This window comes from Gigantopelta aegis, chromosome 13 (assembly GCF_016097555.1).
Source record: "Gigantopelta aegis isolate Gae_Host chromosome 13, Gae_host_genome, whole genome shotgun sequence".
Classification (NCBI taxonomy): Eukaryota; Metazoa; Mollusca; class Gastropoda; order Neomphalida; family Peltospiridae; genus Gigantopelta; species Gigantopelta aegis.
The window spans coordinates 3,456,628-3,600,806 of NC_054711.1; the positions used below are offsets into that span (position 1 = coordinate 3,456,628).

Sequence of the window (144,179 nt, forward strand, 5' to 3'; positions counted from 1 at the left end):
TGGTTGGCTGGTTGGTTGGTTGGTTGGTTGGTTGGTTTAATAGTAATGTAATTACGTATCCAAAATCTAATGCGTAAGCAAGATCGGGCTAACAGATTACAAAATATTTTAATATACAAAGCATATAAGATTATCTTAATACTGCTGAAACTTTAACCCGTCTCATAATGAATGCTAGTATACAATGTACTTGATATAATCGACTAAATGAGCCTTATTCTCATAATCTGGCGAACGACAGAGCTGTAGATGATCTTTTTCAATAAAGGTGCTCATACATTTAACGGAGGGAATTTACGAACGGAATTTAACATGGCGACTAAAGAAAGATGATCTGTAATATTTATTTCAGTTTTCCTTTTTATTACAATTATTACGTGGAACGTAGAGATTTGCTCTTAGTTTATAAGACATAATGCTACTCCAAGAACCAGTACAGGTAGGCAATGGCCGTTTATAATATTTATTTGTTGATAAAAACGGTAAAGTCTACACATAAAACAATGGTTGCCAACTCCCGCAGGTGCTTGCAATTTGATCACTAATATACAGGAAGTAATTGCAGATTGCAGAGAGCCGCGATTGTCGTGATTTGAATTTGGTGTGAGTGTCATAAGTGTGCAGTTTAGTATACTGCAAGAATAATTCACTTTGAAATGTATAAATCTAGTGGCCCAGTTGTTTGTATTTGAATTTAAGCTTAAAGAGGATATCTTATTATCTTAGATATTATATAATCTTTCACTAATTTAACATCTTTTATTGGAAAGGTCTCCACCTGTATAATACATATGCCTTTATTTGATATTATTATATAGGCCTAATGTAGACTGGGATTCAAACCTCTAGTCTGGCATGGTAACCCCCTGCATAATTTTCTGCACACACATACGTGACATAGTGACATACAATACATATAGATCTATGTAACAATTAAACAATAACATAGTCGTGTGGGCAGAAAATTATGAATGAGTGTGTGGACAGTTGTGATTGATGTTTGTTGTGGGACTTTAGCTCATAAAAAAGTTATAGTTTGTTTTGTTTAACGACACCACTAGAGCACATTGATTAATTAATCATTGGCTGTTGGATGTCAAACATTTGTCATGATTTGATAATTTTGACAGTCATCAGGCAGGGCTTCTAGAATTTTATAAAAATCCACCAGCCATGGGATCAAAGATTAAAAAAATGTATTAGCCAAGATTAAAAATTTACTAACCCTACATTAAACAAATACAATTTTACTAATGGTAATAATGAGATATGTCACCTAAAGAGGGAGATAGAACTTAAAACCCCTTAGATTGGGGGAGGGAAGAAGGGGCAGGATATTCATATTTACAAAATAAGACTGAAATGCAGGATTTGACAAGGGTTTTTTCACTTGCCTTTGGGCTAGTTATAGTAGTTATTTACTAGCCCAACACTGAATATCACTAGCCATGGGAGTGGGGCTACCATAATCTAGAAGCCCTGCATCAGGGGAAACCTGTTACATTTTTCCATCGGCAACAAAGGATCTTTTATATGCACTTTCCCACAGACAAAAAAGCAAGTACCACAGCCTTTGACCAATTGTAGTGCACTGGTTGGAAGGAGAAAAAACCCAATTCAAGCTTATAAACCATAAATTTCATCTACATTTGTCACAAGTCTTCTGCATTGCTGTTAAAAGATTAAAAGTTTGTTTTGTTTAACTACACCAATAGAGCACATTCATTAAGATTTCATCGGCTATTGGATGTCCAACATTTGGTAATTCTGACAAGTAGTCTTGAGAGGAAACCTGTTATATTTTCAGTATTCTCGCTGGATTAAAATTAAAGAAGGGCTGCTGCGCAGCACTCCATTCGTCAAAGGAAAAAAAAAAGGAAAAAAGGGGAAAGCTTGGTTACCACATATCGTTGTGTGTTGGTATATTTTGTGGCAAGACATAGTCCTTTCTTTGCCCATCAATATTTGGTACAAAAAAGTTGGTACGAAATACTAACCAACTTCTCTTTTATGTACTGTTAGTTGAACAGGAGATGTTGTAGATCTGACATTCATGGGCATTCGTTTTGCTGAACGGATCAAAGTTTTAATATTGTTTTAATAAAGATTTCAAGATATATGAAAAAACAATAAATATTTGTGTAATGTGGTATAAAAATGTTCTGTTCATTTTATTTTCATCTTCGTCAAATGAATCGATCGCTTTGATATCACCAGCTTGTAAAAAGTAGTTTTTGTTTTGGCAGTGTATATATTATTTAGCACCCAAGATAAAAAAAAAAAATTGTTTATGAACACTACCACTTCCGTTGTTTTTAAAAGCGGTGATATCCCCTGAAAATGAAAAGTTTCTAATATTTTATAAAGAATTGCTGAATAAACAAATAACATCAAATAAAAATCACCAGTTAAACTAATTAAATCTAAAACTGAGGACAAAATATTAGTTAGTGGACTTCTAGCTTAAAATTTGAAAAGAAAACAGAGCTTTGATCCCTTTATTTTGTGTGCATGATATGAAAATATCATTTCTTTATAGGTATATGTATGCAAAAACTCGTGATGTATTCATGTGAATCTTCAAATTGTGTTTTATAGGCTGCAATATGGGATGCCCTCAATCATTATGCATATCCAGATGCGACATTTCTAGCTGAACGTCTGTATGCTGAAGGTAAGTACCGTGTGTGGACTGAATATACGGAACTTTACATACCTTGTTTTCACTTCCTATTTATGGCACAAGTTTATTTTGTGCAAGAATATATACCATGAGACCACATCATTACGGTCTTCTATTTTCTTTCGCAAAACAAATTAGTGTAATAAATAGGAAGTATGTGAAGTTCTGTATTTATTACATACCTTTTTTTATGTTTTACAAAATGTTAATTTTTTCTTAAAGCCACACACCCTAGTTTCATCCAGCGAAAATAAATTATAATTTGGTTAATCTACAAACCTGTAACACACTTAGATCACGTTTTTATCAAATGGAGTGAAAAAGCAGGTTTTATATCGATAAATACCAAGGGAATCCCCATGTCCCAATTGCTTGAAATAATTTTGAAAGTTAGTATTCTGATGTCACCGGTAGATGTCGATTGAAGCACAACAATGCCTATGTCACAACAAATTTCACAGACTTTGGGTGCGTTCTTTTCACCTCTCATGGACATGTTCCAACTGTTCTGTCCTGGTTGTATCCCCTCTCCAGATATCGTAAGACTTAGCAAAATTATTGGTTTTAAGGATTTGTAACGTTTTGTATTGAGACACTTACTTGTCTGAACTTTATTGTTACTGAAAATGTTCACGAACTGTGAAGAAAAATCTCACAAATGAACAACAACAAATCGGATGTTGATTGCGCGAACCGTGCACGAGAAAACAAACCGAACCAAAATGATAACGGTCACGTGGTATACCAACGTCTGTGACATTGAAATGGAAATATCCCATCTAAAAATAGATTAGACCTTGTCTGCTCAACGTTTTTTTCTCAAACATGCGTGCGTTTTTAAGAAATAAAAAATTTTTTTTGGTGGTATTACAAAAAACAGGATTACCCAAAAAAACTTCAGGTGAATGGAAATGTATATTCTAAATAATAAACAGTAAGTAAAGTGCAATTTTATTTGTGAAAAAATGGGTTTAATAGCGAAAAACAACACCGTAATGGTTAACAACTAGCCGTAACTAGGGTGTGTCCCTTTAAGCTTCTGGGCCCAGTTTCACAAAACATTGTAACTTAAACCTTGTTTTGTATGTAAACGTAAATCTATGACAATTCTTATTACTATTATAGTACAACAAATATAGTTTGAAGTACACATATTTAATTTTCTTTTGTCCTTCTGTATTGATGTCATTTTTAGCATGAAATATATGCTTGACACATGTATTTGAAACATATGTCCAGTTTAACTGCTAGTCATAGACATAAACTTACAATGTCAGGGCTTCTTGAATTTTTTATAAAATCTAGCCATGGGATCAGTGGTTTAAAAAATATACTAGCCACGATTAAAAATTCACTAATAGTAATAATGAGATATGTCATCTAAACAAGGAGATGGAGCTTAAAAACACTAACATTGGGTGGTTGGGGTGTGGGCAGGATATTCATATTTACAAAATAGACGTAAACCGCAACATTGGACCAAAAACAATTCACTAGCCCAACACTGAATATCACTAGCCATGGGAGTCAATGGGGATACCATAATCTACAAGCCCTGAATATTTTGTGAAACTGGGCCCTGCTCCCTTTCTGGGGTATAGTCCTGAAACATATGTCGTTGAAAACTGCATGGAATGTGCACCAAAATGTAATGTACATATACACCAGTGGTGGATCCAGAAAATCCATTTAAGGTGGGCCCCAATGACATGAGGCAGAATGCCAAGGGAACTTTGGGGCAGGTTTGGAGGGGGGTGAAAATTAATATATAATAAAATTATAACTGTCGCAAAATTTAAGGGGCCCCTGGGACCCCCCTAGATCCGCCTCTATACACTACTTTTCCGTGGGCGGGACGTAGCTCAGTGGTGCAGCGCTCGCTTGATGTGCAGACGGTCTGGGGTTGATTCCTGTCGGTGGGCCCATTGGGCTATTTCTTGTTCCAGCCAGTGCATCACGACTGGAATATCAAAGGCCGTGGTATGTGCTATCCTGTCTGTGGGATGGTGCATATAAAAGATCCCTTGCTGCTAATTGAAAAGAGTAGCCCATGAAGTGGCAACAGCGGGTTTCCTCTCTCAATATCTGTGTGGTCCTTAACCATATGCCTGACACCATATAACCATAAAGAAGATGTGTTGAGTGTGTCGTTAAATAAAACATTTCCTTCATTCCACTGTATTTATTTTCTTTTTCAGTTTCCAGCGATGACGCTTTGTTTCTCCTGGCAACCTGCTACTATCGCTCGGGGTACCCGATTCAGGCGTACTTACTACTACAGAAGAAGGGATGTCACACTGCGCAGTGTCGATTCCTTATGGCTCGCTGCTGTATGGAGTTGAACAAGTAAGAAAGGAGGTCAAGTTCTAATTTTAAATGGGTCATTTCATGTAAGGATTTTCTTAGTTATTAAGCTGGACACCAAAAATTAATAGCAATTTGGTGAATTTGATCAGAAAATATGTAGTCAAATTCAAGTAACATTTAGCTGAACAGAATTATTTTTAAGACTAGCTATACACATGTCAAATGACACACAGTTTTTTAATTAGCTTTTTGGCGAATTTGCTGATGGCGTATATTCGCCAAATTTAACTGTCAGTCGCATTTGATGATTTGGTTTGCAACATCTCATAATCCGTCCCATATGGAACTCCTTTTTTCATACTATGAAATTTACTACAAGTTAAGTTATTTCTTAGCCGATTGATTTCTATATTACTCTCAAAAGTAGTCTTTTTTTTCTTCTTTTCCGAAACACTTTTTACTTTTCTTCTTACGTTAAACCAAATAGAAATTATTTACAAAAAACATATTTACATAATGATGGGACGGACTAAAAACCTTGGTTTCTTTTTATCCCATCTGGGATGCTGTTTATAGCAAATAATTTTAAACTAACTGAAGATTGTAGAGACTAAAAGCTGTACATGAATACAGCACCAGTGTTTCTGCCAGAAAGAAATTTTTGGGTATGGCGCTATGGAATTGAATGTAACCACAGTAGCGCTGAAACATACTCAGTGATGTAACAAAAGAAGCAATATCTCCTAGTAGAATATTGCAGGAGATATCGCAAATTATAGTACTAGCGATATCTCCTAGTAGAATATTGCAGGAGATATCGCAAATTATAGTACTAGCGATATCTCCTACAAAAGCCTTTAATGGACGATAAAATAGGTTAAATTTGAGGTTAGGTTTACGAAAATCATACAGTAATGATAAAGAGTAATTAATTCTGTCAACAAGTTAATTTAAAATAATAAAATCTGCGATACAATTTGTCTATGGCGCCATACCCTTTTTACCTTCTGGCAGAAACCCTGAGCACTGGACCTAAGAATAAGTACAATACTTAATTATATAAGATTGAATCTTTGTTTTAAAGTTATTTGCAGTAGACAGAGTGTTCCAAACAGGACGAATGTTACCAACATACTAAGCTAAAGGTTTTCGAGTGTTGTTTTCCTGAAGGTGTGGAGGAATGAAGTAACTTTAAATGCCAATAATCCAAACATTATAATCGTTACTTATTTCGATGCTAATTCAGTGAAACCCCTCTAAACATGACACCCACGGAACTAAGTAAAAGACCATTTTTAATAGGTATCCAGTTGTTTTGTTCTGTACTGATATTTAAAAAGGGATTATGGGCCTCTGAAAATTGCAAGAACGGTCGTTTCATTTGCACGTTGCTCGTGCAAATACAATTTTGCATAATCTATTTTTTGTTCGCGCAAAATTTGGAGCACCATTTACTTGGATATAACCGGTTATGCAAAAAGGAAATGGGTTACCTGGATTTATTTCTACGTAACCAATAAATAGGGGGCGGGACATAGACCAGTGGTTAAGCATTCGCTTGATGCGCAGTCAGTCTGATCGATCCCAGTCGGTGGGCCCATTGGGCTATTTTTCGCTCCAGCCAGTGCACCACGACTGGTATATCAAAGGCTGTGGTATGTGTTATCCTGTCTGTGGGATGGTTAATATAAAAGATCACTTGCTGCTAATCGAAAAGAGTAATCCATGAAGTGGCGACAGCGGATTTCTTCTCTCAAAAGCTGTGTGGTTTTTAAAACTATATGTCCGACGCCATATAACCGTAAATAAAATGTGTTGAGTGCGTTGTTAAATAAAAAAATCCCTTCCAATGAATGGGTCACGCAGATTTTCAATTTTCGGAGGCCTGCATTGTCTGGTTTTGAGAGGTTTCACTGTATCGGATTATTGTTCCAGTAATGCAGTAGCATTTATTTGACACACTTCAAACAGGACAGAGATCAATGGTTTAGTGTCATTAATTTACGGGCTTACATAATAGATGAGCACGTTTTGTGTTCCACTCTCAAAGTGAAAATAAAAAAAATAAAAAAAATTATACAGTGAAACCTCTCAAAACTGGACCCTCTATAAACCGGAATTCTCTCAAAACCGAACGTTTTTCATAGTCCCTTTTTCAAATATCTGTGCAGAAGAGAACCTTTCTAAACCAAATAATTCTTAAAACCTGACGTTTTACTTGGAACAGACGGTGTCCAGTTTAGAGGAGTTTCACAGTATGTTGTTTTATATTGTCAGGTCGTCGGAGGCGGAAGACATTCTGTCTGGTAGCATCGTGACCCGTGTGAAATCTCTCGACGAAATCGAGTCAGAGTTTGGCAACATGGCGTGTCACGTGTTTTCTCTGCTTGGGACACTGTACAGGTATCGCCAGTTTTAATCTCGTGTATCAAATTAGAAAAGCTGTGCTATGTGCTCTCTATGGAAAGGTGCATAAAAACTTTCCTTGCTGCTTAATGGAATAATCTAGTGGGTTTCCCCTTTCTATGGTACAGCGTTCACTCGATGCGCGGTCGGTGTAGGATCGATCCCTGTTGGTGGGCCCATTGGGCTATTTCTTGTTCCAGCCAGTGCACCACGACTGGGATATCAATGGTGACAGCGGGTTTTCTCTCTCAATATCTATGTGGTCCGTAACCATATGTCTGATGGCATATAACTGTAAATAAAATGTGTTGAGTGCATCGTTAAATAAAACATTTTTTTTTTTTTCTTTCGTCAGTTTTATGCCGTATATCAAAAGCTGTGGTATGTGCCATCTATGGAAAGGTGCATAAAGAGATTCCTCGCTGCTTAATGGGGGAAAATGTAGTGGGTTTCCCCTTTCTATAATTTTCTTGTTTTTTCTTTCTTTCCTATTTTCTTCCTTCTTTCCATTCTTTCTGTCTTTCTTTCTATTTCTTTACAAGTTAATTATATTATTTTGGAAAGGGCTTAACATGCGTACTTCAGCAATCTATTTTTGAAACATAACATGATACATTTGTAATTGGAATGTTTAGAACAAAATGGTTAATTTGTGTATTTTAGTAAAACGGAGAGACATCAAAAGGCGACGGTTTGCTTCAAGAAAAGTCTTCATTTGAATCCTCTGTTATGGAAGTCCTATGAACGACTCTGTCAGATGGGTGAGTTTCTCATTTTCATATTTAAAGGGACATTCCTGACTTCATATACATAGAGAATTCGTCACAAGTGCTTTTTAATATAGAAAATATCAACTGAGTCTATGTTACTGTCTTACTTGTTGAGGCTCTCTCTCGACAAATACTGATTAACTAAACAAGGTTGATATTTTACATTTTAATAATCACGAGTAGCAAATTCTGTTTATTCTATAACATTTCTAAAATAACATTTTAATTCGATATTTAGTATATCAAAGTTCTGAAGTTTTCTTCACCACAATTAGCACAAATGTTATGGAGTGAACTCCGAGTTGAATATCATATAGTCATAATTCCACGGATTTCCTCCTTTTTACAGTTCACCACCCCAGACCCTCTAGATTTCCTCTTTTTACAGTTCACCACCCCAGACCCTCTAGATTTCCTCTTTTTACAGTTCACCACCTCGGACCCTCTAGATTTCCTCTTTTTACAGTTCACCACCCGGGACCCTCTAGATTTCCTTCTTTTTTTACAGTTCACCACCCCGGACCCTCTAGATTTCCTCGTTTTACAGTTAACCACCCTGGACCCTCTAGATTTCCTTCTTTTTTTACAGTTCACCACCCCGGACCCTCTAGATTTCCTCTTTTTACAGTTCACCACCCCGGACCCTCTAAATTTCCTCTTTTTACAGTTCACCACCCCGGACCCTCTAGATTTCCTCTTTTTACAGTTCACTAATTCCCACCCCTGATAATTAGATCCAGAACAAAATTGAGGGGAATAATGAATAGCTCTCTAGTTTAAATTATGGCCAGTCATTTAAGGTATTACTATATATATTCCATATAAATTCACATGCTATGCATTGCAAAGGGGAGCTAAAAATTACTTTCCTTGAACTAGTCTGAGATTAGTGATGGGGAGCGGATGTTATAGCTGCCCATAAACAGCAAGGTCTGCATAATAAATAGGATATTAAACAAGCTTCCAATTCGTATCAAGTTTATGTTCCCGGCGAAATAATCATATTATTTTACGATGGACATAAACATGATACAAAATGGTTGTGAGTTTAATATCCTATTTATTATCCACGATTGATTTTGATCTATATGACTGAACTCATTTTATTTACTTTGCAGTAATGTCATAGTCCACCAAACATATGATGTTGAAATATTACATTCCACTTTTTGTTCCAGTGGGAAGTAACACTTTGATATGGTGAACCAAGATATGTTAACTGTATGGGTAATACTGTATGTTAACTACCAAATAGTTGTAGATTACAATGTGTTGGGGTGTGATTAAGCTTACATTGCTTTTGTTTAATTCTCCAGGTGAGAAGATTGATCCTAGCGAGGTGTTTCAGGTCCCGGTTCAGATGGGTTTGCAGTCGTCACAAGTTCAACAACAACAACAACAGCCACAGCTACAACAGCAGCAGCAGCTACAACATTCAACACAAACACCTCAGTCTGTTACCGACGTTTTGTCTCCCATTTCCGAGGCCTTGACGCCGATGTCTAATGAAGTGAATGTACGCATGATTATATTATTTCATAGGATTCCAAATTTCATGGGGAAACACTTTTCCAGTTCCGTGCTTTGTGATCATGGGAAACCATCATAAACATTTTAAAAAAAATAAAAATAAAAATATATATATATATATATACAGTGAAACCTGTCTAAACCGGACCTTGAACATACCGGAATCCTGTCAAAACCGGCCAAGTTCCATGGTCCTGAATTTTTTTGCTATTTAAACCATGTATAAAAACCTGATAAAACCGGAACCTCTCAATTCCGAAAACCGGATTGATTTTTCGCTCAGAAATGTTAAATCCTTAATAAATTAACCTGAACAAACCGGCGTAGTGTAAATGAATGAAGAGTCAACTTCGCGTGAAAACACAACTTCCAGCTAACAAAGCCAACCGGAATTTCCACTGACCAACATCCGGTGTTACGTCACGGGTCACCGCTTTCTGCGGTCTCAGCCCAGAATAGCAGACAGAGTAATTAATGCTTGATTGTTTCCAATTGTACTGTCTGAAACTGTCGACTTCTTCTCACCTTCAAACACGTGCCTGCTACTCACGCCTTACGGTTTCCACCTTTGATTTGGTCAATGCAATTTAACATTGAAATACAGGCACAATTAGAGTAAAATGATAGAAAAAACTAAACTTCAAGTAAAATGTACACACGTGACATAATATTTTTTTAAACGTTGATCGGGTCCATGTTTTTGGTGAAAATCATGCAAGGTTTCGATAAAAACTAAATTATACTGAAACTTGTTTTGTTTTGTTTTTTGTTTTGTTTTAAAGTTAGTTCACAAATATATATATAACAAAATAGGGATACGGCGAGATGATTAGCCCTTGTTGCCTTTACCACATTCAGATTCATTCGGCAATTCTCGGACACGTTCGTTTTTAGCTACGAACATATCAGAGAATTTACAAAAGAAAGTTCTAGATCCATGGCAAAAGAAACTTGTGGAAACAAACAATGCATTAATAATTAGTAAATATTGCAGCACAATGTTATCATTAACTAAATAAATGATTATATAACTGTACGTTACAAAACAGGTTTATTGGATCAATCAAATCATTCTCGGGTAATTCGTTGCAAATTGCACGTCAAGGGCAATAACTCTGTTTTATAAAAACGCGACCCTCTAAACACCGGATCCTGTCTAAACCGGATAAATATTAGGTCACCGATGTCATCCGGTTTAGACAGGTTTCACTGTATATATATATTATTTTTGTTGAATAGTCGTACTCGATATAATAATCACGGGAAACCAACACATTACCGGAAACCATCGGTTCTGTTACAACATTGTGCCGATACGCCACCAACACATTACCGGAAACCATCGTTTCTGTTACAACATTGTGCCGATACGCCACCAACACATTACCGGAAACCATCGTTTCTGTTACAACATTGTGCCGATACGCCACCAACACATTACCGGAAACCATCGTTTCTGTTACAACATTGTGCCGATACGCCACCAACACATTACCGGAAACCATCATTTCTGTTACAACATTGTGCCGATACGCAACCAACACATTACCGGAAACCATCGTTTCTGTTACAACATTGTGCCGATACGCCACCAACACATTACCTGAAACCATCGTTTCTGTTACAACATTGTGCCGATACGCAACCAACACATTACCGGAAACCATCGTTTCTGTTACAACATTGTGCCGATACGCCACCAACACATTACCGGAAACCATCGTTTCTGTTACAACATTGTGCCGATACGCCACCAACACATTACCGGAAACCATCGTTTCTGTTACAACATTGTGCCGATACGCCACCAACACATTACCGGAAACCATCATTTCTGTTACAACATTGTGCCGATACGCCACCAACACGTAACCAACCGGAAACCATCGTTTCTGTGCAATCTGAAGGCCTGTTTATATTTGGTTTTTAGTTATACAGGGAACATTTCCTTTTTTGTTTTTTAATTTACCATTCCCTGTTACAAAGACCTACCCTCTGTCCAGGGTGAAAACGGGGTAGGTGTTCAACATACATGGAACATTTGATTCAGTATTGCATCACGATTCGCTACACAGGTTTCAGAGAGCAATTTTAAAATATTAAACAGTAGCTGTTAATCAATTTTTAATTGACAAGAAATAAAGCTAATCAAGATTTTGAAAACTTAATGTCCATGTTATATTAATGAATGTCCTATTTATTACATGTTTTTAAAAAACAAAACATTAGAAATATATATATTTTTTTAATTAGAAATGTTCCCCTTAATCAATGTATATATAAAGATTGTGTTGTATTAAATACATTTGTAGGTGGGGGTTTTTGTAATGTAAAAAATTAATTTAATTGTTTTTAGAACTAGATAATTGTCAATGTTAAATCACAAATAATTTGTTTGATTCATTGAATCTTTTTATGGTAGACAATGCATTTAATTCCTTAGAAAATGTCCTATCTTAGACTGTATGTCAGAATACCAAATAAATCATCAATGTCCTCAAGTGATGTCGTTAAACAAAACAAGCTTTTAACTTTAATTCCTTAGAAAATGTCCTATCTTAGACTGTATGTGAGAATACCAAATAAATCATCAATGTCCTCAAGTGATGTCGTTAAACAAAACAAGTTTTTAACTTTAATTCCTTAGAAAATGTCCTATCTTAGACTGTATGTGAAAATACCAAATAAATCATCAATGTCTTCAAGTGATGTCGTTAAACAAAACAAGCTTTTAACTTTAATTCCTTAGAAAATGTCCTATTTTAGACTGTATGTGAGAATACCAAATAAATCATCAATGTCCTCAAGTGATGTCGTTAAACAAAACAAGTTTTTAACTTTAATTCCTTAGAAAATGTCCTATCTAAGACTGTATGTGAGAATACCAAATAAATCATCAGTGTCCTCAAGTGATGTCGTTAAACAAAACAAGCTTTTAACTTTAATTCCTTAGAAAATGTCCTATCTTAGACTGTATGTGAAAATACCAAATAAATCATCAATGTCTTCAAGTGATGTCGTTAAACAAAACAAGTTTTTAACTTTAATTCCTTAGAAAATGTCCTATCTTAGACTGTATGTGAAAATACCAAATAAATCATCAATGTCTTCAAGTGATGTCGTTAAACAAAACAAGCTTTTAACTTTAATTCCTTAGAAAATGTCCTATTTTAGACTGTATGTGAGAATACCAAATAAATCATCAATGTCCTCAAGTGATGTCGTTAAACAAAACAAGTTTTTAACTTTAATTCCTTAGAAAATGTCCTATCTTAGACTGTATGTGAGAATACCAAATAAATCATCAGTGTCCTCAAGTGATGTCGTTAAACAAAACAAGCTTTTAACTTTAATTCCTTAGAAAATGTCCTATCTTAGACTGTATGTGAAAATACCAAATAAATCATCAATGTCTTCAAGTGATGTCGTTAAACAAAACAAGTTTTTAACTTTAATTCCTTAGAAAATGTCCTATCTTAGACTGTATGTGAAAATACCAAATAAATCATCAATGTCTTCAAGTGATGTCGTTAAACAAAACAAGCTTTTAACTTTAATTCCTTAGAAAATGTCCTATTTTAGACTGTATGTGAGAATACCAAATAAATCATCAATGTCCTCAAGTGATGTCGTTAAACAAAACAAGCTTTTAACTTTAATTCCTTAGAAAATGTCCTATCTTAGACTATGTGAGAATACCAAATAAATCATCAATGTCCTCAAGTGATGTCGTTAAACAAAACAAGTTTTTAACTTTAATTCCTTAGAAAATGTCCTATCTAAGACTGTATGTGAAAATACCAAATAAATCATCAATGTCCTCAAGTGATGTCGTTAAACAAAACAAGCTTTTAACTTTAATTCCTTAGAAAATGTCCTATCTTAGACTGTATGTGAAAATACCAAATAAATCATCAATGTCCTCAAGTGATGTCGTTAAACAAAACAAGCTTTTAACTTTAATTCCTTAGAAAATGTCCTATCTTAGACTGTATGTGAGAATACCAAATAAATCATCAATGTCTTCAAGTGATGTCGTTAAACAAAACAAGCTTTTAACTTTAATTCCTTAGAAAATGTCCTATCTTAGACTGTATGTGAGAATACCAAATAAATCATCAATGTCCTCAAGTGATGTCGTTAAACAAAACAAGTTTTTAACTTTAATTCCTTAGAAAATGTCCTATCTTAGACTGTATGTGAGAATACCAAATAAATCATCAATGTCCTCAAGTGATGTCGTTAAACAAAACAAGCTTTTAACTTTAATTCCTTAGAAAATGTCCTATCTAAGACTGTATGTGAAAATACCAAATAAATCATCAATGTCCTCAAGTGATGTCGTTAAACAAAACAAGCTTTTAACTTTAATTCCTTAGAAAATGTCCTATCTTAGACTGTATGTGAAAATACCAAATAAATCATCAATGTCTTCAAGTGATGTCGTTAAACAAAACAAGTTTTTAACTTTAATTCCTTAGAAAATGTCCTATCTTAGACTGTATGTGAGAATACCAAATAAATCATCAATGTCCTCAAGTGATGTCGTTAAACAAAACAAGTTTTTAACTTTAATTCCTTAGAAAATGTCCTATCTTAGACTGTATGTGAGAATACCAAATAAATCATCAATGTCCTCAAGTGATGTCGTTAAACAAAACAAGTTTTTAACTTTAATTCCTTAGAAAATGTCCTATCTTAGACTGTATGTGAGAATACCAAATAAATCATCAATGTCTTCAAGTGATGTCGTTAAACAAAACAAGTTTTTAACTTTAATTCCTTAGAAAATGTCCTATCTTAGACTGTATGTGAAAATACCAAATAAATCATCAATGTCTTCAAGTGATGTCGTTAAACAAAACAAGCTTTTAACTTTAATTCCTTAGAAAATGTCCTATCTTAGACTGTATGTGAGAATACCAAATAAATCATCAATGTCCTCAAGTGATGTCGTTAAACAAAACAAGCTTTTAACTTTAATTCCTTAGAAAATGTCCTATCTTAGACTGTATGTGAGAATACCAAATAAATCATCAATGTCCTCAAGTGATGTCGTTAAACAAAACAAGTTTTTAACTTTAATTCCTTAGAAAATGTCCTATCTTAGACTGTATGTGAGAATACCAAATAAATCATCAATGTCCTCAAGTGATGTCGTTAAACAAAACAAGTTTTTAACTTTAATTCCTTAGAAAATGTCCTATCTTAGACTGTATGTGAGAATACCAAATAAATCATCAATGTCTTCAAGTGATGTCGTTAAACAAAACAAGTTTTTAACTTTAATTCCTTAGAAAATGTCCTATCTTAGACTGTATGTGAAAATACCAAATAAATCATCAATGTCTTCAAGTGATGTCGTTAAACAAAACAAGCTTTTAACTTTAATTCCTTAGAAAATGTCCTATCTTAGACTGTATGTGAGAATACCAAATAAATCATCAATGTCCTCAAGTGATGTCGTTAAACAAAACAAGCTTTTAACTTTAATTCCTTAGAAAATGTCCTATCTTAGACTGTATGTGAGAATACCAAATAAATCATCAATGTCCTCAAGTGATGTCATTAAACAAAACAAGTTTTTAACTTTAATTCCTTAGAAAATGTCCTATCTTAGACTGTATGTGAGAATACCAAATAAATCATCAATGTCCTCAAGTGATGTCGTTAAACAAAACAAGTTTTTAACTTTAATTCCTTAGAAAATGTCCTATCTAAGACTGTATGTGAGAATACCAAATAAATCATCAATGTCTTCAAGTGATGTCGTTAAACAAAACAAGCTTTTAACTTTAATTCCTTAGAAAATGTCCTATCTAAGACTGTATGTGAAAATACCAAATAAATCATCAATATCCTCAAGTGATGTCGTTAAAAAAAACAAGCTTTTAACTTTAATTCCTTAGAAAATGTCCTATCTTAGACTGTATGTGAGAATACCAAATAAATCATCAATGTCCTCAAGTGATGTCGTTAAACAAAACAAGCTTTTAACTTTAATTCCTTAGAAAATGTCCTATCTTAGACTATGTGAGAATACCAAATAAATCATCAATGTCTTCAAGTGATGTCGTTAAACAAAACAAGCTTTTAACTTTAATTCCTTAGAAAATGTCCTATCTTAGACTGTATGTGAGAATACCAAATAAATCATCAATGTCTTCAAGTGATGTCGTTAAACAAAACAAGCTTTTAACTTTAATTCCTTAGAAAATGTCCTATCTAAGACTGTATGTGAAAATACCAAATAAATCATCAATGTCCTCAAGTGATGTCGTTAAACAAAACAAGCTTTTAACTTTAATTCCTTAGAAAATGTCCTATCTTAGACTGTATGTGAGAATACCAAATAAATCATCAATGTCTTCAAGTGATGTCGTTAAACAAAACAAGCTTTTAACTTTAATTCCTTAGAAAATGTCCTATCTTAGACTGTATGTGAGAATACCAGATAAATCATCAATGTCCTCAAGTGATGTCGTTAAACAAAACAAGCTTTTAACTTTAATTCCTCACAATTGTCAAGGGGCTAGGCGTAGCCCAGTGGTACAGCGCTTGCTTAATGCGTGGTCGGTTTGGGATCGATCCCCGTCGGTGGGCCCATTGCGCTATTTCTCACTCCAGCCAGTGCACCACGACTGGTACATCAAAGGCAGTGGTATGTGCTATCCTGTCTATCGGATGGTGCATATAAAAGATCCCTTGCTGCTAATCGAAAAGAGTAGTCCATGAACTGGCGACAGTGGGTTTCCTCCTTCAGTATCTGTGTGGTCTGACGCCATATAACAATAAATAAAATGTGTTGAGTGTGTCGTTAAATAAAACATTTCCTTCCTTCCTTCCTTCAGAATTGTCATTTATATATATTTTTTAAACAGATGCAGCTGCCGGCTCCACAGATAGTGACGATGAACACGACGCCGGAAAATCAGGACATCCCGATGATAGACAAACTTCTGACTGCTGCGCCCAAACTCTGTCGCACGACCAGGAAACTGTCGAAGCCCTGCCACGCCCTTTTCCTCAGTCCAATGACTCCAAGGTGAGTATGTGTTTACGTCTTGTGTTTCTCCTACATCAGGGGGCGGGACGTAGCCCAGTGGGACAGCACTCGCTCGATGCGCAGTCAGTGTGGTATCGATTCCCATCGGTGGCCCTGGGGGCGGGACGTAGCCCAGTGGTACAGCACTCGCTCGATGCACGGTCGGTGTGGGATCGATTCCCATCGGTGGGCCCATTGGGCTATTTCTCGTTCCAGCCAGCGCTGGTATATCAAAGGCTGTGGTATGTGCCATCCTGTCTGTGGGATGGTGCATATAAGAAGATCCCTTGCTGCTTATCGATAAGAGTAGCCCATGAAGTGGCAACAGCGGGTTTCCTCTCTCAATATCTGTGGTCCTTAACCATATGGCTGACGCCATATAACCGTACATAAAAAGTGTTGAGTGCGTCGTTAAATAAAACATTTCCTTCCTTCCTTCTTCCCCTACAACAGTGTTTGCCAGGAATGGCGAGCGATGTCTCCTGCTTCTCTCCATGCTCGCGTGATATCTGTAATGTGTCATTAATGATGTATTTTGTTGTTTCTAGTTTTGGAATTCTGCCATGATTGTAAAAACTGACCTCAGTGGCAATGTGGTTACGCCATCGGACTACAGGATAGTAGTTACAGGATTTGCAGCCCAGTACTGGCTCCCACCCAGAGCGAGTTCTTAAGGGCTCAGTGGATAGGTGTAAGGCCACTACACCCTCTTCTCTTTCACTAACCACTAACCAACGAACAACTGACCCACTGTCCTGGACAGAAAGCCCAGATAGCTGAGGCATGTGCCCAGGACCGCGTGCTTGAACCTTAATTGGATATAAGCACGAAAGTAAGTTGAAATGAATGATTGTAAATCAAATCTGACGCAGAAATACATCACTCATTAGTTACTCTACAATTGTCTGTGATTAGTTTACAAAGATCCGTAATGTGTAATTCAGTATAATAATTATGTATTTTGTTGGTTCTAGTTTTGGAATTCTGCCGTTAGAAACACCAAGTCCTGCGTCGGATCACAACCTGATGCCGTTTATCACACCCAGTCCGCTGATGTTCAATGACATACAGATGAACGATGCCAAAGCTCCCAAGAAAAAAGTACAATATTTATATAAGCAGGGCTTCTAGATTATGGTAGCCCCACTCCCATGGCTAGTGATATTCAGTGTTGGGCTAGTAAATAACTACTATTGCCATGCCCGACATTGCTTCTAGATTATGGTAGCCCCACTCCCATGGCTAGTGATATTCTAGATGGTAGCCCCACTCCCATGGCTAGTGATATTCAGTGTTGGGCTAGTAAATAACTACTATTGCCATGCCCGACATTGCTTCTAGATTATGGTAGCCCCACTCCCATGGCTAGTGATATTCAGTGTTGGGCTAGTAAATAACTACTATTGCCATGCCCGACATTGCTTCTAGATTATGGTAGCCCCACTCCCATGGCTAGTGATATTCCATGTTGGGCTAGTAAATAACTACTATTGCCATGCCCGACAGGGCTTCTAGATTATGGTAGCCCCACTCCCATGGCTAGTGATATTCCATGTTGGGCTAGTAAATAACTACTATTGCCATGCCCGACAGGGCTTCTAGATTATGGTAGCCCCACTCCCATGGCTAGTGATATTCAATGTTGGGCTAGTAAATAACTACTATTGCCATGCCCGACAGGGCTTCTAGATTATGCTTCTAGATTATGGTAGTAAATAACCCCATGCCCGACAGGGCTTCTAGATTATGGTAGCCCCACTGGCTAGTGATATTCTAGTAAATAACTATGCCATGCCCGACAGGGCTGGGCTAGTAAATAACTAGTAAATAACTACTTGCCATGCCCGACAGGGCTTCTAGATTATGGTAGCCCCACTCCCATGGCTAGTGATATTCAATGTTGGGCTAGTAAATAACTACTATTGCCATGCCCGACAGGGCTTCTAGATTATGGTAGCCCCACTCCCATGGCTAGTGATATTCCATGTTGGGCTAGTAAATAACTACTATTGCCATGCCCGACAGGGCTTCTAGATTATGGTAGCCCCACTCCCATGGCTAGTGATATTCAATGTTGGGCTAGTAAATAACTACTATTGCCATGCCCGACAGGGCTTCTAGATTATGGTAGCCCCACTCCCATGGCTAGTGATATTCAATGTTGGGCTAGTAAATAACTACTATTGCCATGCCCGACAGGGCTTCTAGATTATGGTAGCCCCACTCCCATGGCTAGTGATATTCAATGTTGGGCTAGTAAATAACTACTATTGCCATGCCCGACAGGGCTTCTAGATTATGGTAGCCCCACTCCCATGGCTAGTGATATTCCATGTTGGGCTAGTAAATAACTACTATTGCCATGCCCGACAGGGCTTCTAGATTATGGTAGCCCCACTCCCATGGCTAGTGATATTCAATGTTGGGCTAGTAAATAACTACTATTGCCATGCCCGACAGGGCTTCTAGATTATGGTAGCCCCACTCCCATGGCTAGTGATATTCCATGTTGGGCTAGTAAATAACTACTATTGCCATGCCCGACAGGGCTTCTAGATTATGGTAGCCCCACTCCCATGGCTAGTGATATTCAATGTTGGGCTAGTAAATAACTACTATTGCCATGCCCGACAGGGCTTCTAGATTATGGTAGCCCCACTCCCATGGCTAGTGATATTCAATGTTGGGCTAGTAAATAACTACTATTGCCATGCCCGACAGGGCTTCTAGATTATGGTAGCCCCACTCCCATGGCTAGTGATATTCAATGTTGGGCTAGTAAATAACTACTATTGCCATGCCCGACAGGGCTTCTAGATTATGGTAGCCCCACTCCCATGGCTAGTGATATTCCATGTTGGGCTAGTAAATAACTACTATTGCCATGCCCGACAGGGCTTCTAGATTATGGTAGCCCCACTCCCATGGCTAGTGATATTCCATGTTGGGCTAGTAAATAACTACTATTGCCATGCCCGACAGGGCTTCTAGATTATGGTAGCCCCACTCCCATGGCTAGTGATATTCAATGTTGGGCTAGTAAATAACTACTATTGCCATGCCCGACAGGGCTTCTAGATTATGGTAGCCCCACTCCCATGGCTAGTGATATTCAATGTTGGGCTAGTAAATAACTACTATTGCCATGCCCGACAGGGCTTCTAGATTATGGTAGCCCCACTCCCATGGCTAGTGATATTCCATGTTGGGCTAGTAAATAACTACTATTGCCATGCCAGACAGGGCTTCTAGTGGTAGCCCCAAATGGCTAGTGATATTCAATGTTGCAGTTAAGTCTATTTTGTAAATATGAATATTCTGCCACCACCCACACCCCATCCCCCAATGTTAGTGTTTTTAAGCTATTCTCTTTCTCTATGTCTATGTGATATGTCCGAATTTTACTATTATTTAGTAACTTAAAGTATGGTAGGGCTAGTAATTTTTAATTGTAGCCGGTAATTTTTCAAAATTATTGATCCCATCGCTAGTGAATTCTATACAAATTCTAGAAGCCTTGATAAATGTGGTCCAGGTCTCTGAGAATTGAAAATTTTGCGTAAACCACAAAAACAAATTCAGTTAACCCATTTGTGTTTTTTACATAACCCAACATGATCATGTAAATGATGTCAAATTCAATGCGTGAATGAAAAATGGGTTACACTAACTATACTTAAGCGAGTGACACGCGAACGAAACTATTGCTCTCACAGTTTCCAGAGGCCTGTTGTCTGTCATTTTCTTGTGAAGTTATAAATGTACATAATTACTTGATAAATTCACCCACCCCTCCAAAAAAATGAGAGAAATTACAAATGACACGATTCATATAATTAAACATTTATATAACTTTGGTTTTTTTTTTTTACAAATTCCTTTTTAGTAATATGTACAGTCATATTTTCATAAAGATAGTCATTTTCAGCATTTTATCGGAAGATAAGATTAATTTTTTAAAGGATGTCCTCCACTTAAAATCAAGAAAATCGTAAGACAGCAAAATGTTTGTAATTATAGAATGTTTGCACACCACCGTTTACCTTTTGTCCAGATGTCAGATTACATTGTGTGAAAAATAAAACATCCAAAAAATCATACGGTTGACAAGGTGGCGGGACATAGCTCAGTGGTACAGCACTCGCCTGATGTGCAATCGATCTAGGATCGATTCCCATCGGTGGGCCCATTGGGTTATTTCTCGTTCCAGCCAGTGCTCCACAGCTGGTGTAACAAAGGCTGTGGTATGTACTATCCTGTCTGTGGGATGGTGCATATAAAAGTACCCTTGCTGCTAATCAAAAAGAGTAGCTCATGAAGTGGTGGCCGCAGGTTTTCTCTCTAAATATCTGTGTGGTCCCATAAGTCCAACGCCATATAAGTGAAATGTAAAAATGTTTTGAGTACGTTGTTAAATAAAACATTTCATTCGTTCCTTCCTCTCCTTGACAAAATCGAAAAATGAGATAGAGGTATTACTTTTAGGAACAAAGACAGTTTTAACTTTTCCATTTTACTTACAGTTTTGTTTGTCACAAACTACTAGTCCTAAATCAGTGAACCTTGATTTATTGTTGCATTTGTCAATGTTCATTTCAGTGTATGTTTAAAATTCGTAAAATGGTTTTTTTCTTTGTTACTTTTTAAATTTAATTTAATTTGTTTTATTTTCTTTATATATATATATATATTTTTTTTTAACAAATAGATTAATATTGAATGTTAAGTTATAAATTATTTTTTAATTATATATTAATTATTATTATTATATATATATATATATATTTTTTTTTTCCAGCCTTCTACACGGAAAGGCCCCAATATGAATGCTATGCCAAAACCGCCAGTTTTTGGTATTAACACAAACACTCGAGATGTTCCAAAACCACTTGTAGGGTAAGTTACTGCATTTATTTTTTTATACATCTTGAATTATCTTATTATCGTTTTATTTGATGATATACTGATGACTATTAAAGTCCATGATGTTAGCTCTCCTGGGAAACTGCATATAACAGATCCCTTGCTGATTTTCCAGTGCAAAAGCCTATGTGTGTATATGTTTGTGTGTATGCATATGTCTCTCTCTTCCCTCTTCTCTCTTTCTTCTTTCTCTCCCTCTCTCTCTCTCTCTCTCTCTCTCTCTCTCTCTCTCTCTCTCTCTCTCTCTCTTTCTCTCTCTCTCTCTCTCTTTTCTCTCTCTCTCTCTCCCTCTAGTCTATTCAATGTTGGGCTAGTAAATAACTACTCTCGTCCTTCCCCTCTCTAACCCTATATCAATTTTAGACACCAATTAGCCATACAGTAGTCTAAAATGTGTTGAGGTGTTAAACTAATATTTTGTTAGCTTTTAAAAGTTAAAGAACATGAATTTTCACCTTTTTCGAAAGGTTTGTGTTTTGTATTTAATTGTAATTAATTTACGAGAACAGCCATCCTAATGATGGTTTTTTTTTTTTTTCCAGAAACATTCCCAACGTCCGGAGAAGTTCTCGGTTGTTTGGCAATTCTAATTCTAGCTCTGTGAAGGTGTGTTTATTTAAACCTTTTGTTTTTTTATTGTGTAATGATCTCTGAAACTTACATAGCGAATTGAGATCAGATACTGAACAGAATGTAATGAATGAAGGAAATGGTTTATTTAAAGACACACTTACGTCAGACATATGTTTACAGACCACACAGATATTGAGGAGGAAACCTGCTGTCGCCACTTCATGGGCTACTCTTTTCGATTAGCAGCAAGGGATCTTTAATATACACCACCCCATAGGCAGGATAACACATACCACGGCCTTTGATATATCAGTCGTGGTGCACTGGCTGGAAGAGAAATAACCCAATGGGGCTCACCGACGGGGATCGATCCCAGACCGACCGAGCATCAAGCGAGTGCTTTCCCACTGGGCTACTTCCTGCCCTAAGAATGAAATGAATGCCTTCTATTCTGTTTACAGTTGACTGTTCAGTTTTGTAGCAAAAAAACCATAACTACTGTTTATTGTATTAGAATTGCGTCATGATACTGTATACAATTTATTGTATTAGAATTGCGTCATGATACTGTATACAATGTATTGTATTAGAATTGCGTCATGATACTGTATACAATGTATTGTATTAGAATTGCGTCATGATACTGTATACAATGTTTACCAGTGGGTCCATTGAGCTATTTCTCGTTCCAGCCAGTCTTCCATAAGTGGTGTAACTAAGACCATGGTATGTACTATCCTGTCCGTAGGATGGTGCATGTAAAAGATCCCTTGCTGCTAATTGAAAAGAGTAGCCCATGGCATGGTGGCAGTGGGTTTCCTCTATCAATATCTGTGTGAACATTAACTGTATCTCAAATGCCATATAACTGTAATTAAAATGGATTGAAAAAAAAAGATAAATGTTTGTTTTGTTTAATGACACCACTAGAGCACATTGCTTTAAAATGGATTGAGTGCATCGTTAAATGAAAAAAAAAAAAATCTTTCTTTTTCTGAATATTATGTTCCCTGTTTTGAATGCATTCTCTCTACATTTGACAGTTTTTTTTTCTTTCAGGAAAACAACAAGAGCCCGGAGAAGTCGCGGTTTGCGAGTCCGAAAGCGGTGAACCGGAAATCGAAGCCGCGGATCAGCAAGTCGCAGCAGGAGCTGAACGAGATTAACAAGAGTGAGATGCATGTTGACAGTAAACCCGCTGCCCAGCCCGAACTGCCAACCCCCTCGCAGATACTACAGATGCAGCACCAGAGTCTGTGTAAGTAGTTGTAATTGAGGGGTGGTGGGGGACAGTGTTGTAACTAGCAACAAATAGAAGGGCGCTGTACCCTGCCCCTATTTTGTGCCATGTTTGTTGCCCCCTGCCTCTGTGAATATTTGTGATTGGGGGAGGAGGGGTGCACATTGATAAAGAAGACAATTTTCTGTGGTGGAGGAAATGGCTCCGAAACAAACAGAAGGATTGGAAATTGTTTTTAAAAAACGAGGGCTGGCTATCTGCGCGGTGGCCTAATGTAAGGCCTGTACACCCCATCAAAACCGCATCTAATGTGTGAATAAGAATTAGAAACACATTTACTAAATTGCAGCTTAAACCATGTAAATTATTTTAAATTTTTAGGTTAATGTCCAGGGGCCTAATTCACTAAACTCTCGCAACTTTGTGATCTCGCAGTGCAATGCTAAAACACTTACAAAGAGGATGCTTTGTTGTCTAGTAGAGCCTAAGAGACCTTTGTGAATTGGGTCCCAGGACTTATAGATTATGGTAGCCCCACTCCCATGGCTAGTGATATTCAATTTTGGGCTAGTAAATAACTACTATTGCCATGCCCGACATTGCTTCTAGATTATGGTAGCCCCACTCCCATGGCTAGTGATAATCAGTTTTGGGCTAGTAAATAACTACTATTGCCATGCCCGACATTGCTTCTAGATTATGGTAGCCCCACTCCCATGGCTAGTGATATTCATTTTTGGGCTAGTAAATAACTACTATTGCCATGCCCGACATTGCTTCTAGATTATGGTAGCCCCTCTCCCATGGCTAGTGATATTCAATGTTGGGCTAGTAAATAACTACTATTGCCATGCCCGACATTGCTTCTAGATTATGGTAGCCCCACTCCCATGGCTAGTGATATTCAGTGTTGGGCTAGTAAATAACTACTATTACCATGCCTGACATTGCTTCTAGATTATGGTAGCCCCACTGCCATGGCTAGTGATATTCAGTGTTGGGCTAGTAAATAACTACTATTGCCATGCCCGACATTGCTTCTAGATTATGGTAGCCCCACTGCCATGGCTAGTGATATTCAGTGTTGGGCTAGTGAATAACTACTATTGCCATGCCCGACGGCTAGTGAATGTTGCAGTTTAGTCTATTTTGTAAATATCAATATCCTGCCCCCACCCCAATCCCCCATTGTTAGTGTTTTTAAGCTCTATCTCCCTCTTTAGGTGACATATTAGATTATTACTATTATTTAGTTAAATTGTATTAACTTTAAAGTAAAGTAGGGCTAGTGAATTTTTAATTGTGGCTAGTAAATTTTAAAAATCACTGGTCCTGGTGTGTTTTCACTGCAGGTGAGATATACTGCTGTATTACCCTCCTGGTGAAGATATAGCACTGTACGATACACATATTTATTACCCTCCTGGTGAAGATATAGCACTGTCGTACAAATTTCATACACACCACCAGGTGCGTATTACAAACTGTATTTTGATTTGTCAACAGAGAACAGAGTCAATTTTGATTGGTTGGACAGCGACCTAATTAGCATAACGGGACTATTTTTTTCATTCATAATTAATGTAAGGTCAGTAACATCCCACAACTTTTACTACATTTAAATAAAAAATAAAATAATGAACAGAACAATAATTAAACATTTATTTTATTTATTATGTGGATTTTTGGTCAACAAATTGTTAATGTCAGTTGTGATTTATGAATTCATCATTATTAAGGTCGACAACAGTCACTTTTTGGACCCTTGTTTTGGCTTTGTACACAATAAATGAAACATATCCATATAATTTTTTCATGAGAAATATTTGACAAAAGGTACTTTTTATCTTTTAAAACTTAAACTTAATATTTTGTGTAGAATTATGAAAGAAAAAAAAAAATACCGACCTGTAAATAGTGTTGTCTGCTTGTAGAAATTGAACAGGGGTCAAGGTTAGTAGACCAGTTTTTATTTTAATGTGGCGAAGCATTGTAATAATATAGCTAATTTTGAATTTGAATGACGTCAGAATCCCAATGACGTCACTTTGCACCTCCTTACAATAACCATAAATTGGGTACATGATGTTTCCGTTTTAAGAATGCTGGAAAAAATCCAGTGCAAAATTCCTATTGATTTTTAAAATTATTTTAACATTACTGATGCATCTGAATGTCTTTGAAGGAAATTCTGTTATTAAAAAATTGCACCTTTTATGAAATATGGATTTCAAGTGAAATTACGGTAAGATATGCTACATTTATTGTGTACGAAGCCAAAACAAGGGTGCGAAAAATTATAACTTTAGTTTTCCCGTGAACTCAGCTGCTTTTGCAAGCTACACATTTTTAATTGTGAAAACACTTGTTATTCTCTTATTGGTTGTATTTTTCGTCAACAAATTGTTATTGTCAGTTGTGATTTGTGAATTCATAATTATTAGCATAACCAGTGGCGTAACGGGAACATTTGTTTCTTGGGGGCGTTTTGTTAAAATATGGAATTATGCATTAGTTTTACCCATTTTTCACCCAATATGAAAATAAACATATATTTATGCATGTACCTTACAGCTTTCTTTAAATTAAAAAAAGAAACCCGATGTAAATTTAAGGGGAAGTACGTCTACACCACTCCCCTGAAAAACGTCACTGAGAAGTAGCGGAAGTACAACAAACTATTTCTCAATGCGGTGGCACGTAGTTGTGCAAATCGACATTCGGTCTTGAAAAGCAAAATTGATTGATTGATTGATTATTTTTTCATAATTTGTGTGATTTAAAGGAGGGTAATAAATAAAATACCACACTTTCGTTCGGTCAGATACGTTTGGGAAGTTCACTCGTTTTGTAAAAATGATATCTAGCGAAAACTCGTATAGTATTCTATATCTATTTCAGTTCATGTTGCTCTTTCATAACATTATTTGTATTTTTTACAGCTGGCATTTTAAACCTGCTCCAGCAGCTGGGGAAAGCTTTCATGTATCTCTCGCAGTACGAGTGTCGCAAGGCGATAGAGCTGTTTTCAGACATACCCGAACACCAGTACTACACAGGCTGGGTCCTCTCTCATTTGGGGCGATCTCACTTTGAAAGTGCCGACTATAAAAAGGTATTAGATATTTCTAATTAACTTATTTCTTTTTTTTTAATTTATTAAAAAAAAAAAAAAAAAAATTATAAAAAAAAAAAAAAAAAATCTTATTAATATTGACATATCCTGATGTTTCAGCTCTAGCAAGACTTCCATTTGGTGTCTCCCCCCACCCACCCACCCCCCAGCAAAATCCACTACATTTTCTTAAAGCCGCAGACCCAAAGTTTTAACCTGTAAAATTTAACACTAATTTTGGTTAATCTACAAACCTGTAAGACATCTGGATAAGGTTATAACATCTGAGTGAAACAAGAGTCTGTGACTTTGAAATGGTGAAATACTCTTTAAAATAGACTAAAACTCCACTCCATAATCATTACTTCTTAGATACCATGTGCATTTTTAAAAATATGAAAAATGCATTTTGTTATATTAAAAACAACAGGATGACCAGAAACACTTGAGATGTACGGAAATAGATAATGTAAATAATACAACCTAAGTAATGTTTGATTTCAGTGATAAAAACAGCTCTAAAAGTGAACAAATATGCCATAGTGTTTAAAAACTAGGGTCTGTCACTTTAAAATATTGTAAAGTGACAGATCCAGTTTTTTTTAACACTATGATTTTGTTTCTCTCACTATTTGAGCAGTTTTTGATAATTGAAATCAAATCAGATTTTATTATATTTGATTATTTATAACATCCATTTCTGTACATCCAAAGTGTTTTTGGTTATCCGGGTGTTTCTAATACCACAAAAAAACAACACTTAGTACTTACCTCTAAGAAGTAACAGTGATGGAGACAAGCTCTAGTCTATGTTTAAGGATATTTCCCCGTTTCAACGTCACACACTTTTGTTTCACTCTGTTGTAACTTTATCCAGATGTCTTACATGTCTGGGGCCTAATTCACAAAGATGTCTTAGGCTCTGTTGGACAACAAAGAATCGTCTTTGCAAGTCTTTTAGCATGTCACTGCGAGATCGTGAAGTTGCGAGAGTTTAATGAATTAGGCTCCTGTAGATTAACCAGACTTAAGTGTCCATTTTCTAACTTTAAATATAAATCATTATATGGATAAATACATTTGGAATTACCTTTGGCCAAATTATTTCAGATTTTGTTTAGCCTTTGTGTGTATGAAAATATTTCCGACACAAATTGATATTGAGGTGATAAGATGTCCAGAAATATATTTGTTATAGAGAGATTCATATTTTGAAGGGACAGACCCTAGTTTCAGCCCATGAAAATGCACACTAAGTTTAGTTAATCTACAAACCTGTAACACATGAGTGAAACATGAGTCTCTGACTTTGAAATGGTGTGGAACCGGCCTCGGTGGCGTCGTGGCAGGCCATCGGTCTACAGGCTGGTAGGTACTGGGTTCGGATCCCAGTCGAGGCATGGGATTTTTAATCCAGATACCGACTCCAAACCCTGAGTGAGTGCTCCGCAAGGCTCAATGGGTAGGTGTAAACCACTTGCACCGACCAGTGATTCATAACTGGTTCAACAAAGGTCATGGTTTGTGCTATCCTGCCTGTGGGAAGTGCAAATAAAAGATCCCTTGCTGCCTCTTGTAAAAAAGAGTAGCCTATGTGGCGACAGCGGGTTTCCTCTAAAAACAGTGTCAGAATGACCATATGTTTGACGTCCAATAGCCGATGATAAGATTAAAAATCAATGTGCTCTAGTGGCGTCGTTAAATAAAACAAACTTTACTTTACTTGAAATGGTGAAATACCCTCTAAAACTCGACTCCATAACTTTTACTTCTCTGACGCCAGGCCCGTAGCCAGGATTTTGAGAGGGAGGGGGTCATTTAGGGTGTATACTACCAAATCAAATCCCATAGACGACAATAGTAACATATGTGGCTAAAACTCCTACCTGCAACGTATCAACCGACATAAATGCTACGGATATAAATACTACCACCCCTAACACTTAAAGTGAATCAGAAAAAATTGGGGGTCAAGCTGCTCGTTTCTGAGATAACGGGTAGCGTCTATGACTACCCTAGTTCCGCACAAAATTCGAGTACTTTTTTTTACAGGTACCCCATACATGTTTCAAGCACAAGGCTACTTGACACATTGGTACTAGATGAAATAAAATTGCATATTTTTTTTACAACCAACACACTCACATTTATCACCAATCACAGGACTTGTGGAGTTCACTTCTCTATCAAAAGTTGGGTGCACCTCGAACTTTGACCCAGCCGGAAGTTATTTGGTTTAGTACTACCTTTAGTCTTATGGTGAGGAACGAAGTGCATCACATGAGGGTGCAAAGCTCCAGAGTTGCTTTGTGGGTTCCGGGGGCATATTGAAAAAGTCACCGGGAGAGGAGGTCAACACACACACAAACACACACACAAACACACACACACAAACACACACACACACACACACACACACACACACATACACACACAGACAACACACACAGACACACACACACACACACACACACAGAACCCCCCCTTGGCTACGGGCCTGGACGCACGTTCATTTTTAAATATATGAGAAATGCATTTTGTGATATTAAGAACACCAGGATGACCAAAAACACTTCGCATGTACGGAAATTGATAATCTAAACAATAAAATCTAAGTAAAGTATGTAATAGTAAAAAATATGCCTTAGTGTTAAAAAAAATAATTTATTAATGGAAAGATATTTCATTCTTGAAAAATGTTTTAAATTGGTCATAAACTCAGGGCAGTAACTTTAAAAGTTAATTATAAACTTCCCTCCCTTATACGATTGACTCTATTCTGACTGGACGACGTCACTTAAAACCTGAATGAAAGCCTTCGATAATCCTCAGAAGATGACATCATTACGTAAAATCGGTCAAGGAAAGGATGTTAGAAACTGATTTTTGTGTATAACAATCACAAATTTAGTATAAAATCAATTCACTACACTATGCATCAATAAATTCATAAAAAATATAAAACAATTGTTATATAACCATGATAATATGGAGTATAAATAACTTCATTGTTTGTTTGCACTGTATTTTCTTGTGTCTCTACAGGCGGAGAAAATCTTTGAGGAGCTTCGCCGACTCGAGCCGTACTACATCACGGGTATGGAGATGTACAGCACCACGCTGTGGCATTTACAGAGGGAAGTGGAGTTGTCTGTCCTTGCCCACGAACTCACCGATCTGGACAAACAGTCTCCTGAAGTAAGTAACAGCATATTGGAAGTTAACAGGTTGTTTTCTTTGTGGTGGCTTTTAGCAGGGCAAGTATACATTGAAAAGAAAAATCATTTCTGTTGATCGGTATTATGTTTCTTTCCATATGAGTGGAGCTGCGTTTTGCCAACACCTACACACATGGATAAATATGGTAATTTGGTATAAACGTAAAACAAGTTAAAATTAATTAATTTTAATGAATGAATACATGTGAGTGAATTGATTTGAATAAATGAATTTTAATGCATGAAAGAATAAATAAATGAATGAATGAAAGAATGACTATTATTACCCATATGGGCAGAGAAAAGTGAGGTAAGAATAGTGATGTTTCCCTTTGGGAGGAGGGGGAGGATTTTTTCCCTAGATCCATTCTGATGTCATAATCAGTGCTTGACTATAGGCTTTGATGTCACAACTGTTAGCTAATAATTTTAGTGCATGTTAACTTAAGTCATCAGCGATATGTACATTATAGCTATGACACAATATGTCTCATGTTCTTAACTTGCAAACTTGTTTTTAATCATAGTATCATTTGAAAATCTTACATAGAATGAAAAGGATTGTTAATAGGTAATAACCGGCCTCGGTGGCGTTGTGGTTAAGCCATCGAACATAAGACTGGTAGGTACAGGGTTCGCAGCCCAGTACCGGGTCCCACCCAGAGCGAGTTTTAACGACTCAATGGGTAGGTGTATGGCCACTACACCCTCTTTTTTTCTTACTAACCATTAACAACTAACAACTAACCCACTGTCATGGATAGCTGAGGTGTGTGTCCAGGACAGCATGCTTGAATCTTAATTGGTTATAAGCACAAAAATAAGGTCACATGAACATGAATGGGTAATAAACAGAATACCCAACTCGCTACTCACCAATACCGTTTATCTTACACTCATGAATGGGTAATAAACAGAATACCCAATTCGCTACTCGCGAATACAATTTATCTTACACTCGTGAATGGGTAATAAACAGAATACCCAACTTGCTACTCACCAATACAATTTATCTTACACTCGTGAATGGGTAATAAACAGAATACCCAACTCGCTACTCACCAATACAGTTTACCTTACACTCGTGAATGGGTAATAAATAGAATACCCAACTCGCTACTCACCAATACCGTTTATCTTACACTCATGAATGGGTAATAAACAGAATACCCAACTCGCTACTCACCAATACAATTTCGTAGCTCACTGAGCATTCTTTAATGAAGGAATGAAATAACGAATATGAAAGAATGAAGGAATGAATGAAAGAAAGAATAAATATGAATAAAAGAATGAATATATGAAAGAATGAATATGAAGGAATGAAAGAATAAATATGAATGAAAGAATGAATGTGAATGAATGAAAGAATGAATATGAATGAATGAATGAATGAAAGAATGAATAAAGGAATGAATGAAAGAAAGAATAAATATGAATAAAAGAATGAATATATGAAAGAATGAATATGAAGGAGTGAAAGAATTAATGAAAGAATGAATATGAATGAATGAAGGAATGAATGAAAGAAAGAATAAATATGAATAAAAGAATGAATATATGAAAGAATGAATATGAAGGAATGAAAGAATAAATATGAATGAAAGAATGAATATGAATGAATGAATTTGAATGAATGAATAAGTCAGTGAGTGAATCAAATTTAGTGTAATGTATTGTAATCTTAAATATAATGATTGCTGGAACTAAAAACCCTGAGCTACATGTATATATATCTCAATGTTTGATTGAATGTTTTCGCAGGCTTGGTGTGCAACAGGAAACTGCTTCAGTCTGCAGAAGGAACACGATGTGGCTATTAAATTCTTCCAAAGAGCCATTCAGGTTAGTAGCAAATACACTTTATAACTCCAGTGGTGGTGTTGGGGGAGGGCGGGGGTGAAAAATGGTAGAATAGGTAAGAAGGGCAGGATGTAGGCAAGTGGTACAGTGTTCGCTCGGTGTGGGATCGATCCCCTATTGGGCTATTTCTCGTTCAAGCCAATGCACCACGACTGGTCTATCAAAGGCCATGGTATGTACTACCCTGTCTGTGGGATGGTGCATATAAAAGATCCCTTGCTGCTAATCGGAAAGAGTAGCCCATGAAGTGGTGACAGCGGGTTTCCTTTCTCAATATATGTGTGGTCCTTAACCATATGTCTGATGCCATATAACCATAAATAAAATGTGTTGAGTGCGTCGTTAAATAAAACATATATAATGTACTGAATACTATGACATTATGTACCTCTCTACACTGGTGATAGGTCAGGTTATGTATTTATAAAAAAGTGAAAATGATCTACATTTTTGTCATTTTCAGGTGGATCCCAACTTTGCATACGCGTATACTCTGCTGGGCCATGAGTACGTGTTTACAGAGGAGTTGGACAAGGCTTTGGCGTGTTTCAGGAACGCTATACGTGTAGACACGCGCCATTACAATGCTTGGTAAGAAGTCTACAGGCTTCTCAGATAAAACAAATTTATCTCTGTCTCTCTCTTTGTCTCTCTATCTCTCTGTCTCTCTGTCTCTCTCTCTCTCGCTGTCTCTCTCTCTCTCGCTGTCTTTCTCTCTCTCGCTGTCTTTCTCTTCCTCTCTCCGTCTGTGTCTTTCTGTCTCTCTCTGTCTCTCTCTCTCTCTGTCTCTTTCTCTCTCTGTCTCTCTGTCTCTCTCAACCCTGCTAGTGGTGTCATTAAACCCAACAAACCTTTCTTTTACATATTATTTATTCAGGTATGGAGTGGGTCTGATTTACTACAAGCAGGAGAAATTCAACTTCGCCGAGGTCCACTTCCGAAAGGCACTGAGCATCAACCCAAACAGTTCAGCCCTGCTCTGTCACATCGGAGTGGTGAGTTTCACACGATTACATTTCTTCTACCGTCATTACTGTTAACAGTTTAAATCTGAATGACAAAACCGTAACACATGATCAGGGGCCTAATTCACTAAACTCACAACTTTGCGATCTCTCAGTGCAATACTAAAAGACTTGCAAAGAGGATGCTTGTTGTCTAGCAGAGCCTAAGAGACCTTTGTGAATTGGGCTGTATCTCTGACACCTGAGTGCACCACGACTGGTATATCAAAGGCCGTGGTATGTACTACCCTGTCTGTGGGGATGGTGCATATAAAAGATCCCTTGCTGCTAATTGAAAAGAGTAGCCCATGAAGTGGCGACAGCAGGTTTCCTCTCTCAATATCTGTGTGGTCTTTAACCATATGTCTGATGCAATATAGCCACAGAGCATGGAAGTGAAAATGTGTTTCTCATAACGCATAATTGACATTACACAATATGAGTGACATCTACCATAACAGCCAGTTGCATAGCAACTGATGAAATCATGTTTCTCTTGTCACAATCGGTTATTCTCCTGGCCATTCTCGTACGAGGCACTCATATTGTCTGTCGTCACCTTTAGACATTATATTCCAGCCAGTGCACCACAACTGGGACATCAAAGGCTGTGTTATCCTGTCTATGGGATAGTGCATATAAAAGATCCCTTGCTGCTAATCGAAAAGAGTAGCCCATGAAGTAGTGACAGCAGGTTTTCTCTCTCAATATCTGTGTGGGTCTTAACCATATGTCGGACGCCATATAACCGTAAATAAAATGTGTTGAGCGTGTCGTTAAATAAACCATTTCCTTCCTTTTAGATATTATATAGCCATAGGTTAAAATGTTCTTTTGAAGTAATAGTTAATCAGGGCTTCTAGATTATGGTAGCCCCACTCACATGGTTAGTGATATTCAATGTTGGGCTAGTAAATAACTACTATTGCCATGCCCGATGTCTAGTGAAAAAAATACTGCATTTAAGTCTATTTTGTAAATATGAATCTATTGAATCCCAACCCCACCACCCACCCCCAATCTTAGTGTTTTTAATCGCAATCTCCCTCTTTAGGTAACATATCTGATTATTACTATTAATAAAATAAAAGTACAGCAGGGTTAGTGAATTTTTAATGTGAATAGTAAATTTTTAAACTCACAGAACCCATGACTATTGAATTTTGTTAAAAATTCTAGAAGCCCTGGGTTAATATTTTCTACTACATACTTTTAAAGTAATTGTTAATGTTTTCTGTCACAAACGAACATTCCTTTCCTTTCATCATCAGGTTCAGCATGCGCAGCAGAAGTCTGAATCTGCTCTCTCAACGCTGAATCGCGCCATCGCTGCCGACCCTCGGAACGCGCTCTGCAAGTTCCACAGAGCGTCCATCCTGTTTGCTAACGACAAACACAAGGTAAGGGATAGCATTATTATTTATTACTTAGTAACAGTTTACAAACTGATTATTAGATTTAATAAATTTTCAGAAATATTTCATGCGAATCCTGATAGATTCGGATGTTTAATCCTGGCGGGAATTGGATTTGGAGATTCACATGAATTTTTAGCCCTGACCTTTAGTGTCTAATAGTCACATTCTGTTTATATCTGAGAGTGCCAGTTGAGTAAAGTTGCGAAAAAAAACCACTGCCCATGTTTTCAATTCTGACATTGTCCTTACTGAGGGGTGGGACGTAGCCCAGTGGTAAAGCGTTCGCTTGATGCATGGTCGGTCTGAGATCGATCCCCGTCAGTGGGCCCATTGGGCTATTTATCACTCCAGCCACTGCACTGGCATATCAAAGGCAGTGGTATGTGTTATCCTGTCTGTGGAATGGTACATATAAAAGATCCCTTGCTGCTAATCGAAAAGAGTAGCCCATGAAGTGGCATCAGTGGGTTTCCTCTCTCAATATCTGTGTGGTCCTTAGCCATATGTCTGACGCCATATAACCGTAAATAAAATGTGTTGAGTGCGTCGTTAAATAAAACTTTTCCTTCCTTTGTTTTGTCCTTACTGTTGCTGTGTTTAATTGTAGGATGCTTTACAAGAACTTGAAGAATTGAAGACGATCGTTCCTAAAGAATCTCTCGTGTATTTCTTGATAGGGAAGGTAAGTTCAGAAGAAACAAAAGAAATATTATGGTCAAACACCAAATTAACTAGTCTTGGACATCCACTCCTTTGGTAATTTCAAACCCTGTTAAACTTATTGAACTTTAAAAATATCTTCCGCCCCCAAAAACTGGTCATCACTCACATATGTTAATTTCAAACCCTGTTAAACGTAGATTTAAACAAAAAAATTTAAGTCCATAAGAAATATTTTTGACTTTCCAACCCTGCTTAACTGGTTAAGATTTTATTTTTAAAAAAAAGGTTTCTTTTACCTTCACAAGAAACTGAGCAATGCTCACCTGTGTTGATATCCAGTCCTGCTAAACTGAGCAACGCTCACCTGTGTTGATATCCAGTCCTGCTAAACTGAGCAACGCTCACCTGTGTTGATATCCAGTCCTGCTAAACTGAGCAACGCTCACCTGTGTTGATATCCAGTCCTGCTAAACTGAGCAATGTTCACCTGTGTTGATATCCAGTCCTGCTAAACTGAGCAATGTTCACCTGTGTTGATATCCAGTCCTGCTAAACTGAGCAACGCTCACCTGTGTTGATATCCAGTCCTGCTAAACTGAGCAACGCTCACCTGTGTTGATATCCAGTCCTGCTAAACTGAGCAATGTTCACCTGTGTTGATATCCAGTCCTGCTAAACTGAGCAATGTTCACCTGTGTTGATATCCAGTCCTGCTAAACTTTAAGAATCTTAATGTCTTAGATTCCCACACTAACTTATTAAGATTTAAAACAATATTTTCAGGGCCACTCCCTGCCAAACTTATTAAGATTTAAAACAATATTTTCAGGGCCACTAGAAATCGATCAACACTCACCTGTGAATTTCAAACCCTGCCAAACTTAAGATTTAAAACAATTTTAAACCCTGCTGAAATTATTAAGATTAAAAACAATATTTTCAGGTCCACAAGAAATTGGGCAACACTCACTTGTGAATTTCAAATCCTGTTGAAATTATTAAGATTTAAAACTATTTTCATGTCCAAAATTGGGCAACACTCACTTATAAATTTCAAACCCTGCTGAAATTATTAAGATTTAAAACAATATTTTCAGGTCCACAAGAAATTGGGCAACACTCACTTGTGAATTTCAAACCCTGCCAAAATTATTAAGATTTAAAACAATATTTTCATTTCTACAAGAAATTGGGTAACACTCACCTGTTATGAATTTCAAACCCTGCTGAAATTAAGATTTAAAACAATATTTTCAGGTCCACAAGAAATTGGGCAACACTCACCTGTGTGAATTTCAAACCCTGCTGAAATGATTAAGATTTAAAACAATATTTTCAGGTCTACAAGAAATTGGGCAACACTCACCTGTGTGAATTTCAAACCCTGCTGAAATTTAAGATTTAAAACAATATTTTCAGGTGCACAAGAAATTGGGCAACACTCACCTGTGTGGATTTCAAACCCTGCTGAAATTATTAATATTTAAAACAATATTTTCAGGTCCACAAGAAATTGGGCAACACTCACCTGTGTGAATTTCAAACCCTGCTGAAATTATTAAAATTTAAAACAATATTTTCAGGTCCACAAGAAATTGGGCAACACTCACCTGTGTGAATTTCAAACCCTGCTGAAATTATTAATATTTAAAACAATATTTTCAGGTCCACAAGAAATTGGGCAACACTCACCTGTGTGAATTTCAAACCCTGCTGAAATTATTAAAATTTAAAACAATATTTTCAGGTCCACAAGAAATTGGGCAACACTCACTTGGCTCTGATGAATTTCTCGTGGGCGATGGATCTGGACCCGAAGGGAATCAACAACCAGATCAAAGAAGCAATAGACAAACGATATGTAACGGAGGAGGACGATCCACTGGTTCACTTGAACGAAACTGGTAAATACAGTTGGTACATTTGTGTCTTGTATCAGTTAAAAAAAGAGTTAAAGTTTGTTTTGTTTAACAACACCACTAGAGCACATTGATTTATTAATCATCGGCTGTTGTATGTCAGACATTTGGTAATTCTTACTCGTAGTTATCAGAGGAAACTCACTACATTTTCCTAATGCAGCAAGGGATCTTTTATATGCACTTTCCCACAGACAGGAAAGCACATACCACGGTCTTTGACCAGTTGTGGTGCACTGGTTGGAACGGAAAAAAACCCCAATCAGCTGAATGAACCCACCGAGGTAGTTCGATCCTGCGATGCAAGCAGCTCAAGCGAGCACTCAGCCGACTGAGCTAAATCCTGCCCCATCTTGTATGATATGTGTAAAGATATGTTTACGTCTTGATATAAATTGGGGGACGGGACGTAGCCCACTAGTAAAGCACTCACTTGATGCGCAGTCGGTTTGGGATCGATCCCCATCGGTGGGCCCATTGGGCTATTTTTCACTCCGCCCATTGCACCACGGCTGGTATATCAAAGGCCGTGGTATGTGCTATCCTGTTTGTGGGATGGTGCATATAAAAGATCTCTTGCTACTAATGGAAAAAAGAAGCGGGTTTCCTCTCTAAGACTAAAATGTCAAAATTACCAAATGTTTTACATCCAATAGCCGATGATTAATAAATCAGTGTGCTCTAGTGGTGTTGTTAAACAAAACAAACTGATACAAATTGAGGCGATAGACAAACGATACCTAACGGAGGAAGACGATCCACTGGTTCACTTGAATGAATGGTAAATACAGTCGGTACATATGCATGAAGGAGGGGTGTCTAGACTGTGTCAAGTGAAGGTTTTAAAGGTGTGTGTGTGTGTGTGATGCTTCATCAGAAAAACCATTGAAAACGAATTTGCTTGGAGTTGTGGGTGGGTTTGACCCCCAAACCCTCTGCACATTTGGCTGAGGTATAATAATGATCAGATATATATAAATTGATGCTTAATATTTTCAGTTATGTGTTTTTTAAATAAAGATTTAAGGTTTTTTGAAAACACAATGGTGTATTTTTCACTATTTAAAGCCATTTTTGATAACTGAAATAAGACATTACACATATGTTATTGTTTGGAATATTCATTTCTATACATCCAAAGAGTTTATGGTCATCTAGTGTTTGTAATCCACTCTATTGTAACTTTATCCAGTTTTACGTATTACAGGTTTATAGATTAACCAAACTTATGCTACAGTCACATATCCACCGATTCAAGATAAAGGGGGGAAATTTCCAAAATCTCACGGCTGCCACAAGGGTGACGTGGCTATCCTGCAGGCGACTTGGCGTTCTTTCCTCAGAAGATTTTATTAGCACAGTTAAAAGTTCCCGATGTTTCATAGAAATTTTTACTGGCCATAAGCCGGTAGACACGTCGTAGACAGCATCGCACGGGCCCGGTTTGGCCCCCACAACATTCATACGGATGCTGTATGATTTTGGGATGGAATTTCTGGCCCATCAAATCATACGGCACCCATACGATTTCCAAGTTCATCATACAAGCATCTTACGATGTCTGTGCGAGTCCCTCACAAGCCCCGTACGATGTGTAAAAATCATACGAGTATCTCACGGCTCCCATCCAATTGCCATGCGGTTTGTCCAAGATTCCCTTGCAGCCCCCGCGGCCGTGGTGTTTTGGGCTGCCCAGCATATATATGTTGGGAGAATGTGAAATGTATATACTTCACGCGTGGATGCTGCAGGGATGCTAAGATTGTCTGCACAGGCACCATGTCATTGATCTTTAATCATACGGGCGCTGCGTGGGATTATCCTGTGGTACCCTTGCAGCTTACACACGGGTGCCTCGCGATTGAAGTCGAGAAAACTTCAAATGGTACAGAGCGGGCCCCGCCGAATATGTGACTGCTACACACGGATGCCGCAGACCCCTGCGATACCCCCTATTTCCCGAAATCTTAGAAATCCGCCGTAGGTAGAAAAATTCAACGGGACCCAGTGGATATTTGACTAGCATTAGTGACTATTTATACAGGTTGAAACTAGAGTCTGCTACTTTCATATGTTTTGTTAATCCTTTTAAACAAATGGTTAATATTCTCTGTTGCAGACTTTTACGTACTTGTGAACTAATGTTTGATGTTTCTGCGACGTACTTCTGAACTAATGTTTGATGTTTGTGTTTTTAACAGCAATAGAAGAAGGTCCAAGCGGCGAGGGAGATGAAGAAACGCCTCAGATCAGTTTGTCCGACCCAGATCTACAGGCCATCGAGAGTGACGAGAGTTTGTGACATCCGCCACATCCGTAAACACAAATAATTTAACTCTGTGACAACTGTAAACACAGAATTAAAATGTGTGATATTTGCCACATTCGTAAACATGAATAGTTTAACTCTGTGACAACTAATCACAGATAATTAAAATGTGTGACATTTGCCATGTCTGTAAACATGAATCATTAATTTAACTATGTGACAACTAATCGCAGATAATTATAACTTGTGACATTTCCAACGTTCATAAACACAAATAATTTAACACTATGAAAACTGTAAACACAGATAATTAAATCTGTGATATTTTCCATGTTCGTAAAGCCTAATAATTTAACACTGACAACTGTAAACACAGATAATTAAATCTGTGATATTTTCCATGTTCGTAAAGCCTAATAATTTAACACTGACAATTGTAAACACAAATAATTAAATCTGATATTTTTCATCCGTAAACACAAATAATTTAAAACTGATAGCTTTAAATACAGATTATTAAAATGTGTAACATTTGCCACATCCATAAACACAAATAATTGACTGATATTTGCCATGTCCGTAAACACAAATAATTTAAAACTGATGGCTTTAAACACACATTATTAAAATGTGTAACATTTGCCACATTCGTAAACACAAATAATTGACTGATATTTGCCATGTCCGTAAACATGAATAGTTTAAAACTGTGACAACTGTAAACACTTAATTAAATCTTTGATATTTGCCATATTTGCAAACACAAATAATTTAGCACTGTGACAACTAAACATTCGTAATTAAATCTGTGATATTTGTCACGTTTGTTAACACGAATAGTTTGACATTCAAACAACTGTAAACACAAATCATTTAAAGATGCCATCCTGAGTTTGATGCCATGTGAAATGTTTAAGACTATCTCAATTGTCACAAGCTTTAGCGAGTGATAATGAAAATTATTTCACAAGGGACATAAACATGATACGAAATGGTAATGAGTTTAATGTCCTATTTATTACCCATAATTGATCTTAATTTATATCACTCATCTCATTTCGTCCACGTTCCTGTAATAGTGTAAAGTTATAGTACGTCAATCGATGACGTCATCTTGTGACGTCAAAAGTGTTACGTCCCACTTGGCATTCTAAAATATTTTTAACCATATGGGTAATAATAAATATATCTTCTTCCTTACAGTATCAGTGCCTGAAGATACAATGTGTTTCTTGTTACCCTATTTTTGTAGGTAGGCCAAAATATATTTTACCTCCAAATAGTTTCCAATGTACAAAACATTTTATATTAGGAAGTAAAATGAAATTTGAGCTATTAGAAACATTAGGATGACCAGAAACACATTTGATTCACAGAAACTGATATTCTAAACAATAAACTATTCAAGACTTAAGTTCAGTTGTTAAAAAGTTTTTATTACATGTATTTAGAAATGTGTTTCAGTGGCTGATAACTTAGGATTGTCCCTTTAAAACTTTTTCAAAAAGCTTGAAGACTTTTGCAACTTAAAGACTTTGTGCTTCACAGACACAGACAAATAAATGCTTGAAAACCATTTCAGTATCGGACAATAAACGAGTGCTGTAGTTTTTCCCATACACACCATGCTGACTTATAAATATTTTCTTATGCTACGTCCACTGTCCATGCTTATAATCAACAATTTACAACTTGGAAATGAGTCTTAAATTTACATAGATTGCTCATCTAAATCACTTACTATATATATATTTTATTTTTTTCCCCCTCCTGTTTCTTCTTCTTACAGTACACCATATTTTATCAAAATAACATGTCGATCCACTACTAAAACCCCCAGACTTTATAGCTTAGTAACTGGTTTAACGTGTCCATATACCACTAGGATTTCAAACACGCCTATCCGAGTCCGGCCTCCGATAGGATCGGGGGTCTGACTCAGGGCAGGGATACCAGACTTTATGAACGAGTTGATGAGAGAATGACACCAGTTTGCTATAGCTATAAACAAACAATTTTTGTAAATGACGATAATTTTGTTGTTGTTTTTAGTGATGTATGTGTATATATGTATGTATGTATTTTGTAAACATGGAGAATTTTATTACCAGAGTTTGTGTGTAGGGTTTGTGATTGTAAATTGTAAACAAGAGGGTTCCTCGTATCGTTAATAATATATTCCCGCGCAAGCACACTGGGGTGCTTCGGTAGATAGTCCTGATCCATACCCGACTCTTGTAGAAAAATAAGCGTGCATCTTTGGCCATAGAAGCCTGTAATACTAATAGCCTCCATCCAACAGTGGCATAGTGGTTAAGGTATCAGAATTGAGGCCGATACGTACTGGGTTCAAATCATGGTACTGGCTTCCATGAAGAATATTGGGTTTTTTTTTTTTTTGGGGGGGTGGTTAATTTTTTTAAAGTAAAATTTCTGGAGTGTATTTTGGCGGGTTATTGGGAAGGTGTTACAGTCCCCATACACACAATCCTTCCTCTTTTACACACACACACACACACAAACACACACATACACACTTGCATACATACGCACACACACACACACATACACACATACATAATCCTCCCTCTTTTATACTCACACACATACACAATACACACATACACAATCCTCCCTCTTTTATACTCACGCACAGATACACACGCACACAATACACACATACACAATCCTCCCTCTTTTACACTCGCGCACAAACACACACGCAAACATACACACGCACACAATACACACATACATAATCCTCCCTCTTTTACACTCACGCACAAACACACACGCACACAATACACACATACATAATCTTCCCTCTTTTACACTCACGCACAAACACACACATACACACGCACACAATACACACATACATAATCCTCCCTCTTTTACACTCACGCACAAACACACAATACACACATAAATAATCCTCTCTCTTACACTCACGCAAAAAACACACGCACACAATACACATAATCCTCCCTCGTATGCACGCAACACACACACCCTCACACATACAAACAGGCTCTCCCCCCCCCCCTCATCCCCCCTATTTACCAGTTCTATTCATCCCTGAATATTAACTTTGCCACTGTAAGTCATTTTTGTATTGCAGGTTTTTCTGGTCCATACCTTATTGTTGATTTCATAAGAGTGTATTTGATCAAGACTGTTCTGCAGAAATTTTCTGCAGGTTTAGTTAAGATGTGGTCAATTTTGTTTAGTCCATTGAATTTGCTATGATTTTAGAGACAACTTTTGTATAGACTTGGAAAAAAACCCCTGTTTTTAAATTGGAAGGACATTGTACACAACAATTGCCTGTTTTATGAAGTATACTTCAATATGCAGGTTGCAGATTTGGTGGTAAACATTCCTCAGTTATTCCTCAATTTTATTTAAAGTTAAAGCTTATTTTGCTTAACGACACCACTAGAGCACCATGATTTATTAATCATCGAATAATGGATATCAGTCATTTGGTAATTAGAGAGGAAACCCACTACAATGTTTCCATTAGTAGCAAAGGATCTCATATATACACTTTCTCACAGACAGGACAGCACAGTCTTTGATATATCAGTCATGGTGCACTGGCTGTATATCACCACTGAGGTGTAGATATACACCACAGACAGGATGGCACATACCACAGTCTTTGATATATCAGTCATGGTGCACTGGCTGTATATCACCACTGTGAGGTGTAGATAAGCCACAGACAGGACGGCACATACCACAGTCTTTGATGTACCAGTCGTGGTGCACTGGCTGTATATCACCACTGAGGTGTAGATATACGCCACAGACAGGACGGCACATACCACAGTCTGATATACCAGTCATGGTGCACTGGCTGTATATCACCACTGTGAGGTGTAGATAAGCCACAGACAGGACGGCACATACCACAGTCTTTGATATACCAGTCATGGTGCACTGGCTGTATATCACAACTGTGAGGTGTAGATAAGCCACAGACAGGACGGCACATACCAGTCTTTGATATACTAGTCGTGGTGCACTGGCTGTATATCACCACTGTGAGGTATAGATAAGCCACAGACAGGATGGCACATACCACAGTCAGTAAAACATTTCCTTCCTTCCCGACTAACAGAGCCTTTCTAATGACTAAAATTACATGTCTTTGACTTTGTAATGGTGAAATACCCTCTTAAAAATAGACTAATAAAACTAGACTCCATAACGGTTACTTCTCAGATGCACGTGTGTTTTAAAAAATATGAGAAATGTATTTTGTGATATTAGAAACACCAGGATTGCCAAAAACACTTTGAATAAATGGAAATTGATCCACTAAACATTTTCTTTCAAATTGTGTTTTTTTTTCTTCTTTTTTTTCATATATACGAACTTATTGAAAGGCAAACATTAAAAACACATTAAATATACAGATATTGGTATTTTAAAAAAGAAAATGTAGGCAATGTGTAATTTTTAGACCTTAAAAAGGGGAAATGTTCATGTCGAAATATTTTAACACTGTCAATAATAATGCAGCGAAGGGATCACATCAACATTACTAGAAAACGGGCTACCTGGAGTGGATGGAAGAACAAGACTTGAATCTAAATGTTTTATAAGCACCAGGCCTGGTATCTAATGCTTGACACACACCTTCTGATTAACATTAACTGAAAATGTGTCCCTGCACACACCAACCAGTGTGACAGTCTGATCATAGCAAACCTGGATATTAGCCATGGCTGTCATATCTACCGATTAACGCCGATGCGACTGTGAAGTCTGCATTAATTGGTAGGTGTGTGCCAAGCTTTAGACTTTGGATTGGGCTAGAGTGTGAGGGTGTGAAGCTGTGAATGTATTAGCTTAATTTGTACCCATCGCTTTTCTCACTTTTTTTTTTTTTTTTTTTTGCTATGTGCAAGGAATTTCGCTCATGATTTATGTTGTGTAATCATAGTTCATTTTGTATTCTTTTGCATTCAATGAGTCATAAACAAGGGCATTGTTTAGACATTTCTATGGTTTAGACCATTTTTAAAGTGTTCAGAATATATTTATTTTTCCTTCAAAGTCCCATGTGATGTGTAGTGCTTAAACTATTTATTTTGTCTGTGGCGAAGTTAAAACAAAAACCAGCCTGCCTCCCCCTACAAAAATAGGAGCCTGTACACCTATGTATTGTTAATATTAGTATGAAAAACCAACTATAGACTGTTGGTTGACTTTGTCATTGAGTCACGTACTGTAAAAGCCACATCACCTTATCCCAACTTCTCATAATGAAAATAATGGTTGTCTCAAGCTTCCCCATGTCTGTTACTTAGGCTGTTGTAACTTTTCATGTCATGTGGTTTTTTTAAAGTGTATGTGTTTAATACATGTGTACTGCATTTTTTTTTTTTTTATCAGGACAGTTTTTGTTGCCTATGATGAAAATGATTATATATATAAGAGTATATAGTAATTTTCGTTTAATTAGTTTGTGATTGTGAGAATGGCACTTTAAATACGGAGGATGTATGTATGATGTCCATTCAAAGCTACAAAGAGTGACTGTGTCATCTCCTATTAATAAAAAATCTCTATATTGAAGTCTTATTATTGTTTATTGAGACGTGGATCCAGGGGCGGGGGGAGGGGGAGTTGAGGTTTAATTAGTTTGTGATTGTGAGAGTGACACTTTAAATACGGAGGATGTATGTATGATGTCCATTCAAAGCTACAAAGAGTGACTGTGTCATCTCCTATTAATAAAAAATCTCTATATTGAAGTCTTATTATTGTTTATTGAGACGTGGATCCAGGGGTGGTGGGAGGGGGAATCGAGGTTGTGTAGACCCCAGGCATTTGGGGTACTGGTTGGAATTTCTAAATGTTTGTAAATCGATCGCCCAGTCGGTGGGCCCATTGGACTATTTCCTGTTCTAGCCAGTGCACCACGGCTGGTATATCCTGTCTTTGGGATGGTGCATATAAAAGATCCCTTGCTACTAATGGAACAATATAGCGGGTTTCCTCTCTAAGACTGTCAGAATGACCATATGTTTGACATGTCAGCAGTTCTTTCTTCTTTTTTTTATTGACCACAACATCACCTTGTTTATTTCAGAAAGTGTGTTTATTCTATAATTGTAATGTTTCTAGGCGATTTCAAACAAATTTATATCATATGCTTGATTGGGTGGTGGGTTCAGGAAGTTAATGACTGGATACTACCGTGTGCGATTGCTCTGTATATATGCACAATAAAAAAACGTTACGATACTTACAAATGTCAAGTTAATCAGTCTTGCGATAGTTTATTTTAAAAATCGGTCAAGTGAGTCAGAGATTCCTTTTTTTTTTCTTTCTTTTTGTAAACGACAACATGTCTCCATTCAAGCTGTTTTCGAACCGTCAATTTAGATTCTAGCTCCGCCCACTACTGTGAATATTGACGTGTCCAGTTTAAGCTGTCATGTGATTTAGTATAGCCAGTCATATAATACCCACTCTGAACGAGCAGTTCTTCACACTGAGCGAATATAAAAACCTAACTCATCTCCACTAATCGACTTTCACCGAACAGTACAGAGGTAAGTTTTCAAAAATAATTTGTAGAAAGATGTAATCCGTTCTTAGTTACGGAAAGTCTTAGATAGGATCCAGTGGTCTTATGCTGAACTTCCCCCACCCAAAAATACGGCCGCCATAGCCAGCCATCATTAGACTACATGGCCTCCGTGTAGATAGCCAGCCATCGTTAGACTACACGGCCGCCGTGTAGATAGCCAGCCATCGTTAGACTACACGGCCGCCGTGTAGATAGCCAGCCATCGTTAGACTACACGGCCGCCGTGTAGATAGCCAGACATCGTTAGACTACACGGCCGCCGTGTAGATAGCCAGACATCGTTAGCCTACACGGCCGCCGTGTAGATAGCCAGCCATCGTTAGCCTACACGGCCGCCGTGTAGATAGCCAGCCATCGTTAGCCTACACGGCCGTCGTGTAGATAGCCAGCCATCGTTAGCCTACACGGCCATCGTGTAGATAGCCAGCCATCGTTAGCCTACACGGCCACTGTATAGATAGCCATCATTAGACTACACGGTAGTCAGGTATCATTAGCTTATACGGCCGCTGTAGATACAGGGGACAATATTTCGAAATCTGAGGTAACCAGAAGTCGGTTCACGTGGTTTTTACCTAGGTAACCAATTGTTCAGTTACGTGAATTATATTTGCGTAACCTGTGGATTACCTGATTGGTTACCTCAAAGTTACTTTGAAATTATATTTTAAATACATAATTTTTACCTCGAACATAAGTTAAAACAAAATACAAAAAAAAAAAAGTTTTATAAAACAGTTTCTTTAATGCTTGCAAATCGAAAGAAGTGACTTGTAGATGTTTCTTTTGTTTTCGTACAATAGTAGCTTTGTAGATTTATTATCATTATTATTATTATTATTATTATTATCATCATCATTCACCATTTGCCATCGGGATCGCAAAAAGTAATTTTTAGTTGCCCGAATCTAAAAACCACTGTCCTCGGGCATCGGGCCACCGTATTCTAGAACCTCTGTGCAGCTTGCGGAAGTTAATACTATTGTAAAAGGACTAAATATCAACCCAGTACTGAAACAAAATAGATACATTTGGAGGGAAAATGCCCATTCCATGGTGCATGATTAAACTAATAATTTTCTTTCATAAATAACAAATAAAGGCTACCATTTGTCACTGATATGTAAAATTTAGTATACAGCAGATTAAAAAAAAGCCCACCAAAAACCCAAACAACAAATGTCCAGTTCCTCTGAACTATAAAACAGGCTACTCATTGGTGCATGATTAGATTAATAAAAATAAATCTTATAACATAATAAAAAGAAAGATCACAATTTGACACTGATATTTTGCGGCGATGCTACTTTCACTTTATCGCTGGTACTTCTATACTACCGTGACGTTCCAAATGTTTATTTAAAGCTCATTATGCGATGTTAGTATTTGTGACATTTTTACATTTTTGTTTATGTTAAAACCATTTTCAACCTTTCTAAAATTATAGGCAATCCAATATTATGTCTACATATATTCCTTTAGAGATAGAATAGCAGATAATTTAGGCGCCTTAGCGGTCCGTGCACATTTCTTTAAAACTTTTGGTTCGACTCTATACTGAGACTTTGGTCGCAAGTTACAACCGTTGCAATATACCGTTGTCTACTGGTTTGCCGCGCATCAAGTATCTAAAAATCAGTCGAAAACATTTGTCGGAATACTAGTAGTATGTCTGCATGAATAAACTTACTGTAATCGTGAAGTCTGAAAGTTTTAATTTCTGAACGTCTACAGGTCACGACGTAACCGATTTGCGGTTCGCGTAAATTTAATTTTGCGTAACCGACACGCGAACAGAACGGCGGTTCGCGTGAAATATTGTGCCCTGAGATAACCAGCCATCATTAGCCTACACGACCGTCGTGTAGATAGCCAGCCATCATTAGCCTACAGGTAGTACTAAACCAAATAACTTCCGGCTGGGTCAAAGTTCGAGGTGCACCAAACTTTTGATAGAGAAGTGAACACCACAAGTCCTGTGATTGGTTATAAATGTGAGTGTGTTGGTTGTAAAAAATAATAGTTTCATCTGGGTAAAAAAAATGTGCAATTTGATTTCATCTAGTACCAATGTATCAAGTAGCCTTGTGCTTGAAACATGTATGGGGTACCTGTAAAAAAAAGTACTCTAATTTTGTGCGAAACTAGGGTAGTCATAGACACTACCCGTTATCTCAGAAACGAGCAGCTTGACCCCCATTTTTTTCTGATTCACTTTAAGTGTAAGGGGTGGTAGTATTTATATCCGTGGCGTTTATGTCGGTTGATACGTTGCAGGTAGGAGTTTTAGCCACATATGTTACTATTGTCGTCTATGGGATTTGATTTGGTAATATACACCCTATACACTCAATTGGACCCGTGTGCAAAAATATCTTCTTGAAGTGCGACACAAATTCCGGTTTAGTGCGTTTTTCATTGAATATTTAATTTTATCTTGGCTGCTTCGCAATGAAGAGTTCATCTACCGATAAATAAGATGGGTATTAGACTATCGGTGAAGTACTGGCGTAGGAAGCTGCGAAAATATCTAATTTGTTATGTGGAAAAGAAGAAAAAAGAAAGAAGTGTTTTATTTAATGACGCACTCAACACATTTTATTTACGGTTATATGGCGTCAGACATATGGTTAAGGACCACACTGATTTTGAGAGGAAACCCGCTGTCGCCACTACATGGGCTACTCTTCCGATTGGCAGCAAGGGATCTTTTATTTGCGCTTCCCACGGGCAGGATAGCACAAACCATGGCCTTTGTTGAACCAGTTATGGATCACTGGTCGGTGCAAGTGGTTTACACCTACCCATTGAGTCTTGCGGAGAGAAGAAAAAGAAAAAGAAGAAGAAGAAGAAGTAGCAGCAGCAGCAGCAGTAGTAATAGAAAATGAAAAACAAAAGAAGAAATCAAATTTAAGTAGACTTTTATCGATACAAAAATTTATAAAACGTTCATGTCAAAATGTTATGTGCAAAAAATGTGTAGGCATTCAGACAATCTTCAGACAGTCTTTACAAAATATCTTCTTTACTTTGCCTGTCAAAACGTTTTGGTAGGAATTTCATAAACCAAGTTATATTATTAAAATCTGGAACTGCCGATTAAAGAAGGTTCTTCCATTTGTAATTAACATGGTATGGTGCATATAAAAGATACCTTGCTAGTAATGGAAAAATGTAGCAGGTTTTCTCTCTAAGAAACGAATTATCAAATGTTTGGCATCCAATAGCTGATGATTAATAAATCAAAGGCTGTGGTATGTGTTATCCTGTCTGTGGTATGGTGCATATAAAAAGATCCCTTGCTACTAATGGAAAAATGTAGGTTTCCAGTTTAAGACTATGCCTGAATTATCAAATGTTTGACATCCAAAAGAAACAAGCAAGCACATCCTTGAGGTGGAAAAACAATAACAACACTAAACATTATTTGACTGAAAATTATTTTTCAATTCACAGAATAGAGGTACACCACACAGGTACAACAAATGGATGCCAGTTGCTCGATCCATTAATAAAGCTCCCAGTTAAAATGTAAATGAATGTCTGACTGTGGTTCTACGTGATTTCATCAAATGGAAGAAATAAACAGTTCTATTTGTGACTTTTCAAGAATTCCTTGACCTTCGCCGAGTCGCGTTCCATCCATCGTGCATTCAGACGAATATTCTCACACGATTGTTGGATCGTTCGTTCAGCAGCTGGAGCAGGATGATCGGCAAAGAATTTCTACAACAACAAAAGTACGGTTATACAGAATACTGGAAAGTACAGAAAAAAACTAGAAAGAAAAAATCATGGGTTAATATAATCCTGAACTAGTTATGTCAATTTCACAATAATGACATTTGTCCACTATATTTGAGGAAGAAAGGAAATGTTTTATTTAACGACGCATTCAACACATTTTATTTACGGTTATATGGCGTCGGACATATGGTTAAGGACCACACAGATATTGAGAGAGGAAACCCGCTTTCGCCACTTCATGGGCTAATCTTTTTGATTAGCAGCAAGGGATCTTTTATATGTACCATCCTACAGACAGGATAACACACACCACAGCCTTTGATAAATCAGTCGTGGTGCACTGGATAGAGTGAGGAATAGCCCAATGGGCCCACCGGAGGGGATCGATCCCAGACTGACTGCACATCAAGCGAACGTTTTACCACTGGGTTATGTCCTGCCCCTGATATTTGAGGAATTTGATAATTAATATATACAATGTAACCTGTTTAAACTGGATCACGCGGGGGAACTAATATTTATCTCATTTAAAAAGTCTGTTTTGTTTAATGACACCACCAGAGCACATTGATTTATTAATCATCGGTTATTGAGGAAACATGCTACATTATCCCATTAGGCCAGTATTGTTTTATTATTCGGTTTACGAACCCGCCGACATAAATTTTGCTCAAATAAAATTAAAAAAAAGTCGTATTTTTCACCTTTTTTTTTCGCCACAGACTTCCACAAATAGCGCTAAAGAAAAAAAAAGTTACAATTCTAGTCTATTGTGGCGCATTTCGTAAGGTAACAGTGAGAAGAAAAAAAATCACCCCTACTGATACACCCCAAACAGGGTTTTTTGTTGTTTTTTTCCCTTCCTTCTACCTTTGTGCACAAAAGTTCTTGTTCATAAACCTAAAAATTAAAAAATACTGGCGTTAGTAGCTACGGATATTTTATATGCACCATCCTTACAAGATAGCACATACCACGGCTTTGGTATACGGCTTTTGGTATACAAGTCCTGATGCACTGACCGAAACAAGAAATCTCAATGGGCCCACCAACGGGGATCGTATTTTACAATTTAGAAACTTCGGGGACTTTGAAACTTGGCCGGTTTTGACAGGATTCTGCTTAGTTCAGGGTCCAGTTTAGACAGGTTTCACTGTAGTGATGAACCGGCCTCGGTGGAGTCGTGGCAAGCCATCGGTCTACAGGCTGGTAGGTACTGGGTTCGGATCCCAGTTGAGGCATGGGATTTTTAATCCAGATACCGACTTCAAACCCTGAGTGAGTGCTCCTCAAGGCTCAATGGGTAGGTGTAAACCACTTGCACCGACCAGTGATCCCTAACTGGTTCAACAAAGGCCATGGTTTGTGCTATCCTGCCTGTGGGAAGCGCAAATAAAAGATTCCTTGCTGCCAATCGGAAGAGTAGCCCATGCAGTGGCGACAGCGGGTTTCCTCTCAAAATCTGTGTGGTCCTTAACCATATGTCTGACGCCATATAACTGTAAATAAAATGTGTTGAGTGCGTCGTTAAATAAAACATTTCTTTCTTTCTTTCTGTAGTGATGAACTAAACATTGTCTTAAATACTGCGTGTTCACTTATTTCTTTCTAGGATATAAAGTAGGCTTTATCTGCGGGCGCAACACGGCCGTGGGGGGTGGGGGGGGGGTGGGGGGGGGGGGGGGGGGGGGTGAGTTCGAGAGAGGGTAGCTGTCCTCCCCATTTTGTATGTCGAAATGTATGAATAAAAAACAACAAGTGACCTGAGATGCATTCTAACAGCATCTAGAGTCAACATTTTAAGGTTTACCCTGAAGAAATCTGTCCACAATCTGTAACATTTTAACAAGATATTGTATTAAATTATAACATAACATACTACAAGTCAGATATTTAATAGTTGTTTTATTTTAATGAATGGCCTCCTCCTTTACCCCTCATAACCTTGAAGGCTGTTGCCATGATTCAGCCCTGCCTACCCCTTTTTTTTAAAACTAAGGACTGGTAGAGACCTATCTTGTTACACTATAGATGGAGAGCTATACACTTATAATAGAGACATGAATGGGAAAATAGACAATACACCCTTATAAACCAGTGTTTTATTGCAGAAGGAGTTCAATCTGCAAGTAAAAAAGTCATTTGAATACAATTACACACTCAATTGTGAGGAAATAAGCCAATAAAAATGCTGAAAAAAGAAGAGATTTGTCCAAAAAAAGAGGAGGAAATAAAGATCTAACAGAATCATGAAATAAAGGAGATGTGGACACACTGAGCTATGTAGTTCACTAAATATTAGTTCCCTCCCCCCGCTCCCAACAGTTCCATATGCTGTATAGTTTATAAAAATAATGTGACATATTAAAAGCAACCAACATCCCCCCTCCCAACATTTCTGTGACGTGTTAAAAGCAACATACCTCCCCCTCCCAACATTTCTGTTACTATTAAAAGCAACCTACCTCCCCCTCCCAACATTTCTGTTACATATCAAAAGCAACCTACCTCCCCCTCCCAACATTTCTGTTTTGTATTAAAAGCAACCTACCTCCCCTCTCCCAACATTTCTGTTACATATTAAAAACAACCTACCTCCCCCCTCACAACATTTCCGTATGCTGTATAGAGTTTATTAAAATAATGTGATGTATTAAAAGGAACCTACCTCCCCCCTCACAACATTTCCGTATGCTGTATAGAGTTTATTAAAATAATGTGATGTATTAGAAGGAACCTACCTCCCCCCTCACAACATTTCTGTTACATATTAAAAACAACCTACCTCCCCCCTCACAACATTTCCGTATGCTGTATAGAGTTTATTAAAATAATGTGATGTATTAAAAGGAACCTACCTCCCCCCTCACAACATTTCCGTATGCTGTATAGAGTTTATTAAAATAATGTGATGTATTAGAAGGAACCTACCTCCCCCCTCACAACATTTCCGTATGCTGTATAGAGTTAATTAAAATAATGTGATGTATTAAAAGGAACCTACCTCCCCTCTCCCAACATTTCTGTTACATATTAAAAAAAGCAACCTACCTCCCCCTCACAACATTTCCGTATGCTGTATAGAGTTTATTAAAATAATGTGATGTATTAAAAGGAACCTACCTCCCCCCTCACAACATTTCCGTATGCTGTATAGAGTTTATTAAAATAATGTGATGTATTAAAAGGAACCTACCTCCCCCCTCACAACATTTCCGTATGCTGTATAGAGTTTATTAAAATAATGTGATGTATTAAAAGGAACCTACCTCCCCTCTCCCAACATTTCTGTTACATATTAAAAACAACCTACCTCCCCCTCACAACATTTCCGTATGCTGTATAGTGTTTATTAAAATAATGTGATGTATTAAAAGGAACCTACCTCCCCCCTCACAACATTTCCGTATGCTGTATAGAGTTTATTAAAATAATGTGATGTATTAGAAGGAACCTACCTCCCCCCTCACAACATTTCCGTATGCTGTATAGAGTTTATTAAAATAATGTGATGTATTAAAAGGAACCTACCTCCCCCTCACAACATTTCCGTATGCTGTATAGAGTTTATTAAAATAATGTGATGTATTAGAAGGAACCTACCTCCCCCCTCACAACATTTCCGTATGCTGTATAGAGTTTATTAAAATAATGTGATGTATTAAAAGGAACCTACCTCCCCCCTCACAACATTTCCGTATGCTGTATAGAGTTTATTAAAATAATGTGATGTATTAAAAGGAACCTACCTCCCCTCTCCCAACATTTCTGTTACATATTAAAAACAACCTACCTCCCCCTCACATTTCCGTATGCTGTATAGAGTTTATTAAAATAATGTGATGTATTAAAAGGAACCTACCTCCCCCCTCACAACATTTCCGTATGCTGTATAGAGTTTATTAAAATAATGTGATGTATTAAAAGGAACCTACCTCCCCTCTCCCAACATTTCTGTTACATATTAAAAACAACCTACCTCCCCCTCACAACATTTCCGTATGCTGTATAGAGTTTATTAAAATAATGTGATGTATTAAAAGGAACCTACCTCCCCCCTCACAACATTTCCGTATGCTGTATAGAGTTTATTAAAATAATGTGATGTATTAGAAGGAACCTACCTCCCCCTCACAACATTTCCGTATGCTGTATAGAGTTTATTAAAATAATGTGATGTATTAGAAGGAACCTACCTCCCCCCTCACAACATTTCCGTATGCTGTATAGAGTTTATTAAAATAATGTGATGTATTAGAAGGAACCTACCTCCCCCCTCACAACATTTCCGTATGCTGTATAGAGTTTATTAAAATAATGTGATGTATTAAAAGGAACCTACCTCCCCTCTCCCAACATTTCTGTTACATATTAAAAACAACCTACCTCCCCCTCACAACATTTCCGTATGCTGTATAGAGTTTATTAAAATAATGTGATGTATTAGAAGGAACCTACCTCCCCCTCACAACATTTCCGTATGCTGTATAGAGTTTATTAAAATAATGTGATGTATTAAAAGGAACCTACCTCCCCCCTCACAACATTTCCGTATGCTGTATAGAGTTTATTAAAATAATGTGATGTATTAGAAGGAACCTACCTCCCCCTCACAACATTTCCGTATGCTGTATAGAGTTTATTAAAATAATGTGATGTATTAAAGGGAACCTACCTCCCCCTCACAACATTTCCGTATGCTGTATAGAGTTTATTAAAATAATGTGATGTATTAAAGGGAACCTACCTCCCCCTCACAACATTTCCGTATGCTGTATAGAGTTTATTAAAATAATGTGATGTATTAAAGGGAACCTACCTCCCCCTCACAACATTTCCGTATGCTGTATAGAGTTAATTAAAATAATGTGATGTATTAAAAGGAACCTACCTCCCCCTCACAACATTTCCGTATGCTGTATAGAGTTTATTAAAATAATGTGATGTATTAGAAGGAACCTACCTCCCCTCTCACAACATTTCCGTATGCTGTATAGAGTTTATTAAAATAATGTGATGTATTAAAAGGAACCTACCTCCCCCCTCACAACATTTCCGTATGCTGTATAGAGTTTATTAAAATAATGTGATGTATTAAAAGGAACCTACCTCCCCCCTCACAACATTTCCGTATGCTGTATAGAGTTTATTAAAATAATGTGATGTATTAAAGGGAACCTACCTCCCCCTCACAACATTTCCGTATGCTGTATAGAGTTTATTAAAATAATGTGATGTATTAAAAGGAACCTACCTCCCCCCTCACAACATTTCCGTATGCTGTATAGAGTTTATTAAAATAATGTGATGTATTAAAAGGAACCTACCTCCCCCTCACAACATTTCCGTATGCTGTATAGAGTTAATTAAAATAATGTGATGTATTAAAAGGAACCTACCTCCCCCTCACAACATTTCCGTATGCTGTATAGAGTTTATTAAAATAATGTGATGTATTAGAAGGAACCTACCTCCCCTCTCACAACATTTCCGTATGCTGTATAGAGTTTATTAAAATAATGTGATGTATTAAAAGGAACCTACCTCCCCCTCACAACATTTCCGTATGCTGTATAGAGTTTATTAAAATAATGTGATGTATTAAAAGGAACCTACCTCCCCCTCACAACATTTCCGTATGCTGTATAGAGTTTATTAAAATAATGTGATGTATTAAAAGGAACCTACCTCCCCCTCACAACATTTCCGTATGCTGTATAGAGTTTATTAAAATAATGTGATGTATTAAAAGGAACCTACCTCCCCCTCACAACATTTCCGTATGCTGTATAGAGTTTATTAAAATAATGTGATGTATTAAAAGGAACCTACCTCCCCCCTCACAACATTTCCGTATGCTGTATAGAGTTTATTAAAATAATGTGATGTATTAGAAGGAACCTACCTCCCCCCTCACAACATTTCCGTATGCTGTATAGAGTTTATTAAAATAATGTGATGTATTAAAAGGAACCTACCTCCCCCTCACAACATTTCCGTATGCTGTATAGAGTTTATTAAAATAATGTGATGTATTAAAAGGAACCTACCTCCCCCTCACAACATTTCCGTATGCTGTATAGAGTTTATTAAAATAATGTGATGTATTAAAAGGAACCTACCTCCCCCTCACAACATTTCCGTATGCTGTATAGAGTTAATTAAAATAATGTGATGTATTAGAAGGAACCTACCTCCCCCTCACAACATTTCCGTATGCTGTATAGAGTTTATTAAAATAATGTGATGTATTAGAAGGAACCTACCTCCCCTCTCACAACATTTCCGTATGCTGTATAGAGTTTATTAAAATAATGTGATGTATTAAAAGGAACCTACCTCCCCCTCACAACATTTCCGTATGCTGTATAGAGTTTATTAAAATAATGTGATGTATTAAAGGGAACCTACCTCCCCCTCACAACATTTCCGTATGCTGTATAGAGTTTATTAAAATAATGTGATGTATTAAAAGGAACCTACCTCCCCCTCACAACATTTCCGTATGCTGTATAGAGTTAATTAAAATAATGTGATGTATTAAAAGGAACCTACCTCCCCTCTCAACATTTCCGTATGCTGTATAGAGTTTATTAAAATAATATGATGTATTAAAAGGAACCTACCTCCCCCTCACAACATTTCCGTATGCTGTATAGAGTTTATTAAAATAATGTGATGTATTAAAAGGAACCTACCTCCCCCTCACAACATTTCCGTATGCTGTATAGAGTTTATTAAAATAATGTGATGTATTAAAAGGAACCTACCTCCCCCTCACAACATTTCCGTATGCTGTATAGAGTTTATTAAAATAATGTGATGTATTAGAAGGAACCTACCTCCCCCTCACAACATTTCCGTATGCTGTATAGAGTTAATTAAAATAATGTGATGTATTAAAGGGAACCTACCTCCCCCTCACAACATTTCCGTATGCTGTATAGAGTTCATTAAAATAATGTGATGTATTAAAGGGAACCTACCTCCCCCTCACAACATTTCCGTATGCTGTATAGAGTTTATTGAAATAATGTGATGTATTAGAAGGAACCTACCTCCCCCTCACAACATTTCCGTATGCTGTATAGAGTTAATTAAAATAATGTGATGTATTAAAGGGAACCTACCTCCCCCTCACAACATTTCCGTATGCTGTATAGAGTTTATTAAAATAATGTGATGTATTAAAGGGAACCTACCTCCCCCTCACAACATTTCCGTATGCTGTATAGAGTTAATTAAAATAATGTGATGTATTAAAGGGAACCTACCTCCCCCTCACAACATTTCCGTATGCTGTATAGAGTTTATTAAAATAATGTGATGTATTAAAGGGAACCTACCTCCACATCCTTAGCCAATTCTTCTGTCACAAAATTCTCAGTTGATGACTGAAAACAAAAACATATAAAGAAATGTAGGCAACTTAATATTTCTGGCTAGCTACTAAAGGTTAAAGTTCGTTTTGTTTAACAACACCACCAGAGCACATTGATTTGTTAATCATTGACTACTGGATGTCAAACATTCGGTAATTGCGACATACAATCTTAGAGAGGAAAAGCTATTGTTATAATTACAAACAAGACAAAGTTCAAAATGTACATAAATTACTTTCTTTTGTTGAACTATATCATGATTAGGAAATGTTTTATTTAACGACGCACTCAACACATTTTATTTAAGGTTATATGGCGTCGGACATATGGTTATGGACCACATATATTGAGATAGAAAACCCGCTGTCGCCACTTCATGGGCTACTCTTTTCGATTAGCAGCAAGGGATCTTTTATATGCACCATCCCATAGACAGGATAGCATAATATACCACAGCCTTTGATATACCAGTCGTGGTGCACTGGCTGGAACGAAAAATAGCCCAATGGGCCCACCAACAGGATCAATCCTAGACTGACCACGCATCAAGTGAGCGCTTTACCACTGGGCTACGTCCCGCCCCTCTATATCATGATTAGATAACGGTAATATTTTCAGCACTTCAAATCAAATTCAAATTTTTGTGAAAACTATTTTATGCAACAAAAAAAAAAAAATGTATTCCTCAAACTTACTTTAACGAGTCGAGAGAGAAGAAACCCGCTCTTGTATCTGTCATGAAACGTTGTCCAGTTCTTCTGAACAAACTTCCATATCAGTTGTCTGCCCTTGACCGATCCCCCTGCAGAACACAGCACAAACACGGTGTCCTGGGAACGAACCTTGTCCTGAAATATTCAGAACAGACAGCAATGTTTAATAGTACACAAGGAGAATTTGAAGAAGCAAATGGTTGATTTAAGGACGCACTCAACACATTTTATTTACAGTTATATGGCATCAGACATATGGTTATGGACCACACAGATATTGAGAGGAAACCTGCTGTCGCCACTTATGGGCTACTCTTTTCGATTAGCAGCAAGGGATCTTTTATATGCACCATCCCACAGACAGGATAGCACATACCACTGCCTTTGATACACCAGTCATGGTGCACTGGCTGGAACGAGAAATAGCCCAATGGGCACACCGACAGGGATTGATCCTGGACCAACCGTGCATCAAGCAAACGCTTGACCACTGGGCTATGTCCCGCCCAAACAAATCGATAAAAGAGAATTTGAATAACGCTAGCATACAATAAGGTTTAAAAAAACAAACAGGTGGGTCTATAAGCACTCAACTCTAAATCGATAAAAGAGAATTTGAATAACGCTAGCATACAATAAGGTTTTAAAAAACAAACAGGTGGGTCTATAAGCACTCAACTCTAAATCGATAAAAGAGAATTTGAATAACGCTAGCATACAATAAGGTTTTAAAAAACAAACAGGTGGGTCTATAAGCACTCAACTCTAAATCGATAAAAGAGAATTTGAATAACGCTAGCATACAATAAGGTTTTAAAAAACAAACAGGTGGGTCTATAAGCACTCAACTCTAAATCGATAAAAGAGAATTTGAATAACGCTAGCATACAATAAGGTTTAAAAAACAAACAGGTGGGTCTATAAGCACTCAACTCTAAATCGATAAAAGAGAATTTGAATAACGCTAGCATACAATAAGGTTTAAAAAACAAACAGGTGGGCAGGTGGGTCTATAAGCACTCAACTCTAAATCGATAAAAGAGAATTTGAATAACGCTAGCATACAATAAGGTTTAAAAAACAAACAGGTGGGTCTATAAGCACTCAACTCTAAATCGATAAAAGAGAATTTGAATAACGCTAGCATACAATAAGGTTTAAAAAACAAACAGGTGGGTCTATAAGCACTCAACTCTAAATCGATAAAAGAGAATTTGAATAACGCTAGCATACAATAAGGTTTAAAAAACAAACAGGTGGGTCTATAAGCACTCAACTCTAAATCGATAAAAGAGAATTTGAATAACGCTAGCATACAATAAGGTTTAAAAAACAAACAGGTGGGTCTATAAGCACTCAACTCTAAATCGATAAAAGGGCTGATCCTAATTATTTTTCAATTTATTAAAAAACAAAAAAAATTATTAATTTAATTTATTTTCTTTATTATTAATTTCTGATTTTCTTTATTATTTTTTTAAAATCTTAATTTATTAATTAAGATGTCAGTGAAAAGAAACAACTTTTTTTATCTGTATTTAAATATGTTTGTTTGTTAGGTTTTTAAATCACTTACACATGCAATTTTATTTTTATTTTGTAGCAGGTTTGTTTTGCTTATTCATGCCGAATGAGATATTCCCATTCTTACTTTCACAGAATAAAACCCAATATCCTACGTCATTAGCTAGTTATTCTCTATCTATCAATACTTACTGACAGAGCGAAGTCGAGCACTTTCTGAATCAACTCTTCCTTGTATAAAAATCATTTATTTACTTCCGTCAATACTTACCGACAGAGCGAAGTCGAGCACTTTCTGAATCAAGTCTTCCTTGTCGACCGCGCCGAGAGATCTTCCAATTCTGTCTCTCTCCTCCATCATATCTGCCTTGTCATACAGCTATGATGAAAAACAGCAGATTTAAATATCTCTCTTATGGACAGCTATCACGAAAAACCATCGTCACTGTGAACGATGTCAACATAGAGTGCTGTCAGCTTAGTAATTTTTAATTCCTCGTCATACGACCATAATTATTAATAGCACCTTATTCATTACAAGACCGAGCCTTGGTAAAACATTCCAGATGTTTGATTGTGTGGGTCTCGTGACAACATAATAATTATAATTTAATTACAACAGTTTGTAATAAAACTAAAACAAGTTCTGTTTCCTTCTTTTGTGTTGTTATTATTGTTTATATAATATGATGACATTGTTTTTAAAGTGCAATTTAAGTAAGTTCTTTTTCTTTAATGAAATTCGGTTGCGGGCTATTCAAAAGTTGTATGGGTGAGTCAAAATGTTGCTGTAAGTGGCCCGATTGGCCAGTCAAAAACAATCCCAAGTGCATACCCTGTACATACATACATTTGTATACCAAAATAATAATGTATAATTTTGTATTGTAACTCGTCACATCATCCCTGTGATTGGGACAGATAACAAATGTAAACAAGGGTTCTGTGAATAAATATTAGAAAACAGAAAGAAAAAAAGCCTGATGCTTTTGCTGCTGTTGGAAAAGTACTACCTATTTCTCCCATCCATAGCTATGCAAGACAGACCCATACCATGACGACAGCCCATATGCAATAAATCTGTCTTGCGTTTAACATGGGGAGTATTACTTCGTTGGTAATATATGACATCATATTAATGTGAGCTAATAATGGTTAGTTTTAGATCAATATTTTGTTAGTAAAACCTTCATTATAAAAGCTATCTTGTTCATTTGTAGTGTTAAATTTGATTTAACATATGAAACAGACGTGGCGAATATGACTGTGTAGTTTAGTTCAGATAAAATGCTCAAATAAAGAGGTTACTTTTTCATCCATATTTGTCTGTTCGTGTAAAATAAAATTTATCGAATGGATAGGAGAAAAAGACTCCATCAAATGCAGTCATATGGGATAGAAAAAGTACACACTCGGTTGTGAAATTATTTATTTTTGACACTGGAACTCAGCAAGTCTCGTCCCGGGTAGAAATTTCCACCACCTCGGGGTGTATTTGTTCTATCCCACATGACCACATATGATCAAGTCTTTTAATCTCACCTTTTTAATTCAGAAAGGTGAGACAAACACATTAGACTCAGTCTTAAACAGATTTTTCTCATCACCCACCTTTTTTGTTTTTTCACGAAGTAAACAATATTTAAGAAAACTTCAAAAATACCAAGAATTCTATGCACTTAAAGGTGTGAAAAACTTACCTCCAACATCTTTTTAAAGTCGGACGCATCTCCGTGAGTTAACACTGTTGTATAAACCTAAAAACAAACCATGTGATATTTTAGAAATAGCATTGAGAGAAATAACTGGGTTTGTGCAATTTTTGACGTTTAATAGATAATTTGTTAACGTTTTCTGCTGACCCAAAGCTAGCCCTGATTAATCCAATGAGTTTGCTGTTGTGTGCTAAGGTTTGTGACAGTTATTTTTCATTTTACTTTGTAATATATATTTTTTCGTAAGTATGAAATTACTGGAAGGTAAAATCTGGTTTAGGTTACTACAAACATTAAGACAACAAACACCTTGTTTAAATGGATACTGATAATCTAAATAGGACATTAATACCCAATTTGGCTCTCTAAGCATCTTAATGCCGGGGTATAAAAGCAGGGCTCGAACTTAACGATGAACAAGAGAATACCGGCTCACTCTACCCAATCCCAAAAGTTTATTTGTTTCATTGATTTTTTCTTATCATCGGCTATTGGACGTCAAACATATGGTCATTCTGACACTGTTTTTAGAGGAAACCCGCTGTCGCCACATAGGCTACTCTTTTTACGACAGGCAGCAAGGGATCTTTTATTTGCGCTTCCCACAGGCAGGATAGCACAAACCATGGCCTTTGTTGAACCAGTTATGGATCACTGGTCGGTGCAAGTGGTTTACACCTACCCATTGAGCAAACCCAAAAGGTCCCAGCAAGGAGCTATCTTTCGATCAACTAAGTTAAATGAACCAATTAGCTCCCATTCTAAATTATGTGTCAAAAATTACCTTTAAAACAGTATGCAACATTTACTATTCTCCATTAGTTCTATGGAACATTTGCAAATTCAATAGCATTAAAATCAACCCTCACCCGCTACAGACCTTTTCAGGCTGCTTGTGCTCCCTTGCACATGCCAGCACGGGCGACCCCTCTCCCAAACCTTTTCCTGTCCTGGACGGAGGAGCTTGTTCTGAATGTGCACATTAAAACCTATGACCTGACCTGACCTGACCTGACCATAGCAACGGCAATTGGCGTAGTTGCAGTATGAATTTCCGCCAGTCAGGGGCTTCACCGATGGATTAAAATTATTGCCATGGGTTGAAGGAACATTTTTTGGTTTTTATATTTGTTGCAAAAGTTACCGATTTAAAATTGCCGTAGACAGGCTTAAAATTGTCGTCGGTGAGCATTTTTCAAAATTGCTAACAAAACATGGAAAGAAGAAGAAAGGAAATGTTTTATTTAACAACGCACTCAACACATTTTATTTATGGTTATATGGTGTCGGACATATGGTTAAGGACCACACAGATATTGAGGGAGGAAACCCGCTGTCACCACTTCATGGGCTACTCTTTTCGATTAGCAGCAAGGGATCTTTTATATGCACCATCCCATCAAACATAGAAGAAAGGAAATTTGTATTTATCGATGCACTCAACACATTTTATTTATGGTTATATGGCATCAGACATATGGTTAGGGACTACACAGATACTGAGAGAGGAAACCCACTGTTACCACTTCATGGGCTACTATTTTTGATTAGCAGCAAGGGATCTTTTATATGCACCATCCCACAGACAAGGTAGTACATACCACAGCCTTTGATATACCAGTACATATAGTTTTAATGCTTATGGAATTGGTAATGAAACTAATGAAATAATTTCTGAACATCTGTTCCATTGAAAGAGGAATAATGCATTAGAAAATGATATACCAGTCGTGGTGCATTGCCTGGAGAGAGAAATAGCCCAATGAGCCCACCGACAGGGATCGATCCCAGACAGAGCATGCATCAGGTGAGCGATTTACCACTGGGCTACTTCCCGCACCTATAGGAAATCAATTTTTAAGTTCGAACCCTGTAACAGAAGATTTAAAGGGAGATGTGTTTTGCGGTGGCGGGGTGTGTGCGTGTGTGTGGTGGTGGTGGTGGATGGCACACAAAACACTTACTGGTCCTCTGAGATCGGCAGGTAAAACCTTGGTCCCACTGACGTGATCGGCAAACCGTTTCCGCGCCTCGGCAACCGTCTCGTCGTCACCATAGCGACCCATTTTTGTTAACACCAGACCGCGTAGCATGGCAACCAGATGACCTGCAACAAATAATATTAATCATGTCAATCTGAACAAAAACAGATCTATTAACAAAACACTGAAGATTAACAAAGCTTGATTCCATGATTTGACTGCAATGTGTATATAGTGAATAACAAAAGAAACGCACAAATCCAAATACACTATGCATAATCTGCATGGTGTAAATTATAATATACTGTCAAGGAAGGAAGGAAATATTTTATTTAACGATGCACTCAACACATTTTATTTACGGTTATATGGCATCAAGACATACGGTTACAGACCATACAGTTGCTGAGAGGAAACCCGCTGTCAGCAATTCATGGGCTACCTTTTTTCGATTAGCAGCAAGGGATCTTTGATGGATCTTTTATATGCACCATCCCACAGACAGGATAGCACATACCACGGCCTTTGCTATACCAGTCATGGTGCACTGCCTGGAACGAGAAATGGCCCAATGGCCCACTGGGCTACATCCCACCCCTCAACAGGATAAAGTAAAAAGTCCAGTTTTAAGATGTACAAGGTTTAGTTAGCTGTTTTGTGCTGACATTTAAAAAGGGATCATAAAGTAAAAAGTCCAGTTTTAAGATGTACACGGCTTAGTTAGCTGTTTTGTGCTGACATTTAAAAAGGGATCATAAAGTAAAAAGTCCAGTTTTAAGATGTACAAGCTTTAGATAGCTGTTTTGTGCTGACATTTAAAAAGGGATCATAAAGTAAAAAGTCCAGTTTTAAGATGTACAAGGTTTAGATAGCTGTTTTGTGCTGACATTTAAAAAGGGAGCATAAAGTAAAAAGTCCAGTTTTAAGATGTACAAGGTTTAGATAGCTGTTTTGTGCTGACATTTAAAAAGGGATCATAAAGTAAAAAGTCCAGTTTTAAGATGTACAAGGTTTAGATAGCTGTTTTGTGCTGACATTTAAAAAGGGATCATAAAGTAAACAGTTTTGTGCTGACATTTAAAAAGGGATCATAAAGTAAAAAGTCCAGTTTTAAGATGTACAAGGTTTAGATAGCTGTTTTGTGCTGACATTTAAAAAGGGATCATAAAGTAAAAAGTCCAGTTTTAAGATGTACAAGGTTTAGATAGCTGTTTTGTGCTGACATTTAAAAAGGGATCATAAAGTAAAAAGTCCAGTTTTAAGATGTACACGGTTTAGATAGCTGTTTTGTGCTGACATTTAAAAAGGGATCATAAAGTAAAAAGTCCAGTTTTAAGATGTACAAGGTTTAGATAGCTGTTTGGTGCTGACATTTAAAAAGGGATCATAAAGTAAAAAGTCCAGTTTTAAGATGTACAAGGTTTAGATAGCTGTTTGGTGCTGACATTTAAAAAGGGATCATAAAGTAAAAAGTCCAGTTTTAAGATGTACAAGGTTTAGATAGCTGTTTTGTGCTGACATTTAAAAAGGGATCATAAAGTAAAAAGTCCAGTTTTAAGATGTACAAGGTTTAGATAGCTGTTTTGTGCTGACATTTAAAAAGGGATCATAAAGTAAAAAGTCCAGTTTTAAGATGTACAAGGTTTAGATAGCTGTTTTGTGCTGACATTTAAAAAGGGATCATAAAGTAAAAAGTCCAGTTTTAAGATGTACAAGGTTTAGATAGCTGTTTGGTGCTGACATTTAAAAAGGGATCATGAAATAATGTCCGGTTTTGAGTCAATTCCAGTTTACGGATGGTTTTCAATGGAAGGAAGGAAGGAACTGTTTTATTTAACGAAGCACTCAACACATTTAATTTACGGATATATGACGTCGGACATATGGTTATGGACCACACAGATATTGAGAGGGGAAACCCACTGTCGCCACTTCATGGGCTACTCTTTTCGATTAGCAGCGAGGGATCTTTTATATGTACCATCCCACAGACAGGATAGCACATATCACAGCCTTTGGTATACCAGTTATTTGCAATGGCTGGAATGAGAAATAGCCCAATGGGACCATCGACGGGGATCGATCCCAAACCAACTGCGGATCAAGCAAGCACTTTACCACTGGACTACGTCCCACCCAACTTACATGGTGTAAATTATAACATACTGTGAAGACTCTCTCAACTGGACATCATTGTTCGCCATAAGTAAAATCAAGGCAAGCACTTTACCACTGGGCTACGTCCCACCCAATTTACATGGTGTAAATTATAACATACTGTGAAGACTCTCTCAACTGGACATCATTGTTCGCCATAAGTAAAATCAAGGCAAGCACTTTACCACTGGGCTACGTCCCACCCAATTTACATGGTGTAAATTATAATATACTGTGAAGACTCTCTCAACTGGACATCATTGTTCGCCATAAGTAAAATCAAGGCAAGCACTTTACCACTGGACTACGTCCCACCCAATTTACATGGTGTAAATTATAATATACTGTGAAGACTCTCTCAACTGGACATCATTGTTCGCCATAAGTAAAATCAAGGCAAGCACTTTACCACTGGGCTACGTCCCACCCAATTTACATGGTGTAAATTATAACATACTGTGAAGACTCTCTCAACTGGACATCATTGTTCGCCATAAGTAAAATCAAGGCAAGCACTTTACCACTGGGCTACGTCCCACCCAATTTACATGGTGTAAATTATAACATACTGTGAAGACTCTCTCAACTGGACATCATTGTTCGCCATAAGTAAAATCAAGGCAAGCACTTTACCACTGGACTACGTCCCACCCAATTTACATGGTGTAAATTATAATATACTGTGAAGACTCTCTCAACTGGACATCATTGTTCGCCATAAGTAAAATCAAGGCAAGCACTTTACCACTGGACTACGTCCCACCCAATTTACATGGTGTAAATTATAACATACTGTGAAGACTCTCTCAACTGGACATCATTGTTCGCCGTAAGTAAAATCAAGGCAAGCACTTTACCACTGGGCTACGTCCCACCCAATTTACATGGTGTAAATTATAACATACTGTGAAGACTCTCTCAACTGGACATCATTGTTCGCCGTAAGTAAAATCAAGGCAAGCACTTTACCACTGGACTACGTCCCACCCAATTTACATGGTGTAAATTATAACATACTGTGAAGACTCTCTCAACTGGACATCATTGTTCGCCATAAGTAAAATCAAGGCAAGCACTTTACCACTGGACTACGTCCCACCCAATTTACATGGTGTAAATTATAACATACTGTGAAGACTCTCTCAACTGGACATCATTGTTCGCCATAAGTAAAATCAAGGCAAGCACTTTACCACTGGACTACGTCCCACCCAATTTACATGGTGTAAATTATAACATACTGTGAAGACTCTCTCAACTGGACATCATTGTTCGCCATAAGTAAAATCAAGGCAAGCACTTTACCACTGGACTACGTCCCACCCAATTTACATGGTGTAAATTATAATATACTGTGAAGACTCTCTCAACTGGACATCATTGTTCGCCATAAGTAAAATCAAGGCAAGCACTTTACCACTGGACTACGTCCCACCCAATTTACATGGTGTAAATTATAATATACTGTGAAGACTCTCTCAACTGAACATCATTGTTCGCCATAAGTAAAATCAAGGCAAGCACTTTACCACTGGGCTACGTCCCACCCAATTTACATGGTGTAAATTATAACATACTGTGAAGACTCTCTCAACTGGACATCATTGTTCGCCATAAGTAAAATCAAGGCAAGCACTTTACCACTGGGCTACGTCCCACCCAATTTACATGGTGTAAATTATAACATACTGTGAAGACTCTCTCAACTGGACATCATTGTTCGCCATAAGTAAAATCAAGGCAAGCACTTTACCACTGGACTACGTCCCACCCAATTTACATGGTGTAAATTATAATATACTGTGAAGACTCTCTCAACTGGACATCATTGTTCGCCATAAGTAAAATCAAGGCAAGCACTTTACCACTGGACTACGTCCCACCCAATTTACATGGTGTAAATTATAACATACTGTGAAGACTCTCTCAACTGGACATCATTGTTCACCATAAGTAAAATCAAGGCAAGCACTTTACCACTGGGCTACGTCCCACCCAATTTACATGGTGTAAATTATAACATACTGTGAAGACTCTCTCAACTGGACATCATTGTTCGCCATAAGTAAAATCAAGGCAAGCACTTTACCACTGGACTACGTCCCACCCAATTTACATGGTGTAAATTATAATATACTGTGAAGACTCTCTCAACTGGACATCATTGTTCGCCATAAGTAAAATCAAGGCAAGCACTTTACCACTGGACTACGTCCCACCCAATTTACATGGTGTAAATTATAATATACTGTGAAGACTCTCTCAACTGGACATCATTGTTCGCCATAAGTAAAATCAAGGCAAGCACTTTACCACTGGGCTACGTCCCACCCAATTTACATGGTGTAAATTATAATATACTGTGAAGACTCTCTCAACTGGACATCATTGTTCGCCATAAGTAAAATCAAGGCAAGCTGTAGATCACTCTTCTAAAATTGTTATGTCATGTGCTATTTAACTTGTGATTCTGTTAAATTTTAATTTCATTATGCTCCAAAATACATCTTAGAGATCCTAATTTTTCACACAGTATCTCAAGGGTGTATACTACCAAATCAAATCCCATAGACGACAATAGTAACATATGTGGCTAAAACTCCTACCTGCAACGTATCAATCGACATAAACGCCACGGATATAAATACTACCACCTCTCACCCTTAAAGTGAATCACAAAAAAGTGGGTGTCAAGCTGCTCATTTCTGAGATAACGGGTAGCGTCTATGACTACCCTAGTTCCGCACACAATATGAGTACCCCATACATGTTCCAAGCACAAGGCTATTTGACACAGTGGTACTAGATGAAATAAAATTGCATACATTTTTAGCCCAGATGAAAGTAATTTTTTTTACAACCAACACACTCACATTTATAACCAATCACAGGACTTGTGGTGTTCACTTCTCTATCAAAAGTTTGGTGCACCTCGAACTTTGACCCAGCCGGAAGTTATTTGGTTTAGTACTACCTATACTGATAATATACATTTTTCAAAAAGTGTCCAGCTATGTGTTTTTATGACAACCAGGATCTGGTGTGCTCTGACATAAAGTGACAGCCTCACTGAAACTGTTGTTTCTACAGTGCAACCTAATATAATGTACACCTCATAAGGCATATATATTGTATACAGTTTTGTACAAATGCAATATGTCATATTAAACAACAAAATGTTTTAAAATAAAACTCCTGAAGATATTTACTGTCAGTTTGGTGTGTGTACTCAGGTATATATGTAGAGACAACAAAGATAGTCAGAGTACCTCTACCCCTTTAAAGTATTCCATTAAAACACATGCACTTGACTGACCCCTAGATTAGGAGACCTAACAGGTACATCAAAGAAATATCAGTATTAAAAAAATACACTGTCTGAGGAAGGAAACACCAACATGACTGTACCTGTATGAAGTAATAACTTAATGTTCTGGACATTAGTGTTGGGAGGAAATCCTGTATGCAGGGTGTGGCCGTCTTCAAGTTATCAGGTGTGGGAATTTCAAATCCATCAGCCATGCTGATTTTCATAATGAACCATCAAAACCATTGGGAGCCACCCATATTCCTGACTATATTTTATTTGTAGCCTACTGTAGTTGGAGCTTTTAATATTTGTGATATCTGGAATTATCACCCAGCTTTCACACATTTATTTTTGATTAATTACTTAAAAAAACTACTTTTAAATGACATAATTACCCGAACATCTATTTTATTGCATTATTTTCTAATCCAGATCAATACAATATGTATATTGGATGTATTTCTACAATCAGTAATCCAGCATTTTATTTAGCTAGTAACATTGGGTAATACAGCTTTAACAATAAACTAAATTACCAACTTACTCCAAGGCAGATAATCAAATCTGAAAAAAATTGGTTCTGAATCCAGTATAAACCTAAAATGGTCTTCATGAGAGCAAACTAAGTGATTATTAAGAAAAATATTTGATCTGGAGATCTAAAGGTATGTTTAACAAGATTATTGTTATGTATAACTAAGAACAGAAGGCACAATAGTGACAACAAATTTAATTATGTCTTTGGTGAAGTTTTTCTTTAAATTTATTGAAAATTTTGCATAAAACTACAAACTTGTCTAAAATATAAGTTAGCACCCTATAAATATGTCAAAATGACAATAAAAATCAAGTTCTTTACAAATTTGAGTTTTCAGAATTTCATACATGAAAAATTAACTATGTTAATGGAAACTAAAGACATTAACCCACTATTGACACATGATATTTTTAATATAAAAATAAATTGCTATTAAAATCTTAATTCAGGTTGCCTATATATAACACCATATTTAAGAGCAGTTGTATATGGTAAGTCAAATACCATGTAAAAAGAAATTATTGAAATATTTACAGTATGAATTATAGGCCAAAACCAACTTTTCCTCAGTGCTAACTTTGATTCAAACTCCATTCAGAGCCATGTATAGTGATTAGTGTCAAGGTCACGGTCATTGTGAACTTGCGTGGTCCAGTGACAGCTAATTAATCAACCAGTATAGTTTAATTAAACAAAATCACAAAATCATAATATTTTTTATTATGCACTGAATATGTGCTATAGGGTGTATACTACCAAATCAAATCCCATAGACGACAATAGTAACATATGTGGCTAAAACTCCTACCTGCAACGTATCAATCGACATAAACGCCACGGATATAAATACTACCACCCCTCACCCTTAAAGTGAATCACAAAAAGTGGGTGTCAAGCTGCTCATTTCTGAGATAACGGGTAGCGTCTATGACTACCCTAGTTCCGCACACAATTTGAATACTTTTTTTTTACAGGTACCCCATACATGTTCCAAGCACAAGGCTATTTGACACAGTGGTACTAGATGAAATAAAATTGCATACATTTTTAGCCCAGATGAAAGTAATTTTTTTTACAACCAACACACTCACATTTATAACCAATCACAGGACTTGTGGTGTTCACTTCTCTATCAAAAGTTCGGTGCACCTCGAACTTTGACCCAGCCGGAAGTTATTTGGTTTAGTACTACCTCAAACCACATGCAACAGGGCTTCTAGATTATGGTAGCCCCACTCCCATGGCTAGTGATATTCAGTGTTGGGCTAGTAAATAACTACTATTGCCATGCCCGACAGGGCTTCTAGATTATGGTAGCCCCACTCCCATGGCTAGTGATATTCAGTGTTGGGCTAGTAAATAACTACTATTACCATGCCCGACGGCTAGTGAAAAAAAGGTTGTCAAATGCTGTATTTAAGTTAATTTTGTATATATGAATATCTTTCCCCTACCCAAAACCCCCAATCTAAGGGATTTTAAGCTCTAGCTCCCTCTTTAGGTGACATATGTGATTATTACTATTAGTAAAATTATATTTACTTTAAAGTAAAGTAGTGCCAGTGGATTTTTAATCATGGCTAGTAAAAAAAAATAATTACCGATCCCATAGCTAGTGGATTTTATCAAAATTCGAGAAGCCATGATGTAAAAGAAGGAAGGAAATGATTTATTTAAAGACACACTCAACACATTTTTAATTACGGTTATATGGCGTCGGATGAAGCTCTTAATTTCAGCAGGACATATTTCTTTTGACCTAGTTAATTAAAACAAAATAACAGCAGGCCATATTTGGCTTCCTATTTCAAGTCCTGTGAGGCATTCTCTCGTCGTATTTTCTTTACCTTCATCGTTCTTGGCATCCCAGCCGACTTTCTTGGCGATCGTTCGGAAGAGTTTTTTGGCGAACAATTTGTAGTTGTCGTAGGCGTCTGTGTACTGCAGCAGCAGAGCGAGACCCGACAGGTTCTGGGAGAGGTCAGTCCACACGGTGTAGTTGTCTTCATTCGCGTACGCCTCCACCACTTTCAGAATGTCCACCGACGACACCATGCCCGCTCGTGCCTGTAAGACATTACAATAGGCATAATAATGTAAATCATAAAATATTAGCAAGTATAAAATTTACACTTCATTTCATGCAAATATTTCATGAGCCCTCTATATTACAACCGATTTGGTCACATATGCGACAATGTTTTTCATCTGGCAACTAAAACATTTCATATTATCTCTATAAATATACAGTAGGCGCCATCTGGCTCCTAGATGAAAAAGTTAACATGTTCATGACTAATTCCCTCCCTCCACTCTTTTTTGTTTAATGACACCACTAGAGCACACTGACTTTATTAATCATCGGCTATTGGATGACAAATATTAGGTAATTCTGACATAGTCTTCAGAAGGAAAGTTTTTTTGGTACTTCTCACTCGTAGTCATCAGAGGAAACCTTGTACATGTTTTTTTGGTACTTCTCACTCGTAGTCATCAGAGGAAACCTTGTACATGTTTTTTTGGTACTTCTCACTCGTAGTCATCAGAGGAAACCTTGTACAAGTTTTTTTGGTATTTCTCACTCGTAGTCATCAGAGAAAACCTTGTACATGTTTTTTTGGTACTTCTCACTCGTAGTCATCAGAGGAAACCTGGTATATGGTTTTTTGGTACTTCTCACTCGTAGTCATCAGAGGAAACCTGCTACATGTTTTTTTGGTACTTCTCACTTGTAGTCATCAAAGGAAACCTGGTATATGGTTTTCAATGCAGCAAGGGATCTTTTATATGCACATTCCCACAGACAGGAAAGCACATACCACGGCCTTTGTCCAGTTGTGGTGCACTGATTGAATGAGAAAAACCCAATCAGATGAATTGATCCACCGAGGTGATTCGATCCTGCTAGTCTTCAGAGAAAACCCACTAAGTGTTTACATTAGTAGCCAAGTATCAGACCAGTGTTTGAGCGTACAATCAAAGCACCTTATGCCGGCATTTGACTAATCTAGATCCTGCCCCCTTTCCCATAGAAAGAACAGCACATACCACAGCTTTTGATGTACCAATCACGGTGATTTTATTAAAGGGGGAAAACAAATCCATCTAGTTTACTAAGAGTTATCGACTATATGACCTATCGGTATCAGTAAGCTACACTAAACAGTATGCTACTAGGTAGAGATATATAAACTCACGTAGGAAGGAAATGTTTTATTTAACGATGCACTCAACACATTTTATTTACGGTTATATAGCATCAGATATATGGTCAAGGACACACAGATATTGAGAGAGGAAACCTGCTGTCGCCACTTCACGGGCTACTCTTTTCTATTAGCAGCAAGGACTCTTTTATATGCACCATCCCACGGACAGGGTAGAACATACCACGACCGTTGTGGTGCACTGGCTGGAACGAAAAATAGCCCAATGGGCCCATTGATAGGGATTGATCCCAGTCCAAACACTTTACAACTGGGCTACATCCAGCCCCTCTATAAACTCACGAGAGCAAACAGATCACTCTGAAGTCCGAGTCGGTCGCGGGGAGGCAATGTTTGGTCGCGGATCGCTGGAATCAACAAGTCCAACATGGATGATGTGTACTGGACTCGATATGGCCCCACTGTTCCTGCATTGATCTGAAAACAAAAATTACATAGAAATAAATGTCTCTCCTATAATAAAAAAAATTCAGTGAACTGTGGGTGCAACTATAAACCAAGTTTCATTGACCTAGAAATGAAACTGAGCTAAATGTTAAACTTTAAAAGTTAAATTTTAATTTTATGGATTCCTCTAGTGGTTGCAGATGCACAGCTCATAATTTTTTTTATAGTGAATGAATGAATGAATGTTTAACGACACCCCAGCACAAAAATACACATCGGCTATTGGGTGTCACAAATGGTAAGTATATGAAAATATTATTTATATATATTTATGTAAAACCACAGTATAAGGAGCTGTGGGTGAAAAGTATAATACAATATATAAAATCAAGGTAAGTATATTTTAAAACTTTGTATAGAAGTCAAAGTGTTTTAAAAACTTTACAATTAATTCTGGATGGAATTTAAAGGATTCCAAAACATTTCTGTTGCCAAATATATCATTTCTTGTCGGCTTGATGTAGCGCATAGTCAGTGTACACTGACAATGTTCACACTGAGGAGGAGAGTCATTCTTTAAAATAAATGAATGCGTCAAATATGTATGGCCGATGCGGGCACAGCACAAGACTACTAGCCAACATTTGTTTTGCAGCATGGCTAGCGCCCATGCAATTACCCATGTCAATGGAAAGACAGCAATTACCCACGTCAATAGAAAGACAGCAATTACCCGCGTCAGTGGAAAGACAGCAATTACCCGCATCAATGGAAAGACAGCAATTACCCGCGTCAGTGGAAAGACAGCAATTACCCACGTCAATGGAAAGACAGCAATTACCCGCGTCAATAGAAAGACAGCAATTACCCGCGTCAGTGGAAAGACAGCAATTACCCGCGTCAATAGAAAGACAGCAATTACCCGCGTCAATAGAAAGACAGCAATTACCCGCGTCAGTGGAAAGACAGCAAGTACCCGCGTCAATAGAAAGACAACAATTACCCGCGTCAGTGGAAAGACAGCAATTACCCGCGTCAGTGGAAAGACAGCAATTACCCGCGTCAGTGGAAAGACAGCAATTACCCGCGTCAGTGGAAAGACAGCAATTACCCGCGTCAGTGGAAAGACAGCAAGTACCCGCGTCAATAGAAAGACAACAATTACCCGCGTCAGTGGAAAGACAGCAATTACCCGCGTCAGTGGAAAGACAGCAATTACCCGCGTCAGTGGAAAGACAGCAATTACCCGCGTCAGTGGAAAGACAGCAATTACCCGCGTCAGTGGAAAGACAGCAATTACCCACGTCAATAGAAAGACAGCAATTACCCGCGTCAATAGAAAGACAGCAATTACCCGCGTCAGTGGAAAGACAGCAATTACCCGCGTCAGTGGAAAGACAGCAATTACCCGCGTCAGTGGAAAGACAGCAATTACCCACGTCAATAGAAAGACAGCAATTACCCGCGTCAGTGGAAAGACAGCAATTACCCGCGTCAGTGGAAAGACAGCAATTACCCGCGTCAGTGGAAAGACAGCAATTACCCGCGTCAGTGGAAAGACAGCAATTACCCGCGTCAGTGGAAAGACAGCAATTACCCGCGTCAGTGGAAAGACAGCAATTACCCGCGTCAATAGAAAGACAGCAATTACCCGCGTCACTGGAAAGACAGCAATTACCCGCGTCAATAGAAAGACAGTAATTACCCGCGTCAATAGAAAGACAGTAATTACCCGCGTCAGTGGAAAGACAGCAATTACCCGCGTCAGTGGAAAGACAGCAATTACCCGCGTCAATGGAAAGACAGCAATTACCCGCGTCAGTGGAAAGACAGCAATTACCCACGTCAATGGAAAGACAGCAATTACCCGCGTCAATGGAAAGACAGCAATTACCCGCGTCAATAGAAAGACAGCAATTACACGCGTCAGTGGAAAGACAGCAATTACCCGCGTCAATAGAAAGACAGCAATTACCCGCGTCAGTGGAAAGACAGCAATTACCCGCGTCAATAGAAAGACAGCAATTACCCGCGTCAATAGAAAGACAGCAATTACCCTCGTCAATAGAAAGACAGCAATTACCCGCGTCAGTGGAAAGACAGCAATTACCCGCATCAGTGGAAAGACAGCAATTACCCACGTCAATGGAAAGACAGCAATTACCCGCGTCATTGGAAAGACAGCAATTACCCGTGTCAGTGGAAAGACAGCAATTACCCGCGTCAATAGAAAGACAGTAATTACCCACGTCAGTGGAAAGACAGCAATTACCCGCGTCAATAGAAAGACAGCAATTACCCGCGTCAATAGAAAGACAGCAATTACCCAAGTCAATAGAAAGACAGCAATGACCCGCGTCAGTGGAAAGACAGCAATTACCCGCATCAGTGGAAAGACAGCAATTACCCACGTCAATGGAAAGACAGCAATTACCCGCGTCATTGGAAAGACAGCAATTACCCGCGTCAGTGGAAAGACAGCAATTACCCGCGTCAATAGAAAGACAGCAATTACCCACGTCAGTGGAAAGACAGCAATTACCCGCGTCAATAGAAAGACAGCAATTACCCGCGTCAATAGAAAGACAGCAATTACCCAAGTCAATAGAAAGACAGCAATGACCCGCGTCAGTGGAAAGACAGCAATTACCCGCGTCAATAGAAAGACAGCAATTACCTGCGTCAGAGGAAAGACAGCAATTACCCACGTCAATGGAAAGACAGCAATTACCCGCATCATTGGAAAGACAGCAATTACCCATGTCAATGGAAAGACAGCAATTACCCGCATCAATGTAAAGACAGCAATAACCCGCGTCAATGCAAAGACAGCAATTACCCGCGTCAATGGAAAGACAGCAATTACCCGCATCAATGGAAAGACAGCAATTACCCGCGTCAGTGGAAAGACAGCAATTACCCGCATCAATGGAAAGACAGCAATTACCCACGTCAATGGAAAGACAGCAATTACCCGCGTCATTGGAAAGACGTTAATACAAATCAACTGAATCGATTATTACTCATGCAGCTAAAACTGCAGTAATGGATTTAGGAAGCCTAAACTGGATACAGATACAGAATTAAGATAAAATGAAAATGTTAATAAATACTGGTTACTGGGCAAAAACACTTCTCTCACTAACCACTAACCATCTGTCTTGGACAGCACAAATAGCCGAGGTCTGTGCCCAGAACAGCGTGCTTGAACCTTAACTGAATATAAGCACGAAAATAAGTATAAATGAAAATGTTAATAAATACTGGTTACTGAGAAACAGCCGAGAACTCTTCGAGTTCACGCACCTTGATCCAATCAGTGGACTTGACCCCATCTATCGTCACGGTAACGGAGGCGTCGTCCAGAACGATGGTCTTGACGGGTTTTTCCGGACTGCTGGGTGTGATCACACCGATAGGAACCATCCACTTGGACTTACAACCTAAAACAACAAAATCAGTCCCAAAATGACCCCCAAAAACAGAAAGATTTTGTTTAAAAACACAACTAGAGCACATTGTTTAATTAATCATCGGCTATTGGATGTCAAACACTTGGTAATTCAGTCAACAGAGGAAACCCACTATATTTTTCCAAATGCAGCAAGGGATCTTTTATATGCACATCCCAGACAGGATAGCACATACCACAGCCTTTGATATACCAGTCGTGATGCATTGGTTGGAACGAAAAATATGAAATGACCATGTCCTTATCTAAATTATACCCAACTATGTTTTTTGCTGTGTACATACATTTGACGAATATCTTTGCAATGAAAACATGAAAACTGTATTAGTATTGTGATAGCCTATATGCAAACAAGACATAACCGATATTAAATTTAAAATTTTAAAAGTAATATCATACAAAGGTAGAAACTTTGGAAGAGATGATAAAACCTGTAAGTGATCACAACTGCCTTGTATATAGAGATTATTACACTCGTATGTGTGTCGTACTGATTTTACAAAATGAGTGTCAGGATTTTGGTATTGCACGACAGAGACCGAGGGTAATACACGAATCCTGACACGAGTTTCGTAAAATCAGTATGACTCACACACGAGTGTAATAATTTCTTTATTATCCATATTATTATTGTGGTTTTCTTTATGAATAACAAGACCCAACTCAAAATGTTTCCACCACAAATGCAGTTTGAGCTAGGACTGGAGAAGCAACGTCATGTTATGATGTCGCTTACCAAAATGACGTCATTACACTTGTTATTACACATGTGCTTTGTATGATTATTATTAACTTGGTTATGTTGATCATAATAAATTATTATGGATAATAAAATCAAGTTATGACATTAGCAGATTTAATACACCTGTTTTACATTTTTAGAAGTATGTTATAAATACCATAAACCATAAAATATTAGCGATCTTAAAATTTATCGAAATCCAAGTAAGTGACATTGGCGACATAAAAATTTATCGAAGTCTTCATTTCATTTCAAATTATTTTCGTGCTCGTATTGAGTTAAGGTTCAAGCACGCTGTCCTGAGCACACACCTCAACTATCTGAGCTGTCTGTCCAGAACAGTGAGTTAGTGGTTAGTGAGAGAGAAGAGGGTGTAGTGGTTTTACACCTAACTAATGAGTCGTTAACATTCGCTCTGGGTGGGAGGCGGTACCGGGCTGCGAACCCTGTACCTACCAGCCTTATGTCCGATGGCTTAACCACGACACCACCAAGGCCCGTAGCGAGGTCTGTATTAGCAGACATTATAAAGAATATTTTAATATATTTTGACATTATAGAGCTTACACACAAATTAAATGTAATAGAAAGTTGCAGTAATATGCATGTAACTACCTGACTGTTGTTTGCTATATCAACAGCCTGTAACGATTGTTGTGTTTTCAGATAAACACTGACAAAATAATCACACAAAACTTTTTCGGAACAGTCTCTTCTACGTCTCTATAAATTTAGCGTTAACAGAGCTTGTAGAATTTTTATAAAATCCACTAGCCATGGGATCAGTGATTTTAGAAATTCACTAGCCACGATTAAAAATTCACTAGCCCTACTTTACTTAAAATTAATACATTTTTACTAAATGCTAGTAATAATCAAATATGTTACCTAAAGAGGGAGATAGAGCTTAAAAACACTAACATTGGGGGTTGGGGTGTGGGCAGGATATTGATATTTACAAAATAGACATAACTGCAACATTTGAGAAAAAAAAATTCACTAGCCGTCGGGCATGGCAATAGTAGTTATTTAGTAGCCCAAAACTAAATATCACTAGCCATGAGAGTGGGGCTAGGAAAGGAGAACAAGAGATGAGATTCCTGTCCAATGTGCCCCACCATCTAAATAAAATCACAAAATAATAATTAATGTTATCATCAACTAACCAGCTGGAATCAGGCCATCGGCACAGAACTTCTCTTGGGTTATTTTGAGAGTTCGTTTATCACCATCTTGGGAGTCAGTCACCTACAAGGAAGGAAGGAAATGGTTGATTTAATGAACACTCAACACATTTTATTTTACGGTTATATGGTGTCAGACATATGGTTACGGACCACATACATACTGAGGGAGGAAACCCGCTGTCGCCACTTCATGGCCTACTCTTTTCAATTAGAAGCAAGGGATCTTTTATTTGCACCATCCCATAGACAGGATAGCACAAACCACAGCCTTTGATATATCAATCATGGTGCACTGGCTGGAGCGAGAAATAGCCCAATGGGCCCACTGACAGGGATCGATCCCAAACCGACTGCGCATCAAGCTATGTCTCGCCCCCAGTAACCTACAAAACACAGATGTATACAAGCTTATTAATACTGCAATCTAAACTGTGTCTGTGTGCGTCTGTACGTCTGTATGTGTATGTTTGTGTTTCTGTAATATACATATTTCTTTACTTCTTTTTATTAATTAAAAAAATATGTTTTTTCATCTCTTTTTAACAGAATATTTGATAAAATTAAAATTATGCGAGTTAAAGGTCCTGTAGACTACTTGTCATAAGTGTTGGGCAATGAGTATTTCAACCCCTGAACAGACATACTTTAGTACTAAAAAAATCCACTGCTAGAGCACATTGATTTATTAATCATTGGCTATTGGATGTCAAACATTTGGTAATATTTACATTTAGTCTTAGAAAGGAAACCTGCTACATTTTTCCATTAGTTGCAAGGGATCTTTTATATGCACCATCCTACAGACAGGATAGTACATACCATGACCGTTGATGTATACCAATCATGGTGCACTGGCTGGAACGAGCAACAAGCCCAATGGGCCCACCGACTAGGATTGATTCCAGATTGACTGCGCATCAAGCGAGCGCTTTACCACTGGGCTACACCCCGCCCCAACTATCATAAGTGTTGTGCAATGAGAATTTCAAGCCCTGAACAGACACACTTGAGTACCTTCACTACTGGGAATGTTAGGTCCATCTCAAATCTACTGACTATGCTTGAGTATCTGTCATAAGTATTTGGTAATGAGAATTTCAAGCCCTGAACAAATACACTTGAGTATCTATCATAAGAGTTGGGCAATGAGACTTTCAAGCCCTGAACAGACACACTTGAGTATCTATCATAAGAGTTGGGCAATGAGAATTTCAAGCCCTGAACAGACATGTTCGAGTGTGTCATAAGTGTTTTGTAATGAGAATTTCAAGCCCTGAACGGACAGGCCTGAGTACCTTCAGTACGGGGAATCCCATCTGTTTGGTCCAGGTGGTCATCATGGCGGCGACGGGTTTCTTACTGGCGTCCTCCAGCGCTGACCACAGGTCCTCCGTCCATGCGTTCTTGTACTGGTGCTTAGTCAGGTAGGCATTCATGCCGGATCGGAAATCCTGAATTAAAGAAATAATAAAGAATTAATATTAATACATGCGTTTTTGTACTGGTGCTTAGTCAGGTACGCATTCATGTCAGATCGGAAAACCTGAATTAAAGAAATAATAAAGAGTTAATAATAAAGAATTAATATTAATACATGCGTTCTTGTACTGGTGCTTAGTCAGGTACGCATTCATGCCAGATCGGAAATCCTGAATTAAAGAAATAATAAAGAAATAATAAAGAATTAATATTAATACATGCGTTCTTGTACTGGTGCTTAGTCAGGTACGCATTCATGCCAGCTCGGAAATCCTGAATTAAAGAAATAATAAAGAATTAATATTAATACATGCGTTCTTGTACTGGTGTTTAGTCAGGTACGCATTCATGTCAGATCAGAAATCCTGAATTAAAGAAATAATAAAGAATTAATATTAATACATGCGTTCTTGTACTGGTGCTTATTTAGGCATGCATTCATGCCAGCTCGAAAATCCTGAATTAAAGAAATAATAAAGAATTAATATTAATACATGCGTTCTTGTACTGGTGTCAGGTACGCATTCATGCCAGATCGGAAATCCTGAATTAAAGAAATAATAAAGAATTAATATTAATACATGCGTTCTTGTACTGGTGTCAGGTACGCATTCATGTCAGCTCGGAAATCCTGAATTAAAGAAATAATAAAGAATTAATATTAATACATGCGTTCTTGTACTGGTGTCAGGTACGCATTCATGCCAGCTCGGAAATCCTGAATTAAAGAAATAATAAAGAATTAATATTAATACATGCGTTCTTGTACTGGTGTTTAGTCAGGTACGCATTCATGCCAGATCGGAAATCCTGAATTAAAAATATAATAAAAAATTAGTATTAATACACGCGTTTTTGTACTGGTGTTTAGTCAGGTACGCATTTATGCCAGATCGGAAATCTTGAATTTAAAAAAAAAAAATTGGTCTAAGCCAACAGAAAAAATATGAGGAGCAAAGAAAGACGTCCAACCATATCAGTGAATGAGAAAGAAAGATACTTCAATTAATTGACTGGAACAGCAAGCAGAGGATTCGTTGGAAGATTTTATGCCATCTCCTTGGTTATTGGGATGTTCGGACCAGACTACTATCATAGGGGAATACGCAATTGTAGAAATTATTATTAATATAGGCTTGAATGAATGTACTTAGTCAGGACTGTGTGCATGCATGGATTAATTTCTCAAAACATATCCTCCATCAGATACAAATGAAAATGATAATATAAGTAGAAAAAATACAGCAATGTTTACATGATTTTGAAGTTTAGGTTACTGTGAGCTCTTTATCAAACAAAAAGGTTTATTTTGTTTAACACCACCACTAGAGCACCTTCATTTATTAATCATTGTCTAATGAATGTCAAACATTTGGTAATACTGACACAGTCTTTAGTTAAAAGTCTGTTTTGCTTAACACCACCACTAGAGAACAAGGATTATTACATATAATCTATTGGATGTTAACCATTTGATAATTCTGACAGTCTTCAGAGCAAACCTAAAACATTTTACCAATAACATTAAGGGATCTTTCATATTCAATTTTCTACAGACAGAAGAGCACATACCACGGTCTTTGATAGGCTAGTCGTAATGCACTGGATGGATCCACTGAGGTGGTTTGATCCCATGATGCAACAGTGTTTGAGATTAAAAATTTTGGGCAGTATCCCAGTTGGATACTAACATTTCAAAATCTGGTATCCCACCTGAGAATTTAGTATCCCACTTAAATGAAATTCATATATTACATCATAACAAACTTGGACGACATTGTTCTCGTTCCCAGTCTATTGCTACGTTGCTACTGCTCCAGTGTAGCATTAGACTGGGTGCGAGCTTGAAAATATCGCTACTCAACTTCACCAGTAAATGATGACTTTCACTGTTTCAGCGAAAAATAAAAACACAGGATTAAAAAAACCAACATCATATGGTATCCCAGTGGGATACTGGGTTATTGAAGTCTGGTATCCAAAATTACATTCTGGTATCCCTGGGATACCGGGATACTGTTAATCTCGAACACTGTGCAAGCACCATAGGTGAGTGCTCTACCGACTGAGCTAAATCCAGCCCTTTTCAGGAGAAACACATTACATTTTCCCAATAACATCAAGAGATCTTTTAAAAACGTTTTCCTGGCCATTGATGTACCAGTTGTGGAGTACTGGTTATCAAAGAACAAGAACACAGTTTTAGGCCTAAAATCCAGATTTCTGGAGAATTTTCATTTCTAATTATATGAATGCTTAACTCTTGAGTTATACATTTGAGTAAAAGGAATCCAGGGGAATAAAACTGTTATGTTTGACCTACTTTGTCCCCGATGTAGTCGTGGAGCATCCTGATCACAGACGAGCCCTTGCTGTAGGAGATGGCGTCAAATATCTCGTCCACTTCCGACGGGTGTCCCACAGGGAACCTGAAACACCAATCAAATCGAGCATGATATTTTGAAAATAGTTTTGTCCAATAAGAATCAAGCTAGAATTTCAAATTTGTTTTTAAAATCAGAATTAAACATCCATTTAAAAAATAATTTGGATCAATTAGAATAAAGCATGAAAAACTTGAAAAATATTTATTAAATCAGAATCAAATACAAACAAAAGGAAAGGAATATTTCCTTAATGACCCCGAAGTATATTTTAAACTATGGCTATTTGGTGTCTAACATATATGGTTATTTTGACACTTGATCGAGAGTGCGAGAGGAAAGGAAAGGAATGTTTGTTTAACGACACCTCAGCACATTTTAAACTACGGCTATTTGGTGTCTAACATATATGGTTATTTTGACACTTGGTCGAGAGTGAGAGAGGAAAGGAAAGGAATGTTTGTTTAACGACACCTCAGCACATTTTAAACTACGGCTATTTGGTGTTTGACACTTGGTCGAGACATATGGTTTATTTTTAACACTTGGTCGAGAGTGAGAGAGGAAAGGAAAGGAATGTTTGTTTAACGACACCTCAGCACATTTTAAACTACGGCTATTTGGTGTCTAACATATATTTTGTTGGTCGATTGTTTAACGACACTTGGTCGAGAGAGGAAAGGAAAGGAATGTTTGTTTAACGACACCTCAGCACATTTTAAACTACGGCTATTTGGTGTCTAACATATGGTTATTTTGACACTTGGTCGAGAGTGAGAGAGGAAAGGAAAGGAATGTTTGTCTAACAGCACCTCAGCATATTTTAAACTACGGTTATTTGGTGTCTAACATATATGGTTATTTTGACACTTGGTGGAGAGTGAGAGACAGGAGGCAGGTTTTTTACCACATAAGTTACTCCAAACAAAAAGCAGCAAAGAATATTTTATATGCACTAGGGATGTATTACTGTGAATGTGTGACGACTGTAAAGTGCATTAAGCTCTCTTGCTTGGGAAATACTACCTTGATTAAGCTCTAAATCTAGGGATTACCTCGATGGGGTGACTGTTGTGAAGTGCATCAAGCTCTAAAGCTCGTCCGAGATCCTGATTGACGAACTGCGTCCAGATGTCGTACTCTGGGAAACACTCATCCACACACAAGTACTCGATCCACGACGCAAAACCTTCATTCAGCCAGAGGTGGGTCCACCATTCCTAAACAATAACAAGACATGATACAGTTCAGATATCCGACATCAGTGTGCTTATCCCTTACAGTAATAACTAGTATGTTCATAACAACAAGACACGATACAGTTCAGATATCCGACATCAGTGTGCTTATCCCTTACAGTAATAACTAGTATGTTCATAACAACAAGACATGATACAGTTCAGATATCCGACATCAGTGTGCTTATCCCTTACAGTAATAACTAGTATGTTCATAACAACAAGACACGATACAGTTCAGATATCCGACATCAGTGTGCTTATCCCTTACAGTAATAACTAGTATGTTCATAACAACAAGACACGATACAGTTCAGATATCCGACATCAGTGTGCTTATCCCTTACAGTAATAACTAGTATGTTCATAATAACAAGAAGTCCATGGAATATTAAATGACATGTCTACCATAAATGTTTTCAATGCACTGTGATGAACATCGATAGATACAACTATAAACAAAGTTTCACTGGCCTAGGAGTTATTATTTGTGAGAAACTTATCTAAACGTGAAAGTTTAACGTTTAAATTTAAGACAAGAGTTGACATCATCACTGTCGGAAACGTAATGCCTATTTATCATCCATTAAAATACTTTTGTAGGAGATATCACTGGCACTATAATTTGCGATATCTCCTGTGATATTCTCCGCAGGAGATATCGCTTCTTTTGTTACATCACTGTGTATGTTTCAGCACTAAACCTATCATTAGTGACGTCACGCAACTGTCGTTCTATCCAGTGACGTAACAAAATATTGCCTTGTGATTAAAATATGACCAATCAAGATTATAAGAAGGATAATGGATGATAAAAAGAATACCCCACTTGTGTCTTGTGATATCATAATTGATCAGTGAAAATCCACACAGATTACTAATACATATTACCATAGTGACGAGGTTTCCAAACCACTGATGCGCTAGTTCGTGTCCGACCACGAGCGCCACCCACTGTTTTATTTTAGCTGACGAATGTTCCGGGTCGACGAGCAACGCAGTCTCTCGATATGTCACCAGTCCCCAGTTTTCCATCGCTCCTGAATCGAGAAATAAGAGAGTTTAGCCATTTTAAATTTTCAACAAACATTCTAAGAAACAATAAGAACTCTGTGCAATTAAAAGTCTCGCCTAAAAGAATATAACATTCATGACTGATCTAACTTATATTAGTTATTAAAAAAAAAAAAAAAAAAACAAAAAAAAAACATTCTGTAGAATTAAATATCTTACCTGTAAGAAATAAATTGTGATGTAGGATTCATAATTAATCAAGTTTTTAAATTTTGTTTAATTTATTAAATTTTAACATATAAAAAATTCATGTTAAAATTTCTAATAAATTTTTTTAAACATGTAACGAGATGTACATTCATAATTACAACTATAAACCATAATTTGCGATAGTAAATTGTCATTTTAGTACCCCAACTTTTAGCAAAGATCTGATCAGATTTATTGTTAAAAAAGTGTTGAATTATAATGACTATTTCCTATTGGTTTACCTGCAGCAAAGTCAGCCAAAGCTATCAAGTCAATTTTTGGCAATGGGTAGGCAATACCAAAGTAATTCTTGTAAAATGGCAGAGTTTTGATTGCAACCTGGAACAGAGGAAGGAAATGTTTTATTTAACGACGCACTCAACACATTTTATTTACGGTTATATGGCGTCAGCGAAACAGAAACATATATATTTTAGATATGAAAATTACTCAAAATTATTCCCATCTTAAACTGAAAACCTCTAATGTAGCTGACAAATTGTTTTTATGAAATAGATTTTTCGGCTGAATGCATTTTGTTAACCCAAATTTGAGAATTTAGTCTTTGGTTATGATTCAATGAATTTACCTCTCAAGTCTTTTGAGTGGTGTAACCAACAGACAAGGTAGAATTTTTGAAACATTGTTATTAATCAGATTTCTGAATGGAATATATGTGTATCATGTAGAAAATGCTGGAATTCCCTTTATGTTTTTAACTCTTACCAAACATATTCTGTACCTAAAAATGTGCATATCACCCTACACAGGAAAACAGAAAATTGTACAAAATAATCATTTCAGACACATATTGCTCGTGCAATCTAGTTTTGATTAACATTTTTTTTATTTGAGCATTACATTTAGAATATCATTTACATGATCATAATAGGTTCTAATAAATTAAATGGGTTCCCTGAAATATTTTACCGTAAGCTGTAAATTCGTTACGAAAATATTCGGTTTTCAAGGGCCTACAAAACGAAACAACAAAATTCACTTCGTGATCTAAAACTTACATCGAGTGCGAACTGGCCTTGTTCTTTTTTCCCGACCGGTGTGTACACACGGAGAATAACCCCGTCGGAGTCCTTGCCCTCGACGAAATCGTAGTCGCCGACAACGAACGCCATCAGATATGTCGACATGATGGGCGTGCGTTCGTAGGTCACCACGCGACAGTCCGGGTCTTTATCCGACGACTCTGTCTTCACTGGCTGGAAAGTGTACAGAAGGGGGATAAAACTGAGACATCATGGAGGGAAAGTTTAAGTAAAGGTACTTGGTTATCTTACAATATAGTATCATATTTTTGTGTAAAACTCAACCAGCTGAAAGATTTTGTCTTAAAATCATCCACTTTAAGAAGAACAAAGTTAAAAATAATAAAGAGAAGAACAAGAAGGAAATATTTTATTTAACGATGCACTCAACACATTTTATTTACGGTTATATGGCGTCGGACATATGGTTAAAGTTACATTCTCTGGTTACCATATTATAACATCATGTATAAATATGAAATACAAGCTCAAATGCACTTTTAAAAAGGTTGTGTGTGTTCGCTATGAACGGATATCGTCAAACGTATACGCTTGATTCGTTGTCTGTGCCGCCATAGCTCGGCAAAGCACAAACAACAGCATGGTGTCAGTTTCAGTTAACACGTGCATTTGCCGATTTCAAATTGTAGGGTTCGTCTCAAAAGAGAAATCTTGCACTGTACAAAGAATGTTCGGTTGAGGATACGGTACTAGTCTTTAGCTAAAACCAGTTTGATCTTGACGTATTATCGACAGTCGTCATTGTTCGAGATTAAAAGTTTTGGGCAGTATCCCAGTTGGATACTAACAATTCAAAATCTGGTATCCCACCTGAGAATTTAGTATCCCACTTAAATGAAATTCATAAATAACATCTTAACAAATTTGGACGACACCGTTCTCGTTCCCAATATATTGCTACACAGCAATCAAAATCGCAGAATTCGTGAAATTCGCAATCAAACGGAATTGGCAAAAATATTTGCTGCATCTATTTTTGCGTAATATTGACATAAATTAATATTTAGCAGTAATCAATAAGCGTTTCTGACATTAGTAGCGATAAACCTACCTGTACCAATTTTCTGCAGATGTGGAATCGATCAATATCTCAAATAAAATTTGAAGGGAGGAAACATCCAACAAAAACAATAGCGACTTAGCGGTTCCCAGCATTAGACTGGGTACGAGTTGGGGGAGATATTGTTACGGCATGGCATTAGACTGAGTAAGAGCTCAAAAATACTGTTACTTAACTTCACCAGTAAATGACGACTTTCACTGTTTCAGCAAAAAAATAAAACCAAGAACTGTATATGGTATCCCGGTGGGATACTGGGTTCTTGAAGTCTGGTATCCAAAATTAAATTCTGGTATCCCCGGGATACTGGGATACCGTTAATCTCGAACACTGGTCGTACATTCCTATTTCAGAATTAATATTTTATAAAGTGTTAGTAGAACTTTCAAAGTTTAGTTTGTATACTAGTAACACATTAATTATGTATATATTTTTAAAATAAAATATACTACAGTAGATAATGAACGTTTTCACTTCTTAATTTTACATGTTAAAATCGACAAATTCAAACAAATATTATTTCGTTTCAAAAGGGTAAAGTTGGGGGGGGGGTGTGTGTGTGTGTGTGTGTGTGTGTGTGTGTGTGTGTGTGTGTGTGTGTGTGTGTTGTTTAACGACATCAAAGATGAAGCACATTGATTTAATAATCATCCGACCCCATACAACATTAAATAAAATGTGTTGAATGTGTCGTTAAATAAAACATATCCTATCCTTCCTTCCATCTGCTGTTGGATGTCTAACATTTGGTAATTCTGACATATAATCTTAGAGGAATCGGGTGCATGTGCGGGGGGTGGGGTGGGGGGGGGTATTGGAGGTCGAAACCCTTACTTACCCAAGCTTAAAAAAATTTGAAATGTATGCATGGCCCCATATAAACTTCGCTCAACACAGTCTATAACCCCAACCCCGCTGAAATCCCTGCACACGCGCCTTGGAAACCCGTTACATTTTTTTTTTAAAAGCAAGATATCGTTTATATGTACCATCCCACAGACAGGATATCACATACCATGGTCTTTTTGTATACCCGCCGATGGTGATCGATCCTAGACTGACCGTGCATTTCCAAAAAACACTTTTTTAGGTGTAAGTAATGAATAAAATAACATATAGTCTTGACAAATGTTATGTACATCGAACACAGTACCCTCTTCCTCTACCCCTAGAGTGTTACGTAATTAGTAACACTCCCTTACATGTAATGTGTATGCCAACCTTACATGTAACGTGTATGCCAACAGCTGGCCACTGTCAAAATTTCAAGGCAAATCCCCCACTCACCGACCCCTGGAAAGGCATTGTACCATACCTCTATGGATATAAATATTTTTTGGAGATATGAGACGACCCCTCAATCAAGACAGTTAAATTTGTTCAAAAATTGCGAAATCTCACGTGATCTCTTGTTGGGGAATTCTATACTTGTGATAAGCCAATGAAAACCGAGATCGGTACGAGCCCGTCAAAGGTGTCCCACTTTAAAAATACTGGCTTTGTTTTTGACCTGGATAAGCCAGCGTAGTGAAACCAATGCGGAGTGCGGCGTCATATATGCACCAAACGTAATTGGATTTTCTGTTCTATATGCTTAAATAATAAAAATATTCCAGGGAATGTAGTTTTAAGGACCACACAGATATTGAGAGAGGAAACTTTTCGATTAACAGCAAGGGATCTTTTATATGCACCATCCCATAGACAGGATAGCACATGATGTACCAGTCGTGGTGCACTGGCTGGAGCGAGAAATAGCCCAATGGGCCCACTAACGGGGATCGATCCCAAACCGACCGCGCATCAACCGAGTGCTTTACCACTGGGCTACGGCTACGTCTCGCCCCAAATAATTTTAAAAAATCGCTCTGCTTATATTGTGTGAAGTGAGATCTTGCTGCCCATTAATGTTTTAAAGTTTGTTTTGTTTAACGACACCACTAGAGCACATTGATTGATTAATCATCGTCTATTGGATGTCAAACATACGGTAATTCTGACACATAGCCATCAGATAAAACCGGTTACGTTTTTCCTACTGCAGCAAGAGATCTTTTATATGCACTTTCCCATAGACAGGACAGCACATACCATGGTCTTTGACCAGTTGTGGTGCACTGGTTGGAAAAAATCAGTTAATGGATCCACCGAGGTGGTTCGATCCTGTGACACAAGCACCTCAAGCGAGCACTAAATTGATTGAAATAAATCTGGCCCTAATAATTTTGTATGAACAAAAATAGACATATATTAGAAAATATAATGAAATCTCAGTTATTACAAACAGCTGCTAATTCTCTTTAACCCAATCAAAGACTGTTTAATTGCTAAACATTAGCAAATATTCTCCAATGCCCAACAATACAGTTTTACGTCTGCAGACAGGCCATAGGATTTCAAATTTCATGGGAAACACTTTTTTGGTTTCGTGACTTGTGATTATGGGAACCCATCCGAAACTTATCTAAACAAAATAATTATATATATATTATTTTTATCGAATAGTCGTCTTACAGGATATAATAATTATGGGAAATGAAATTTCAGTTCCATCATTTTACCGACACGGTAGGTACAGAGAGAGAACCCTTTTAAGATGCCCCTATAGGTAGCACTAAACCAAATAACTTCCGGCTGGGTCAAAGTTCAAGGTGCACCCAACTTTTGATAGAGAAGTGAACACCACAAGTCCTGTGGTTATAAATGTGAGTGTGTTGGTTGTAAAAATAATAGTTTCATCTGGGTAAAAAAAAAAAAGCATTTTATTTCATCTAGTACCAATGTGTCAAGTAGCCGTGTGCTTGAAACATGTATGGGGTACCTGTAAAAATAGGGTAGTCATAGACGCTACCCGTTATCTCAGAAACGAGCAGCTTGACCCTCAATTTTTTCTGATTCACTTTAAGTGTGAGGGGTGGTAGTATTTATATCCGTGGCGTTTATGTCGATTGATACGCTGCAGGTAGGAGTTTTAGCCACATATGTTACTATTGTCGTCTAAGGGATTTGATTTGGTAGTATACACCCTATACCACTAAGGTTTCGGGCATGTCCATTCCGGGCCCGATCTCTGGATAGAAAGTGATCTGGTCTGAGACAGAGCGTCAACGAATAATTTTGAATAATTAAGCTAAAATTAGAAGTGGGACTTTAACAATTAAATTATTTTAGAAAGCGCAGGTAAAAAAAAACCCATTTAATTTTATAATTATCTGTTTTTAATAAACTACTAAATTTTACCGGTACCAGAAATAATAGTTTCTGTGAAAATTGAAGGCCTTCATCCATTCAATTCAAATGTGATGTCACATCAAATCAACTGATAAAACAACGACACCACATCATTGTGACACAACCTGCATGTAAATAAAAGAATTGTGTAAAATGTCAACCAAATTACCAAGGGCCAAATTTATGGAGCCTGTTTTGCTTAAACGCAGGTGTTTAATCATGGTAAATGTATGTAGTTCACGCGTGTAAGTCTAAAAGAGGCGTAGTAACTTCGGCCCCAAGTATCTCGGTACCCACCATGTTGGAGAGGGCGACTTTCTCTTTGGGAACAACCAACGTGATGTCAAACGTCGCCTTCACAGCCGGTTCATCCCAGCAGGGAAATGCTCTTCGGGCATCAGTTGCCTGGAACACAAAAAAAAAAAAAAATGTTTGTTTAATGATCAATAGGGATTACTTTAAGGAGCGTGATTTTCAGATTCTCAACATTTTCAGGAAAAAATAACTGTAGTTTTTAAATATTACAGCAATTTTTTTATTATTAAAGCCGTTTTTGATAACTAAAATCAGACATTACTAAAGATTTTTGTTGTTTAGATTATCCATTTCTATACACACTAAAGTGTGTTTGGTCATCAAGGCGATTCTAATACCACAAAATGCAATTTTGATATTTTAAAAAATACCAGATTGGGAAGAAATGAGATGGGAGGAAAGAAATGTTTTATTTAACGATGCACTTAACACATTTTATTTACGGTTATATGGCGTCGGACATATGGTTAAGGACCACACAGATATTGAGGGAGGAAACCCGCTGTCACTACTTCATGAGCTACTCTTTTTGATTAGCAGCAAGGGATCTTTTATATGCACCACCCCATAGACAGGATAGCACATATCACAGCCTTTGATGTACCAGTCGTGGTGCACTAGCTGGAGCGAGAAATAGCCAAATGGGCACACCGACGGGGATCGATCCCAGACCAACCGTGCATCAACTGAGCACTTTACTACTGGGCTACGTCTCTCCCCCAAATGAGATGGAATTCAAAGGAAAGGAAACGAGGGCAGTGGGAAAAAACATAAAAAATTCAAACTTGGTGGGGGTTTTTAGGAGTTTTTTTTACAGATAGGTAGACATCTTGATGTCTCATTTACCTCAAACTGTGTGACAGCTGCGTAACAATCGGTTCCATCAGCCGCCTTGTACTTGCTTCTGTAAAAACCTTTCATCTTGTCGTTGAGTTCCCCGATAAACGTCAGCTTCAAACAGCCCGTCCCTGGCTGAAATATATCAACATGAGGAATAACAGGGCTGACGACGGCAATTGCTGTACTTGTGATATGAACTGCCGAACATCAGGGGATTTACAGATGTCACATTTTTGGCACTGGATAAATATTTGGCACTGGATAAATATTAAGGCTATCTGTTGGAAGTGGTAATTTTTGGTTTATATTTGTTGCCGAACTTACTGGCTCGAAATTGACGTAGGTGTGCATTTTGCCTACAGCAAAAACATTTCAAAATTGCCGTAAGATATTTTTTCTCTCTCTTTTTTTTATCATGAATACTTAATGTGACCTCTGACATATACGACTAGGAAGAAAGTACTACAGGTCAGAGGTCAGGATAGGTATGGGGAAAAAATACTGTAGAAAGCTTGGCTAATATTTAACAAGAGTAAAGAAAAGACATCTGGATTGTAACAGCGAAAGAGAAAGAAGGAAGGTTCAATCATGTGACTGGAACAGGAAACAGAAGAATGACTGGAAGATTTTAAACCATCTCATTGGAAAAGACATTTAAAACCATAGCAATTTTAGTGTATTATTTGAAACCTTTCAGAGAGGAAAGGAAAGGAAATGTTTTATTTAACGACGCACTCAACACATTTTATTTACGGTTATATGGCGTCAGACATATGGTTAAGGACCATACAGATATTGAGAGAGCAAACCCGCTGTTGCCACTTCATGGGCTACTCTTATCGATTAGCAGCAAGGGATCTTTTATATGCACCATCCCACAGGCAGGATAGTACATACCATGGCCGTTGTTACACCAGTTGTGGAGTACTGACTGGAATGAGAAATAGCCCCCGGGGTCCACCGACGGGGATCGATCCTAGACCGACCATGCATCAAGCGAACGCTTTACCACTGGGCTACGTCCCGCCCCCAATTCTAGATTAGAGTCTGATAACAAAGCTCATGTAATTTGCCTCAGAATTCAGTAACGCTGATGTCAAAGTTAAATCGATTAATGTCAGCATTTTTTAAATTATTCAATTTCAGTGAAGAAATAGTACCACAGTGAAACCCCTTAAAACTGGACCCTCTGTAAACAGTAATTTCCTCAAAGACTGGATCCTTTTTAAAAAATATACAGAACAAAACCTCTGTAAACCCAACACCCCATAAATTGGACTTTTTACTTTGTCCTGTGTTTGTCTGTTTTAGAAGGGTTTTACCGTAGATATTTAATATACTAATGTGGAGACAAAGAGTATTTTAGATCATGCAAACTGCTTTCGCTGAGGCAATGTTCTGAACGGCAAGGGCTGTAATACCAAAAACCATGAAATATTTACCTGTAGTGCCGAGGAAAAGGAAACGACAACTTTTTCATCGTCTTTCTGGTAAGTTATCTCACCCTTTGTGCTGCTGTCTCCTCCGCCTATAAACAATAAAAAATGTAATTTGTTTTATTTAACGACGCAATCTGCACACATTAGCTATGGTTATATGGCACCGGACATATGGGTAAGGACAAGACAGATAATTAGAGAGGAAACCCATTGTTGCCACTCCATGGCAGGGTTCACACACTTTATCAGTAACCAAATTATGTGACTTTTCATGACTTTCCATGACAGTTTAAAGGCATTTTTCATGACCTTTTCAATGATTTTTTTTAACAATCCTTGACTAAATATATAGCTATTTACTGTATTAGGCCACTCCAATTTGATTTGTTGGTTTACAGGCAATCTTTTTCAAAATGGCACAATGGAGGAAATAAAAATGACTTTCAGATTATTTTTTACTGGAATTCATTCTCTCAAAACCACAGGAGGGAATAAAAAAACCCCTTAAAATTACAAAATTAATTAATTATTTATTGATATACATGTGCATTATTTAAACACTATATGTTTGTGTAACTGTTTCATGCATTCATTCTGACATCAAATGTATCCATTTTCATTCAGTAAAAATAGTAATATGAACCTTCTGAGTACTGCAGGTGAGATATCTCAACTACGTTCATAAATTTTTTTTAAAGTATAGAATTAATTTTAACTCAATTATAAATAGAACCTTTTTTGTACTATTTATACCATCTGATATTTTAGATATGGGTTACTCTTTTTTGATTAGCAGCAGAGAATCTTTTATATTCATTATCCTACAGACAGGATATTGCATACCACAGCCAATGTTACACCAGTCATGGTGCACTGGCTGGAACGAGACATAGCCTAGTGGGCTCATCGTTTGGGACTGCGCATAAAACAAGTTCTTTACCACTGGGTTATGTCCCTTTTCTCTATGATACATTGAGAACATCTATGTATGACATAATATCTAGAAATATTACATGTATACTGTTAACCAGTCAAAATATCTGCTATTTTGTGTTGTCAACTTCTGCAGTGGTGACCCAGATAATGCATATTTACTATGACCAGCTGAAGAAGAAGTTTACTTTGTTTACCAACACCACTAGAGAATACTGATTTATTAATCACCGGCTATTGGATGTCAAACATTTGGTAATTTCGAAACACAGTCTTCATGGGAAACCTAATATATTTTTCCATTAGCAGCAAGGGATATTTTATGTGCACTTTCCCACAGACAGGACAGCACATACCATGGCCTTTGATATACCAGCTATGGGGCACTAGTTGGGATGTGAAAAAAAACCAACAACAAAAACCAATCATAGAATGGGTCTACCAAGGAGGTTCGATCTTGCGACCAAAGCACTTGAGGCAAGCGCTTTACCGATTGAGCTACATCAGTGTTCTCGCTGCTCCATTTAAGCGGGGCGCCCCGCCCCGCCATTCCATTTTGCCGCCCTCCTTTCACGTTCTCCGCCCTCGTTTATTTTTGTGTGCTCCTCTTTATTTTCCAGCACCTATCTCCGCTATTTCCAAATGCACACTTTTTTCCACAAAAAAACACAACGATAATTTTGTCACGTGATCAGAACGGTCATTCTGTCCTTTGTTTCCATTAACTATCATCTGATATTTTGTCCTCCGTTGCAGATATAAATTGGTTGTAACTGATGATGTTTACTTTCTGTCATTTCTGTCATTCTGTTTATTCAGCAGTTCTTTGTAAAATATTGTAAACTTTTCATTTTGGGGGGATATGAATGCTTATCAAAACAACGGAAGTGGTAGTGTTTATCATTAAAATCATTTATCTTGAGTGCCAAATAATATATACACCGCCTTTACAAAAACGAAACTACTTTTTATCAGCTGGCGATAATATCGATTCATTCGATGCAGATGGAAATAACAAAAAATGTTTCCGACATTAGGGGATCACTTTACAAATATCTTAATTTTTTTCGTATATCTTGAAATATTTATTAAAAATAATAATATTAAAACTCTGTGAATGTCAGACCGATATCATTTTCAGTTGAGTTAAAAGACGAGTGTTTGTATTTCTTATTTACTTTTTGCACTTTTTTGTAGCCAAAATAAGGAGTATGTCTTTTCACAAGTCTACCAACACACAACAATATGGTAACCAAACTTGACCACCCCCCCCCCCCCCCCCTTTATTATTATTATTTTTTTTTAAGGGTGTGGTGCCGAGCGGCCGCCCTCCTTTATTTTTCACCCAGCGAGAACACTGTACATCCAACCACTGTAAGATAATGAATGGCTTACCTCCCTTCTGGAAAACTGCTTCCTTGATTTCAATGTCGGCGGAATTGAGAGTGATTGTACTGGTAGCCTTTTTTATCTGGATAAAAGAATATAAAAAATATCTGTAACTGTTGGTGTGTAAACAATTAAATCATTAAGTAAGATTAATTTATTAATTAAACCACAGTAATTTTAATTGCAGCATACATGTCACTGACATAGCCAGGAGGGAGCTGGGAAATGCACACACACACCCAAAATCACACCTATTTTTTTTGTCTCTACATATTATATATTTGCCTGTCTCCCCATACCAGTGTAAAAGTGTGGTACTCCCTCCCCACAAATAAATTCGTGGTTATTAAAAATTAAAAAGAAAATAACAACTGTTAATTATATAAACAAATACACTGGTGGCACCTAAGTCTGCGCACCTAAGCATTTGTGTTATATTTTAAAGTTAAAATATTTCTTTAACCGCCACAGTACAATGGAACAATAAACATGTTATAACTAAAGTTATTTTAATTTTAATGTTTTTTAAACTCAAGTAATGAGCACATTTTTAGTGGGACCCCCCTGCATTTACTGGCCTGCATAAGTCTGCGCAGCAAACAGTAAAACAACCACTTCTGTCGCTAATATTTACATAAAACAGCAACAAACAATGGATCCGACTTTTATAAGTTCTAAATAACAAACACTTCCTGTTATAGTCTGTTTCAGAAACATTTAGATTGTGCAAATGAGATAAATTTTTATATAAATGATGTTCCATGCTCCTTAGTTTGGACAACACAAAATGACAATATAAAAAAAGCCAGTGTAAACATATTTGATCATTATTCAACAAAAATTGTCTGTTATTAACTGTGTAAATGAGCACAAATAGTGTTCGTTAGACATATAGGACAATCAATGATAATTTTGAAACAGACTATAGCTAAAATAGGCTATGCTGTAAGTACAATCTTCAAAGTCTGTGTGCAGCCATTTTGCATTGTGTGACTCGGAGGGAAATTCAAAGTATTCTTGGATGTTTATGTCAACAGATAAAATAAGACATTCATTTCATTTATGGATTCATAAATTACAATAAGGTATGTATTGAAGCTTCTATGTAAATTTATGTAAGTTGATATGCAAGGTTGATCATTACAACGTTGACAGATACGTGTTGACAGGTGACGTTGATCGAGGCTGGCAAAAGTATACTTTTAGTGCATTAGTTTTTTTTTTTCAATAAAAGTGTTATCGACCAGTTTTATACATATATTCACAATCAAGATGTGTTGTTTTAACAACGGTTTTGTGAATTAAATTAACGTTGTTTGTTTGTTTATAAACATAACCCGACAATTAACGTGCGCAGACTTTTGTGCCGCGCAGACTAAGGTGACATGAGTGTACACATTGGTAGAGAGCTTCTAGAATTTTTTTTTAAATCCACTAGCCATGGGATCAGTGATTTTAAAAATTTACTTGCCATGATTAAAAATTCACTAGCCCTACTTTACTTTAAGTTAATACAATTTGACTAAATAATAGTAATAATCAGATATGTCACCTAAAGAGGGAGATAGAGCTTTAAAAAACTAAATTGGGGGTTGGGATGAGGTCAGGATATTCATATTTACAAAATAGACATAACTGCAACATTTGACAAATTTTCACTAGCAGTCGGGCTTGGCAATAGTAGTTATTTACTAGCCCAACACTGAATATCACTAGCCATGGAAGTGGGGCTACCATAATCTAGAAGCCCTGTGGTATATTATATTCACTTAAAGGCATATTGTCACAGACCACTGACCTATTTAATGGTCTAACAAAGTATTACCTGAACAAAAATAATTTGATTTGTCCCTAAATGTACTTTATTCAACCATCTTCATAACCACCATACTCCATTTATTAATGATATTTTGTAAAAATAATTGAATTATGGTAATGGTCCATAATTCAAAAACTAAAATTGCCGAGAGGGTTGACATGGATTTCACTCCATCATGGTTCAGTTAAGGTGATGCAATAGCTAGATTTGGTTTCCAACAATTAATGTAATTTTTAGTTTAATATCCATTATTACAGAAATAAGGTCCTTAAAGTGCTGTGCCAGACCATACACTAAAATTTCAAATTCCATAATTAAATGCTTTCTTAATTCATTGCAATAATATTTTACACCGATATGTAAATCAATAATTACAAAAATGCCCCATAAAAGTATTAAAACATCACTCCCGTAGAACACTGCCGGAAACGACCGAGTAAAATTCTCGGTAAAAACATTTGCCTGTAAATAGCCGTGACGTCACGAAGGGAACGCGCTTCACTGAAACCTACCACGAGATGACTGCCAGCGCAAGCGAAAGTGGGACCGACAGCGACTGCCAAGCTCATTGATCATGCGATTCTTCTTTCGATGATGAATAGTGTAGTAATGACGACTGGACTAATATTTGTGCAACACAACAAATAATGCCGTATCAGTGTGAACCTGGAACATCTTCCGACGAACCACCGGCCTGACAGATGATGATGAAAATGGTCGTGGAGACAGCTTACCACTAATTTACAACTTTTATTCTTGTTTTGTTCTTTAGATTTTCGTGCGAATTATTTTGCTACACTGTATATTCTAATACTTGTGATGTAGTAGAAAAGACGATAAATAACTCTTGAATTCTACGAGTCAAGTGGACCCGATATCGGTAATTTTAAGAAATAAACAAAAACGACTTTTAGTCTATGAAGATGGGGGTTTTTGTGAATAATTTATGTTTAGTTTGACGTAAAAAAAAAAGTAAAAGTGTTTTGGAAATAACAAAACAATACTATTTTTTTGTGTGCAGTTGTGAAAACAGTCTGCTCAGAAATAAATAACTTATTTTAATTTAAAAAAAATAAACAAAAACGACTTTTAGTCCGTCCCATCCATCTATGAAGATGTTTTTTGGTGTGAATAATTTCAGTTTAGTTTGACGTAAAAAAAAAAGCAAGTGTTTTGGAAATAACAAAACAATACTATTTTTTGTGTGCAGTTGTGAAAACAGTCTGCTCAGAAATAAATAACTTATAGCACATTCCACAGTATGAAAAAAGGTTTTCTCTGTGGGAAGGTATAGTAAAATTAATTTAATGTATTTTCTTTTCTTTTTTACAAAAAAAACCCTACATTTTTGTAGGATGGGACGGACTAGGCTATAGATACTTACTTGTCTGTACTTTATTGTTTTAATGTTCTCGAACTGTAAAGAAAAATCTCACAAACGAACGAGATGCAAACGACAACAAATCGGATCTCGATGATTGCACGAACCGTGCATGAGAAAACAAACTGACCGGAGTTGAAAGCATAACGCAATTTGGGACATTGACGATATGCACCCCAAGGTCGTTTCGGCGTGGATGGCGTCGGCTTGTTGTCATTTGTTTTGTGTCGCAGAAAAATTGTTGGTACGGCATCTTTTTTTTAAAGCCATAACACATGGTATTGCCATATCTCGCTTAAGCCGACAAGCCAGTTCGGATGAATCGAAACTAAAGTGTCTGCTGTTGCAACGGTCTCCGGCATTTTCTTCCTGTCCAGTATTTCCATGTTGTTTTAATCAAATTCACACACAGCTTTCTCACAGCAACATTACTAGGAAATGCGTGAAGACTAAATTTATCGGCTTTTGTATTGCTACAGCCGCCACCAACACGTCGTTTAACCATAATAAACACAAAAGAAGCAATGAACAATGGCGCTAACTATCGAAAGGAGTTCCCTTCATGACGTCACGGATCAAATCTTACGGAAATTCCCGAAACGAATTCAGCTGGTTCTGTTTTTCAGGGGAATATTTTTAAATAGAAAATATACCGTATATAATTTTTTAAAATTTTTAAAAATAATTTTCTAATCATATTAAATAATATCTTGATTGATATAGCTCAATACATCATACATCTGGAACAGCACTTTAAATCCGTGACAGTATGCCTTTAAATGTTAGTGTTTATCACATTTTGCAAGGCACAAAATTTGAATATTTCAAACAACCAATATGTCGTTCGTGTGGTTTTACTGATTACACGAATGATTTTCTTCAATAGTTAGATAAAAATGAAAAGGTTAATGGGCAACGATAATCAAACGAGAATCTAAGATGAGTGAGTTTTGTAGCTTTTCTCTATAAATCATCCTATCATAAGTACAAAAATATACTTTTTGTGTGCTAGGACTAACTTTAAAGCTGCCAGGCGAAAATAAAAATTAAGCTAGTTTCGATTCTTCGTTGGAAATTATGAATTCTGTAAAATGCTATTCATAGTAACGAGAACACGATTGTCACGAGATCTCGTGCACCGCGGTGCATGTTAATAATACTACATGCAAAATACTAGTGACAGGCAAATTGGATTTTAAACTAATCAATCTAACGGTAGCTGCACAGTTTATAGCGGTCATTTTGTTATTAATAGACTCGAATCAGTCTGAAAGAAGTGTCGAACTCCGCGGAAAATCCGTAATCAGCCGATTTATTCCGATTGGCTTGGAGTAGCGGTGAGAGAGATTTTCATGACACCCATAGGCGTACGGGCTCCTGTTTCTTTGGGGGGGTGTGTGTGTGTGTGGTGTCAGGCTGGTTTTTTGCCCGAATTAAATGAAAATGACCGAATCTGGATAACATAATTTATTCATATTAGTATTACTACCAAACAGCTATATAGGGTTGCAAACAAATCACTACGCATTTTTACATGGATTTTGATGGTAGAATGATGGAAATATATGGTAAAAAGGTATCACAGTGTTCGAGATTAAATTTCTTGGCCAGTATCCCAATTGGATACTAACATTCCAAAATCTGGTATCCCACCTGAGAATTTAGTATTATATGGCATCCCAGTGGGATACTGGGTTCTTGAAGTCTGGTATCCAAAATTAAATTCTGGTATCCCCGGGATATCGGGATACCGTTAATCTCGAACACTGTATCAGGTAGCACATATTGCCCGAATATCTCTTCCATTTTTGCCCGAATTTGAGGTTTTGCTCGTACGCTTATCATGACACACGTTTATTTTTATTTTTAAAACATATTTTGTTTTCACCAGTGTCATTAAATTGCATCGGTATATAATATAATATTCTAAGAAACTACTCATAAAAGTTCTGTTACGCGCTACAAACACCGAATATTATGACGCGTACAAATGTCCGTAAATTGTAAATATGTTGGTGACGTGCCAACGTAGGTAGTGTTTTATAACGAAAGTGATGGTAGTCATGAAGAAAATAGCTGGACACGTTGAATGACGGAGGGAAAGCTGTTTAGAACATTACCATCATGCACATACCGGTATGACGTACATCTAGGTAGTCAGGGATTTTTCACTGCACGCAGTTTTCCAAAAAATAGATGACACTAGCTAACAGATGGGTTTTTTTAATTTTCTGACGAGCGATTACAACTTTTGCCCTGTTTTGCCACCTTGCTATCCAATGCTACCATGCTTTCTCACCTTCTTCCCCTCCTCCTCCCCACTACTAGGTAATACTGTCAAATAACCTTGTCAACAGTAACTGTTTGCACCAATTCAGTTGCAATGCCAGTTTAGTGGTGTTAAATAGAATGTATTACATGCATTTTGTGAGTACTACTAAACAAATTTTCATATTCAAGTCCAAGGGCCATAACCCTGTCAAAACAAGGCAAATCCCTACAAAAGTCAAACTTGATCTGTAAAGTTCTATATGATAAAGCTACCCACAAAATGTCTCTCAATATCTTGAGGCACTGTGAAAAAAAGCCAGCAAAACTGTATATGGAACAGACGGACAGATGGCTGGACTGGTAGGGGACTAATACAACCCGTACCTGGATATCAATTTCTTCATACCCATCGAATGTGAAGGTTTTCAGGTTTGGCTTCAGTCGGATGTTGTAATTGGTGGGTATAACATCCTTTGGCAGCCGTTCAAATGGTTTCTTTTCTGGCATGATGTCTTCTTCACCAAAACTTGTTGAACCAAATTGTACTGCTGTAAATATACAGGAAAAAAGTTAAAACTTTGTTTAGTTTAACAACATCACTAGAGCACATTCATTTAGTAATGAACGGCTACTGGATGTCAAACATTTGGTAATTTGACATATAGTCTTAGAGAAGAAACCTGCAACATTTTTCCATTGGCAGCAAGGGAACAACTTTTATGTACCATTCCATAGACAGGATAGCACATACCACAGCCTAGATAGATCCTAGACTGACTGTGCATCAGGAGAGCACTTTACAACTGGACTACATCCCGATCGTAAATATAAAGGAAGAAAGGTAGCCAGTCCTCTTTACGTCATCTGGCAATTTTGGTTAAAACCGGATCTTGCTTTGAAACCAATCGCGGGGAGTGATCAATTGCTCCTTTAACTTAGATAATGGGGAGCAGGAAACATTATGTTTAAACAAATTTGATTAGTGACATTAGTAATTGGTTGAAAATTTAGTAGCAAGTACGGTACTAGGTATTTAACATTTTAGAATAATTGTGTAGCGATATCTAAAATTTGCGAAGTGAATCACGACGTAATACTGAACAAAATGTTTCCTAGGGAGCCATTCAAAATACATGTATTAGTACTATTACCATATTGACCATCAACATTTAATCCTTATTGTGTTTACTAGGGAGCCACTCAAGATACATGTATTAGTACTATTACCATATTGACCATCAACATTTAATCCTTATTGTGTTTACTAGGGAGCCACTCAAGATACATGTATTATTAGTATTACCATATTGACCATCAACATTTAATCCTTATTGTGTTTACTAGGGAGCCACTCAAGATACATGTATTATTAGTATTACCATATTGACCATCAACATTTAATCCTTATTGTGTTTCCTAGGGAGCCATTCAAGATACATGTATTATTAGTACTATTACCATATTGACCATCAACATTTAATCCTTATTGTGTTTCCTAGGGAGCCACTCAAGATACATGTATTATTAGTACTATTACCATATTGACCATCAACATTTAATCCTTATTGTGTTTCCTAGGGAGCCACTCAAGATACATGTATTAGTAGTATTACCATATTGACCATCAACATTTAATCCTTATTGTGTTTCCTAGGGAGCCACTCAAGATACATGTATTATTAGTACTATTACCATATTGACCATCAACATTTAATCCTTATTGTGTTTCCTAGGGAGCCACTCAAGATACATGTATTAGTACTATTACCATATTGACCATCAACATTTAATCCTTATTGTGTTTCCTAGGGAGCCACTCAAGATACATGTATTAGTACTATTACCATATTGACCATCAACATTTAATCCTTATTGTGTTTCCTAGGGAGCCACTCAAGATACATGTATTAGTACTATTACCATATTGACCATCAACATTTAATCCTTATTGTGTTTCCTAGGGAGCCACTCAAGATACATGTATTAGTACTATTACCATATTGACCATCAACATTTAATCCTTATTGTGTTTCCTAGGGAGCCACTCAAGATACATGTATTATTAGTACTATTACCATATTGACCATCAACATTTAATCCTTATTGTGTTTCCTAGGGAGCCACTCAAGATACATGTATTAGTACTATTACCATATTGACCATCAACATTTAATCCTTATTGTGTTTCCTAGGGAGCCACTCAAGATACATGTATTATTAGTACTATTACCATATTGACCATCAACATTTAATCCTTATTGTGTTTCCTAGGGAGCCACTCAAGATACATGTATTAGTACTATTACCATATTGACCATCAACATTTAATCCTTATTGTGTTTCCTAGGGAGCCACTCAAGATACATGTATTATTAGTACTATTACCATATTGACCATCAACATTTAATCCTTATTGTGTTTCCTAGGGAGCCACTCAAGATACATGTATTAGTAGTATTACCATATTGACCATCAACATTTAATCCTTATTGTGTTTCCTAGGGAGCCACTCAAGATACATGTATTAGTACTATTACCATATTGACCATCAACATTTAATCCTTATTGTGTTTCCTAGGGAGCCACTCAAGATACATGTATTAGTACTATTACCATATTGACCATCAACATTTAATCCTTATTGTGTTTCCTAGGGAGCCATTCAGGATACATGTATTATTAGTACTATTACCATATTGACCATCAACATTTAATCCTTATTGTGTTTCCTAGGGAGCCACTCAAGATACATGTATTAGTACTATTACCATATTGACCATCAACATTTAATCCTTATTGTGTTTCCTAGGGAGCCACTCAAGATACATGTATTAGTACTATTACCATATTGACCATCAACATTTAATCCTTATTGTGTTTCCTAGGGAGCCACTCAGGATACATGTATTATTACTATTACCATATTGACCATCAACATTTAATCCTTATTGTGTTTCCTAGGTAGCCACTCAGGATACATGTATTAGTACTATTACCATATTGACCATCAACATTTAATCCTTATTGTGTTTCCTAGGGAGCCATTCAAGATACATGTATTAGTACTATTACCATATTGACCATCAACATTTAATCCTTATTGTGTTTCCTAGGGAGCCACTCAAGATACATGTATTATTAGTACTATTACCATATTGACCATCAACATTTAATCCTTATTGTGTTTCCTAGGGAGCCACTCAAGATACATGTATTATTAGTACTATTACCATATTGACCATCAACATTTAATCCTTATTGTGTTTCCTAGGGAGCCACTCAAGATACATGTATTAGTACTATTACCATATTGACCATCAACATTTAATCCTTATTGTGTTTCCTAGGGAGCCATTCAAGATACATGTATTATTAGTACTATTACCATATTGACCATCAACATTTAATCCTTATTGTGTTTCCTAGGGAGCCACTCAAGATACATGTATTAGTACTATTACCATATTGACCATCAACATTTAATCCTTATTGTGTTTCCTAGGGAGCCATTCAAGATACATGTATTAGTACTATTACCATATTGACCATCAACATTTAATCCTTATTGTGTTTCCTAGGGAGCCATTCAAGATACATGTATTATTAGTACTATTACCATATTGACCATCAACATTTAATCCTTATTGCGTTTCCTACGTAGCCACTCAGGATACATGTATTAGTACTATTACCATATTGACCATCAACATTTAATCCTTATTGTGTTTCCTAGGGAGCCACTCAAGATACATGTATTAGTACTATTACCATATTGACCATCAACATTTAATCCTTATTGTGTTTCCTAGGGAGCCATTCAAGATACATGTATTAGTACTATTACCATATTGACCATCAACATTTAATCCTTATTGTGTTTCCTAGGGAGCCACTCAAGATACATGTATTAGTACTATTACCATATTGACCATCAACATTTAATCCTTATTGTGTTTCCTAGGGAGCCACTCAAGATACATGTATTAGTACTATTACCATATTGACCATCAACATTTAATCCTTATTGTGTTTCCTAGGGAGCCATTCAAGATACATGTATTAGTAGTATTACCATATTGACCATCAACATTTAATCCTTATTGTGTTTCCTAGGGAGCCACTCAAGATACATGTATTAGTACTATTACCATATTGACCATCAACATTTAATCCTTATTGTGTTTCCTAGGGAGCCAGTCAAGATACATGTATTAGTAGTATTACCATATTGACCATCAACATTTAATCCTTATTGTGTTTCCTAGGGAGCCACTCAAGATACATGTATTAGTACTATTACCATATTGACCATCAACATTTAATCCTTATTGTGTTTCCTAGGGAGCCATTCAGGATACATGTATTAGTACTATTACCATATTGACCATCAACATTTAATCCTTATTGTGTTTCCTAGGGAGCCATTCAAGATACATGTATTAGTACTATTACCATATTGACCATCAACATTTAATCCTTATTGTGTTTCCTAGGTAGCCACTCAAGATACATGTATTAGTACTATTACCATATTGACCATCAACATTTAATTCTTATTGTGTTTCCTAGGGAGCCACTCAAGATACATGTATTATTAGTATTACCATATTGACCATCAACATTTAATTCTTATTGTGTTTCCTAGGGAGCCACTCAAGATACATGTATTAGTACTATTACCATATTGACCATCAACATTTAATCCTTATTGTGTTTCCTAGGGAGCCACTCAAGATACATGTATTATTAGTACTATTACCATATTGACCATCAACATTTAATCCTTATTGTGTTTCCTAGGGAGCCACTCAAGATACATGTATTATTAGTATTACCATATTGACCATCAACATTTAATCCTTATTGTGTTTCCTAGGGAGCCACTCAAGATACATGTATTATTAGTACTATTACCATATTGACCATCAACATTTAATCCTTATTGTGTTTCCTAGGGAGCCACTCAAGATACATGTATTATTAGTATTACCATATTGACCATCAACATTTAATCCTTATTGTGTTTCCTAGGGAGCCACTCAAGATACATGTATTAGTACTATTACCATAATAGTACCATATTGACCATCAACATTTAATCCTTATTGTGTTTCCTAGGGAGCCACTCAAGATACATGTATTAGTACTATTACCATATTGACCATCAACATTTAATCCTTATTGTGTTTCCTAGGGAGCCACTCAAGATACATGTATTATTAGTACTATTACCATATTGACCATCAACATTTAATCCTTATTGTGTTTCCTAGGGAGCCATTCAAGATACATGTATTAGTACTATTACCATATTGACCATCAACATTTAATCCTTATTGTGTTTCCTAGGGAGCCACTCAAGATACATGTATTATTAGTATTACCATATTGACCATCAACATTTAATCCTTATTGTGTTTCCTAGGGAGCCACTCAAGATACATGTATTATTAGTACTATTACCATATTGACCATCAACATTTAATCCTTATTGTGTTTCCTAGGGAGCCACTCAAGATACATGTATTAGTACTATTACCATATTGACCATCAACATTTAATCCTTATTGTGTTTCCTAGGGAGCCACTCAAGATACATGTATTATTAGTACTATTACCATATTGACCATCAACATTTAATCCTTATTGCGTTTCCTAGGTAGCCACTCAGGATACATGTATTAGTACTATTACCATATTGACCATCAACATTTAATCCTTATTGTGTTTCCTAGGGAGCCATTCAAGATACATGTATTAGTACTATTACCATATTGACCATCAACATTTAATCCTTATTGTGTTTCCTAGGGAGCCATTCAAGATACATGTATTAGTACTATTACCATATTGACCATCAACATTTAATCCTTATTGTGTTTCCTAGGGAGCCACTCAAGATACATGTATTATTAGTACTATTACCATATTGACCATCAACATTTAATCCTTATTGTGTTTCCTAGGGAGCCACTCAAGATACATGTATTATTAGTATTACCATATTGACCATCAACATTTAATCCTTATTGTGTTTCCTAGGGAGCCACTCAAGATACATGTATTATTAGTACTATTACCATATTGACCATCAACATTTAATCCTTATTGTGTTTCCTAGGGAGCCACTCAAGATACATGTATTAGTAGTACTATTACCATATTGACCATCAACATTTAATCCTTATTGTGTTTCCTAGGGAGCCACTCAAGATACATGTATTAGTACTATTACCATATTGACCATCAACATTTAATCCTTATTGTGTTTCCTAGGGAGCCATTCAAGATACATGTATTAGTAGTATTACCATATTGACCATCAACATTTAATCCTTATTGTGTTTCCTAGGTAGCCACTCAGGATACATGTATTAGTACTATTACCATATTGACCATCAACATTTAATCCTTATTGTGTTTCCTAGGGAGCCACTCAAGATACATGTATTAGTAGTATTACCATATTGACCATCAACATTTAATTCTTAGTGTAGGCGGGACGTAATCCAGTGGTAAAGTGTCCGCTTGATGCGCAGGCCGCCTGGGATCGATCCCAGTCGGTGGTCCCATTGGGCTATTTCTCACTCCAGCCAGTGCACCACGACTGGTATATCAAAGGCCATGGTATGTGTTATCCTGTCTGTGGGATGGTGCACATAAAAGATCCCTTGCTGTTAATCGAAAAGAGTAGCCCATGAAGTGGCTACAAGTTTCCTTTCTCAATATCTGTGTGGTCCTTAACAATATGTCCGACACCATATAACCGTACATAAAATGTGTTGAGTGCGTCGTTAAATAAAACATTTCCTTCATTCCTTCCGTAATCCTTATTGTAGTGCTCTTTTTCTCTCTAAATTCACGTTAAAGGGAACTAAAAAAAAAAGGGGAGCGAGAATGATACCATCCCTTAAACAACGGAAGCGAAAATACATAAATTTCAGTTTGTTTTGGGTTTTTTAACGACACCACTAGAGCACCTTGATTAATTAATCATCAGCTATTGGATGTCAAACATTTGGTTATTCTGACTCGTAGTCATCAGAGGAAACCAGCTACATTTTTTCTAATGTAGAAAGGGATCTTTTATATGCACTTTTCCACAGACAGGAAAACACATACCACAACCTTTGTCCAGTTGTGGTGCACTGGTTGGAACGAGAAAAAACCCAATCAGCTGAATGGATCCACTGTGGTTCGACCCTGCGACGCAAGCACCTCGAGCGAGCACTCAACCGACTGAGCTAAATCCTGCCCCCATAAATTTCAGAGATCGCTACACAATTTTAAAACATTAAACAGTAGTTGCAAGTCAATTTTCAAATACAAATATATCTAATCAATATTTAGAAAACAAAATGTTCTCTGGACGAGGTCTGAAAATTTTCTGTGTTTCTAAAACTGATTTAGTTCACTATAACATCATAACTGTTCACAGCACAAAACTCGAAGATTATACGGTTACACACCACCATTCAAATGTCAGAATATATTCTTATCGACAGGGCTATTTTCATAATAATTACATTTGCTTGGTAACAAGACATGCAAGAAATCAATATAAGTTGATTACATTTTTTTTCAGTTATCTACCCTTAGGCTATAACACTACCTCATGTTGGTGTATGTGTGTCAGCGTGTAACATGTGTCAGTATATCACTTGCATAGCAAGACTGAAATTAAGAATAGGTCACGGCCCACTGACAGCAATTTTGTAACTGAATCCCTCCAGCATTTTATTAAGTGAGAAAATAACCATAACTGAACAGTATGAGGTCTATTTAAAATGTACAAAATTGAGTATACACCCATACAATTAAAACACATCTCATTTCTTTTGTGAACACTTAAACCAAATCCTAATGCTTTTTTTGTTCAGCCTCAGCATCCTATTGAATATACCACAGGATTTAAGACCTGTATATGGATGTAACAGTTACAATTTTAGGCAGATCCAGGGAGGGGGAGAATCAGGGGGTCATTGGTTGGAATGGGAGAAAATCTAATATATCCACCTTGGTGATTCAGATCTACAAGGGGTGGGATGTAGCCCAGTGGTAAAGCGATCGCTTAATGTGCGGTTGGTTTGGGATCGATCTGTTGGTGGGCACACTGGGCTAATTTTCGTTCCAGCCAGTACACCACGACTGGTATATCAACGGCTGTGGTATGTACTACCCTGTCTGTGGGATGGTGCATACAAAAGATTCCTTGCTGGTAATCGAAAAGAGTAGCCCATGAAGTGGCGACAGCAGGTTTCCTCTCTCAATATCTGTGTGGTCCTTAACCATATGTCTGATGCCATATAACCGTAAATAAAATGTGCTGCGTGTGTCGTTAAATAAAACATTTCTTTCCTTCGATTCTACGACCCAAGCATCTGAGGAGAGCGTTCTACCGACTGAGCTAGACTGCATCTTTTTACTTTGCAAGAAACAAATAGTGTTCTCTTTTCCCTTTTTTTGTACATATTTATATTCTTTTTATTTATTGCATAATTTTTTTTTGATATTGGTATAAGTAAAGTTGTATCTTAACCGGCCGCTGGCGTTTATTTTACAAATCATTGATTTCAATGACCGTATCCTAACAACATGTGTACGACGCAATGGATAAATGTGTCGCGGCGCATGCAAGCAGTTAGGATACAGCAAATGAAATTAAAGATTTCTAAAATAACCGCTCTCGTCCAGTTAGGATACAGCTTTAGTTGCCTTGATGCCACTCCTTTGAAGACATTTTTTTTGGTATTAAACTGAAGGCAATATTTGCTATGCACTACAAAAATTAAAATTTTACTCAGGGCTGTAACCTATAAATGGTTTTAATTCTTAAAGGCCTCGGCTGCATCAGGTGTATGTGCAGGAATTTATAGAGCGGAGGGTCTAGACTGTGCAAGAAAAGTTTATGGGGGGGGGGGGGGGGGGGCTGAATCATGCTCCTCTGGAAAAATTTATGAAAAAACTAAATCTGCTTGAGCCAGGAGGGGGTTCGATCCCGAAAACCATCTCCTGTGCATTCAGCCAAACCATGCAGAAAACGTGCTTGAAGTGAAGAAATTAGTTGTTTTTACCATTTCAATCAAAAACAAAGCTGGTCCGATAGATTTGCCATCAATAAATGCTGGTCAACTTTCCCCTACCAACTCACCCACAAAAAATTACCAACTCATCCGAGTCCTACTTTACTGTCCATAATTGTTACGATATCATTAAAAATGTACATTACTACTTTGACGTATCATTTTATTTATTAATTATAATATTACAGTGAAACTCCACTATTACAACCACTTGTTTGAGTTATGAGTTATTAAAACTGGTCTTAATATTGGGGTCCCTGTAATATCAAATTACCTGTAATACATTAATGATGATGAGCTTGGTACAGTTTGATTATGTATTTTATTAGTCCAGGTCGACATGAAGTGGTCTCATAAATAAAATTGGTTAAATGACGGTTTATTGTAAGAACTTAAAATTGTTTTAGAGTCTGCAGGTCTCGAATTCCGCAAATTAGAGGGCAAGGCCATTTCACTTAGATGGATTGTGTTAAAGTACGTTAACCAATGTCTGGGGCAAGTTGGCAATTTAATAAAAAATATAAAAAAATTGGGGGGGGGGGGGAGGAGAGAGTTGTTAACATTTGAGGAGCGAGATGACCAATCACTGGGGCAAGTTGATAACATTTGTGGGGTAAGTTGACCAACCACCTGGGCAAGTTCAGGGCTCGAACTTAAGAATCTTTAACAGAATTGCAATGGGTGAAACAGTACATCGACGGCAATTTTATGCCTGCCTGTGGCAATTTTTTTAAAAGTGACATTTGCAGCAAATAAACCTGACTGAAAGGCTATCTTGTTATATGTAGACATCTTTTAAATGTGCAAATGTTAAATATTGGCAGATAATATACACCAGGTATATACATTTCGCCATTGTTGAGGAGCTTTAGTCAGCTTTACCGACGGCATAAAGGTACCTTTGGTGATGCTCTCTACCTACAGCAATTTATATCTCAATGATGGCAATTGTCGTCAGTGCTGCCGTTAAGTTTGAGCCCTGCAATTTGTCCTGGGCCCCGTTCCACAAAGCGATCTTAGGGCTAAGATCAACTTAAATACATAAGGTACCTATGCGCTTAAGGTAATCTTAGGGCTACGATCAACTTAAGTGCATAGGGTAGCTATGCGCCTACGGTAATCTTAGGGCTAAGATCACTTCGTGGAATGGGGCCTAGCTCCTTCATTTTGATGGAAGATGTATCCGACTAAAAGTAAAACACAGCAACCAGTGAACCACATTTCAATCACAAATACCACAGAACAGCATGAAGACCAAATACCTTTAACACATGTTTGGGTAAAAATGTTCCGACGTAACAAAAACGAACATTGACTATAAAAACGCGAGGAGCGACACGTCTTTTGAAATGTTTGACGCTTAACTGTTGCCGGCAAATGTGTGTCGGCAACTTTAATAACGCAAGCGTGGTCTGCACAGAATTTACGACGAACTAAAGACACAAGTTTATGCCTAATGGGACGAGTCACCAAACTGACATGAGAGTAAAAATGCATAAGTTAGTGTTTATGTAGTCACAAATAATTAACCAAAAATAAAACCACAAAGACAAAACGTTTCAAGTTCAAGTTAAAAATATAGCATACATGATACTGCAATGATACAGGGAATTCGAAAGTGAGAGTAGACTGTTCGCCGGTGGATTTTATTATATTATTCAAAATTGATGTACGAAAGCGTAACAAACATAAAGAAACAGACTGTTGGCGCTTTTTTCTTTTTTTCGTTGGTGGTAGTTCAGGAAATATTTACCGTTGCCAGAGAGCACTAAAGTAAGGGAAGTTGAAGGCAACACTAACCTGGTATTCTCGGAACCGAACATACGGGTACTTCGACCCCTGGCCGCCATTGTTTGTCACGTGACGCGGTATAGCTTAAATATACATGCCATTGTTATTGTTAGCATGTTAGGAAATATTGAATGACGATATTTTCCACGTGCACTGGCATTTAACGTGAGAGGAGGGTATAGGGACATGCATTTAGGCCAAACCTCACCCCAAAAAATATAAAAAGTGCCCTTTTTAGTTTAAAAGTTCAGACCATCGAAGTGCAAAACATCACACATTCGATTTAACAAACTATATTTTTAAAAATATATATTTAATATTAAATTTCCAAATGTAATCCGCGACGCTAAAAACAGTGCACGGCTCACACCAAGTGAATATTTTTCACTTTCTACGTCCGAAACGGACTACGCTAAAAACAACATCCTTGCTTTCTTTTAATATATATATATATATATATATATATATATATATATATATATATATATATATATATATATATATATATATATATATATATATATATATATATATATATATATATATTATTATTATTTTTTTTTTTATTTTTTTTTTAACTTGAGCAATTTATAAATCTAGGACAATAGACTTTTTTTTAGCTAAAAACAGAAGATGCTTTATTAATTTATTTATTTTTATTTATTTTTAATTAGTATAATTGCTTTGGTTTTTGTGTCTCTTTTTCACTGTTCTGTACATGCATTAGACAGGATACGGCCGTTTTAAAAAGCGAATTAAAGGAGGCGGGTCATTCAAATAGCATGCGTAACGAATCGCACCATTTTTTCCTTGCACCTTTTATATTAAGTCGAGTGTCCTCTAGCGTTATTCAATTATATGAGAGAATAACGCTAGAGAAGAACACCCGAGCTACTTGCATATTTGCCTGGATGTCGCCTCATGGATAACATTACTCAAATTCAGTGTGCTGACCCCCCCCCCCCCCCATCCTATAAAATACTGGCTAACAATAGATCGAGGTGGGGCTGTAAATTCTTGTAAACGTTAAAGGGACATTCCCGAGTTTGCTGCACTTTTTAAGATGTTATCGACTAACAGAGACTTTTTAACGATTGTAATTACATATCAAATATATTTTTTCTGCATCAAATATTAGTTGCTGTATATTAAACGTGTTTCTGATCATTCTAATATTTGTACAAGGTTAAATTTCATCTTATTTCCTAAATATTGTTTTTTCGTACGTACGAAATTATTTGAAGACAAAATCCAGTTTGGGCTTCTTACAAATATTTTGACGATCAGAAACACATTGAATATACAGACACTGATATTCTAAACAAGAAAATGTATTTAATATGTAAGTTTAATCATGGAAATATTTTATTAGTCGGAAACATCTTACAATGGAGCAAACTCAGGAATGTCCCTTTAAGGGCCGAATTTACATGGCCGGTTTATGTCTTACACGCGTGTAACTACATACATTTACAATGTTTTTAAAAACACCTGTGTTTAAAGGGACATTCCTGAGTTTGCTGCAATGTTTCAGATGTTATCGACTAACAGAGACTTTTTGACGACTGTAATTACATATCAAATATATTTTTCTGCATAAAATATTAGTGGCTGTATATTAAACGTGTTTCTGATCGTTCTAATAATAGTAATATTTGTACTAGGTTAAATATCTTTTTATTTCCTTAAAAAAATGTTCCTAGATATCATTTTATTTCCTAAAAAAAAATGTTCCTAGACAAAATCCAGTTTGGGCTTCTTACAAATGGTACAGTGGTAAAACGCTCGCTTGATGCGTGGTCGGGTTAGAATTGATTCCCATCAGTAGGCCCATTTAACTATTTCTCGTTCCAGCCAGTGCACCACGACTGGTATATATCAAAGGCCGTGATATATGTGCTATCCTGTCCGTGGATGGTGCATATAAAATTTCACTTGCTAGTAATGGAAAAATGTAGCGGGTTTCCTCTCTAAGAGAACCGGCCTCAGTGGCGTCGTGGTTAGGCCATCGGTCTACAGGCTGGTAGGTACTGGGTTCGGATCCCAGTCGAGGCATGGGATTTTTAATCCAGATACCGACTCCAAACCCTGAGTGAGTGCTCCGCGAGGCTCAATGGGTAGGTGTAAACCACTTGCACCGACAGTGATCCATAACTGATTCAACAAAGGCCATGGTTTGTGCTATCCTACCTGTGGGAAGCGCAAATAAAAGATCCCTTGCTGTTAATCGGAAGAGTAGCCCATGTAGTGGCGACAGCGGGTTTCCTCTCAAAATGTGTGGTCCTTAACCATATGTCTGACGCCATATAACCGTAAATAAAATGTGATGAGTGCGTTGTTAAATAAAACATTTCTTTCTTTATTTTCCTCGCTAAGATTATAGTTCAGAATTACCAAATGTTTGACATCCAATAGCTGCGATGATTAATGTGCTCTAATGGTGTCGTTAAACAAAACAAACTAACTTTAAATCGGTACATATGTACACTTGTGTTAATTTCATTGAACGGTTTGGACTAGACATACAGGTCATCACCCTGGAACACCCAACAATAATTGCCTAAGCGCGTGTGCAGAGTCCGAAGATGGGTGGGTCCAAGAAACATTTTCTTCTTTTTTTTCAATGTTTTTTTTTTGGGGGGAGCATAACTTGACACCCCCTAAAATCTTTTCTCGCCACACTAGACTTTCCCCACGTCAGCACGATTTCCTGCACACGACAGGCGCGGATCCAGAATATGTTATTTTGCAGGGGGAAGGGGCGTTTTAAACTAATTAAATACAAAAATATTGAAGAGTGCCGCAGGTACTCAATGCATTACTCACTCATTCATTAAAGGTCCACAGTCATGGCACATTATTAATACACAGTACATAACAAAATACATAAAGATTACATTATTAACCATAAAAAAAAAAAAATACCACCCCAATTATTAATAAAGCGACTTTTTGTAAAACGTTCGGGGAAAAAAACACTGATCCAGTCGATTTGACCTGCATCTGACCTGTGACGTAGCATCAGGTGAATTCCACTCATTCATTAATAGGTTAGCATGGCGACAACATGTAATGATTCTTCGGAAAATAGCTCATTCTTATCGGACGTTAGTTTGGACATTTCGGACTTGTATCATTTGTCTATTTATTCTAATGCTACCTCGACTGGTGAGGAAGAAGGAGAAAATCCGTTCGGGGTACGTCCCTATCCGTTTGAACCGTGGTACACCAGCGATGATCCGTAGAGCCAAATGCGGTCAGCCTATTTGCAGCACGGAGTCCGGACGTCGCCCGGGGGTAAAAAAACACAACAAAGCGCGAATGTTAAAGCCGCACACCCTAGTTCCATCCAGCGAAAATAAATTATAATTTGGTTAATCTACAAACCTGTAAAACACTTAGATCACGTTTTTATCACATGGAGTGAAAAAGCAGGTTTTATATCGATAAATACCATGGGAATCCCCATGTCCCAATTGCTTGAAATAATTTTGAAAGTTAGTATTCTGATGTCACCGGTAGAAGCACAATAATGCCTACGTCACGACAAATTTCACAGACTTGGGGTGCGTTCGTTTCACCTCTCCTGGATATGTTCCAACTGTTCTGTCCTGGTTGTATCCCCTCTCCAGATATCGTAAGACTTTGCAAAATTATTGGTTTTAAGGGTTTGTAACGTTTAGTATTGAGACACTTACTTGTCTGAACTTTATTGTTACTGAAAATGTTCACGAACTGTGAAGAAAAATCTCACAAATGAACAACAACAAATCGGATGTTGATTGCGCGAACCGTGCACGAGAAAACAAACCGAACCAAAATGATAACGGTCACGTGATATACCAACGTCTGTGACATTAAAAATAGATTGAACCTCGCTTGCTTAACGGTTTTTCTCGACAACACGTTTTGTGAAAAAATGCAAAAAATGCATTTCGTGGTTTTACAAACATCAGGATTACCAAAAAGCACTTCAGGTGAATGGAAATGTGTATTCTAAATAATAAAATGTAAATAAAGTAATTTTATTTGTGAAAAATGGGGTTTAATAGCGAAAAACAACGCCGTAATGGTTAACAAATAAACGTAACTAGGGTGTGTCCCTTTAATGCCGAGATGTACATTGTTCATATTTGGCACAAAGATACACCTCAACACGATGCATTTATATATGTTAAAAAAATAAATGTAAGAAAAATATTTTTTAGAAAAAATACTAATTAATATTAACTGATGACTGGATAGCATTTAAATAATTAATGTATTGTAATTATTATTAAAAACAACAAATAGTATACACGTACATACATTAAATATGTTTTTTTAAAAACATCATTAAATATATTAAACAAGGTGCGTTCATCGTCAGTCTAATCATTACTTGGTTACAGACATCTACAATTGGTACCTGTTTCGTTTACAAAATATGAAAATGGAAGATTTTATTGTTCGAAGTTAATCCTTTAATTGGTTAACTTAAAGGCTTATTTGCAAAAGCAATACATGTCTATAGATTTCGCAGACATCGGTAGCTCGGACAGCATGTGACACAGTCGGATCACTACGAGATTAAGGAATCTAAGTGGTTGTGTGTGTACTGACAATATGCTACGGTATCTGTGATTATGTAATGTCCTTGTAAAGAGGTGTTTTCAGACGCCAGATGCACGTTTGTTCCTAATTTGCGTTTGTTCCTAACAATTTGTGGTCGGATGGTGTAAATGTCGCAGTATCGACGGTGGTTGTAACGAGGTCTGACTGTACATGTTAAAACAATAAATGTAGGACAAATTTTTTTTTTAGAAAAAATCGCATTAACATTCGGTAGGCCGATCTGTTTTTGTCTTCGGTCGATGTTCGGGATATCGTTATGTAAAATGCGATTTTCTTCTAAAAAAATATTGTTCCTACATTTTTTTTTTTTAACATATATAAATGCATCGTGTTGAGGTGTATCTTTGTGCCAAATATGAACAATGTACACCTCGGCATTAACATTCGGGCTTTGTTTTTGTCTCCGGGGCTGCAAATAGGCTGAACGGGGGGGGGGGGGGGGGGATACAGGTTTGGAACAGACAAGTTCTTTAACAAAAGTTTTGGTGCCATATATATTATTATTATTATTATTATTATTATTATATATTATATTATATATATTATTATATATATTATATATATATATATATATATATATATATATATATATATAAGATAATTGTCGTAATCCCCAGGTGTGAAGTGGTCACTGCAAATCGAATCCCATCTTGACGGTCCTTTCCAATACGCACGTGTTCGGTTTAATAACTGCTTCCGTACAAACAATGTTGGTTTGTCTTTTAGAAAAATATGTAAACTTCTTTTGCCTTTAACTGCAGCTTTTGTACATCCATACACCAAACAATGGTTCACCATGTTTCACATTTGAAAGATATCTTCAAAATAATATTCCAAACATACAATTTAATTCAATAGAATAACATTTTCGCGTTTTTAAAATACACGTGTTCCACTTCCATGTAAAATGACCGAAAGGCTGCGAATCACCCGTTCCTGTTATGCCGGTTAGCCCGTCACGGGGTCGCGTGACTTGACTCTTTGGAGTTCAGAGGCTTTTTTGGCAAGCGATGGGGAAAACGCGACTTTTTATTGCGAATATATTAAAAACGGGTACATTTTTTTAAATTTATTTTATTGATACTTCATATATATTGTAAAAGGTACACGTAGATCACAAACAATAGTGATTTACGTTTTTGATAAATGTAGACCTTTAAAATAAGTGAAAACAAATTTGTCCTGAGCAGGAGGGTTGTGGTGGTCCGGACCCCCTCGGCCCACCCTCTGGATCCGCGCCTACAGATGCCCGTGGAAGTAATTAATTAACCCTGTATCAAAGACACCCAGTGATTCATGCCAGCAACAGGAAGGGAAACCAGTTATATAATGACATGCCATAAACGTTCTTTGAGTTTGGGGAGGTGGCTCCCCATTCTTCGCACCTGCTTCCAACGTCTAAATGCAAATGAAATGGATGGAAAAAACCCCCAGCAACAACATCATGAGGACTGGTGTAAATATTTTATTATATTCCTCGTTCTCACTTGGATAATAAATTCTGTTTTGCATTTAATTAACTCTTAATTCGGCGGGTCACAGTCGGAATATACACTGCATAAGAGTTAGGGATAACTATTGCGATCAGTTTTACTATTGCAATAGTACTGCGATAGTTAAACTACTATTGTGATAGTATTGCAATAGTAATATAGTACTATTGCAATAGTATTGCATTAGTATCGTGAATTCTTAAATCGCTTGAAAACAGTAATTAATATAGATATTTCGCAAAACTATTTACTTCAATCTTCTAATATATATATATATATATATATATATATATATATATATACATATACATACATGTATATATACATGTAATATGATGTATATATACATGTATATAAACATATACATATATATGTATGTATGCGTGTATGTGTATGTATGCGTGTGTGTGTGTTTGTGTTTGTGTTTGTGTGTATGTCTGTGTTTGTACTTAGTTATTTGTAATAATGTCACAAGGTAGTGAAATCATATTAATAAATTTATAATATAAAGACCCCACATTATTGTTATGCTTTATTTTCTATGGTGTCCAATGTTTTTGCAGAAAGATCAACTTATTATTAGTTATCGATAGTTGAATTAACTATCGATGCATTTCCATCCAGACACTGACTACCGCGATATATCGATAGTTCGATGTATTGTTACACCACGTGCTTTCGTGTGCTCGACTTGGGGGTCCTTCATTTCGTTGTTTTTGTCAGTGAAATGAAGTTTTGTACTGGGATGTATGCGGCCATTGGAACTGATTGAACGCTGGAACGCTTCTCGTTTCGACAGCCTGCACCACCAGGTTGGATTCTTTTTTAGCGAGATTCCTTGCCTCCACGTCATTTCTCCCCTGCGTGTGCATTAACCTCACCGTGGTGCAGGGGTGAACATTCTTTTATAGAATGGCCAATAAATGCACATCTCCTCGTATGAGGCGCCTTGTTTGCCGTGAGGTGCGACCCGTGAAAATGGACGATGGGATCCTGGTGCTTGAGTTGGGGCATACCTGCAGGTATGACTTCTGGCAATACATCACTTTGGCCTGGAGTTCACCTAGACGGGTGGTCAGGAAGGCCCGACCTGATCAATCGGCTGGTCACGTCAAGCTCAAGAGCAAACCAACCCCTCTTTTGTTTAATTTGTCACGAACGAACATTGCTGAGAATACCATTTGTATTATTTGCTCTTGGGGCGGTGGCTAGGGTCAATCGGGTAAACTAACGTTTTTTCTTTACTTTGCCTGCGTATATTAACCATGTATCCCTGGCATGTATGTCTGCTGGTTATCCGCAGCATTGTGTCCCCTTGCTGGACTCTGTGGTGGGTGGGGGGCATGGATGACGAATAATGATTCATTTAACATGAATACTACTAAATTAAAAACAACAGATGGGGCCCTGAAAAGGGTCCACACCGATGTTTCGGACTCCTCATCTTTTGATGAAGAGTCCATGACTGCCTCAAAATCCATTACGAAGAAATCACGTGTGATCTCTTCAAATTGGCCAAGGTTCCTCGTCATCAGTTCCACTGATGACGGGGCCTTGAAAAAACTGTCACTTTTTGCAATTCAAAAGGGGCTCGTCGGTCTAGCCGGGGAGCCAAAAAATGTTACAAAAATGAAAAACGGATCGCTGTTGGTCGAATGTTCGACAGAAAAGCATTCTAAATGTCTTCTCAAGTCGACTATTCTAGCCAACATTCGCATCATCGTACTGCCACACACTTCTCTCAACTCCTCGAAGGGAGTTATCAGATGCCGAGATTTGGAAGGTGTTAATGATGAGGAAATCTGTGACAATCTTACTTCACAAGATGTCACAGTCGTCAGGAGAATAAAGGTTCGGGGGAACAACGAATTAGTTCCAACGAATACCTTTATTCTAACATTCAGTACTCCTACCCTTCCACATTCGATTAAGGCTGGATACCTCAACATTCCTGTTGAGCCTTTCATTCCTAATCCACTTCGATGTTTCAAATGCCAGAAATATGGCCATGGTCAAAATACCTGTCGAGGCAAACTGACATGTGCTCGTTGCGGTCAGTTTGACCACGACAGTAAAACTTGCAAAAAAGACCTTGTATGTACAAACTGCAAGGGATATCATTTCGCGTACTCGAGAGAGTGCCCGATGTGGAAAAAGGAAAAGAAGGTTCAGGAGGTTAGGGTTGAGAAACGTCTAACCTTTGCTGATGCCAGAAAACTGGTGGAGAGATTTCAACCTGCTAGAGTAGCAGCATCATATGCTGTTGCTGCTGCAGTGAAGGTCTCCACCAGAAGTATTTCAGTAAATACAGACTTGACGTGGCAATGCGATGATGCAAAGTACACAAAAACTATCCGATGTTGTAAACGTGGAGAAGAAAACTGCAAAAGCTGCTCAGCAGCAGAAGGAGGCAGCTCAGAAAAAGAAGTAAGCTCCTGCCAATGTTACCACCTCCACACAGGTGTCCTTGGACACAAACAAATCATCAGTTGGGTTGAGTACTGGGATGCCAGTTCCCAGCCTACCCAAGTTAAAAAGCAAACCAGTGAAGAAGGATCACACCTCTGGGAGGCTTAAAAAAGCCGAACAGAACTTAACAACAAGTAATATGTTTCAGGCTCTGGATGATGGAGGTGATGAGATGGAAGTCTCATCACTTGATTATCCAGGAACAAAACGACCACCACCAAAGCCAAAGATAACTCCCATACTTCCTCCCGATGGCGAATAAAGTCATCCAGTGGAACTGTCGTGGCCTTAGGCCCAATTTTGATGAATTAAGTCTTCTAATTCAAAAATATAATCCTATTGCGGTATGTCTTCAGGAGACTTTCCTGAAGGACACTGACAATATTAATATTAGAGGGTTTAACCTCTATCACAAGTTTCAGGAAACTGATAACAGAGCTGGGGGTGTTTCCATTTTAGTAAATGAAAATATCCCTCAGAGTGTAATTACATTAAATACTAATTTGCAAGCTGTGGCTGTAAAGATCACAGCCCATAAAACTATGACTTTATGCTCTCTCTATTTGCCTCCTCGTAATAATTTCAACTTCAATCCCAAAGATTTTCAAGATCTCTTCGACCAACTCACTAGCCCTTTTGTGGTTATGGGAGATTTCAATGGTCACCACACTTTGTGGGGATGCGAGGATGTAAATACTCGAGGCAAACAATTAGAAGACTTAATTCTCAAAAATTACTTAATTATATTTAACGATAAAAGTCGAACTTATTTTCACGCTGCAAGTGGCTCTTTCACTTCAATTGATCTAACTTTATGTAGTCCATCACTGTTTCTGGATTTCTCCTGGAAAGTCGGTCCAGACCCCTGTGGCAGTAACCACTTTCCGATTTTTTTGGAGAATGATGGACCACCATCACTTGCAAGAGTTCAAAGATGGACGTTATGGAGGGCTGACTGGGATCAGTTTCAGCATCTATGCAGCACTCGTCTGGAACAATCTGCCATTGACGATGCTGACGATCTCATGTCCTCTTTCACTTCCATTTTGAAAGAAATTGCAGAAGAAACTATTCCCAAGACTTCGACAGTGCCGAAACGTTTCACTAAACCATGGTTGAATGAATCATGCAAAGATGCTATTAAGGAACGAAACAGGCACATTGAGAGGTTTAAACGGGAACTCACCTGGGACAACCTCTCTGCCTATCGTATTGCTAAGGCAAAGGCCCGCAGAGAGATCAGACAAAGTAAGAAAACATCTTGGAGAAAATATGTCTCCAAGTTGAATTCCCAAACCTCTGTGAAATCTGTGTGGAATAGGATCCGTAAAATCAAGGGAAAAGAATCCAGTAGTACTGTCCATCATTTGTCTGTCAATGACACAAACGTCACATCTCAACGTGACATCGCCAATGCACTGGCAGACAACTTTTCTCATAACTCCTCTTCTGCTTTCAGCTCAGATGCTTTTACATCTGTCCGTACTAAAGCTGAAGAGCAACCTATTCATTTTTCATCTGAGAATGCTGAAGTATACAACAGGCCCTTCTCTTCGGAGGAGTTGCAGTATGCTTTTCGAAAAGCCCATGATACTTCGGTGGGACCAGATGAAATACATTACCAACTACTAAAACACTTACCCAAATCTTCTCTTTTAGTTCTTTTGAACATCTTTAATAAAATCTTGAGTTCTGGTGACTTTCCTTCTGATTGGAGGAAGGCTATTATAATTCCTATTCCAAAGCTTGGCAAGGATCCTACTGACCCTACCAGTTACCTCGCCATCGCTCTCACAAGCTGCATCTGCAAAACTATGGAACGAATGACCAATCGTAGACTTGTCTGGTTTCTCGAGTCCCACAAATTGCTTACTAACATGCAATGTGGGTTCAGATCCAGTCGAGGTACGGTTGATCATCTCGTTCGATTTGAAACGTTTTGTCGCGAGGCCTTCGTCAATAATCAACACCTGGTTTCAGTGTTCTTTGATTTGGAAAAGGCCTACGATACCACATGGAAGTATGGGATTTTAAAAGACCTCCATGGCATGGGCCTAAGAGGTCTTCTTCCAAATTTTATTTCTAACTTTTTATAAGATAGAATTTTTAAAGTGCGAGTGGGATCCACGTTTTCAGATTCCCACTCACAAGACATGGGGGTGCCCCAAGGTAGCATCCTGTCGGTTACCCTATTCTTAATTAAAATTAACAGCATCGCCCAGTGTTTAAAACCTGGTGTCGATTGCTCACTATACGTTGACGATTTTCAGATTTGTTACAGGTCGTCCAGTATGAGTATTATTGAGCGTCAGTTGCAGCTTTGTTTGAATAAGCTTCAACAATGGACAACTGACAATGGCTTTCGATTCTCAAAGTCAAAAACGGTCTGTATGCACTTCTGCCAGAAAAGAGGTCACCACCTAGATCCTCAGCTGTTTCTGGACAAAAGCCCGATTCCCGTGGTCGAGGAGACCAAATTTCTGGGAATTATATTTGACAGGAAGCTATCTTTCATACCTCATTTAAAATATGTTAAAAAGAAAGGGCTAAAGGCCCTAAATATTCTCAAAGTTATTGCCAGCACAGAGTGGGGAGCAGACCGTAAGGTTATGCTCCGACTGTATCGATCTTTGATTAGATCTAAACTAGCTTACGGCTCTATTGTGTATGGGTCGGCACGCAAGACTTACTTGCAGATGCTTGATCCCATACACAACCAGGGACTTAGGCTTTGTCTTGGTGCTTTCAGAACATCTCCTGTGGAAAGTTTGTACGTCGATGCACACGAACCTAGTTTGGGTGCTAGACGTGCAAAGCTGTCTCTGCAGTATGCTACCAAGATAAAGTCAACGCCAAAACACCCCACCCATAACGCTATCTTTGACAACCGATTTATGAACTTGTTTGATGCGAAGCCAAATGCAATCTGCACATTTGGTCTTCGCATTAGGCAGCTTTTATCTGCTTCCAACATTGATCTTTCAGACATTTTGGAAACACCTTGGTGCATAAAACCACCTAAAATTGTGTTGGATCTCGTGCATCTGAAGAAAGATCGCACGGATCCAATTATTTATAACCAATATTTTATGGAAATAAAAGAGAAATACTGTGACTACATCCCTATTTACACGGATGGGTCACGGGATGGGAATTCTGTGGCTTGTGCCACAGTTTTTCCATCAGACAAAATAATCTCTATGAGATTGCCTGATTTGGCATCTATATTTAGTGCCGAAACTTGGGCAATTATTAAAGCCCTAGAGGAAATCAAAAACTCTAGCTCCTCTAAATTTATAATCTATACCGACTCACTTTCGTGTCTCCAGTCTTTACAATATATGAAGCTGGAACATCCCTTAATTGGGATGCTGATACGAAAGTGTGTCTTTTTATCTATTAACAATAAGAATATTGTGTTTTGTTGGGTACCCAGCCATGTTGGCATCAGAGGCAATGAAAAGGCAGATTGTGCTGCCAAGTCTGCTTTGACTTTGCCACGTGCCAATGCTGGTATTCCCTATAGTGATCTCAAACATCACGTAAATAATTATATCTTTTCTACTTGGCAAGATGATTGGAATGGTGCGGTCGCGAACAAGCTTCATTCTGTTAAGCCAGTCCTGAGAGTGGCAGTCCTCCTATAGGCGGTGCAGAAGGGATGAAATAGTCTTGTGTCGTGCTCGTATCGGACATACTTACATTACCCATTCATTTATTCTCAAGAAGGATCCTCCACCTCAGTGTGAGCATTGTCAGTGTACACTGACGGTGCACCATATTTTGGTGGAGTGTAATCATCTGATCCAGACTAGAAACGATATATTCGAAGCAAGGGATGTGGTGGAATCCTTTAGATTCCACCCTGAACTTGTACTAAAGTTTTTAAAAGAAACTGGATTTTATTCCAAATTTATATTTACTTTTGTGTAATATTTGATTTGTACCATGAATTTTACCTTTATAACAAATGTGATATGTATTATTTTGTACAGCTCTTTACACTGTCTTTGACTTAACATTTCAAATTTCATGTACCACCTCACAGCTCTATACACTGTTTTTAACCTAACCTTTTATTTTTTATTTTTACCATTGTTTGACACCCAATAGCCGATGTATTATTTGTGCTGGGGTGTCGTTAAACATCCATTCAATTCAATTCAATTCCACGTCATTTCTCCGTCTGACTGTCGACTTGGGTTTTTTCGTGACTCGTATGACGACCATTCTGCAGAACGCCACGGTTGTTCGCGTTTAGTCTCTACATGTCCGAGCCTGTCCTAGCAGCACTGGAAGATTGACCGCCCCACTCTAAGAAGAAATAGGAAGCGGGGTCGGCCCCTACTACTCTTTTTCTAAACTTTACCTTGCTTTATAGTGATACCATCTCGTATCCTCCGGAGTCGGGCCCGTCCGCACCACTATACCAAACCATGACGACTGGACTATACCCTAGTCTGATACTCTCTCTCTCGTTCAGATGGATCCGACTTCTCAAGATCAGTATTTCAGCACAGCACTACACCTTCAACGTCTATCGACTGTCAATCTAGGGGTTTTCTTGACGGGACGCAACACATCTCGTCCCTTTAAGCTGTGCACCCAAACGGCCTTAACGAGGCCACTCGCGTGGACATATCGATCGGACTTTAAACTTTTAGATCTGCGTTCAAAATTTTATGTCGAAATTACTTCTTTAAAAAAAAAAATTGTTATTAAATAGTCCGATCCTCTCTTCTTTCTCTTATTTAATTTTGGACTGTCCTTCTAAAATGCTCCAAATTATATAAATATTCGGCCGAGCAGTCAATTCTTTTTATTTTTGGCTTGTAACCTTTTTATTTTTATTTTTTTTATTCTATTATCTTTTTTACTAATTGCTATTTTCAAAATTCTGTCCATTTTCACCCCCCCCCCCCCCCCCCATCCCGAGTCAGGCCACCGATCTTCTCGGAGGTCGGACTCGGGATGGGCGTGTTCGAAACCCTAGTGGTATATGGGCACGTTAAACTAGATATCATCATCATTACACCACCAATGAGAGTACATAACTCAGGGGCGTAGCGTGATCTGGACCTGTGTGTGTGTGTGTGTGTGTGGGGGGGGGGGGGGGGGGGGTTCGAATATGAACCAAGTGGACCTTTTTCTATTTTGTTTTTGCACCACCAGAAACTCCATATGTATAAACCTGTATGTTTTAGTTCTAAAAGCGGACCATTTGCTTCAGCGGTGGGGTTTGTCCGAACCCCTCGAACCCCCCTAGCCTACGCTTCTGTAATTTATATTATTATATTCCGATTCCCTTCTATATTCGGGACCCTTCGATAGACCAGAGTCGGAAGTATTCGGCTTTGCTGATAGAAACCGTAATATACCGATATTTTCCGAATAATAATATCAAAAGTCTATCAACGTGCCTCCGAATTTCAATGATAATATAGCTGACCATTCGGTAAAATCAAATGCAGCACAAAGAATATAGGTACATGGAACCCTACCGCTTATTTCAAGAATATCGGAGAATCCGTCGTCGATCGAGGTCTTCCGAATGAGAATCCGAAATTGGTCGAAGTATTCCGAAACATGTTTTTATCGAAGCACGCCACACAAACTGCAACGTATTACACAGTGAGGTGGCATTAGTTGAGCAGGAGTTTGTTGTTTACAAGATAAAAATTGTTTTGTTTCCGTCTTTTTACTACAGTTATGTCTTCCGTGGTAGGTACTAAAGAAGACACCGAACTAAAAGGAGGCCATGCACCCGCAGGTAATTGCATGTCAGCTGGTGTTAATAAATTCTCGTGCATTTTAGCGCCTTAAATTGTTCCAATATTGGTTTGCAAAACATGATAGACTGTATGCCAGTCATAATTAAGCGTTTTGTCTTTTTATTCCTCGCATTATTGTGCAGTTAAATTTTTAAAAATTAAAATATTAGTTTATAATGAGTTTGATTTTAATCTTTATTGCAAAATTAAATTTGGAAAGGATTTCTCAAACTTGATGTTTGGAAACAGAATTTGGAAAAAATGGGTGGGGAATCTTTCTCTCTCACCGTCTCTCTCTGTCTCCCTTCCTTCCCTACTTCCTCGCTTCCCCTCTCTCTTTCTCTCTCTCTCCCCTTCCCCCTCCCTGTTCTCTCCCCTCCCTCCCCGTCTCTTTTTCTCTTTCCCTCCCCTCCCCCTCCCTCCCCCTCTCTCTCTCTCTCTCTCTCTCTCTCTCTCTCTCTCTCTCTCTCTCTCTCTCTCTCTCTCTCTCTCTCTCTCTTAACTCGACCAAGTGTCAAAATAACACCAAATATGCATAGTTTAAAATGTTCTGAGATGTTGATAAACAAACATTCCTTTCCGTTCTTTTCTCTCACTCTCGACCAAATGTCAAAATAACCCATATATGTTAAAAACAAAATATTCATAGGTAAAAAGGTGCTGATGTGTCATTAAATGTATTTTTTTTTCCTTTTCTTTAGTCAAAGTGGCGGGGATGCGAGTGGCGACGAAGACGGCCCACCCGAACGCGGTGGCGGGTGAGAAACCTGCGGAGGTAATGAATCCGGAGGAAGATGGGGAAGTCGAGCTTGGTGAAAGGTACGCATGCAGGACTCGACCGTAGCAGTAGCCCGGTGTCTTTTGGCTACTGATTTCTCGCTTGGGCTACCAGATGTAGCTCTTTTACCTTGGGTGGGATGTAGCCCAGTGATAAATCACTTGCTTGATACGCCGTTGGTTTGGAATCGATCCCTGTTGGTGAGCCCATTGGGCTGTTTCTCGTTCCATTCAGTGCGCCACGACTGGTATACTAAAGGCCATGGTATGTGGGATGGTGCATGTAAAAGATCCCATGCTACTAATGGAAAAATGTACCAGGTTTCCTCTCTGAGACTATATCATAATGACTAAATGTTTGACATCCAATAGCCAATGATTAATAAATCAATGTGCTCTAGTAGTGTTGTTAAAGAACACCCCCCTATTGCCTCCACTTGTTTTCTCTCCTTTGAATTCCATCTTATTTCTTGCCAATCTTTCAACTTCTTTTGCTGTCCACATCCACTTTCTGGTCCTTGTCTCAAGTCTATTCTACCACAACATTTGCTTATTTCTTGTGGCCATCCATGCCACAGACCTGCCATTCCCCATTACCTTTTAACTTTTTAACTGTGGGCTTTGTCTGACCACTTTTGAGAGTGTTCAGTTGTTACTTGTGGCATTGTAAAGATACACAAGTTGTAACCTTTTTAGGTATGGAAATTCATCACAGACAGTCGTTGAAAGTCAAAGAAAATTATTGATAAATAATATTTGCCAGTTAATATTAATACAAGAGACTGGCATTCCATGTCAAAACGGGATGGGAAAGGACGCTCAGGTAAAAGCATGCGTCTGATGTGTGATGGATCTAGGATCGATCCTCGTTTGTGGGCCAACTGGGCTGTTTCTCAGTCCAGCCAGTGCTCCAAAGTTTAGTAATCTACAAACCTATATAACACTTTTGTACAAAGTTATAATTAAGTGAAACAAAAGTGTCTGACATTAAAATGGAGAAATTAAGGCTAGAGCTTGTATCCATAACTGAGGTATATGCATTTTTAGAATTACGAACAATGTATTTTACAGTATTACAACCACCAGTAGAGAACATTTTATTACATACCTATTCAATCTTGCTATAGTGATAAAGACATTTTAGAATTGTGTGATAAATTTATTTTGTATCACACACATGTGCGATATGGACCAGAACTTTTAAATGGGGAATTCCCTTTTTCTTTTTACTGCAGTTAGTCCCTTGTATTTACTGACATCATATATGATTTACAAATGACGTCATATCATATTTGAAACATTACACAAGGCTGCCGCAGAGTATGATTCTTAACGTTAAGTTAATCCATGAAAGGAGAATTTTTTGATCATACATTTAACAAAGTGTTGTTATGATGTAAAATTAAAAACGGTTTTTTAACAAACATAAAAGAAGGTATGTAATAAATACAGAACTTCACATACGTTATTTTCGCTTCCTATTTATTGCACTCGTTTATTTTGCGAAAGAACATACCACTAGACCGCTATGCAGTCTTGTGGTATATATTCTTGCACAAAATAAACTCGTGCAATAAGTAGGAAGTAAAAACAACATATGTGAAGTTCTGTATATTTATCGCATCGCAATTCACTACGCATGTTCCAGAGACTGTTACACAATTTTAAAAACATTAAGCAGTAGTTGCTAATCAATTTTTAATTGACCAGAAATATCGCTAATGAAGATTTTGAAAACAAAATGTTCGCTGACCAGTTTGGCCAGAATCACTTGGATGGATGAAAATGGATAATCTAAAGAACCAAATGTTATCAAAACTGTAGTGTTTAAAGACTGTTTTATGTTAAAGCTTTGTAATCTTATATGATCCTGTATTTTGTTCCAGTCCTCCAAAGACAGACAAACATCATCAGTCGTTATTGATCTCAGGTGTGGTAACCAAGGTAACTCTGCTTTTGTTTGACTATTAAAAATGACACAATTTTAATAAACTTTATCAGTGGGAAGTACCTGTAGCAAGGCACATAAAAAGGTTAAGCAACAATTAAGGTTTTTTTTACATAGCTGTAAAAATGTGTAATTAATTAATTTTCTTTTCCTAATAATCACTGTTCAGGGGTTTATCACCTATGTTTCTAGACTTCGATAATCGGCACCATTCTCCACCAAAGGGCTGGGACGTAACCCAGTGGTAAAGAGTTTGCTTGATGCGCTATCGGTCTAGGATCGATCCCCGTCAGTGGACCCATTGGGCTATTTCTAGTTTCAGCCAGTGCTCCACAACTGGTGTAACAAAGGCTGTGGTATGTACTATCCTGTCTGGAATGGTGCATATAAAACATCCCTTGCTGCTAATCGAAAAGAGTAGCCCATGAAGTGACGACAGCGTTTTTCCTCCCTCAATATCTGTGTGGTCCTTAAACACATGTCTTACGCCACATAACCGTAAATAAAATGTGTTGAGTGCATCATTAAATAAAACATTTCCTTCATTCCCCACTATTCCTCAAAAGCTATGTCGTTTTTTATTCCTAATTTTGGAGGACTTGCAAAAATTCCCAGTCAATGTAAATAATTATCATTTTTTATTATGTAAAGGCATATTTTGAAAACAATTCATAAGACTATATATTAATTTGAATGAAGACAAGTATATGTATAGTATTAGTCTTTTTGATTCTAACAAGATGTTTTGTAAATGAAACTGAAAATTCCCAAAATTTTGTAAAGCAACGCTAAAATTCCCAAAGTCAAAGCCGTGGTGTTGAGTCAAATTTTAGAAATAAAACTGTTGTTTAAACAGACCTCCCATTACTTTTTCACAATACACAAACATTCCTTTTCTTTCCTGATTAAACCATGTGCTGAGGCATCATTGCACAAACATTCCTTTCCTTTCCTAATAGCCACTGATTAAATAATGTGTTAAACAGAACTTCCTTTTCTTTTTCACAACAAGCAAGCATTCCATTCTGTTTGTGAATAAACCATGTGCTGAGGCGTCGTTAAACATTCCTTTCCTTTCCTAACAGCCTGTGATTATTCCTAAACATACATTAATTTCTGTTCCTAATAGCCACTGATTAAACCATGATTTCAGCTGTCATTACAGAAATATTCCTGTTTCTTTTAGCTGCAGATTAAACAATGTGTTAAAACAAACATTAGGGATGGGACATAACCTAGTTTTGGGATTGATCCCTGTCGGTGGGCCCATTGGGCTATTTCTCGTTCCAGCCAGTGCACCACAACTGGTATATCAAAGGCCGTGGTATGTGCTATCCTGTCTGTGGGATGGTGCATATAAAAGATCCTTTGCTACTAATAGAAAAAATGTAGCAGGTTTCCTCTATTACCATATTTTTGACATCCAACAGCCGATGATTAATAAATCAATGTGCTCTAGTGGCGTCATTAAAAAAAACAACCAAACATTAATTTTTATTTTCAGGGAGATAAAGATTTTCCGCCGGCAGCTGTGAAGTCTTACCATGAAAAGCCGGTGCCGGCCCACGACAAGAGAACACCAGCCCCGCAACTCAACATGCACATCAACCAGCCACGCAAGTGAACGACCGCCGACGCTCTCGGCGGACATTGTAACCATTCTCTTCTAGCTCCAGTGGGTCAACACTCTACCTTTGTAGCTTGGGAAACTGGCTCTCAGAAAATAAATGACATTTTTCTTACATGCCATAAATTAAAAGTGAAAAAAGAGACAGTATTTTCTTTGTTGCCTAATAAATTAAATTAAGAAAAATTAATGTTTACTTTTCAAGCTGGTATTTAATATTTAAAGGTTTAAAAAAAAAAAAGTCTTTATAGCCTATTACTTTAAACCCCCCAAAAATTATAAAAATTTTTGTGCAGGCTATTGATTAAAAGTAAACATAAAAATATATTTTCTTTACAGCCTGTTAAATTAATTCTCAAAAAATTAATGATATTATCTTTACAGCCTGTTAAATTAACACTCAGAAAATTAATGATATTATCTTTGAAACTAGTTAAATTAATTCTCAGAAAGTAATGATATGATCTTTAAAACCAGTTAAATTAATTCTCAGAAATTAATATTATCTTTACAGCATTTTAAATTAATTCTAAAAAAACTATTAATGTTTACTTCAGTCTATTTAATTAAAACTTTATAAAATTTATGGCTAAATTGCTAATTTGTAACACAAAAATTAATTTAACGTACTTTGAAGTTTTGTTAGCTGAGATAATAAATATTAATTACTCTCAGTCCATTAATTAGAGCTAATTATTTTTACTTTTTATCTTATTCATTTATGTAAGCAAATCAATAAATTTGAAGCCTTTTAAAATTAAAACAAAATATGCATTTACTTCACATTCTTTTATAATACAGTGAATAAACCATGGGATTTAAGATTCGTGGATGCTAAAGTTATAAGGATGGATCCAGGGGGTGGGAGGGCTGAGAGCGGGTGATTTTAGCCAGGATAATAAATGAGGGTGGGGCACTGCATTAGTGTGGGGCAGTCATTGCCTGAGTCATGTTATGGAGTGACAGAAAAGTATAAAAGATGGTGATGGAAATACAGTGTGATTTGGGGGGAAAGGTGCATAGCCCCTACCCCAGTGAACAAGAAGATCCTGTCCCCCGCCTAAATACAAATGCCCTTTTAAAATAAAAATTTCGTCAATTTTTATTTTACGAATGCCAAAATTTATTGGGATATCTTTTTTAGAATTTTGTCCATGTGATCTTTTCTCCTTGGTGCCAACTCTTAAATATTTTCTGGGTCTGCCGCTGAGTTATTATTCATCTTCAGGTTACAAAGGTTCTGTGTTGGTGATCAAGTTACTATAATTGGAAAACGGATAAAAGGAAATTTGCATTTACATTTTTTATCCTGATATGGAAAAAAGAAATTTTGGTTGTGGTTTATTGTTGGAATAGGGTTCCAAATTTTGTTTTTAAAGAGAACAAAATACATGGAGGAATGGATATTATTGACAGCTAAGCTTGTTTATATTAAAACGAGAAAGGAAAAAACATATTTTGTTCTTGGAATAACATTTCAGGAATTTTTTTGTACATCATATATATATATAAATAAACAAAATTGAAAGTGCTTTTCTTAATTTTACGTTTCTTATTTTTTGTGTTGAAAATTTAAAATATCTTGTTTTTGTTTCTTTCAGTTTTATAACAGAATTGTTAACTTTAAAATTATGAAGTGCTTTTTTTATTGGAACAGGATTGTTTCTATTAAACCAGAAATATAAAGGAATGATTGATTTGTTATTGGAACAGGGTTTTATGTTTTATTATATTAAATTTTGTTTGAAAGACTTAGTGCTTTTTTGTATTGGAACAGGCTTCCTATATTTTTGGAAAAAAAAACTGAAATGTTTTTTTTTTGTTTTTCTTATAAATAAATGATTTTGTATATAGTACATGTAATAATGTTTTAGATTATCTTATATATTTTGTAGCCATTCCAGAAATAAATGAATTGGGGAGGAGGTGGGTTGGGATGAAGGAGGAAAACAAATAAAGAAAACATTAATGTTGGATGATGGGAATTTTGTAGACAAATGATTTCAGTTGAGGGCTGTTTTCCATGTGCATGGTTTTTGGTCCAGTAAGGAATACGGAATGTGAAAAATAGAAACATAAAAAGTAATGATTCTATAGTTATCAGTACAGTAATAGAAAGAAGCAGAATTTTTCACTGGTACATGGACAAGTACATATACAAATCTACTTGTCCATCATTTTTTTTCACGTGTCCAAATAAGTTGTTGGTTTTATTCAATTTATAATTGACATTATAAATTATCACTTGTCCACTGGACAGCCACTGAGGTTCATTTTGCTTGTCCCAGCAGATTATCACTTCGTCAGGACAAACAGATAAGTACTTATTTCAAACACTGCAACACCAATGGGGGCGGGATTTAGCTCAGTCGGTAGAACACTCGTCCGAGATGCTTAGGTCGAAGGATCGAATCATCTCAGTGGACTCATTCTGATTGGGGTTTTTTCTGTCCCAACCAGTGGCCCATTACTGGGATTGTTATCAAATGTTGTGGTATGTGCTGACCTGTCTGCATGAAAAAAGCATAAAGATTCCTTTCTAATGGAAAAATGTAGCAGGTTTCTTCTAAGAATACATATCAGAATTGTATGTTGGAGGGGGGGGGGGAGAGGGGGGTGTTTGAATCTTAACTCATTCGGTGGAGTGCTTGCTTGAGATATTTTGGTTGTAGGTTCGAAACCCTCAATGGAAGAAAGGAAAGAAATGTTTTATTTAACGGTGCACTCGACACATTTTATTTACAGTTACATGTATATGGTGTCGGGGAGGAAAACCCTCAATGGTTCCATTATCTGACTGATTTGTTTTCCATGTCCCAATGAGTGCCCCATGACTGGTATATGAAAGATTCTGGTATGTGCTGTCCTATCTGTGAGGGAGAGTACATAATTTATTTTTATTTTACTGCTAATGGAAAATATGTAGCGGATTGTTTTGCTATATCAGAATTAAGACTTGTTTGATTTCTAATAGCAGATGATTAATTAATCAGTATGCTCTAGTGGGTGCCGTTAAACAAAACAAAGTTTACTTTACAATAGCAGTGTATCTGTTCCTATGCGTGTCAAAAACCGTGCTCATGAAAAACAGCTCTAATATTAGACAGGTTGCCGGCTTGAGTAAAACCAGTGTATTGCTGGGCCTTTAGATATTTTACATATTTAACACATCTATAGGTGGTGGATTGATATAAAAACTTAAGTGCCTTCAGACACCTCCAGTCACCCCCCTAGTTTATTCCTGGACTTGCCCTTAGAGGATATTGGTAATTGTGTGTCATTTCTGTGTGCCACGGTATAATAAGAATCGTAGGCATACGAGCTTCCAACTTTGGGGGACGGTGATTTTTGCCCAGTTAATGAAATGCCCAAATCTGGATATCAGTGTTTATTAATATTTGTATTGCTACTTATATGGGGTTCCAAATGAATCGTCCCTGTCTCATACGCTTATGGTACGAATTACGTGTATGTGTGGTACTACCTATACAATTTGTCGTTTTATGATGCTGCAAACCTCTGTTTTTTTCCATATATATACACAAGAAAATTAATGTTAGATATTTTGAGCATTTTAAAACTATATGATACAAAATACATTTGTTTTGCAGATATATAGATAACTTGAAATATATACCACCATGCAGTGTCAGTTCGAGAGGTTAACTTTTCAAATATACCATGTTGTACAGAACGCAACTGGGCATAGGTGGCCAGATTTTAGTCTCATTAACTAGACAACATTGTTAACTACAGTAGAATACGCCCAAAGGTCGAACCTACCGGTATTCTCGAACGAAGAACAAAGTCCCGATTTTTCTCTCTATTAAACCCCTTTATTTTGGTGCTGATTGGTCGAATACCCCTAGGGTCGAACAGAAGGTTTCTCTCTAACCAGTTTATTGGTCCGAACTGTAAAATTAAACATATTTAGCTCAAACGGCTACGTCTATCCGAAGAAATATAAAAAATAATTTACGTATAATTTTTTCGTCGACCCTTTCACGCTTATCGTGTTGTTTATTTAGCACCTGTCGATAATTATCTTTCAGGTACAGACAATTGTAATGCGATAATCGTTAGATGAATAACCTTGCAAGTAAAATCCAATCAACTCGTGAGTCAATCGGACCATCTCACCCAGCCAGTTTTAGGGAAACATGCGAGGTTGTCCGAATGATTTTTGTGTTACAGAAGCACCCGACAACGGCCGAATGCATGGTTCGAACTACCCGATTGGTCGAACAGACTTTGATGCACCGACAGTGTTCGAGCCAAAGAGATTCTACTGTATTTCATAATTATTTTTGTTGTCTACTGGCCATAAATATTGCATGTGTATGAAGTACTTATTAAAGACTCCATTACAATTAAAACCATTTCCCATTTATGATATTGTACATGCAAGTCTTATTCACTTGTTTCATATTTTATGACTACTTACCGTAAATATAATATGTATTTAAGCTCAAATATTGCACTATATTATACCTTATAATACAATTAAAAAGCATTTTCAAATTTCTTTCATAATGAAGTTTTATTCACTTGTATATTTGTTTATGTTTTACATAGTTATTTTTATAAATTTAATATTTGTATCAGCATTAAATATTTGATTATACTTCATTTCAAATATACCACTAGTCAAGCACTTATTATTTTCTTCAGACATATAAAATCTTGTGTTATAATTGTTATTTGTTACTACCGTATGTCTTCACCTATAAGTTTAATTGTTTTCATCAAAATATTATTCGCTAAAACTCACTCCAAAAATTTATTTTCTTGAGACTTTAGTCAGAAAAATCCATCAACAAAAGAACTTGTGCTAGAAACTATTACGTCTGTTTAACCCAAATCCTTGGCCGGATGCACCCTTCGATTTTATACAGGAAACTGTCTGATATTATGTAAATAAAATATACTCCTGTATACTCGTTGAAAATTAATCTTTACATGTGTATTTGGCGAGAATGAGTTGGATATGCTTGTTATTTTCTTTTGAAATATATTGTCTCAAATTAACCTACAGTCAGATACAAGTTTTAAACTGTTTTATTTGTATACCATTTCTAAATTTAATTAAAACACCATGGGCCAAATTCGCAAATATGTTTAATCTCTCTAACAGCAGCATTGCATCTTCCTGGCATGTGTTTTTATATTTAACTAAGCTCGCTTAAACTTGTTTAATCTCTCTTAAGCAACATTGCATCTTCCTGGCATGTGTTTTTATATTTAACTAAGTTCGCTTAAACTTGTTTAATCTCTCTTAAGCAACATTGCATCTTCCTGGCATGTGTTTTTATATTTAACTGCAAGATCTCAAACGACTGCGAGAATTTAGTGAAATAGACTCCATCTCCTTTGATTTATATACATATAATCGGGCATTATTTATAATCCCTGATCATACACATTCTCTGTAACGTATACATTTTCTAAATTTTTATAACTTTAATGGAATTATTTCCTTGTTTCATGCATTATATGCAATACATTAATTCTAAGACTAAGCGACATTCTGTTTGTAAATATATATTGTACAGCAAAAGAAACTTGTTAATTTTAAAATAGATGTAAATAATTACATTTATCAAAAGTCTTAAAAAGTATTATTAATTAAAATAAAAAATAAACCCCATTATTGTGAATGGTTGTTGCTTTACAGTCACTAAAACGCACCATTTTAATAAGTTTTGTTGAATTGATAGTTGATATAATACTTTAAAATTATTACTCAAGAGGCCACAATTGAACACAACAATTCCATTATGATTTTGGAATCTCGTGTTTCTTGTGCTGTTCAGTATTTAATAATTCTAACTCCTACAAATGGCTGTTTCTGTTATAAACACAGCATTTCAGAATGTTTACTTAATGTGTTGGACATAACGTATAATATTATTCTGGAACTACATACATATATGACGAAGATTCCATTTAATAAACAAACAAAATAGCTTTGTTTTGGATGACAATTTTGGACTGTTTTAAAGGTTTAATTTTGTTTTTAATGTAATATGACAAAAGTAAATTTCTATTTCCATCCCCTTGTTCTAGAATTTCTACGAATTCATTATTAAAATTTTCTGCATCAATTAATTCCAGATTTTTTTTTCTTTGTTATGCATGTATCTTCTATTTTTGGATAACTTGCCTTTTTGTTTTGTACATTTTATGGATAAATCTTGGTAACAAATGTCTTGTTTTTATTGTTACACATGCCAAATTTGTTCTGTTTAATTTTACTAATGTTTGAAAACTTATTTTTTTTTCTCTTATGCTTACATTTTATTGTAAATTGTTTTTCACTTGCTATACTTACTTAACAAATATATTTTTAAGATTACACTTAAACACTGGGCTTATCTATTAAGCAGTTATAAATTAAATGCTACATTTTTATCCAAATTTGTTTCAAAATGTAGGCAGGCCTGAAATTTAATTTTTTTATTTTCAGGACATTGGGCATACCATGCATCTAGCATCATATATGATTAATGGGAAAAACCCCCCGTTTTTTTGCTAATAAAAGAATTGGAGGCAGGCTTTTATCCTTGGGGCGGTTGTGTCTGAAAAATCTAGCTTTAATTTATAATGGCTTTAAGATACAGTCAAAGTGGGTTTTTTCTCTTAGTTAAGCACATGTTAATTAAACTACTTTGTCTAACACGTGGTGCAAATTTGTTTTTGTTTTTTCCCTGTATTCTAAATGAATATTGTACTGAATGTGTGAGTAATGTAAATAAAAATTTACACATGCACCAGAAATTTTGTTATAAATGTACTCTGGATAACTTAGGTAAAAAATCCAGAAAAAAACTTGTTTTGTTTAATGACACCACTTGAGCACATTAATTAATCATCGGCTATTGGATGTCAAACATTTGGTAATTCTAACATGTAGTCATCGGAGGAAACCCGCTACATTTTTCCTAATGTACATTTGTAGCAAAGGATCTTTTATATGCACCATTCCACAGACAGGATATCACATACCACAACCTTTGATATACCCATCATGATGCACTGGCTGGAACGAGAAATGGGCCAACCGACAGATCGATCCAAACTGACTGCGCATCAAGCGAGTGCTTTACCACTGGGCTATGTCCTGCCCCAGCTTTGGTAAGGGATGATCCAGAATTGATCAAGGGTGTGTAGGGGTGGATGTCATTTATTTTTGTCTTGACTTTACCAAGTAAAAAATACGAGACTGGCATTATTTTCCCAATGGAAAGTACATTTTAAACTACGTCTATTTGGTGTCTAACATATGGTTATTATGACACTTGGTCGAGAGTGAGAGAGGAAAGGAAAGAAATGTTTGTTTAACGATACCTCAGCACATTTTAAACTATGGCTATTTAGTGTCTAACATGTGGTTATTTTGACACTTGGTCGAGAGAGAGGAAAGGAAAGGAATGTTTGTTTAATGACACCTCAGCACATTTTAAACTACGGCTATTTAGTGTAACATATGGTTATTTTGTCACTTGGTCGAGGGTGAGAGAGGAAAGGAAAGGAATGTTTGTTTAACGACACCTCAGCACATTTTAAGCTACGGCTATTTAGTGTAACATATGGTTATTTTGACACATGGTCGAGAGTGAGAGAGGAAAGGAAAGGAATGTTTAACGACACCTCAGCACATTTTAAACTACGGCTATTTGGTGTAACATATGGTTATTTTGACACATGGTCGAGAGAGAGAGAGAGGAAAGGAAAGGAATGTTTAATGACACCTCAGCACATTTTAAACTACGGCTATTTGGTGTAACATATGGTTATTTTGACACATGGTCGAGAGTGAGAGAGGAAAGGAAAGGAATGTTTTACGACACCTCAGCACATTTTAAACTACGGCTATTTGGTGTCTAACATATGGTTATTTTGACACATGGTCGAGAGAGAGGACAGGAAAGGAATGTTTGTTTAACGACACCTCAGCACATTTTAAGCTACGGCTATTTAGTGTAACATATGGTTATTTTGACACATGGTCGAGAGAGAGAGAGAGGAAAGGAAAGGAATGTTTAATGACACCTCAGCACATTTTAAACTACGGCTATTTGATGTCTAACATATGGTTATTTTGACACATGGTCGAGAGTGAGAGAGGAAAGGAAAGGAATGTTTAACGACACCTCAGCACATTTTAAACTACGGCTATTTGGTGTCTTAACATATGGTTATTTTGACACTTGGTCGAGAGAGAGGACAGGAAAGGAATGTTTGTTTAACGACACCTCAGCACATTTTACACTACGGCTATTTAGTGTAACATATGGTTATTTTGACACATGGTCGAGAGTGAGAGGAAAGGAAAGGAATGTTTAACGACACCTCAGCACATTTTAAACTACCGCTATTTGGTGTCTAACATATGGTTATTTTGACACATGGTGGATAGTGAGAGAGGAAAGGAAAGGAAGGTTTGTTTAACGACACCTCAGCACATTTTAAACTACGACTATTTGCTGTCTAACATATGGTTTTTATGACACTTGGTCGAGAGAGGAAAAGAAAGGAATGTTTAACGACACCTCAACACATTTTAAACTACAGCTATTTATGTCCAGCATATGGTTAAACATTTGGTAATTTTGACATAGTTTTGGAGAAGAAACGAGCTACAATTTTACATTAGCAGCAAGCGATCTTTTATATGCAACATCCCACAGACAGGATAGCACATACCACAGCCATTGATATACCGGTCGTCATGCACTGGCTGGAACTAGAAATAACCCAATGGGCCCTCTGTCGGGAATCGACCCGAGACAGACCACGCATCAAGCGAGCGTCTTACCACTGGGCTACGTGCTGCCCATAATGTTTGCTAAACAACACCTCAGCACATTCGATGTCTGACATACGGTTATATCAACATCTAATACATTTGAACAATACCTTTTTAAAGAAAAGAAAAGACCATGAATATTTTTTAATTATTTTATTCCGTACTGTTCTACAGCTCTTAGACTGCCAACAAGGCAGAATCGACTGGTGACGAGTTCCCTGTAAAAGATTCAATAAATTACAACTACATGCAGTTTCATGTGATGGACAGCACACGACACTCATTGTACTTTATTAAAACAATGGGCCAAATTTACAAAACCTGTTTTTCTTAAACACAGGTGTTTCAGCATTGTAAATGATGTAGTTACTACACGTGCAAGATAAAAACAGGTTTGTAAATCAACACCTATTGTACTTTTATTAAAATAATGAGTTGAATTTACGAAGCCTGTTCTTCTTAAACGCAGGTGTTTAAACATTGTAACTGTATGTTGTTACACAGGTGTTTAAACATTGTAACTGTATGTTGTTACACAGGTGTTTAAACATTGTAACTGTATGTTGTTACACAGGTGTTTAAACATTGTAACTGTATGTTGTTACACACATTTAAGACAAACAGGTTTGAAAATTCGGCCCAATATACATACATACATACAAAACATTTTAATTGTGTACAAATTTTTAATTTTAATACAGAGTACAAATTTTAGTTTTAATATGGAGTACAAATTTTAGTTTTAATATGGAGTACAAATTTTAGTTTTAATACGAGACCGATACATGTAAGTATTTCTTACTGATTTTACAGACAGCAAAATGTACACTGGTGGTCTCTTCCAAATGCGGAAAATATTCACCAAAACAAATTGAGGGTAGATTTTGGAGGGGTGGGGGTGTCCAGGCATCAGCCCTAAATAGGCAGTGAACACACTGAACCTGGACCCAGAGTTTTAAAGCTATCTTAGTGCTATAATATCTTAAAACAGTCCTAGGCTATGGCATGCATCGTTGTGACGTCATAGCTAATGACGGTTTTATGGTATCATAGTACTGAGATGGCTTCAAAAATCTCTAACCAGGTGTCCCTTGTTTTTAATGTCCCAACCCTCCACTTCACAAGATAACATCTTCCCCTAAAAATAAATTCAATATATAAATTCAGTTTTTAAACTTCTTTTTTTAACTACTGAATATAATTAAAATATTTGTGTGATTTACAAAAGCAGTATATGGAGAAGACTAAATTAAGATATCACTCACTTATCTCCCCACCAAAAAATATTCACTGCCACCCTCCTCCATTTCCTTCCTCAAAAATTAAAGCTACCCACCTCTAATAAATTAAGGATGAGACAGTTGATCAGTAATTACATGCAATGTTTAAAAATCAATCACCTATTTGACACATGCTTACATCCACTGAAGATTCAAGCATGCCTGTGTTGGACATATCCTCAGAGATTCCTAAAACCAAGCATTCTGAGAGTACTGCTAAAGCAATATATGTCCCCTACCGGGTGCAACAAATTTTCATATCTCCTAAATTCAAGGGCCATAACTCTGTCAAAAATTGGTAAATTGCCATGAAAGTCAAACTTGATATACACAAATTTTCATATCTCCTAACTTCGAAGGCCATAACTCTGTCAAAAATTGGTAAATTGCCATGAAAGTCAAACTTGATATACACAAATTTTCAGCTCAATATCTTGAGTCATTGTGAAAAGATTTTTTTTCTCCAGAAAACTCTAGGTAAGATGGATAGAATAGATGTTTAACAACACCCCAGCATCGGCTATTGGGTATCAAACTATGGTAAAGTCTATGTCAGACGGAGGGAAAGATGGACAGATGGACAGACAGACAGACTGACAGAAGGATGGAGATAAAGCTTATTGGGTATCAAACTATGGTAAAGTCTATGTGAGACAGAGGGAAAGATGGACAGACAGACAGACAGACAGATGGACAGACAGACTGACAGACAGACAGACTGACAGAAGGATGGAGATAAAGCTTATTGACTCCTTCGGTTGAACCGGTAGTGGACTAAAAATATTTCCAAGACAAGGGGTGTTTAAATAATTTAACACTTTGCAGTCTATGCCTGGCAAGGTTAGCAATCACTCACGCACCCGTCAACACTCACCTGGCAAGTTATAGGCGAGTGTTGAATCAAATGCTTTCTGTGATAAAATGTTTGACACATTTTATTTAATATTTAATTTAGTTGTACTTTTTTAAATGTTGGAAACTAATAATGTTATACATAAAAAAAAACATGATAAAAAAACCTGTCATTTTATATTTAAATTTAGTAAAAAAAATGAGTAAATAGTAGTGAATGGCACATTACATGTATATGTAACGAGAGTGATCACTCGCCTAGAACCATTTCAGGAGAGTGATCTTCAGCTCGCCTTGAATTTTGTTCATGGCAAAGACCGTTTTGTAGTCGAGGTTTTTATCTGATCTTGCATGTTTTAGGTAAATCTGACTAGGAAATTGAACACCATACTAAGTCGTGTTAAAATAATTAAAGGTACATGCTCCATCTGACCTATATGTAGAAATTACAATATCTCAAAATCATCATTAATGTAAACATACAAGTCGATATTTTTCTTAGGCAGGGAGTTATGGCCCTTTAAAGATTATCTACAATCAGAGAAAACGTATAAAAATGATTTTCTTGTGAAGTACAATTAAAGTCATAGAAGAACCATCTCTAAACATTTTATAATTCTTGACTAGTTTGATAGCCCTATGACTTATAATCTACATCTGAGATAAAAATAGAAATAGAAGTCTCTAGATTTCTATATGATAAAAATAGAATTCTGACATGTCCAAAATAAGAATCAAAATACAAAAACAATGTCTAGGCCTACGAGGTCTAGTAAAAATAAAAAAATAAAAAATGTCATTTCATATCATGATGTTTAAGAGATTGGTTTAAAATATGAAGTGAAATATTTAAAGCCGCAGACCCTAATTTCAACCTGTGAAAATGGACACTTAAATTTGGTTAATCTACAAACCTGTAACACATCTGGATAAAGTTACAATAGAGTTAAACTAAACGTCGATGATGCTTAAATGGGGAAATACAGTTTAAAAATAGACTAGAATTCGGCTAAATAACCTTTATTTCTCAGAGATACGTACACTTTTAGAATTATGAATAATGTATTTCGGGGTATTACAAACACCAGGATGACCAGAAACACTTCAGATGTACGAGAAATGGATATTCTAAAACAATAAAATGGAAATAACTTTAAATTTAAATTATCAAAAACAACTCTAATAGTGAAAAATATGTTGTAGTGTTTAAAAACTAGGGTCAGTCACTTTAAAAAATGACTATGTATAAGGCACCTGGTATGGTGCTGCTATATATATATATATACATGTACAGACAAATAATGTATTGACCAGCAATTCAGACTGCCATCTTCTTAATTTGGTTATTTAAAGGCGCATTCCCAAAGTTGCAAGAGTTGTATTTCAGCATTTTCACATGTATTTACGATAAATAGCTACAAATTACTTGATGCCACATAATCAAACTTTGCGTATCAGTGGTTTCTGCTATATGTTGGTATAGTCACTGTGGTCACTGTAAATTAACGTCTGTTCTCAGAATAAGATCATCAAACTTTGCGTATCAGTGCTTTCTGCTATATGTTGGTATAGTCACTGTGGTCACTGTAAATTAACGTCTGTTCTCAGAATAAGATCATCAAACTTTGCTTATCAGTGCTTTCTGCTATATGTTGGTATAGTCACTGTGGTCACTGTAAATTAACGTCTGTTCTCAGAATAAGATCATCAAACTTTGCTTATCAGTGCTTTCTGCTATATGTTGGTATAGTCACTGTGGTCACTGTAAATTAACGTCTGTTCTCAGAATAAGATCATTAATTGTAGACTTAACAGTTTTCTCAAAATTTATAGGTGAAAAATATAAAGGAAAAACCCCTTAATATCTTCTTTCACTGTATGGAGATGCAATTAAAATTCCAACTGTTACACACATGTTAACCTGTTGGTCACCCTTATAAATGTATAAATAGTAGTTAAAATTGTTATATTTGATTTAATATTTTTTGTAGGCATGCAATTAAAAGGTGTAATATTTATAGGTAGTTCATAAGAAAATGAAACTTATTTTATTTTTGGTCATTATGCAACTTCAAGACTGCCCCTTTAATATAAAAACAGTATCAAACTTGACATCATCACATACAACACATATTTATTGCTATATAGTATTCAAACCAATCATACAGTTAGGTAAGCATAGGTGGCCAACTGTTTATATAACAAGACTTAAAAGTAGAAATAGTTCTATGAATACAGACTCAATAGTAGAGAAAGTTCAATGAACAGTGTTTTAGGGCATCACACACACACACACACACACACACACACACACACACACACACGCACACCCACACACACGCGCGCACACACACACACAAACACACAGACACGCGCACGCACTCACAAGCACACACACACAAAACACCACCATTGCCAATGTTGTTACTTCGTATAACACCATGATATAGTCCCGTTTTGGAAATAGGTCTTCAGTAACAAAATGTAAACTACTAAAATGCCTTTTCAAATTTTTCTTTGATCATTACAAGCAGGTTGACATCTGTAGTATTTAAAAAACAACAACATTGGTTTGAAATTAATTGTTATTTTTAGTAGTAAAATATAACAACTGTACAGGTGGTAAGCTACCACTTACATAACAGCAAAATGAAGTGGTGCTTTGACTTAAGAGTCAATAAGTTTGATACTAAAATTTAAGTCATCAATCTATTTTGTGTTGATTTTTTTGCTGGGTAGTTACCAAGTGACTTTACTTACTAAAAGTAGCAGTCTTGTTGCCCTCTCTACATTGTCCTATTTTTTAACTGAACATATTCTGACATAGAAATTATACTGAAATACATAAAAAAGTAAACGATGGTGTGCAACCTCAAGAGCAACTTTAAAAAACCAACCATGGGTTGGCGGTTGAATTCTTCATTGGGTCACATTCTGTATTTTCTGAATGTACCAGCTTTAGGACAAAAATGTAAACGGTTATCAAAATAAAACAAAGATAAAGGAATTTGTAAAAAAAAAATTCAAAACAACTTCCAAAATTGTTTTTATTGCCCAAAAAATAGTTTGGAATATTTATTTAACCAGGTTTACACCTTTTAACATAAAGTAAAAGATAAAGGAATTTGTAAAAAATCTGGTAAAAATAATTCCAATTTTTTTTTATTACAAAAAAAAAGGTTTGGAGTATTTATTTAACAAGCTTTATACTTTTCAAAATAAAGTAAAAGATAAAGGTTTTTGTACAAATTGTTGTCAAAATAATTATAAAAGTATTTTATTGTTAAAAAAGTTTCTACCTACAGTATTTATTTAACAACTGTTTTGTTATTTCACAACTTTCCAATTGTTATTTTTGTTACCATGGCCAATCTATTGAAATAATACTATTTTCAAACGTTATAATTTAAAATAATTTCATCATTGTTCAATCGGCTTATTACTAATTGCAGTATGTCAGGCTTTTAAACCGAAACAACCACGAAGGTATCCATAGCAACAGTCAACAGTGCAAGGTCTGGCAATGTTTTGAAACATGAACGCCCTGCAACGCTAACTGAAACTCGAACAATAATTTACATCATACAACAGCGTACAGTGATCATAAGATTGACCGACTGCCAAAAGAAATTTTATAAGACTTGAAATTGTATTGTAGAAAACCAACAAACGGTACGGTGGGATATGAAAGTATCGTGAAGTTCAATATCTAAAATCATATATACTGATGTCCAAAAGAAACTTTACAAGGCTTCAAATTGTATTATAGAAAACCAACAAACGGTACGGTGGGATATGAAAGTATCATGAAGTTCAATATCTAAATGTCACAATGCACTTCGTGATACATGCAAAATGTCTGTAAGGTGGTTTCCAAATTGGTTCTTTTTAATCACCAACAATATTTATCAAATTATTCA

The 144,179-nt window shown here is 36.9% G+C and overlaps 5 protein-coding genes across 7 annotated transcripts in view; 3 read left to right on the forward strand and 2 right to left on the reverse strand.

The window, feature by feature from the left end:
- The first annotated feature begins 313 nt into the window (after positions 1 to 313).
- Positions 314 to 40,975, forward strand: LOC121387444 (cell division cycle protein 27 homolog). The gene is made up of 20 exons (XM_041518560.1): positions 314 to 439; positions 2,599 to 2,674; positions 4,882 to 5,029; positions 7,268 to 7,393; positions 8,060 to 8,157; positions 9,483 to 9,682; positions 16,578 to 16,741; positions 17,716 to 17,842; positions 21,540 to 21,637; positions 22,207 to 22,270; positions 23,297 to 23,495; positions 26,420 to 26,592; positions 29,638 to 29,790; positions 31,575 to 31,655; positions 32,137 to 32,264; positions 32,551 to 32,668; positions 33,949 to 34,077; positions 34,703 to 34,777; positions 36,506 to 36,662; positions 38,879 to 40,975. The coding sequence occupies exons 1-20, from the start codon at positions 416 to 418 to the stop codon at positions 38,977 to 38,979; spliced, it is 2,439 nt and encodes an 812-aa protein (XP_041374494.1). The 5' UTR covers positions 314 to 415; the 3' UTR covers positions 38,980 to 40,975.
- Positions 40,976 to 48,979: 8,004 nt separating this feature from the next.
- LOC121387431 (puromycin-sensitive aminopeptidase-like) lies at positions 48,980 to 100,293 on the reverse strand. Its single transcript, XM_041518542.1, has 21 exons — positions 100,130 to 100,293; positions 94,281 to 94,356; positions 91,956 to 92,041; positions 90,520 to 90,645; positions 89,656 to 89,763; positions 85,023 to 85,220; positions 84,246 to 84,342; positions 83,632 to 83,780; positions 82,557 to 82,722; positions 81,442 to 81,545; positions 78,935 to 79,090; positions 77,619 to 77,700; positions 75,545 to 75,681; positions 72,134 to 72,268; positions 70,472 to 70,691; positions 62,602 to 62,744; positions 60,623 to 60,679; positions 59,194 to 59,301; positions 57,381 to 57,533; positions 56,650 to 56,697; positions 48,980 to 49,282 (listed from the first exon to the last, which is right to left on the reverse strand). The coding sequence occupies exons 1-21, from the start codon at positions 100,250 to 100,252 to the stop codon at positions 49,148 to 49,150; spliced, it is 2,607 nt and encodes an 868-aa protein (XP_041374476.1). The 5' UTR covers positions 100,253 to 100,293; the 3' UTR covers positions 48,980 to 49,147.
- Positions 100,294 to 118,187: 17,894 nt separating this feature from the next.
- On the forward strand, positions 118,188 to 119,457 carry LOC121387614. The gene is made up of 2 exons (XM_041518781.1): positions 118,188 to 119,153; positions 119,344 to 119,457. Exons 1-2 carry the CDS (start codon positions 118,188 to 118,190, stop codon positions 119,455 to 119,457), a joined length of 1,080 nt encoding a protein of 359 aa, XP_041374715.1.
- A 5,200-nt stretch (positions 119,458 to 124,657) lies between these two features.
- LOC121387755 (death-associated protein 1-like) lies at positions 124,658 to 136,086 on the forward strand. Its single transcript, XM_041518959.1, has 4 exons — positions 124,658 to 124,965; positions 125,668 to 125,785; positions 127,630 to 127,687; positions 129,196 to 136,086. The coding sequence occupies exons 1-4, from the start codon at positions 124,905 to 124,907 to the stop codon at positions 129,313 to 129,315; spliced, it is 357 nt and encodes a 118-aa protein (XP_041374893.1). The 5' UTR covers positions 124,658 to 124,904; the 3' UTR covers positions 129,316 to 136,086.
- Positions 136,087 to 139,750: 3,664 nt separating this feature from the next.
- Positions 139,751 to 144,179, reverse strand: part of LOC121387352 (activin receptor type-1-like) — a 53,937-nt gene continuing 49,508 nt past the window's right edge. For all 3 annotated transcript variants that reach the window (XM_041518398.1, XM_041518400.1, XM_041518401.1), the window contains one exon: positions 139,751 to 144,179. This exon is cut by the window's right edge and continues 3,575 nt beyond it. The gene's annotated coding sequence lies outside the window, so the exon portion shown is untranslated.

What these genes read in the sequence shown, in the direction of transcription:
- LOC121387755 (XM_041518959.1), top strand. Translation starts at nt 124,905, where the DNA reads ATGTCTTCCGTGGTAGGTACTAAAGAAGACACCGAACTAAAAGGAGGC. An exon ending in AGGAGGCCATGCACCCGCAG is followed by an intron (nt 124,966 to 125,667) that starts GTAATTGCATGT and finishes CCTTTTCTTTAG; the next exon opens with TCAAAGTGGCGGGGATGCGA. An exon ending in GAAGTCGAGCTTGGTGAAAG is followed by an intron (nt 125,786 to 127,629) that starts GTACGCATGCAG and finishes ATTTTGTTCCAG; the next exon opens with TCCTCCAAAGACAGACAAAC.
- LOC121387614 (XM_041518781.1), top strand. Translation starts at nt 118,188, where the DNA reads ATGACTGCCTCAAAATCCATTACGAAGAAATCACGTGTGATCTCTTCA. An exon ending in GAGGCAGCTCAGAAAAAGAA is followed by an intron (nt 119,154 to 119,343) that starts GTAAGCTCCTGC and finishes AATATGTTTCAG; the next exon opens with GCTCTGGATGATGGAGGTGA.
- LOC121387444 (XM_041518560.1), top strand. Translation starts at nt 416, where the DNA reads ATGCTACTCCAAGAACCAGTACAG. An exon ending in TTGCTAACGACAAACACAAG is followed by an intron (nt 34,078 to 34,702) that starts GTAAGGGATAGC and finishes GTTTAATTGTAG; the next exon opens with GATGCTTTACAAGAACTTGA. An exon ending in TGTATTTCTTGATAGGGAAG is followed by an intron (nt 34,778 to 36,505) that starts GTAAGTTCAGAA and finishes CAATATTTTCAG; the next exon opens with GTCCACAAGAAATTGGGCAA.
- LOC121387431 (XM_041518542.1), bottom strand. Translation starts at nt 100,252, where the DNA reads ATGCCAGAAAAGAAACCATTTGAACGGCTGCCAAAGGATGTTATACCC. An exon ending in AGCAGTTTTCCAGAAGGGAG is followed by an intron (nt 92,042 to 94,280) that starts GTAAGCCATTCA and finishes TATTGTTTATAG; the next exon opens with GCGGAGGAGACAGCAGCACA. An exon ending in TTTGGCTGACTTTGCTGCAG is followed by an intron (nt 83,781 to 84,245) that starts GTAAACCAATAG and finishes TTCTCGATTCAG; the next exon opens with GAGCGATGGAAAACTGGGGA.